We start from the raw sequence: 144,179 nt of genomic DNA on the forward strand, positions 1-144,179 counted from the left end.
TGCTTCAAAGCCCTCTCACGAATTGCTACGAATCTCTTTCAGGGATTGCTTTGAATCCCTCTCAGAGAATGCTACGAATCCCTCTTAAGGCGAAACTGGAAGCATTACCTCAATTTTTGGTTTTTGATTTTTTATTAAAAAACAAAGCAATATTTTCAAAAATATATCTAAAATTTTACAAAAATGGTTTCTACAAGAATAGAAAACATTTTCCACCTCAAAAGAATTCAGAAGATACCTTGATCCATACTCCACATGTGTACGAAAACCGATTTTGAAAATATTGCTTCGTTATTTAATAAAAAAAATCAACAACTAAAATAATGAGGAAATGCTTCCAGTTTTGCCTTAAGGACTGCTACGAATTACTCTCAGGGATTTCTACGAATCCCTCTCAGGGATTACTACGACTCCCTCTCAGGGATTGCTACGAATCCCTCTCAGAGATTGCTTCGAATCCCTCTCAGGGTTTGCTACGAATCCCTCTCAGGTATTGCTACGAATCCCTCTCAGGGATTACATTGCTTCGAATCCCTCTGAGGGATTGCTTCGAATCCCTCTCAGGGATTGCTTCGAATCTCTCTCAGGGATTGCTTCGGATCCCTCTCAGGGATTGCTTCGAATCCCTCTCAGGGATTGCTACGAATCCCTCTCAAGGATTGCATCGAATCCCTCTCAGGGATTGCATCGAATTCCTCTCAGGGATTGCTTCAAATCCCGCTCTGGGATTGCTTCGAATTCCTCTCAGGGATTGCTTCGAATCCCTCTCAGGGATTGCTGTGCATCCCTCTCAGTAATTGCTTCGAATCCCTTTCAGGAATTGCTTCGAATCTCTCTCAGGGATTGCTTCGAATCCCTCTCAGGAATTGCTTCGAATCCCTCTCAGGGATTGCTTCGAATCCCTCTCAGGGATTGCTTCGAATCCCTCTCAGGGATTGCTTCGAATCCCTCTCAGGGATTGCTTCGAATCCCTCTCAGGGATTGCTTCGAATCCCTCTCAGGGATTGCTTCGAATCCCTCTCAGGGATTGCTTCGAATCCCTCTCAGGGATTGCTTCGAATCCTTCTCAGGGATTGCTTCGAATCCCTCTCAGGGATTGCTTCGAATCCCTCTCAGGGATTGCTTCGAATCCCTCTCAGGGATTGCTTCGAATCCCTCTCAGGGATTGCTTCAAATCCCTCTCAGGGATTGTTCCGAATCACTCTCAGGGATTGCTTCAAATCTCTCTCAGGGATTGCTTCGAACCCCTCTCAGGGATTGCTTCGAATCCTTCTCAGGGATTGCTTCGAATCAATCTTAAGGATTGCTTCGAATCCCTCTCAGGGATTGCTTCGAATCCCTCTCAGGGATTGCTTCGAATCCCTCTCAGGGATTGCTTCGAATCCCTCTAGGGATTCCTTCGAATCACTCTCAGGAATTCCTTCGAATCCCTCTCAGAGATTACTTCGAATCCCTCTCAGGAATTGGTTCGAATCCCTCTCAAGGGACTGCTTCGAATCCATCTCAGAGATTCCTTCGAATCCCTCTCAGGGATTGCTTCGAATCCCTCTCAGGAATTGCTTTGAATCCCTCTCAGGGATTGCTTCAGATCCCTCTCAGGGATTTCTTCGCATCCCTCTCAGGAGTTGCTTCAAATTCCTCTCAGGGATGATGCTTGTAATGATGAATCATCGAAAGGAATTCTGTCGAAAATATGGAAGAAACTCCGTCAAATTTCTTGAAAGTGTACTGTTAAAAACCCTGGAGAGATTCTGCAGAAATCTGTGGAAGGATTCCAGCCAAATCATTGGAAGGGTTCTGACTAAATTCCTGGAGAGGGGCTGATGACATTCCTGAAGGGGTCTGACGAATTTTCTTTTAAAATTGTGAAGAAATTTGTGGAGAAATTCTGAAAGGATACGCCGATGAAGCTCCTGAAGGGGTTCTGGTGAAACCTCAGAAGAGGTGCTTCAGAAATTTCCTATGGAATCCATGAAAGGATGCTGATGAAATGACTGCAGCAGCGATCTGGATTAAATCTTCTGAAGGGCTTCAGACGAAATTTCGAAAGGGATTTTGTCGAAATTTCTAGCTAGGCTTCTGACAAAATCCTAAGAATTGGCTGTGACAAAATCCCTTGGAAATTTCCTGAAGGGATTCAGATGGCATCCCTAAAGGGTTGAGAATAACATCTCTCAGTGGAATCAGTGAAAACCCCCAATAAATGATTCCATAATTTATTATGGAATTCTGGCGCAATCCACTAGAAGTATAACGTCAAAATCTCTCAAGTTATTCTCAAGAACTTCCTGAAGGGTTTATGACAAAATTCCTTAAGACTTTAGACAAACAAAACATAAAATAATAAGGACGAAATTTTCGAGGAAACCCTGACGAAATCCATGAAGTGCTTCGTACAAAATTCCGAAAGGCATTACGTTGAAAATCCTTAAGGGTACACAGAAGATCTGACAAGATCTCAGAATGCAAACCAACATTTCTTAATTTACGATGGAATTCCATAAATACTCTAGAAAAAATCCTAGGATTTGATTTGATTCCACAATGGAGCTGAGACGAAATTCCTGAATTACGACGAAACTACTGCATTTCGATGAAGGAAAAAGTATACTATAGAAATGTCTGAAGGGCTTTTGACGAAATTATCCCTTTGAAAATTGTGACGAAATTCGCAGCAGAGATTCATACGGATTCCCAACAAAGGCTGTGACAAATATTCCTAGGAGTTTAGTTTAAAAGCCCCTGCTGAGGTTTATGGAATAGTGATGAAATCCTAGGATTTCTGAAGGGCTTAAGGCGACATCTCTGAATGGAACCAGGAAAAGCCTCTGAAACCATTCTTGAAATATCTTTAAAAGAAATTAGTAAAATCTATGATGGGATTTTGACGAAATTCTCTGCAAAATATGTCTGGCAAAATCTTCGGTGCCATTATGAAGATTTGTTTCTGAAGGGATTCAGACGAAGTTTTTCGAACGGGTTAAAAAAAACCCAATGGATTCCAGACGAAATTTCTGTTGAAATTCTTACGAAACTCAAAGAGTATTTTCGACGAAAATCCTGAATGAATTATCACAAAATTTTGAGAAAAATTCTTATAAAGTCTCTAAAGGCTAACAAGAAATCACAGAAGGGATTTAAACTTAATCTCCAGAACGAATTACTGGAGGAATTTAGTCGAAATTTCTTCCAAGTATTCTGACAGAGTTTCTGAAAGGCTTATGAACAAATGAATGAACAAAAAGGGCCAAGAAACAAATCCTTAAAGCTGTGGTACGTAATCTCTCAGCTGGATAGGAGATAGCATCAGCTGCGGCGATCGAATTCTGAAGATCTGAAGATGGCCAAAATGTGATTAGGCCGAAACGTCACGCAAAAAAATCGAGAAATATCAAAAATAAAGGGATACCTATACTAGTTAACGGTGATTAATTCCAACAAGTAAAGTTAATTCATGATAGAATCTTTAAAAAAGGGTCTGAGGTGATCCATGTATAAAGAAGAAGTTTCCGAAGGATTTTTCAAACGAATCCCTAGAAGAAGTTCTGAAGTAATCTGTGGCGTAGTTTTAGAAGGAAGATCAAAGAAGCCATCTGGAAAATAATCGTAACAGAACATCTAAAAGACGCCCTTTAGAAATTTCTTAAAGGATCCCTGGAAGAGTTAAAAAAAACACTGGAACAGTTTCTGAACCTAATCTTGATAGATTTTTCGAAGAAGTCCATAGAAGAAGGAGAAAAAAAGGAAGGAATTCTTGGGCAATGTGTAGGAATCTCATAAAGAATTTCCGAAGAAATCTCCAGGAACAACCCAGCCCATCTAAAGGAATCTCTGGAAGAATTTCTGATGGAATTTTGAAATTTTGAAATCCTTTAGGAATCACTGAAAGCATTTCTGAAGGAATCCGTGGATGATATTCTGAAAGAATTCTCAAATGGATTTCTGAAAGATTCTGTGGAAAAAATTCTGAGGAACTTACTGCCGGAGGAAATCCTGGAGGAATGTCTAAAGGAGTTTCTGTCAGGTTTCTTGAAGATCTCTTTTAACTATTTCTAAAGGAACTCATGAAGTATGGGTGATGCTTGGTTATTTAGCCTTTCCAATGCATCACGTAGGGAACAGCCATGTAAACAAAGTGTATTGGCTGTACTGATCAGTTTCATGTATTTTATCAATCATTTGCGGAAGCATTTTATATCAAGAACTACAATCAACCACCAACATACCTCATAGTTTTCGATTCCACCCGTCACACAAAAAGAACACCTCACCTGGTTCACCACGCTACAGACCCCCTTTTTTTTCTTTTCGCTCCAGTCAAGCGAAAAGCGAGCAAAATATAGCACCGATACTATCACGGGATCACCGGGTCAGGTGTAAATCTCCGCATCGTTTATGAGAGATAGCGCAGCTTGCTTCCTATATCTACTCTACGGCAAGGATGAGGGGCGATGTAAGGGTTCGTTGGTTGTCGCCTCCAGCAAATTGCACAACCCTCGCTCTCGTTCTACTCTCCCGCAGCACGCAGCATCTTACCGGTACGGTAGTATAGATTCTTCAACGGTAGAAGCAATAAAGGATTCAAGAGTTCGAGAAAAAGATTCCCACTTTCTGTTGTGCGAGATACACGAGCAGAACCGGTGTTTGTGATGAATTTATACCTTGTAGTCAACCTTTTCATTTCCTTTGTGGAATGTGTGGCGTTGTGCAGGGCGTAGACTAGTTCAGAGTTAGTCTATGAGGTATTGTGAAATTGCGATTGAGTTTTTGTCGGAGCGGTCATCATAGGTCTCCAGGTCAGTACAGCAGAAAGTCCACCAGGAATTCTTCCAAGCAGTCCTCTAGAAAGACCTTCAAAAAGTTTTCGAGGAATAACTATAAGAAATCTTACGGAAAGTACTCCAGGAAGCTCTCCAAAAAGTTCTCCAGGAACTCCTCAAGGAAGTTTTCCAGGAAGTCCTGGAAAAAGGACTGAATGTAGGTCGTCCAGGAAGTCAATGGAAGCAATTAAGAAAGTCCTCCAGGAAATCCTCAAGAAAACCCTTAAGGCGGTCCTCGAAGAAGTCCTCCAGGAAGTTCTCAAGGAATCCCTGGAGAGAGCCCCGCAGGAAGTTCTCCAGAAAGCCCTCCATGAAATCTGTCAGATAGTCCTCCAGGAAGCCCCTCACGAAGCTCTCCAGAAAGTTTCCAAAAAAGTTCTCATGGAAAAAGACTTCTGGAAGTTTTCCTGAAATATCTCCAAGAAGTCCTCAGTAAAATCTTCCAGAAAGTCATTGAGGAAATCCTTCAGGGAGTTCTCCAGGAAGTCCTTTAAGAAGTTCCCCAAAAATACCTCCAAAAAGTCCTCCAGGAAGTCCTCCAAGAAGTCCTCAAGGAAGTCATCCGGGAAGTCCTTCTGGAAGTTCCCCAGGAAGCCCATCAGTAGCAAGTCCTCCAGAAAGCCCTCCATGAAATTCTGTAGAAGGCTCCACAGAGCTCCTAAGAAAGTTCTACAGGAAGTCCTCTAGGAAGTCCTTCAGGAAGTCCTCCAGGAAGTCCTTCGAGAATTCCTCCGAGAATTCCTCCAGGAAGTCCTCCAGGAATTTCTCCAGGAAGTCCTCCATTGAGTCCTCTAGGAAGTACTCCAGGAAGTCTTCCAGGAAGACCTTCAGAAAGTCCTCTACGAAGTCCTTCAGAAAGTCTTCTAGGAAGTCATCCAGGAAGTCCTCCAGGAAGTCCTCCAGGATGTTCTCTAAAAAGTCCTCCAGGAAGTCTTCCAGGAAGTCTTCCAGGAAGTCATCCAGGAAGTCCTCCAGGAAGTCCTCCAGGAAGTCCTCCAGGAAGTCCTCCAGGAAGTCCTCCAGGAAGTCCTCCAGGAAGTCCTCCAGGAAGTCCTCCAGGAAGTCCTCCAGGAAGTCCTCCAGGAAGTCCTCCAGGAAGTCCTCCAGGAAGTCCTCCAGGAAGTCCTCCAGGAAGTCCTCCAGGAAGTCCTCCAGGAAGTCCTCCAGGAAGTCCTCCAGAAAGTCCTCCAGGAAGTCCTCCAGGAAGTCCTCCAGGAAGTCCTCCAGGAAGTCCTCCAGGAAGTCCTCCAGGAAGTCCTCCAGGAAGTCCTCCAGGAAGTCCTCCAGGAAGTCCTCCAGGAAGTCCTCCAGGAAGTCCTCCAGAAGTCCTCCAGGAAGTCCTCCAGGAAGTTCTCCAGGAAGTCCTCCAGGAAGTCTTACCGCAAGTCCATCTGTCATCATTTTATAATGTAAACTCCTACAGACAATCATACTGCACCACAACAAGAGCCTAAGTATGAACCAGTCTATTTCTCACCAGCCCTACCAGGACACTCTTTCAAGAATTCTTCTCATCGGAAACAGTGAGCCAAAAGTCAAGTCACGTTACGTGAAGCTTTTGTTGCTACTGTTCACTTTGTTGTTGCTTTTGTTGCTGTTGGCAGTCAGTCGGAACCATTGTTCGGCGGAAAAAGCTGTCCCATTTTCGGCACCTTCCTCACGGAAATACACTTCGGAAGAAACAACGATATTTCCACTTTTCTGAAACTGTGTCCATCGCCCCAGTCATCGTCGTCGTCGTCGGCGTCGTCACCGTGCTATAAAAAGTTCAACCAAACGAGGTGTGTAGGCGATTCTTTGATAAATATTTAATTTCTGGAAAGACGGCTCCAAACAATTCACCACTTTGGTCCCCGGCAGACTTTTGTGTGCTCTTCCAGGATCGGATGACGACATGGACACACACACAAACAGTTCTCGAAGCGAGTTTTAAATTGGGTGAAAAGATGGTTTCCGCTTCCTCAGGGGGCCAGTTTGAGTCGCCGGCGGAGCGAGTCCCGGGGGAACGAGACGAGGAAAAAACCGGAAGATCATGGCTGGAAGTTGGCGAAAGTTGTGATGTTGGTTCGCCGGATAGCTGGCTGCTGGCTGGGGCGCCGATGTGTAATGAAGTGCTACCGTTCAGAATGGTGTAGCGAGCGCATTGGACCTTTTTGCTCGATTGAGCTATCAATTTGCCGGGTGCCAAAAAATTGGACAGAAAAAGGTGGAAAGAAGATGGAACTTTCGGTTGCTTACTTTTTATCGGGCTGGAGTTATTCGAGCTGCAAGGTTCATTTCAGGACGAAAGGTTGAGCGAAAGTTTTTCATCTCTATTGAATTTGATGATTATTAGCGGAGTTAGAGACCGTTCCCCGCTAAACCGGGTCGTCGGTTTTTGTTACTGATTTTGAAGATATCAAGGTGGAAGAAAAAAATCTACGCTGAAGTATATATATTATAAGCCCCTGGTAGTATTCGGGGATGAAGTGAATTTTTTTGTTTTGTTTTTACTAATTTTCAACCAAAACCAATATTTGAAGGTGCATCTCTGTATGGAAGGTAAGGTTTTGTGTTCAAGAAAATGGTGACGCGAACATATAGATTATTGGAGCTGATAGTGCTTTACCATTAGAAACATTCTTAAGTTCTTCTTCTAGCAGAATTAATGTGATTCGAAACTTATAATATTTGTGAGCCACTTATTCGTTCGTTCATATCCATCGCTAGAACCAGAAATGGGTTGAAAAAGCAGTTTCCCTTGCTTCTAACTTTAGAAACACCGTGTATTCTATTAAATAACGCCTGCGAGTGCAATGCAATCATACGAACTATGCCCTTACGCCTGGCATTCACGCACCAAATGTGTGAACCCTCTGCCAACTATATCCTACCAACGTCTGACATTCGCATGCATTTGTGCAGACGCAAATGTATATTTGGTGGATACCAACGATTGCAATCATCACTTCCCTATTCTTCCCCACATTGACCTGCAACCTGACGTGGCAGGCGCCATGGTCGCCTAAAAATAGAAGATCACCAACGCTCACACACTGAAGATGCCTGCTAGTCCCCATTAGATATCTCATTGGTTCCTTGTGTGAGTGTAGCTGGTCTGGCGATACTGGAGTAGCATCTACGAGCGGTCAATCAAGCTCAAGCTCAAGCTCAAGCTACACGATATGTACATAAATTAAACAGTCAGTGTAGAGGGTCGAGAAAAAAATAGATTTTTGAAGTGTACAGGGAGACAATTTTTTAAGTTTTAAGCAGCACAAAAAAAAATAAACTTAAGCACCTGGAGAGACGTTTTAGAGAGAGGCGATTTCAGAGGCGTTATAGGGGGTTCGAGAAGCTTTCAGGGAGTTTCAGGGAAGTTACTGGAGGTAACCGGGGGCTTCAGAGCTGTAACAGAGGCTTTACAGGGATTTTGAAGGAATTCCAGAGGATTTTTGAAGGCATATCGGTAGGAGGAGGAGGAGCAGGAGTTAAGAACGTTACACGGGGTTTCAGGGACGTTTCTTGGGGCTGCGTGGCATTTGAAGAAGGCTCTAATGGGCTGTTCATAATCCACGTGGCCATTTTTTATGAACTGTATCTGAAACATACAATAACCAACCAACCCCCACCTCCCTCCATTGATTTTCGTAACCTTTTGACAAAACCCCCTTCCACCCCAGGAGACCACGAGGTTTATGGATGGCCCATGAGGGTTTCTGAGTGCCCCTGAAGCTTTTTTAAACACCCCAAAATGCTCCAGAAGCCCCCTGCAACGTCTCCGAAACTCTCCGAAAGTACTTTTGAAGCTCCCTTAATTTCGCCGAAAACCCCCTAAAACTTCTTGAAATCAAATGTACGCCTCTGAAAATCCTCTGAAACCCATAAATGACTCCAGTAACTACCTCGGATCCCATTGAACTCATTGTAACGCGCCTGCAACCCTCCGAAACTCAGAAACAGAAATTCCCCTGAAACGTCTTGTGCCTCAAAAATGCCCCACAAATACCCCGAATCGTCCTGTAATACTTTGGAACCTTCTTTCATGCACATGGCTGAAACTGCATAAAGCAAAGAATGCATAAAAAGAGGGAAATAATGCAAAAATAAGTTTGAGTTTTAATGAGAGAATCTAGTTCGCGAGAACAGGGCTTGCTCCTGGGCGTTTGAAGTGGGGCTAAAGGGGTTTCCAGAAACTTTCCAGCGAACCCAAAATTCCAAGGAGCGTCACGGGTGTTTGGAAAGGTTGTTTCAGGGGATTCGAACAGCCCTTTAAGGGCTGTCAAGATTTGTTGCCAGTTAATGGGATTACGGGAATTCAGGGACATTTCAATAGTATGAGGAGCACAGCTAATCGTGTTCGGTAATATTTACCGAAATCTCAACTGCCGATCGTTTGGTAATGGATTTTACTGAAATTCTGTAAAAAATTACATAAATTCGGTTAAATGTTATCGTTTATCTGTCAAACTTTGCCGAAGTTCGGTAAATGTTGCCAGCTTACCGATTTTTTTGGTAAACAAAACTTAACGGGTGAGATTTCGGTGAAATATTAACGAAGTTGGTGATTTGATCTTAGTGTAAGGGTTTCAAGGACGTTTCAAGGGGATTCAAGGGCAATTCATAGGATCTCAGAAGCCTTTAAAGGGCATTGGAAGGGGTTTGAAGGCGTTCCAAGGTATTTCAGAGTCATTTGAGAGAGTTTTAGGGTGATTCAGGATCATTTCAAGAGCGTTCCTATAGGCCTTAGTTACCTCCCCAAATAATTTGACCAAGTTGGCGCGTCTGTTTGATAGCATTTCAGGGGCGTTTCAAGGGGTTTTCAGATGTGTTTCAGAGGGTTTATGGACCCTATTTAAGGCGTCCAAAGGGGTTTCAGAGGCATTTCAAATTGATTATGACGATTTCAAGGGCGTTTCAATGGGATTACGAAGGTTTCTGAGGCGTTTCCCAGGCATTTTAGGTCAGGGTTGTATCAGGAGGTTTCAAGAACACCTTCAAATCAAAGAGTATGTCACCAAAGTAACACACTTGTCACCGAAGAGTCACGGCGGCGCAGGTTTTCGTTGCGCAGAAGTCACTGTGACTAACTTCTAGCAAGTAAGTATTTATTTGTTAAAAGTAAGTCACAGTGACTTCTGCGCAACAGAAACCTGCGCCGTCGTGACTCTTCGGTGACAAGTGTGTTGCTTGGGCAGGGGCGTTTCAAAAAAAATGTTGTGAAACTTCCTGAAATGTCTTCAAGATTTCCCTGAAACCCTCTTGGACCGCATGTAACGCACTTGAAACGCTCTGAAATCTCCTCTGTAGCGCCTCTGAATCCACCCGAAAATGCACTGAAACATCCTGAAATGGCTCTAAAGTCCCCTTTAACCCTTCAGGACGCGCGCCGTTGTAAAAAGTTCAACACTACCAAAACACCTTGCTCGTCGTGTACAGCGGGATTGTGATACAGTTTCAGCTGCTTGATGGCGAGCGTCTTGAAAGGTTACACCCCCTTGGACCCCATGTAACGCACCTGAGACCCTCCGAAATCCCCAAAAACGTCTCTGAAACCTGCCTAAAATGCTCTGAGACTTCCTGAGATGCCTCCGAAACTCCCTTAAATCCGGGAGCAGTCGCGTCGTGTACTGAGTACACGCACCATGAAAAACACGCTTGTGATACACAGTGAAAGCGTGGTGTCGTGGAGGGTGGTCTAAGACCCGACTGCTTGAGGGTTAAGACCCACTCAGAACCCATGTGACGCATGTGTGACCTTCAGAAACCTCCGAAAACGTACCCAAAGCCCTTCGAAAATCCTCTGAAACTCTCTGCAATGGTTTTTAAAACGCTCCCGAGACCCTTTAAAATTCCCCAAAACGCCCATGAACCATTAAACCTCCTGAAATCATCTGTAACGCCTCTGAAACCCATAAATGACTCCAACCCCCCGTACCCCATTAACGTTATTGTAACCCACCTGCAAACCTCTTAAACCCACTTCAATGCCCCGCATCAGAAAACCTTTTCAAACAATCTGAAGCGTCATGAAATACCTCTGAAACCTTCTGCAACATACCTGCAACTCACCGAAACACCCAAAACGCTCCTAAAACTTCTTGTGACGCCTCTGAAGATTACTTTAAACCATCTGAAACTCGCTGAAGTGGATCCAAAACCGCCTAAACTTCCCCGGAAACTCCTTGATTTTACTGTAACACACCCGAAACCTTCTGAAACATCCGAAAACGCCCCTGAAACCTGCTGGTAGTGCCGCGGATACACTCTTAAACCCTCTGGAAGCTTGGGAAACTTGAGGATGTCAGGGGTTTTTAAGGTAAAGCTATGACGACGAAGCCACTCAACGAATTTCCAAGAGCACAAATATGAAGAACCGAATGTTGGCATGCGCTGAAAAGTTGAACGATTGGTCACCACCAGCTGCTAGCCAATCGATCAACTTTTCAGCGCGAACTGACATTCGGTTTTTCAGATTTGTACTCCTGAAAGTTTGAGAGCTGGCTTCGTCATATCTTTATCTTAACCCTTTATAAGGCCGAGAGAACCAGGCACGGAATCCACTCGTTCTACATTGGAATATAAAGTACATGTGGTGTAATGAACAAAAACGTTTTTATTTTCAAAAAAATCGATGGTTTGAACTTTTTGTCAACAAAGTTTGAAATTTTGTTATTTTGTGATGCGTTAATCAATCATGCTGATTTTTTGACAGGTTATTGCCCTAATATCAAAGAGAACAGACATTCAGGCTTGAACAAATTTCATTCGGAATGTTGTGTAAGGATTTAAATCTTTACTTGAGTAAGGTTGCCAACCAATACACGATGACAACACTAACGCCACCAAACACCATATTGCCACAGTCAGTGGTGAATTGAAACATTTCAAGTGGTGAATTAAATTAGTATGAAAAATTAACCGATTGCAGCGCCACGCTATTGCCACGCTATTGCCACTTGTGTTGCCGATTTCAAATGACCGTTAAATTCCTTACACAGTTTCGGAACTGGACTTGGATGTCTGTTCTCTGTGCTAATATTCATGAGTGACTTGTGTGGATTTGAACTCGATTGGTCAATTATGTTGGACGATATGGCAATTTTAGTACATGTCCATTTATTATAGTACATTTTTTCAAAAGGCTGAGCTCCTAAAAGTAATGAAACAATCAAGTTGAAATATTGTCCACAAGTAAATGGAACATAGGCCTTCCATTCCCCATCATTCGATTTTCAATTCGCTCACCATAACAGAATTTCGAGCTTATAAACTTTCATGCACTCAAAAATGACAGTTTTTTGAGAGACATTTTGTTCTAAAAAAGTTCATTCAAATTTGTTATGACTCAAAAAAATCATGAGATTTTACAAAGGCCTAATGTGTCCATCAGTTAAAACAGAAGTTGTAAAAATTTTCCAAACGAACAGAAAAAAATATGTGTATAAGGTGGCAATATAGTAGCCACTGCCTTATAAAGGGTTAAGGGAGTTTCAGAGATTATTAAGAGGACTTTAGGGGGTTTCAGAGGACCATAAAACTTCTTGAAATGCCTCTGAAACTCCGTGGATACATCTGTAATCCTTTCACCTGCCCACAACACGTCCCTATAGCTCTCATGACACTATAGAACGGACCTGGTGGGATGGTTGGAATACATGCTTATCACACTGAGGACCTGGAATTCAATTCCACTACCGACCTACTCACAAAATGTGGGTTCTTCCTCCGAAAATAATCCGTGAAACTCTTCTAAACCCCTTTGGAGTACACCATCCCTTTTTTAAACACCCTTGAAACTTCCCACAAACTTTCTTTAACCCCATCTCAAGCATCCAGTAGTCAGTACCACCTTAATTAATGCACCAAGTCCTTCTTATTATGCTTATTTTTATGTCATGCCATTTTCAGTTTATGCGTCCCCATTCCATGGCATAAGAGTGGAATATAATGTTTAGTCTAGACTCCTACTACACTATTGGTTCGGGGGTGCAGCATTGGCGTATCTAGGATTTTTTCGTAGGGGGTGCCAGTTTTAGTTGCTTTTCAGTCACTAATTCAGATTCATCAGATTAGCAAAATTATGGAACCCTTCTAGATAAATGTGAAATGTTTAAAATGCTGATTGTACTAATGTTGGATTGTTGCGAACTGAAAATTTAGTTAATCTTGAGAACTACAAAATCTTCACGAAATTAAGGTTAATACAGAAGATTTGAACGTTCACCACTACAATATATGTGTTTTATTGCAGGCAAACAGTCATTTGTACATAAAAATAACTTACCAGAACAACTGTAGGAATAATTAAAACTAAAAATCACGATATTTTTTTGAATATTAGGTTTTAATACAACACCAGTAGTGACAGTCTTTTTGTTTCTTTAGATAAATACTACTACGTGAAAATTATTTTTTTTACAAAGCAATTGTTAGTGAGTAGGATTCTTAAAAACTAAAAAAATCAGTACGTAAAATTAACGAATATTGTATTTTCAGAGAAAAATGTTTTGGCAATTCCTCTGTGAATTTGCGTTGCGTTGCGTTGCGTGGTAACGGAGTAATTCGTAGATTGCATACTGAAAGTTGTCATGTTATATCCTATTCTAATTGCTTATAGAATGCTATTTGGGAAGGAACAGCTACACTCAAACCTCCATTTAGGTAGGATCCATTTAGGTAAAATCTATTTAGGTCCCTCCATTTAGGTAACGTTACCTAAATAGAATTTGTTTGTGTTCAGGAAAGCTGGAGTACTTAAGATTGATGACGTCATACCCGACATTAACCTATCATTCACCTGTTTTTATTTTGGCCTCCAAACCCAACATAGACCCAACAGTTGTTCGATGTTGGTCCAACAGTGGCCCAACATACGATAAAAATTTACCCGACATTGACCCGACATTCAACAATTTTTCAGTCTGGCGGAATTTTTCAGCGTTTTTTGTATTCAATGCCCAGCTAGTCATTTGCATGACAATTCTCACCTGAGACCCTCCAAAACCCCCGAAAACGCCTCTGAAGCCCCTCCCCTCCAGAAACTCCCTTGAAAGTTCTCTGAAACTCCGCATGACCATCTTTAAATCTCCTATTCGAGTCACTCTCCCTAGTTGAACTTCTTTGCAACCTTGTACTTCATTTAGGTAATGAGCTGAATCCATCTAGGTAATGAATCCATTTAGGTAAAAATTCTAATTAGGCAGTCCCGACTCATTACCTAAATGGAGGTTTCGGTGTATCCAATCAGAGGTTGAAGTAAAAAGACATGAGGACTTCCATTGCCGGCCACGCCCATCTTCTCCGTTACGAGGATAGGAAAGGATGTGATGATATGACACCTACTTTACAAGAGGTCAGCGACTCACCGACACTCGCATAGGTGTCAAGGAGTTGGATATTTGGAATGGGGTGGTTTGGGAATCACTATAAGCGAGTGATGCGACAAGATTCAGATTGTGTAAGTGTATTTGTGTAAATCATGTAGATGTGTTGGAGTGAGTGAAATTGTTTTAGTTTATTTAAAAACCAACGTTGGCAGCGACATATCTAAAAAAATGTTGTCACTCCATGACCCTTATTGCTTCCGGGATGGGGCACAGGCATTTACACTGTGTCCTGGCTAACAAGCCCAGGCTTAAGCGCCATTGCTAGCTCTCCGAAACGATAAGAAACACGTTATGAGGTTGGGAAAGGATAGTAGGGAGTGGATAACTATTCATCGAGATGCCAGCGACTCATCGACGCTCTCGAAAATAGAAAGGAAATGGGATTTTGGTACAGCAACGGTCAGGGATTAAATATGGTTAAGTTATGCGTTATATCTGAAGCTTAATATGTTTAAAACGGTCGCTTTAATTGATTGATAAATTAACCGTTATGTGTCCGACAAACTTTTTTCTTTTTTCTACACCGTGCTTTTTAAAAGGGCGCTGGGTACCCGGTACTGGTAAGGTATTGTACCGTTTGGGCAGGTTTACCCACTTTGGGCACTTGCCGCTATAACCAAGTCAATTTCAAACCGCTTGATTTGAATTTTTGTATAGACTTGTGCACTTTTTGTATAGACTTAACCATCCGTAACTCGCGCGGTTGACTACCTGCGTCAGCACCACGCTAATGCTGAGTACAAAAAGCGAGATTTTTTCAACGTGTTGTACAAAATACAACAGCGCGATCGCTCGTGGGTTAAGTACGTACATGAACTTTCAGATGAACATCGTCGAAAAAATCGCACAAATGATGTACAGTTGAAAGGTCACTTAGAAAATGAGAAAAATATAATGGAGTAAGTGAGAAAACCGTGCCAGTAGCAAGCAGCAAACACGTTGGAGATAACACGTTAGAGCATAAGCAAAAATTTGATCAAAAATAAAGGTCCTGCTAACTCTCGTTTGGATAAACATATAATAGGCCAGGGGAAGTGGTTCACCTAGGATGAACCAAACGTCAAATCCACTTTTTCTTTTCATAGAGGCTCTATGAAAAGAAAAAGTGGTTTTGACATTTGGTTCATCCAAGGGCGCTCCCCTATGATAGCATTTGATCAATAGAAAAAAAAACCTTAGAAGTGGAGCGGACCTGGTGTGATGGTTAGAACACTTGACTATCACGCAGAGGACCTGGGATCGAATCCCACTCCTGACAAACTCACAAAAAATGTGAATTCTTCCTTCGGAAGGGAAGTAAAGCGTGGGTCCCGAGATGAACTAGCCTAGGCTAAAAATCTTGTTAATACAGATAAAAAAAACCTTATAACTTACAAAGAGCGGGATATGTTCAATAAATTAAATTTTTAGAATGGTACAGATAGGAGCACAAAACTAAACAAATAATTAGAACCCTCTCACCGGATTTATGCTGCATATGCTTGACACCGCCAATAAATCTGCTCCGCTCACATCATTCGCGTACTTGTGCCAAAAAAATAACAGAACCACGAATAATGGACATGTCCCATATCGAAAAATGGTTTGTTATTCAGATCTTCCTTCACAATCTTCACGATATTTCTATTGAAATTATTCTGATCACTCCAAGAACTTTACTTTCACTCAAAAAGTAGTTGAAACGAAGGCACGTCATTTTTTTCTTCATGTTCTCGAACAATCGCATGAAAAGTTTTCCGCACAGTCCTCTTCTCAGCACACAATAGCCTTGATTTAAAGACTTGACTTGACTCGATAGCTGCTACCAAAGTTTCAAACCGACATCCAAATCCTTACAGCTTGCACTGCTGACGGCTGCGGTTTTTTTTTTCGACCACGAATTTCAGCATGACCACGGCGGCAGAGCAGATTTTTTTCTTAATACCGATCACTATCGGAAGGGCGACGCAATGAAACGGAGATATATCGAACTGAAGATAACCGCGCGCGTAGACGCGTAGGCTACCGAAACCCAAGCACAAGAAACACATCTGCAGAACTCCTTTTGCCCTTTCCACTCATATGCGAATTCTTGGGCAAAGTGACAAGAAATCTTCGGCTTCCGGAAAATCTACAAAATCTCGAATCCAGCGCACACCGTTTTTCTTTTCTAGTCACAAATGCTCAATTTCAAGCAACAAAATCTTCACTTTCCGCGCAACAATTTGACGCGAGAAATTTTTTTGCGACCACCTTCTTTCATAGCACACTACTCTTTGTTTGAATACTTCCATATTTCGAAGAAAATCAAGGTTTCCAGAAACTTCTCGAAGTCCAAAATAGTTTCAAGAATTCCTCTTCAAGTAAATGTTGAAAATGCTACACGTTGCTAATTTCCTACAAAAATGTTAAAAACAATTTTCCCAAGAACTACTTTATCGATTCTAATTTCTCCACAGTCTCGTCACACACAAATTCGTCATTACCTTTGTCTAGAATAAGTTAAGAAAGTTTTCACTAATTTGTTACCGGAGTCCTGGGGAATACTTTTGCCTATTTCGCTCGAAAACTCTGAAGACAAAAAGCTCCTCAGATATTTAAGTAATCAAAATCCTCTAGATGTTGCGAGTAAACCAACGCATTTTTACCACTTCGAGTCTTATTCTGTTGACACCAACACAATAGGTTTAAAAAGCTCATTCAAATTCAAAGGAACCTAAAGCCTGTATCCGCAATAATCGGGACATAGAAGTACGGCAGTAACTCTGTACTGAATCAATAAAACATGGCCAAAAATTAACTGAGAACTCTTTGATGTATGTTTATTATTTGTGCAAAATTTCATAACAATCGATGTATTACTTTTAACTGTGGATGAGAAGCACACAGACGTGGTTTTTAAGATTTTGTGCAATCATCACCCATTTTCATTCGCATACTAGATGGTTCTTTTCCGCTCCCATTCAAAGTTCTGTGTGGATAATTATGAAATTTCGTGAGCAGTTATGATACTTATAGAGGCACTTTCTTGCAAAATTTCATCAACTTTTATCATTTGAATTGAAAGTTACTGGTGTTAATAGGGGATAATGTTAGTGAAAATGTTTCATGTTTTTCATGTGCGATATTTGTCCATTCATAGCTTTTCAATGTCTCTGCCAATTTTCATGAAATTTTCACAGAAGGTAGTTGGTTATGTCTATAATATGCCCGCAAAATTTGATGATTATTGGTATAGTACTTTCAACAATACAATCGATACAATAAGGGGTACTCACTGATTGTAGCCTGAGGGTCTAAAATCACGGTCAGCCCCAAAATATGTTTCGACTATAAAACTGATGATAGTGCATCGATTTTTTTGAAATTTTGCCTATGCAAGTAAAGAAGATTGAGAGGTTTGTGTTCAAAATTTCAGCCATTTCCTTTATCAAATTCAAAAGTTACAGCGCTGTCAAGCTAAACCAGGGGCTGTACAAAATTCAATTGCTCGCGTTCTACTGTTTCATTGCTACAACAAAAGGTACTTCACCGATTCACATGAAATTTTGCTGGTGAAATGAACACATCTTAAGATATTATCAGGCAAAATTTGAGCAATTTTAATGTATCTATTTTAGAGTTACAGCCATTTTTCTGTGTCCCGATTATTGCGGATACAGGCTTTAAGTGTCGAAATTTGACTTACCTTACTAGATAAACGTTTCTTATCACACTTTCCTTATGCATCCATAATCCAGCAGTAGAAAACTGGCATAACCTGTACTGTTGGCATGACTGCCAGTTTTGTTTTCGATTTCATTCAAGTTGGGTTTCAGGGGCGGCGTGTTAGGGGTGTTCCAGAGGTATTCCAAGGGTATCTAAGAGCGATCTTGGGGTCTTCAAGAGGTATCTGGGGCGTTTCAGGGAGTTTCATGAGGTTTCAGTGAGCTCAGGGTCGTACTATGGTTGTTCCAGTGTATGTCAGGGACATTCCAGATTGTTCCAATGGGTTCTAGAGGGTTTCATGGGTATTTCTGGAGGTTACAGAGACGTTCCATGGGGTTTCACGTGGTTTCAGAGGCGTTCCAGAAGTGTAACACGAGGTTTCATGGGGGTTCCTGGGAGTTTCTGGGGCGTTGCATTGGGTTCAAATGTTCCAGCGGATTTCAGGAGCGTTCCACTGGCGTTTCAATGGCATTCAAGGGGTTTCAGCAGTGTTCCAGAGAGTGTCAGGAGTAATCACAGGAATTTCGAGTGATCCTAGGAGCATTCCGAAGTATTCCAGGAACTTCAGGGGCGTTCTTTAAGGTTTCGGGGACGTTCCAAAATGTACCAGGGTGTTTCAGGGAGTTTCAGGAGCATTCCAGGTATTCTATCTATGACTCTACCACTGTTGTAATATGTAATTACCCACTACCCAAAGAAATTCTGATTTCGATTGGGCATCGTGGCCGTGCGGCTAGAGGCGTCAGTCATCTAGGCGTTTCGTAAGCTTCGGAGTGTGAATTCGATTCCCAGTCGGGGAAAGCTTTTCGTCAAACGGAAAATTCTCCACTGGGCCACTGGGTGTTATGTGTGTTGTCCGTTGTTTAATATTTTTTTTATTTATGTGTATTCAGAGTCCATATTCCTCACATACCATAAAAAATCTCCATAATATACAGGGAGTGGCCAAAATGTTTGGGATAGGCAACTTTTTTCATCTTACAAAAAAAGTTCAACAAGCTGTAACTTTTCATACATATTATTAAAATGCATTTAAAGTTTGTATGGGGATTTTTTTTTGTTCGGGCGAACTGTCATTTTATCGAATAAACTGTCATTCTATCCACAGAAATTGAATTTGTTTTGTTCATTTAACCATCAAAACAAAGGAATTGGATCGAAAAAATCACATTAAACTCAGAAAAATGAGCTCTTTCGATTAGGCTATAGAAAATAGCAATATTTTATTCACTAAACAACCCAATTAATAACGGTGAAAGTGCTCAAAGAACACTAAGTTGAAGCGAGGCAGGCCAAGTCCCAGTGGAAACGTAGAGCCATAAAGAAGAAGAAGAAGAAGAAGGAGAAGATGATATTATGATATTGTAGAGAAAATTACAAATTTTGTTTTATCAGATATGAAATTTAGCGACCTGTGTACTCTTCAGTGGTTTGAAAATTCTGATTGTCTTCAGCTTCAGGCGTCGTTTTGTAAAGGTTAGGGACCAAAATAGGATTAAAAAAAACTTTTTAGAAAAAAATCCTGTTAGAGATCATGGAACGTTGAAACATAGATTGGTTAATGTCAAATGGACGATAATGAGGTTTTAAGTTGAAAAACACGTTCGCATTATTTCTTGCCGCATACTGTATGAAGGTACGTGATTTTGTTAATATTTTATTGTCTTCAAATGTACTATACCAGGTATTTCAATGTAATGTTTCTGCCCTAAAAATTATAAATTCGAATGAATAACACGAACACTTCGGTAATAATCCCCAGTAAAAAAGTACTTGCTCAGATTTTTATTATAGTTTTCAAAAAATACAGTTTTGGTCAAATATATATTGATAATATTCTATATTCACCTGGAAGGCTGGGAAAACTGATTCCAAAATTATGCAAATCGGATGAAAAAATGGTGGAGTTACAGCACATTGAAATTACCGTTCCCACTGCTTGGGAGGCATGGCAGTGAGAATTTCAAATGAGGCGTATTGCGTGATATATAATAAATTTCATTTAAGTGTGAAAAATTAGCATAAGTTAATTTTCACGAATAAAAAATAATTTAAAAAATAAATTACAGTTTGATGTACTTGAACAAGTCTCTACGACGCAGCTTAGAGAGCTAAATTATTTATAATAAGCTAAATAAGCTAAATCATGCTGAAATATGTTCGAGAAAGTATCTATTTTCTACTATATAAGTAAACCGTGACAAGTCCATATGTTACGCATTAAATGCTAAATAATTATAAGCTTCACACAAACTGATTCGCTCGAAGTTAAAAGAAAATGCGTCCTAATAAAATCAACCAAGCGACGTTTAAGCAAATGCTTGACACCAGGAGACTCTGCCCAAAGGAGTAACAAAAAAAAACATCCTGCATCTACAGTGAATTGAGCCTGAATACCTCCAGCGAGGTTAAGAATAGCTGTACGTTCCCAGCAATTTGGGTCCCAACAAACAATAATTTTCTAAAAAACAACTTTTTCGTATCGAATTCCGCATCGTAGAGAAACAAACGAGCACTTTTTGGGAAGAAAATTTAATTTTCTTTCAGATGCGCATAGATCCGGTAGGTACTTACGAACAATTTATGTGATTAATTTGAGGAGCCCTTGCTATGCCTCCGGCGGGAGATCTTCCGGATTTTTTGTTAGCTGGCCAATAATGATGATAATGGAAGCCATTACCAATGGAAAATAGCAACTACCAAGGCAAAATATAAGTTAATTTTGAAGACGAAAAATTTAATTTTTGATGTAAACAAACGATTTTCTTCTCATCTCAGCCTCTACAATTGTCCGAATTCGCCTGTTGGTCCACAACAATTTGATGATTTACCAATTAGTTTGTGGATTCAATTCGTCACTAGGTGGCGCTAGTCGTCAAGTAAAGTTTCAAACTTCTTCCAGAACATATATAGGGTTCCAGAACATATATAAAAGTGACGTCTTCGGCAAAGTTCTTCAGGAAGTCAAGAACAATCTGATGATTCAACAATTAGTTGGTGATTTCACCGCTAGGTGGTGCTAGTTGTCAAGTAAGGCTTCAAACTCCGCTATCTCGGAATCCAGAGCAGATAGAAACGTGTCATCTTCGGCAAAGTTCTTCATGAAGACAAGAACAATCTGGTGATTCAACAATTAGTTGGTGATTTCGCCGCTAGGTGGTGCTAGTTGTCAAGTAAAGCTTATAAGACTCTAATTTTTCGGCCCCGGGACCGCTCTGTTCCTGAAGGGAACAGGCACAAGCTCCCGTCTGCTGGTCTGAGCCGCGGCAGGCGATTGGAGTAGGCAAATACGACCTCTTTTGGTCCCGGGTCTCAGGGCGTTTGGCGCGGGGAAGTCTTCGGAATGCGAGGTCCTAAAACTGGAAACATACGGTGCACAAATACATTTATTCAACGACTTACATGTGGGGGTGGCTAACCCGTCCGGACTGGTATAGGGTAGCGTTGGTTGCAGCGAGGAGCGGCGTCAACCGCGGTGACGAGCTGTGTGGAGTGACGGTGACCGCAGGGAACCGCGGCGTTGGTTGCAGCGAAGGGCGACGTTGACCACCAAGAGGGACGACGTCACCCACAGCGAGAATCGACGACAACGGGCTGTGACCGCAGGGAAAAGCGGCGGCGGCAGCGGCGAATATCGGCTGGGCCGACTCGAAGTGCAGCGTCGGGGTTGACCGCCGAGGAAAGCGCCGAGGAAGGTGACCTGGCGGTGGCGAAGTTTGTAGTGGCCCACCACAAGAAGCAGTGCAGAGCAGCGGGGGCCGTGGTAACCAGCCGAAGCGGCCACAGAGAAAAACGGCGGTGGTGGCCGCGATGAAGATGAACTTTGGCCGACGCAACGTGCGGCGAGCTGCAGCGTTGGCCACGACGAAGGTCGACGGTTGCCGCAGAGAAAAGCGCCGGCGGTCGTATCGAGGCGTTGCAAAGAGCGTTGGTGTCCGCGGCTATCCTGGTCACTAATCCGCTTCTGGGAAAACGAGGTCTCTTCAGGTGTTGTAACCATATATTGTTGGCTTGCAAACGTGGCCGCCGGTGCTCCCGGGGCTGGCCAGAAAGATCCCTGGTGGTAATTCCCACCAAACAAACGAAGACTCGTTGAAGCAGCTTTTTCCTCGTGGTAACCCAGAGCGATCAACGTTCCGATCAATGGCGGCTGAACAGAAAATAACTTTTGCAAAAAGAATGCTTTGGTTTGATGGACGGTTGTCTCGCTTTGCGTGTTGCCAACTAACTGCCCGCTACTCGTCGCCCACTCGTATTCTCGGTCGCCCACTAGCGATCGGTCACCCATGGAAACCTGCGTTTTGCTTTTTCCTCGTGCTGCAGGTGACTCTCATGGCTTTTCGCCCGCGAAGATCGCTCACCCGCGAGCAAGGATGGCAGAAAATCACTTCAAGCGATAAATGATACAGGATACGAATAATCCAACATAGCCTTGTTCTTGCAGTAGCATGATGCCGACGCCTCACACCATTCTCGTATCACAGAACAATTAAAGCATCTGATGCACGCTTTATCGCGTGATGACCCGTTATCGGATCATGTTACAAGTCATGATAAATTTTATTCATCACATTGTTTGCCACTTATGCACCCGTAAACCGCATTTATGATTCGAAATAATACATTCATAAGCATATCTGGAAGTTAGATCACCACGAATGCTCAAAAAGTGAATGAAATCACTAATTTATCATTTCAATTTCATGATAACGATCACATCGCACCCGCACATGCCGAGCGAATCATTCTTCTCGGACCGAAGTTTTTTATGATGCTTGACGACAAAATGTTATCGTTGTTGCTATGATCGCGCGATGCCGTTCGACCGCGACACATTCGAAATCTGATCATGATCACTAGATTTCCATCCTTGCCCGCGAGCGGTGCGTTTTTGTTATGTAAGCCACCCACAACAAGATTTGAATTAACCGTTGAGTTGACTTAGCTTACAAAATCTTCCCTACACACTCGCACCCATAATAACACAAAATGTTACCTGTCGGTAACAAGCTTTAACCTCAGCTATCTCAAGATCCAGAGCAGATAGAAACGTGTCATCTTCGGCAAAGTTCTTCATAAAGTCAAGAGCAATCTGGTGATTCAACAATAAGTTGGTGATTTTTCCGCTAGGTGGCCAAGTCGTCAAGTAAAGTTTCAAACGCCTTTATCTTGGGTTCCAGAGCAGATATAAAAGTGTCATTCAACGCCCGTGCACATAAAAGGACAAGGAAGGAGTTTTTTCCTAATTTTGACAATGGGCGGAGTGGCGCCTAGTGTATGGAATATTACCAATCGGAGGGGTTTAACCCCCAAAATCCTCCCTTGTGCACGGGCTTGACTTTTCACATCCATACTCACCTGTTACCCTATGGTTCACGCAAGGACATAAACAGAAGCTTAAACTTCATACTTACCATGTTTTCCTAAGACAACGCAACCAAGTGTTCGCAACCTTAACCAAAGAAATTTCGAATATGTTAAGACAGAATAATTCAAGTCACAGTGGAGAATACGATTCATAGCATTTGTATCTTTATTTATTACAACTTTCTATGTACAATATATCATCATCTTCATGATCATCATTCATCTTACTGCCTATGTATTGATCTATAACGTTTCTATTAAACTGGCCATCTTGCCTCCTCTTATACCCCGATTTGACCCGACCCACATATACAACATTGCGCGTACTTTCACCGCGCGGTGTCCAATCCAACCTTCTCAAAGCAACTTACAGTTTAACACTTTGATTCGAATGTAGGTAATGCGCGGACTAGCAACAACAACCAACACGCATTCAATTCCCACACTAAATCCCTTTCCGCGGGACACTTATTGTTTCGTTCGGACTGCGGGCTCTGCTCTGAGCAATAACATTGTTTTTTTTTTGTTACTTTATTTACACATGGCGGGGAAGTGCCTGCTTGCTTATACGACGTACGAACTGCGCGCGCTAAAACATAATTAAAATTCTATCAATAATGCCACGGTTGCGCGCGCATTCTGCGCGAAGACGCTACTCTGCGCTCGCTGGTTTGTTTGGGGAGATCAATTCCGGCATGTTGCAAAATTCTGCGAATGAGAAGAAGGAAGGCGGAAATGGAAGAGAAGAATTAGACTGGATGTTAAACATAAGATGTGGTTTACGTCAATGAAAAAAGGGCTTGACTGGCAGAGTTGGTTCAAGAATGATTGATAATTTAATAAAAGTGATGAACAAATTTATGTTATTCTGTATTGCCTAATAGTTAAACCCTTTTCTCATTGAAAGTTTACTCATTAATACTCGATTGCCGACCTCAGTAAAATAAATCCAATAAATCAAACATCGTATAACACTTTGGTTGATCTTGGGAATCCAAGTTATTGCCGAAAACCAGAGAAGGCATAGATGCACAGATAAACAGCACATGCTAGTTTTGATGGTAATGTCAGAACATGGTTCTCCGGCGAAACTGATTGGAGCAACGTTGAAGTATGCCTATCACGTTGTGTTGTGTGCCTATCACGAATTGTACGTCTTTTTTGCCCTGCTGATTGCCAGCTAATTACTGTTGACTGTTATCGCGGAAAATAGTTCTATGTGTTCCTCGTGAAACGTTGTCAATCCAAGAATCCGCTTGTGATAAAGTTAATTTGTTAAAAAGCTCTGAAGAGTCGTTAAATCTACCGAATAACCGAAATTATTCAGGCCGATAATTGCGCCAAAAGCCATTACACTTTGTGAGTGGCAGTCATGGAGTGCAACAAGTGTACACTCGCAATCGATCGCAAAAATGATCGGTACACAATTTGTGAAGGAAACTGCGCCAAACGTTTCCACGCTTCATGTGTGGGATTAGCGGAGCCGACTATGTGTGCATTGTTCACGAAAAATATTTTGTGGATGTGTGATACTTGTTTGGATCATTATTGCGCGACCCGTGATGCAGATAATTCCATATCAGCAGAGATCGATGACGACGCAACTAGGCCAAACAATCAAATTGAATCGGATATTGCGGACTTGAAAGCTAAAGTGGAAGAGATCTTCGACACCCTTGCTACATTAGGACCACATCATCAAATGCAGCTCAGCGAGAAACTGCACTCAACTGCTGTATCATCATCTCCGAACGCAAGCACTCATCTACTGGATGGAACAAAAACCAGTCGCACTGCTAGGGAAACAAGCGAGATCGCTAACCATAGTTGCAAACGAAATGATACGTTTTCTCTGTTTCTTACTCATATCGATTGTCGCGTAACGGATGAGGATGTAATTCAACTTGTATGTGAATGTCTTGATATCAGTGATAGGAGAACTGTGAAAATAAGGAAATTGCTACCCAAGGGATGTTCAATGGATGATTTAGATTATATTTCATTCAAAGTTGCACTCGATTCAAAACACAAGTGTTTGGCAATGGATCAATCAACTTGGCCTGTAGGACTTAAGTATCGTGAATTTGAGAACCGTTTCACTGTTTGGGCACCAGAATAATAATGTAAAAAATGTACCTAATCGAATATGCTGATGACCTCACTTCTTTGTTTTTGTGTTGTAAATTTACGATTGTTGATTGTTAAATTAAGTTTGTCCGCGCGTTGTAACGATGTTTGTTTCCGAGTTTAGTATTATTGATTCAAGTAATGATGTATTAGTCCAGTCCAATTAGTTATAAGTATTTCAATGAGACCAGGTAGGTCAGTTGGAATTAAATAAATAAATAAATAAATAAATAAAAAAATCGTTTACTGAGATCGACTCTAAAAATATCTTGATAAATCTAGCAAACGTCAACTTACCTCATAACTAATCCATAAAAATGCCGTTAGCATGAAATCAGTCTTTCTGGCAATTAAAATTCCGCATCGGTTTGCTGAATTGGTTTATAAAAGCATCAGATCCTTGCTCTCAATCTCTCACATTCATTCCCTCTCTCTCCGTCTCTCTTTCTCGCATCCCACTTGTTTTGATTCACAGCCACCACGCATCATGCTCCGCCGTCGCTTTTGTTCGCATCCGAAGCAATCGACGTCCGATCGCACACTTCAGCTTTGGTTGCGAGGAAGCATCGCTCTGCTGGTTCAACATCTTAGTAATCTTAGTCTTAGGTACACACTGACCGGCCCGGTACTGCAGCTTCCGGGCTTCCCATTACGTTATGGTGACGTGCAGCGGTGTCGTCATGGGATTCATCGTCCCATCGTGACCTCCGTATTGCTGCTGCAGTTGCTGTTGCTGTTGTAGGTGATGCTGCGGCTGGTGTTGTGGTGGTGGCTGCTGTTGATGCTGTTCGTAGAAGTACGGGGGGTTTGCCGTGGAGTAGATCGGCGGTGGAGGCACCGGCGGGTTGTGACCCATGGTGTGGCCTCCGCCGGCGTTCAGCAGAGACATCTGATCGTGTTGGCTGGCATAGAACTGCTGCACATCGTTGTCCAGGTAGTTGTCCAGCAGGCTGGGACTTCGCCGACGTTGGTGTTGCTCGTGCTCTTGGAGCAGCTGCGAGGCGGACCACGACTCAAACGGGCTCAGCGTTCGGTTGTCGGTGATGGTCGGGCCGGGTTTGAAACCTCGGGTTAGGGTAGCGTTGTACTGCATGGTGTCGGCTTGGGCGAGAATGTAGGACTGCGTTTCGGCCATCTGCTGTTGCTGCTTGAGCTCGTCGATGAGTTTCTGTTCGATGGGCAGGGTTCGAGAGTTGTAGATGGTTGGGATATTGGTGGATACGTTGGTTTGTTGAACGTAGTGCGGAGAGGCAGACGTTGAGCTAGTGGCGTTCGATGAGGAGGAAGTGACGTTTCCTGGGGTTACAAAGACACTGTGTCCGAGTGAAGTTTTGGTTTCGGTTGGAAAGGGTTTGATCGGTCGTTTCTGGTCGTCCTCTTGGGTAATGTTACGCTTTTTGAGAAAGTAGTAGTAGCAGCAGATAAGAATGATGATGATCAAGAATATCGTTCCGGCGATGATCGCCAGAAGGACTTCGACTTCTAAGCTGATCGTATCGGCTATGCGCTGGTGAATGTTTACGCGTCGGTTGTGGCCCTCGCGGATCTCATCGTATGAGGACCAAACGTCTCCATAACTTTCGGTTCCAATGGACGTCGATGGAGACAGTGAAGTTGCCCGCTTTGGTTTTGGTACGAAGACACGAACGTAGTTTGAAACTGAGCCTCCCATGACTCCCAGAGCATGAGCCCTAACGGAGAAATACAGGACTTGCCCTATCAAATGCGGTTCGTGCGAGAGGTTCATCGTGAAGGAACTCTCTTCTCCAATCGGATTGATCAACGGCGTATCGTGATGCCAGAGGAAAGCTGCCGTATCGTAGAAGTCAACAATGTCTCGGATTGACGTAGCGTACTTGATTTCGTACCGAGCGATTCCTCGCCCTCCCATATCCGGTGTGGTCCAGTTCAAGCGAACTCTCATCCCTTCGACATCCACTGTAAGGTCGCTGATCTTCCCCATCGTCCTATGTCCAATCGAGTCTAACAAATCCTGCGACAAGAACACGGTCATCGGCTGCAGCGTTCTTTGGAACGATACCATGGATGCCATCAAGGTCGTCCTAATGGCGCTTCCACAACACCTAGGAGGAGCACCCTTCAGCACACTCTCCGATCGACTGTACGCCATATTCTCGTTATCCGTAATAGTGACCTCGAACTGATAAGCTCCCGCGCCCCCAAAGTCATCGGCGTTGAAATACCTGGAATAAATTCCATCGTTCCTCGTTACATCCGGATCTCCCGATCCCGAATCCAACAGTCTAATCTTCTGACGACACTCGTTTCCACTACCCGTGGGACAGATTCCGTCCGGGCGCGTCACTGTAACCTCCACCAACGCAGCGATGATCGGCAGGTCACCCTTCTTGACCTCTGCGTAAATCACCGGAGGGCTTCCAGTGCGCTGCCTGATCCACGCCCTAGCCTGGATAGTGGGAGCGTACTTGGACCGTGGCGTGGCAATGACCTGCACGTAATGGGACTGCGGATTCCCATTGAACCGGTCAATCTTGTAGGTCCAGCTGCCGGTTTCGTTCAGCGTAGCGGACACCATCAGTTGCTTAACCAACGATCTAGCGTCACTTCTAGACGAGTAAACGATGCCGCTCGGGCTGGTCAGCTTCATGCTCGCGATCAGCGGGTTCTCCGTGTTGTGCACGTACACGAAAAAGTACGCCGGAGGGCCCATGAACGAGTCCAGGGTGAAGCTTCCGGTGACGGTGCGGCTGGTCCGCTTCGACAGCACGTGATGAGAGAGGCCGAGGGCGGCTTCGTTGTCGTACGAATCGACAAGCTCCTTGCGGTAGATTTCGATCGGGAGGTCGTTCCGATTGCCTTCGTAGTACTGCTTGCCGATGTTAAAGAGCGTGTTGGACAGCTCGAAGTAGGTGCTGATGTAGCTCTTTTCCAGGTTGTATTTGCTTTCGAAGACGGAGTGGGCGGTGCCACCGGTGGACAGGGCGAGGGCGTCTAGCGGTTGGCGGCGGATGACGTTGGGGTAGTTGATGGTGGCGATGCGGATGTGGGAGGTTCGGGCAGAGTTGGACAGAGCGGTGTGATCGATGGAGTACTCCATGCCGGGGGCGATGATCAGGATGATGGAGTTGGCAGGGCCGTTCATGCGGGTGCGTTCGTTGAGCATGTGGATGGCATCGGTGACGGCGCAGGTTAGGCAAGCGGGTTGCCGAGAGTCGCTAGGGGAGTACGGGATGAAGGAGGCTACGAGGTCTTTGTTCTCTTGGATGTAGAGCGAGGAGATTTGGAGCATTTTTTCGGTGGCAGTGTCGTTGGCAAGGACCATGCCGACTTCGGTGTTGGCCGGGAGGTCGTAAACGACCCATTTTCGGATGGCGGAGCGCAGGAAGCTCCAGGATTCGCGGAGCTGCATGTCGAGAGTTTCGTCGATGATGATGACGTAGCGGGTGGACTTTCGGGTTTTGTAGCTGAACTTGGGGGCAGTGTTGACGATGACCGATGGGTTCACGTTGATCTTGTTTTCCATGATGAAGTCCGAGTGTTTCAAAATGACATCCAGGGTGCTGCGGCGATCGCAGAGCTGATTGTGTTTGGTTGGGGCGTAGCGATTGTGGGTTCCTTCGTCGCAGAACATGGTTACGCTGGGGGACTCTGCAGCGAACATGATACTGGATCGGGCGTTGCGATCGATGATGTCCGTGATGTTGTAGGACGAAGGGTTGCCGCAAAGACCCCGATCGTGGACGGGCGCGTCGGAGCAACCGGTCAGCTTGAGCTCATGATCGTCGTTGATGTAGCACCGTGGATAGACCGGGTCTTTGGTGAAACCGATTTCATCGAAAACGCCGTATCGGTACTTGGCCCACTCCCGGACGAACTCCCGCCCAATGGTATCCCTACCCAAAATGTCCGACTCGATGAAGATTTGTTCTCCGGGCTCGCCGCATCCCGCGTACTGCTTGGTCCAGATGGGTGATTCGGTTTTCGAATGGGTCTTGATCGTTACGTCGCTACGTTCTCCGCTGGCAGATGTTCTCGTTTGGTTGTACGGAATGCATGAGTTGGGCCAATGAGGCGGCAGAATTACCGTAATTTCGCCGAAGTATACCCGGCCGTCCAGCGCCGAGAAAAGGTATTGCGAAGCCGATGTTAGCATGATCTGGGAAAAGACGAGAAATAATTTCAAATTAATCACTGTTTCAAGTGTTGCCATCAAGTGGGCAAATAGAGAAAATTTCGGGCCATAATTAGGCAGGTAGAGAGAGAGAGATTGAGAGAAACACGATCATCTATGTGGTCACTGTGCTTTGGGAATGCCCCAAGGCTGATTGATGAGCCGTGGCGAGCAAGAATCGCTCCGCTCGTGGGTTGAGTAATGTTAATTGACCGAAAATTGCATGCATTACAACCTGCGAAGCGCGGCGCTTGACTCGCGTGAGACCCCTCCAGCCAAACGACCCGAGTTGTTGTGCTGTGATCATATCCATTCGGGAGGGACCAGCACGTACCTACGTACGCACCGAAGGTAAACTTCCACGAAATTGAACTTTATGATCCAATTGCAGTTAATGCTCCATGCTCTGGCTGGCTGGTAGTGCTTCTGCGGAGTTTTGTTTTTACCGACGTCGACGACGACGGTGAGAACGAACTTTATGAGATTCCCAAACTAAATAATTCCTGATGGCCTCGGTTAGCCTGCCAACAACCGACGACCACGACACGGTCGGGTCGTCATCATTTGAATTCGGGATGAAAACCTGGCGGGTCGTTTTCAGTTTCTTCTTGCACCCCATGACCGAAAGTTGGAGAGCGTGTTAACCTGCAGGCAAAAAAGGAGATTACACTTTTACGAGTTCGTCGTCCGTCGTCGTGTTCTTCCATAGAGCGCTGCGCTTAGTGCGGCGGCGGATGCGAAGGGACCGAGCGGGATCGCACTTAAAGTATTATCCGTGATAGCATCAAATTGCTCATTATGCCCGCCGGAATAGTGACCCTGAAAAAAGGAACCCAAGAGGTGGTTCACCCAAAGTTGGAGGTGAACCTTCTTATAATTTTGTGAATATTGAAGTCCTCATCTACAGAATGATCATGATTACAGATAAGTCGAAAAGTGCGATAAGTCAATATTGAACGTTTCAAAACTTAAAAACAACAAAGTAGCATGGAACGAGCTCACCAATTTATGTGCTGCAGCGAATTTGAAACTTTTTATCATGGAAACGGCTCAGCTCTAACGAAATTTCATCAAAAAATTCAATACTTTTCCCAACATTCGAAGATTTCAACTAGTTTCCCATAAGCATTAGCATGATACACGGTTTATATGAGAAAATACAAAAAATGAAAAAACTCAAGTTCCTGTATACTTTTTGAGTTCCACTTTGGTCCCCTATCAGCTGTGCAAAATTTCAGATCGATTGGAAAAACTATATTTTAGCGCCCGCCGTTCTTAGTTTTTCATACGATTTACTATGGGGAAATTTTACTCCTGCAAAGAAAAATCGCTAGGAGTCACCCCTAGATCCCTAAAAATAAGTCGACGAATGATTTCTGTAGAATACTTTACTAGGAATCAGACCTCCGAAGACAGCAAATCGATGCGACGTTCGTGGAAAAAGTTATTAGGCCTCACCCGATCGATAAAATAACGAGATTTTATTATTTATTGTTATTCCTTACATGTTAACCCTCTAATACCCAAATTTTTGATTTTAATCTAAATATCATTTTTCGTCATCTAAAATCGATTTAAACATGTTTTGGAAGATGATTCTTTTTAATTCTCGATTTTGTGAATTTCAGTTTTTGATTTTTCTAATTTTTATTTTTGAACATTCCCACACTTTTATATTTTTCCTGGAAGCCTATCTGGGATACGGATTTTTTGAGACGAAAACATTTTGAGATTTTATGATTATTGTTGAAATATATTTATTTTAATTTTTTTTTCATGGAAAATTTCATTTTCCGTGTAATTTTAAGGAAAATCATTTAAGAGTGTATTCGATTCCCTTAAACCATTCCACTATGATAGAATGATTTGGGAAAAATTTAAAATATGTTATTTATAGCGATTCAATACAAAATAATCAATGACTTCTGAAAGGTGATTAAACCATCAATTTTTCAATGATTTTTTAAAAATGTAAATACGCTTTAAAAGACACCAAAAACCATATTGAGATATACAGAACAGTCCTAAGCATCAAACAAAAATATAAAAACTTTGATTATACACGAAACAAAACTTACAAAAATACTCAAACTATACCCCGTCTAAAGGCGGGGTTGGGTATTAGAGGGTTAAACAGCGTTTGCATGCTATTCGGTTTTCAGTCAATAACTTTCTCCACATGCCTCAGATCGCTTTGCGGTCTTCAGTGGGTTGGTTCCTCGTAAAATTTCCAACAGAAATCATTGATCGATTTATTTTTAGGGGTTAAGGGGCAACCTGTGGCGATTTTTCTTTGAAAAAGTGATTTTCCCCATAGTAAATCGTATGAAAACTTAAAATGGCTGGCGCTAAAATATAGTTTCTCCGATCGAGCTGAAATTTTGCACAGTTGATATAGGACCAAAATGGAACTCAAAAAGTGTACAGGAGTAAAATGTCTTTTTGTGTCCCACGCTAATAATAAACTCCACCAGAGCATAAGCGCACTCGATCTCGGGTATGTCACCCTGATGCGATGGAAGCGTAGTCTACCCCCGAAAAGCGCCATAAAGTGTCCCGAATTAATGCGTGGTGGTGGTGCGTCCAGAACTCGCGGCGACTGTCCAAGTCCAAATTAACATTAGCTTTTCATTCCAGCACAAGGTGGTGGTGCGAATGGACTTTCCGCTGAGTGCCCAGAAGCGAAGAAATAGATATGCCTACCGAAATGCGAAGGGGACGACTGCTTCTGCCGGTCGGTCGGTCGGTCGGTCGGTATGAGCCCCAGCATACCGGACCGACACAGACCAAGTTGGTCTCCTCAGCAGCAGAAGCAGGAAGAGCCCCGTCCATAAATTGTTATCCGATTTGGATCTAGTTAGGTATCTATGGAAATACAACAGCGGCGATATCAATCAAGGTTTATGGTGTTCGCTATTGGTCGTTTCATATTTATTCATGCCGTCGAGGAAAATATTTATGAACCTCGGTGGGAAATAAAATCACAGGAAAATACGATGGAAAAGTGGGTTCAGCAAGTTGGGAAGGAATTGTTTGTCATTCAGTTCAGTTGGACGAACAAGAGGATAAACAAAGTATTTCAGAAGCTCTTTTGAGAACCCTTCTTAATCAAGATGATTTTCTCTCAAGCTATGACAATTCTCGAATCCACGGCTAATCTACCATTCCTTTTTCACTGTAATATACTATCAGTATCACCTTACACCTGCCTATCGGCAATCCATGAACCAAAGTGAACGCTTGTCGCTGCACAAAAACTTGCACCAACGCAGTGAAATACAATGCATTGTTGAATTTTCCGTAATATCATTTACTCTTACACCACCATCACCACAAATGTCTTAACCTATGATAAGATAAAACAACTAGCAAGCCCAACAGGGGTCAATTCGGTGGCCAATAATCTTGGCAACGTGGAAAATCAAGACAGCAAGCTTTGAAACAAAAAAGACAAGTTGCAGGTGTCACAGCTCATCATAAATCTTGACATCATCAATAGAAGTTCCTAATAAAACTCTGCGTTCCTACATAAGAAATGCTTTGACATTCGTGTACACAACAGCGTATTCGATAAACAAATTGAGATTTGAATTGCAAAAAGAAATCCACGTGCTCCGGTGGAAATCGAACCCACGACTCAAAATTCGTTTGACGGGTGCTTCTTTCCTTCAAGCTACGGAGCCATTTGACCATCTCCAGCCCCTTCAGACGTAGAACTGAACTCGATTCTGCTACCGCACATGGTTTGCTTCTTTCCACAATCGTAGCCCCAGGTAGACAAAATTTTCCACGTGTTCTCATCTATTGTAACATTGCTACCTAGGCTCGCCCTAGCGTTCACGGTTCCACCTGCCAGCATGTGCCTAATTCGTTTTAGACGCCTTTGCTACTTCACGTTTCAGGAAGTTGTACAGTTCTGTCACCGTACCAATTGTTCTAGCAATAATATCCATGTCAAACAAACAATTTGGCCGAATTTCATGAAAGTAAGGCCGCGGCTGTTGAGCCCGGTTCGTTGCAAAGCTAAACACATTCTAGGGCGATGATGAACAGCAATCATGAGAGTTCAACGACTTGTCGTAGTCCTCAGCGAGATTCAAACGAACTAGACAGGTCGCTCAAAACCTTTACACCAAACATCATCGTTTTGATCAGTCTAGTGAGATTCCCATATGAGCCCATATAGCCGAGGCGGTAAACGCACGGGTATTCAGCATGACCATGCTGAGGGTGACGTGTTCGATTCCCGGTCGGTCCAGGATCTTTTCGTAAAGGAAATTTCCTTGACTTCCTTGGGCATAGAGTATCTTCGTGCCTGCCACACGATATACACATGCAAAATGGTCATTGGCAGAGGAAGCTCTCAGTTAATAACTGTGGAAGTGCTCATAGAACACTAAGCTGAGAAGCAGGCTTTGTCCCAGTGAGGACGTTACGCCAAGAAGAAGAAGAAGAAGTGAGCTTCCCAGAGAAGCCGTTCTCAGCCACGATTTTTCACGGAATAAAGAGCGGGGTACCGATGATGGGTTGGAGTTGTCCATGACACACACTTATTACTTGGAAGGGGTTCCAAAGTTACATTTCGATGACCAATTAGTCTTGCAGAGGCTATGAGAACCGTCATAAAACCAAATAACTTTTATTTTGGTTTTATGATGATATTAGGAACCTCCTTAAGTTTATTTGACTACAAAATTTTACTTGGGTTACGCTAGTCCCAAGAGTAATTACTGAAGAAATTCTTAGTGAAATTTTAGGTGATTTTTTTTTTTGAAACCCTGAAGATATTCCTGAAGATAAACAGGAATAACAGGGCAAAGAACTACAACAATTCCCGAAGGAATCTCAAAAGCAATTTCGATGGAAACTCCCGAGAAGTTCACCTGCGAGTCTCTGAAGCCCCCCGGAAACATCATGAAACGCTCTGAAACGCATTGAACCGCCTTGAAACGACTTTAAACGCCTTGAAATGTCACTCAAACTCCCATGAATCCCTTTAACCTCCTGAAACTCTCTGAAGCGTATTGAAATGCTTTGAAACACCTCTGAAACCCCCATGTAACCTCCATGAAATGGGCAAGCCACTGAAGTTCCCTAAAACTTCTCTGACGAGCCTCTGAAGCCCTCTTAAACCCCTGGAAACCTCTTGAAACGCTTCAAAAAGCCTCTTAAACCACCATGAAATCTCCGTGAAATTCACCTGTTAGCCTCTGAAGCCCTCTTAACACCTTGAAACGCTTTGAAACGGCTTTTAAACCACCATGAAATCTCCGTGAAATTTACCTGTAAGCCTCTGAAGTCCCCTCCGTGAAATCACCTGTAAGCCTCTAAATCTTCCTTAAGCCCCGCTGAAACCTCATGGAACACCATGAAACGCCCTTAATCGCATAGAAACGCTGCGGAAAGCTTTGAAGCGCCTGTAGACTCACAGTGAAATTCAATGAGCCTCTGAAGCCACAAAAGTGTTCAATTTGAAACGCCCTGAAACGTCCTGAAATGCATTGAAACGCCTTGAAACGCCTCTTAAGCTCCCATGAAATCTGCGTGAAATTCACCTGTGAGCCTCTGAAGTCCCCTAAAAACCCTCTGAAACGCTTTGAAACGCTCATGAAATCGCCGTGAAACTCGCCTGCGAGCCTCTGAAGCTTCCTAAACCCCATTGAAACCTCATAGAACGTCATGAAACGCCCTGAAACACATTGAAACGTCATGAAATTCATCTGTGAGCCTCTGAAGTACCCTGAAACCCCTCTGAAAGGCTTTGAAACGCCTTGAAGCGCCTGGAAGCACATCTAAACCCCCATGAAACCTCCGTGAAATTCACCGACGAGCCTCTGAAGCTTCTTTGAACCCCACTGCAACCTCACGGAACGCCATGAAACGCCCTGAAACGCATTGAAACGCTATGCAAAGCTTTGAAACACCTGAAAACCCCACATGACACCCCAGTGAAATTCTCTGAAGCCCCCTGAAGCACCTGTCAAACGTTCTGAAACGCCTTGAAACTCATTGAAGCGCTTAAAAACGTCTCTGACACCCCTCTGAAATCATTGAGAAGCTCACCAGTGACCATAGAAAGCCCCCTAAAACACAGCTGAAATCTCCTGATATACTTTGAAACGCTTTGAAACGTCTTAAAACACCTCTGAAACTCCCGTGAAGTTATCCTGAGAGCCTATGATAGGGGTCTTCATAGGCTCTCAGGATAACTGTGCCCTGTGAAACTTCCTGAAACGCACTGAAAAACCTGAAAACCTCCCTTCCGCTTAAAACTCCTTTGAAATCCCTCTGACCCTCCCCCTTTTACATCTGAAAGCCTTGACCCCCCTCCTCTTTGCATCTGCTAGCCACTTGCCCATCTCAAACTGCTTCACAACCTTCAAATTCCATCTAGGTAATGAGCTGAAACCATTTAGGTAACAAATCCGTACAGGTGAAAACTTTATCTAGACAGCCCCAAATGGAGGCTCGGTTGTACATTTGATTAGAGGAAATCCTGGATAAATGAAAAAATTCAATAAAACCCTGTAACGATTCCGGAATAACTTCCCGACGCAAAAGCAAAGAGATATTTCTATGGGAATGCCAAGAGAAAATCCTGGAGGACTTCGTAGAGGAACTCCCGGGAATCCCATAGGGGAGGTTCTATAGAGAAAACAATTGGGAACAATAGAATTCCCTATAGGAATTCCAGGATAAATTGTTCGAGTAATCTCTGGAGAAATATCCAAAAGCATCCATAAAGTTATGTTTTTTAAAGAATTTTCTAGAGAGATTCCCGGTAAAATTGCTGGGTGAATGCTCAGTATGATTACTGAGGGAGTCCCAGCAGGAACTACTGAAGGAATCCTAAGAGGAATAAGTGGAACAATTCTTAGGAAAATTGCAAGATAAAATCCTGGATTAATTTTAGGAAGAAATATTGGAGAAATTCCTACAGGAATACCGAAAACTTCTGGAGGTAGCCTGGTAGCCTCCAGAAGAATTCTTGGAGGAACATCAGCAGAAATTCCTGGAAGAATTCCGACATGAAGTCCTGAAGAAATACCACACAATAACCACAGAGAACAGACATCCAGGCTAGAACAAATTTCATTCAGAAAGTTGTGTAAGGATTTGAATCTTCACTTGAGTAAGGTTGCAAACCAATACACGATGACAACACTAACGTCGCCAAACACCATATTGCCACAGTCAGTGGTGAATTGAAATATTTCAAGTGGTGAATTAAATTAGTATGGGAAATTAACCGATTGCAGCGCCACGCTATTGCCACTTGTGTTGCCGATTTCAAATGGTCGTTAAATTTCTTACACAGTTTCGGAACTGGACTTGGATGTCTGTTCTCTGTGCAATAACTGAAACCAGCCCAGTGGCAGGCATTGATGACAACATCTGTTTTGTAATAACGACCCCAAAATGTGCTGATCAAACGAAATTGGGCCCGCAATATATTTTTTTTCTATCACCAATCTTGTTAGTAATTACAGGCCGTCGAAGTTTGGCCGCCTTTGTTTTCGCCATTCGCAACACAAGCTTTTTTTATCTGTATTAACAAGATTTTTAGCCCTAGGCTAGTTCATCTCGGGACCCACGCTTTACTTCCCTTCCGAAAGAAGAACTCACATTCTGTGAGTTTGTTGGGAGTGGGATTCGATCCCAGGTCCTCGGTGTGATAGTCAAGTGTCTAACCATCACACCAGGTCCGCTCCTCACCGCAACACAAGCGATCAAACTACCGTACGAAATAAAAATGTCAAACGAATGCACTTTACCACGATAGAGTCTTAGGGCGATGGTTTGGTTTTTGTTATTCCTATCCTTTCTCATTATGAGAGCTGTTTAGGCCGTATGTCTTTCGTATTTGATTTAATTAGCAAGAATAAACTGATATTAACATTCACAAACGGAATCAGTCGAAACCTAGGTGAAAAGCTATAAGTAGACAAATGTCATCGTGTCAGACGACATTGATTTGATCGGTTTTATGTTTATTGATCTTCTTTCTACCACTCGTGTTGTCTGTAACAGGTAAAGGTAGCGCACGAGCGCAGCAAAGAAAGCTGACAGGCAACCGCGGTAACAAAACGAAGGTAGCGAAAGCGGAGGAAACCACAAAACAGAGATGACGAAGAGCAAATCGAAAAGCGAGGACAGCCAACGAAAAGTGCACACTTGTCTCGGATGGACTCGACATCTTTGGTGCACTTGCTCTTTGATTCGATAGAAATGCACCAAAGATACCATCTAGATCTGACGTGGTGACACAGTTTTGGTTATTGTCAGCAGTGTTGTGAAATTTCAGGATGATTAATGCCCAATGACACTCACCGTGAGGTGACCATCAAATGACAAACGCTGACCATCAAAACAGTGACGAATTTTGCCAAAGCAACCCTCACTAACCATTTTTCTAATCCAGCGACAGTAAAACACACGACGAAACAAGGAGCTTTGACTGCGTGATGTTTTGTTTTTGTTATACGCCTTATTTTATGTTCGTTGATATGGCGTACTGTATTTGTGTTTGCAGCACTGTGATCGTATGCCAAACAAATTGATCCTCATTCGGGCCAAAAACTTTGTAACGGTCATTCAGCAGTACCATAAATGTCTGCTATTGAGATTTGAAAAGTAATGACCCTCTAATGTTAGATTTGAAGGATTGTACCACGAGACAGCTGAAACGGCCCAGAAAATATCAACAATACAGTTAGAACTGCTGCATCAAGTTGGCTGTAACAAAATTACCTCCATCACGTTTAACACAATTCTCGATTGGATTGTAAAATGACAGTTTGGCTGCAATGCAATATGCAGCTTTCTAGCAATGTTTCATGCAAGGAATTCTTCAATGTAGAATCGAATGAAATGAATTAGAATTTTCAATGTTGTCAAGTTGTAAGGTGTGGATTTTGAGTTTTTTTTTGTGTGTGGAGTTCCGGTGTCTACTAAACCTTGCTATGGATAAAGGGTTCGAATCCAACTCTGGACCAAAAATTATTTTGCGAGAAATATATCTCTTCCCTATATCCACTGGTGCATGATCTGTGCTGTATATGTTCGTTTTCTAGCGTCGAGTTTCGGACAGAATAGTCTTCAGTTGAGGCTTTTTTAAGTTCTTGAGGATATTTGGTATAATAAATTGTGGACTTCGTGGCCGAGCGGTTAGCGGCGGCAGTCGTCTAGGCGTATCGTAAGCCTCGGAGTGTAGGTTCGATTCCCGCTCCAGTCGGTGGAAACTTTCCATCAAACGAAAAATTCATCACTGGGCCACTGGGTGTTCTGTGTCTTGTCCGTTGTCAAGTGTAAGTAATGTGTTCAGTCTGTGCAGCCTCTGGCTGAAGACGGTGCGAATTGATTATGAATTGTCTTAATCTGGAATATCCCAAGAGTATCGTGGAATTGCACGTAAGATTCCAAAAGGTTCCATTGCATTGTAGTCAATTGAATGAAATTGGTTACAGTTCATAGCGAAGATAACAATGGATGGATGTAATGGCTGTAGGTGTAAAAGTTCGCCATCGTGCTTGAACGACCATGAATGACTTCGAATTTTGTCTACTAGTCTACAAGGACCACTAGCCTAGGATGATTGTATAAGGTGCACAAGTGCAGACCTGAAGTTTTGAGCTCAGCTGAGGTTATTTGGCTAACCTGCATATTAAATTTGATGAGTCGCATCTGAGCATTTGTCATTCCTTTGTACCAATATTGACACTGCCGAGGGCTAGGAATACTTTGGACTTTTTCGTCGCAAAAGAATGAACACTGGCGTGAGCCCACCAGAGTTCAGAAGATCCGAGGCCGGGAGTGAGGTTTGCAACGCTTGATCTCGACTAGTATTGGAAGATTCCTTGTCAGGAGCGTGATGTAGGACATTGAAAGTTAACAGTGAATGAAAAGTGAAGAGAAGGTTTTGCATAACCAGCAGCAAAGCATTGTGTGGAGCAGAAATGGAGGGGATTCGATACGTGGGTGTGATCATCCGATGTGATGGACCTTGGTGAGATCTTTCCAGTTAATTATTCGTCTCTAAATGTTGTTGTAGATAATGACAAAAGCTGCAATGGCAATAGATATACACGACTTATGCTATGCTATGCCGAGCGCCAACGCTGCAGCATTTTTTTTTACTTGATCAACAATAAATACCCAAGCAACATTTTGAGAACCATTTAGTCTTGTAGAGGTTTAAAAACCGTCATAAAACTCAACACCTTCTATATTGGTTTTATGATGGTTCTAAGAACCTCTCATAGTCTACTTGACGAAAAAATGTAACTTGGGTATCGAACTAATCTTACAAATCTGAAAGGTTGAGTTCCAAAGCATCATTTTGACCTAGTTGTTACACTTTTGAGATGTTGCTATACTCAATGTAGTGACATGTAGATATATTATTATAGGTCGGACTCGATTATACGGAGTCTAGTTCAGGCGCTCTCTTAAATAATATGTCGCAAACGGAACGCTGTATGAAGCTGAAATTTTGACTGGTCACTAATCAAAGTTGGATTGACAAAACGTCAAAATTTTAGCTTCAAAGAGCATTCCGTTCCCCAGATATGTGTTTGAGAATCTTCAGAACCCGACTCTGGGTAATCGAGTCCGACCTGTATCTATAATTTACCATAATGACTTCTAACTTTTGAAGAATTCACTTCGAAAGCCGATCTGAAAAAAAGATCTGAATTTTATATGATAGGGAATGATGACGATGATTTGATATCAAATCACCTCAATTTTTCTTGCGGAACCAGCTGCAGGCAGCCATCTCATCAATAAAGATAATAACAACATCGCATCGCACTGCTGCTGAGCCGATACTTATCCGCAGGCTCCATTCCAGCACCGATTTTCACAAATCATCACTATCATAACCGCGGGCGGGTCGTCGAATACCGCGTAAATCACTCCGCACCAGATACGATCGCCATTCTTCCCTTTCTTTCACAGCTCTAGCTTTCGACGTCCGTGATTTGAACTAATTTCCCGCCTCGTCATCAGCTCTATTATTCCTCCACCTTCCAGGGTCCGGTCGACCTTTCAAATACGGCAAATCTCCCACATACCAGAGGGACCCCTGGAACAAGCTTTGGCACCTTGTTGGAATGAGAGACCCCCGACCAGCGGAACCTACTTTTTATCACCACCAGCCAACCAACCTGAACTCGACGACAAACTCGACGACGCTCCACTATGATTCTCACACTGACTGCGCCGGTGTATAATCCGAGAAAACCGAATTGGATTCCCTCCTGTCCTGGTTCACCTTTCCAAACCAGACATCCATCGTTTTAATCTAATTCGAAATAGGCCTCTCTTAGTTAGACGTCGTCGTCGGGCCGGTTGGTTAGAAATCAACCATCATCGCGTCCCGGTCTCTACGGCCGGCCGAAGGCCGGAGGAAGAAGAACCGAAATACCGACCCGGATTCGAAGTCACGTTTCTGATGATGTGAACTATAGCCCATCGCACCGCCCGGCCCCCTGTTGGCAAGCCACCGGGCCGCATGTCGTTCGTCAAGCTGAGAGGTTGCTGTTGCTGTTGAAATGAAAAGGCAGTTCACGTTTCGGAATCGACAATCACTTGACGAGAGCGGCGGCGATGATTGTGGGCTGGGGCCCTCCAAAACCGATTGTGTGCCAAATGGGTCCTCCTCTGGATGTGTGATTTGCAGAAGTGGACTGTTAATTTGCAAAATAGGTAATAAGTCGTCTTTCCGGGAAGTGTCCTCCTCCCGAGCCCTAATGGAAATCAGAACTTGTCAACATCAATGCGCTGTAACTTTGACCCCGGACTTTTAGGTTGGTTTAAGGCGGCACAGAAAAGGAAAGATGGAAAGTTTTCCAATCCATGTCGAACGTCTTATCCGCTGTGACCACTCAACCGAGAGGTTATTCTTCAAGCATTGGAAACCTGCCAGGACGACGGGAAAAGACATTTTCCTAGTTTGGCAAATTGGAAAAGTAGACCACCCGAAGAGCCGAGGCTAACAGCTCCACACACCGACTGTTGTGTATACACTATACAGGGAAAACTTCTGTCCAAGTTATTCCGTTCCGACATGTTTCAAAACTCCTCTTAAAGCTTCCTGAGACGGGAGAATTATGACATTCGTATCCCCTTCCTCCGCACTCACAATAAATGGTAGCAAAACAGTTCCTCGAAGCGAAGATTTTATCGACAGCAATGCCACACTAAGACGCAAACAAGCAATTCCAGCTCAGTCAGTGGCAGTTTCTGGGAACCACACTGCTGCTGTTGCTGCACTTGAATTGGACGCAAACAAACTGATTTGATAGTATTATCTCCAGCATCCCCACCAACGCAAGGACCGGAAAAGCGTAACTCATTCCGTGCGAGTTGTTCCCAGGATTCCGATGACGCCATAAATAGCCTTGGTGGAACCGGAGTTATTATTGAATTGAGGCTTATTCTAACTATAGGTGGATTCCGGGAACCGATCCGGAAACCATGCTTTCGAGTAAGTTCACACGTCCATTGTTTCGCTGTAGCCCTATGTATTGGAATCATCAACATTTTTTACCAACTAAATGATTCATTCGAAGTTTGATGGAGTTGACTTTACACGTACGAAGCTTAAGGAGAAACTTCAAAGAATACCAATATGGCTGCCACAATGGCCGACTTAGACCCCTACTCACGTTTTCAAGAGCACAAATCTTAAAAAAACGTAAACAAATGCACTCAATTTGGAAGCTGCCTCTTTTTGCAAGTGAGCAAAAAATGGTTTCTGCAAAAATGGAAAACATTTTCCACCTCAAAATAATTCAGAAGATACTTTGATCCATACTGTACATGTGCACGAAAACCGATTTTGAAAATATTGCTTCGTTATTAAATAAAAAATCAAAAACCGAAAAAATGAGAAAATACTTCCAGTTTCGCCTTAAGCACTGAACACCAATCTTATTAGCGTCTTTTAAATGGTATAATGCTGGTGCCTCTGGATTAGGGTTACCCAAAAATCATCGATGTTCGAAAAGTCGAGGTGCTCAACCCTAAAATGAAAGATACAAATATTTGAAGCATTTTTGTAGAACATTTCGATTTTCTAAAAAAAATTTAAGAGAACCCAGCCGAAGTGATTTTTAAAAAATGACCATTTTTCATTAAAATTCCTAAAAGTCACAATTTTGTAATATTTTTCCACCTTTATTTTTTTGCCTTTCTCGTACACTAAGTGTACTGGAAAGGCTATATGTTCACTCCAAAAACGACTTTTTGATAGAAGGCTCGGAGGGTCAAGTCACATATACCAATCAACTCAGCTCGACGAATTGAGGTGATGTCTGTGTGTGTGTATGTGTGTGTGTGTGTGTATGTGTGTGTGTGTGTATGTGTGTGTACAAATAAACTCACATCACTTTTTGGCAGTAAACCTCAACCGATTTTAATGATCGTCGGTTCATTCGACGCGGAATCTGGTCCGATTGTTTCCTATTGAAAATGGTTCGGATCGGTCCAGCCGTTCCGGAGTTATGGCCATTTACGTGTTCCGGACCAGTACCTTTGGAAGGGGCCATACATAAAAATGTAACAAACACATACATGCGACACATCAAACTGCGGCATTTTGGATAACCTGATGAACAGTCAGCAAGAAAACAGTCTCAGACCATATCTGAACCGGTAGTGTTCCGGAACCGGATCCGGGCGTCCCGCCGGAAGTGGCCAAATATAGAAGTGAACCAAATCCATGCATGCGACACATCAAATTGCGGCATTTTGGATAACCTGATGAACAGTCAGCAAGAAAACAGTCTCAGACCATATATGAACCGGTAGTGTTCTGGAACCGGTTCCGGGAGTCCCGCAGGAAGTGGCCAAATATAAAAGTGAACCAAATCCATGCATGCGATATATCAAAGCGCGACTTTTTTGATAACCCAATGAAAGGTTGGCATAAAAAAGACTCAGACCATATCTGAACCGGCAGTGTTTCGGAACCGGTTCCGGATGTCCCGCTGGAAGTGGTCATATATAAAAGTGATCCAAACCCATGCATGCGGCACATCAAACTACGGCATTTTCGATAACCTGATGAGCAGTTAGCAAGAAAACAGTCTCAGACCTTATATGAACCGGTAGTGTTTCAGAACCGGTTCCGGGTGTTCCACCGGAAGTGGCCGTATATAAAAGTTGACAAAACTCTTGCATGCGGCAAATCAAATCACGGCTTTTTCGACAACTTCAAAGCCTCAAATCACATCAATTTCCGGCTTTTGAGGTCACGTGATGAGCAGTTGACAAAAACATAGTCTAAGACCATATTTGAGACAACCGGAATCAGTTCCAGGTGTCCCGCCGGAAGTAGTCAAACGTGAAATTTAACCAAACCCATGCAAGCTGCACATCAAATAGCGGAATTATAAAGGTTAACAAAATAAATGTCAAAGCGATAAATCAAATTGTGGCTTTTTTGATAGCATGTAAACGTTGGGTAAGATTATAAATGAAGAAATGATCAAAGTCTTCATATATGCGAGAGAACGAAATCGTGACTAAAGCGATCTCTTCAAATCACACCATTTCAGATTCCTGCGGTGTAAATGTATAGTAGGATGGATCAACGTTTTATATAAAAATATAATTTAATCGCGTCAACCTTATACAGTTATTCAATCTCCAATCTCCTTATGCTTCTAAAATTACTGCTCACAATTTGGGTGCGGCTGGTTGAGCCCTCACTCTTCTCATTGCGATTGAAATTTGAATGGAAAATTTACATTTTCTGCATTTTCCTCGTAGGAAGGTCAAATTTTACATGAATCGTGTTACCAATGATAATAAAATATAGCCTAAAGTGTGTTGAATAAACTGTTACGATAGACGGGGATACTTTCGAGGTTATAGAAGAATTCGTCTACCTCGGTTCCTTGCTAACGGCTGACAATAACGTGAGCCGTGAAATACGAAGGCGCATCATCAGTGGAAGTCGTGCCTATTATGGGCTCCAGAAGAAACTGCGGTCAAAAAAGATTCACCCCCGCACCAAATGTACCATGTACAGTATGCGGCAGGAAAAAATGCGAAAGTGTTTTTCAACTTCAAACCTCATTTTCGTCCATTTGACATTAACCAATCTATGTTTCAACGTTCCATGATCTATAATAGGCTAGTTTTCTGAAAAGTTAATTAAAAAATTTCCCATTTTGGTCACTAACCTTTACAGGGCGGCGCCTGAAGATGAAGACAACCAGAATTTTCAAACCGCAGAAAATCGCACAGGTCATTCAATTTCGCATCTGATAAAACAAAATTTTTGATTTTCTCTACAATATCATCAAATATATGTACTTATTTTATCTGGTATGTGAAACTACATGGCTCTGGATCAGTGTGGCCTGGTTGTTCATCAAATTTGTGCTAATTTTGATACTGTTATAGTCATTTTGTTTAATGACCATTGGGCGCGCAGTTTATTGATATCCGCTTATTAGGCCTACATTATCACATGTTAAACATCAAATACGTTCATTTTTATTTTTCAGTGCTAGAATATAGACATTGACAGATACACTGTCATGAAAAAATAGTCATATATATCCCATAATAAGCGTGTGAAAGTGCCTTGAACTTTTCGCATTTTTTTCCTGCCGCACCCTGTACAAGACGTTAATAAGACCGGTGGTTCTCTACGGGCACGAGACGTGGACGATGCTCGAGGAGGACATGCAAGCACTCGGAGTTTTCGAGCGACGGGTGCTAAGGACGATCTTCGGCGGCGTGCAGGAGAACGGTGTGTGGCGGAGAAGGATGAACCACGAGCTCGCTGCACTTTATGGCGAACCCAGCATCCAGAAGGTAGCCAAAGCCGGAAGGATACGGTGGGCAGGGCATGTTGCAAGAATGCCGGACAACAACCCTGCAAAGTTGGTGTTTGCTAACCATCCGGTTGGTACAAGAAGGCGTGGAGCGCAGAGAGCACGATGGGCGGACCAGGTGGAGCGTGATCTGGCGAGTGTTGGGCGTGACCGACGTTGGAGAGCTGCAGCTGCAAATCGAGTATTATGGCGGCAAATTGTTGATTCAGTATTATCATGAATTTGATGTTAACTAAATAAATGAAATGAAAATGTGTTGAATAAACATTGGCGAAGATCACAAAACGATCTGTGATTGTGAATAAAGTTAACCTTCTTCAAGCATTAGCTGACGCTCACCCCGCTGCCATAGTGGATGGAATGGGGTCACAATGACCCCAATACACGACTAGGGTTAAGGTGGTCAAGCAGTCAACTGAGAGGTCTGATCTTTTTCTGCTCTGTTTTGTTGTTGAACATAACATCGGAATATGTATCATCAATAAGTTTCGAAAATCGATGATGGCTTTGTTAAAATTGTTGCTAGTGTAAAGTGTTTTCAGGATTCAGGAACATTTTGGCTAACGTCGATGAAAAGTTTATGAGTACATATTCGACGAGAAAGGCACTATCACCACTAGGTGGATTAATCTGGGTTTTTTAAATATGTATTTGTATTTTTCTGTCGTTGTTGTAGTTATTCACAGGAAAGCTCTTCATGAATCTACTGCCAATCATCCCATGATAAAAAGTACGTGTTTGAACAAACTTGACCATCAAATGAGGAGCCCAGAATCAAAGGGGTGTAAGTGACCATTTTGTTGATTTTGAGCAGAGCATATCATAAAATTCTTCAGATTTCCAGCTTTCAGGACTTTTTTAAGATTGCTTCTACGATGATTGGAAAAATTACAATAAATCAGAGAAAATTGGGTTGATTTTGAAGCTCCATACATTTTGTATGGGATGAAAAATTGGTTAAAAACTTTAAACTTCATTTACTCGAAAGTGGGTTTTTGTCACTTACACCCCTTTGCTTCTAACCCCCTCAAATAAGAAAAGTTTTTATTTAAAGTCTATCCCTTTTTCATATACTTACTTTAGAATGTCATAAAGGCGAATATACAAAGTTTTGCAAACGTTTGAAATATTGTGCTTTCACTAAAAGCGTAATATCTCAGTTTCTAGACCAGATATTTCATATCTCCATTTAGATAAATGACGCACATTAATAGTACTATCAGATAACATTTTCATGGTTGAATATATATTTTTCTTGCAAATTTTGATGAAAAATCGGCCAATATTAGTGCTTTTATCAGCACAAAACAAGTTCACAACATATTTTAAAAGTCAAGACCCTTCAGGAACCTTTGTGAAAAATACAAAAAAGTTGAAAAAAATAAATAAAATAAAGTTGGAAAAATATTACGAAAGCGTAATTTTTTAGAGAATTTTCATGATAAACAGTAATTTTTAAAAAATCGCCCTGGCGAAATTTCTACATGATTTTTTTAGAAAATTTAAATGTTCTACAAGAAAACTTTCATTTTAAGGTGGAGCACCTTGACTTTTCGAACATCGTTTTTTTTTTGGGACAGCCTACTCTGGATACAAGTTCGGTTTGTTGAGTCAGTTTAATGACACACAAACTTTGCAATCAGAGAGGAAATGTTTTTCTAAAGTTTTCCTTTGTGAAAATTATATGTTAAACCTGTCCAAATTTTGAAAATTATTCATCCAACCCCGTATAAGACCAAAACAGCTGAATATATGCGATATTTTTTAAACTTTGCTGTAATCGATTTGATTGAACTTTGTGTGGAGCAGTTTGTGCGTGCACTTTGAAATTGAAATTGAATGAGATAAAAAAAATCTTCTCATCAATATTGTAAATTTCCTTCTGATATACAAGAAAGTTGCCTTTGCAATCTTTTTTCAGTTTATTAGTCCTCATGTATATCAAAATGGTAAGCTTTTTATGATCATTGATTTTTTTTTGCGCTCTATACTTCACTTTACTATTACTTTAGAGCTTTTAGTAGAACTTGTTACTTCAGACTCTAGTTTAATTTAAAAAACATTTCACTAATACTTCACTTTTGCAAAAGAAAATAAAAAATGAATAACTCTTTTAAAGAAAAACTAGAAAGGACGAGCAAATTCCTTTTAATTCTACTACTGAGTCGAGCACTTGACACTGAAGAAGTCTGTAAGTCACAGACGAAATAGGCCTATCTGTCCGAAGATAAGCACAGTAGTAGAATTAAAAGGAATTTGCTCGTCCTTTCTAGTTTTTCTTTAAAAGAGTTATTCATTTTTTATTTTCTTTTGCAAAAGTGAAAGATTAGTGAAATGTTTTTTAAATTAAACTAGAGTCTGAAGCTCTATACTTGCCAGCAAATATTTGTGGTCCTTAAGAAATTATTTCAAAGAAAAGATATATTTCAGGAATTTCTTCGGAAATTTAGTCAGGATTTTCTTGAGATATTCTTTCAGGGATTATTTCTACAAAAATCCTTCAGAGATTTCTTCAGAATTTTTCCCGGAAGTTTATTTCAAAAAATATTTCAAAATTTCAAGTTTCTCCAAGGATGCCTTCATGAATTCCTGCACGGATTCTCAAAAAAAATGACCAAAGATTGATTATGCAAATCCTCCAGAGATTACTATATACAGTTTTCTAGCGATTCCTCTAGATAAGAATATTTTAGAAAAGTTACTTCAGCTTTTTAAGGATTACTTCAGAAATTTATCAAGCAAGTAATTGTAAAATCTTTCATGGATCCCTCAAGAACTTCTGAGATTCTTTCACAAAATTTTTCAGAGATATCCCTTTAGGTATTTCTCCAGGGATTCTTTCGAGAAATCTTTCAGGGATTAATTCGAAAGTTATTCCCAGAGATTCTTTCAGAAACTTCTCTTTGTATTCCCTCAAAAGTTTTTCAAGAGATTTTCTTTGAATATTTTCCTTTGAATTATTATTATTATTAATATTTATTAAAGACACTTTACCACTTATGTGGCATTCGTGTCTGGATTTTCCTTTGAATGCTTCGGAAACTTCTCTATGAAATTCATCCAGAGCTTTCTTCAGCATTTTCTCTTCAGATTCTTTGGAAAAAAAAATCTACAATTATTTCTTTAGGCAACAATCCAAACAATTTCCAAGTTATTACTTGGAAAATTTCTTAAGAAAATGTTTCAGTAATCCCTCCAGGTAATTTTTGGAAAATCTCCAACGGCTTTCATGACGATTTCCTGAATCAATATCTTTGAGAAATCAGCCAGAAATTTTATGAGAAACTTCAATAACAATTCTGTCAAGAATTCTTTAATCGATTTCTCTACCAGATCCTCCAAAGATTTCTTTAGAAATTCATTCAAAGATTCCCGCAGAAATCTTCCATAGCCTTAACCACTAGGCTAACAGGAGACCCTTGGAGAGTAAATCTGGTGCAGCGATTTATCTCTCGCGCAGTTTCGTATGCTCTGACTAGACGTACGCCATCTCTCGGCAAAAACGGGAGACAAGCACTCGAGATTGTGTTAAGCACATACTTTTTTCGCACCTAACTTTACATATCGGCAATCTCTGGATATTTCTCGTGGGATTTCTTGCAACATACCTCGAATATTGCCTTCTGAGATTTCTCCTGGAATTTTCAAGAGAATATTAAAGTGCTGATGTCCGATTTCTGGACACACTATTTTCTCTCCTAAGTTATTGTTTAATAATTCATAAGCGTGAAAGGGGATGGGAGCAATACTTTTTCACGTTTCAGAGAGCGAGCAATGTCGCTTAAGCCTAGGCTTTCGAGCCGGAACATTAGGCGGAAATTCCTATGTCCCATCCAAGGAAGAAGAGCATCAATGGAGTGACATTAACTTTCTCAACAACGCCACTCCCAACGTTTTTGCTTCTCATCTGTCTCCATTCTATGATTTTGCTCAAATATTTTCAATGACGTTGCATAGTAGGCCTTATCGCTTCAATGCTTATAGTGCAGCTCTGGTACCTTGCAAGTATTGATAATGACATGAAAAATTATAAAAATAGTCGATTTTATCATTTTGCAGGATTTTTTCGAGAGATGGCACTGTATGTGTAGACTAAACCATACCAGAATAGCCTTAAATGGGACAATACAATGCAATGTGATAATAGCTGCATTTGATTGACTTTAACGGAATAAACTATCGAAGTATAAATAATTTCATATTTTGACAAAATATTTCAAAAATACGTTTCAAATCAAGACGTTTGACATGAAAACCTCAAACATGTCGAAATATAACATGTGACGTTTGCGCGTTCAACGGCAGTGTCCTGGACCTCAGAAAAAACGAATACCGACTTAAATATGTTGTTCTAATTTCATCAAAAAAGTATCGAACATGCAATTCAAAATAGAGTGTATGACAAAAAGTCATTACTTGAATACCAATGTTATTATAAAGTTTGTTCCAGATTTCAATCATGATGGAATGGATTAAAATTCATAAAAATGTTTGATGTTTTACAGATCCGATTAACTTATTTTTTCCTTAATGGTATTTTGTTTAAAGTGTGTATTTCCAAATGCACTTAGCTTGAACTTGAGCTTGTTTGCCCACCCGTAGATGCAACTCCAGTATCGTCAGACCGGCTACACTCATATAAAGATCCAATGAGATATCTACGTGGGACTATGCAAATATCTTCAGTTTGGGAGTGTTGGTAATCTCCCTTTTTTCAGGCAACAATGGCGACAATGGCGCCTGCCACGTCAGGTTACTGATCAAGGTGGGAAAGGGGGGGGAAGTGATGATTGCAATCGTTTGTATTCACAGCAGACCGAATATACCTCTGTATCTGCACAAATTCATGTGGATGTCGGAGTGTTGGTGGGATATGGTTGGCAGAGGGTTCACACATTGGTGCGTGGATGCCATGCGTAAGGTAAAAGATTAACCCTTTGAAGCCGGAATTTTTCCAAGCGTTATTATTGAGTTTTTTATACGTTTATCTGTAGTTTTGGTGGTCAATAGCATCAAAACGGTAGAATATTATGAAGAATATTTTTTCTGGATATCCTAGGTCATCCAAACTATTATTGAGTTCAGATCCTTAAGTCTTTGGGTGTAACGGTAACTTCTTTCATTATAAAAAGCTACGATTTGTAATCTATCATGTCCAGTAAGTCTTCTGAAAGTTCAACAGACATTATCAGATGAGTTGGGATACCCTAGGTCATCCAAACTGTTTTTGAGTTTAGATCCTAAAATCTACAAGTGTAATGGTAACTTCTTTCATCATACAAAGCTACGGTTTGTAATCTATCATGACCAGTAAGTCTTCTGAATGGTTAATACACAATATCAGATCAGTCGGGATATCCTAGGTCATCCAGACTGTTCTTGAGTTTACATCCTGAAGTCTACGGGTGTAACGATAACTTCTTTCATTGTACAAAGCTACGATTTGTAATCTATTATGTCCAGTAAGTATTCTGAAAGGTTAATGGACATTATCAGATGAGTTGGAATACCCTAGGTCATCCAAACTGTTTTTGAGTTTAGATCCTAAAATCTACAAGTGTAATGGTAACTTCTTTCATCATACAAAGCTACGGTTTGTAATCTATCATGTTTAATAAGTCTTCTGAAAGGTTAATAGACAATATCAGATCAGTTGGGATATCCTAGGTCATCCAAACTGTTCTTGAGTTAACATCCTGAAGACTACGAGTGTAACGATAACTTCTTTCATTATACAAAGGTACGATTTGTAATCTATCATGTCCAGTAAGTCTTCTGAAAGGTTAATAGACAATATCATATCAGTCGGGATATCCTAGGTCATCCAAACTGTTCTTGAGTTTGCATCCTGAAAACTACGAGTGTAACGATAACTTCTTTCACTATACAAAGCAACGATTTGTAATCTATCATGACCAGTATGTCTTGTGTAAGGTTAATAGACAATATCAGATCATTCGGGATATCCCAGGTCATCCAAACTGTTCTTGAGTTTAGATTCTAAATTCTAAAAATGCAACGGTATTTTTTCAGATGACAAAGCTACGATTTGTAATCTATCATGTCCAGTAAGTCTTCTGAAAGTTACATTGGTTGTTTTCATCAACTAAGCTTCATAACAGTACACACTCAATCCTGAATTGCCTGTTCGGTACTTTTTTGACGAAAATAGAACAGCAGAACTTTTTCGGTAGCTACGGTAATCGATTTTACTGAGGCTCAGTACACCAACTGTCAAAAACGGGTGCAAAAGGTAAAAAATCCGTTATAGCTGTATTCAGCTGTTCTATTTTCGTCAAAATTTTACCGAACACGGTATTCAAAATTAAGTGTGTAAGGAAGCCCATAATATCCCAAAAATGTATAACAACGCCTATTGTTCCTCTAACTGCTTCGGCAAGTACGGTGGACTATGTAATACTACTTAACGTAGTGGCAAAAACCATTATCACAAAAGTAGACCTAAAGCTATGGTCTTCGGAGAAGAGTTGTTGATCAGCAATATCTCAACACTATCTTGAAATGACTCATGATATTATTATTATTGATTTTTTAATGACACTTTACACCAGGGTGCATTCGTGTCCTACTCAAGATATGCCAGGGGGATTACAGATTACAGATTAAAGTTCATTGTGAGAATAACTACTGTTACTATGAAGAGCTAAACTTCAGGATAGTTTGGACAACCCTCAATGTCCCAAAGGTTCATAATAGTAGATAGTGAACTTCAGATTGGTCCAGTCACCACGATTGATTATGAAACGTTACTCAGTATGTCAGATATAGCTGATATTACGAGATTTCTGAACTCAAAAATAGTTTGGATGACCTGGAACATTTCCATAGTGTCTCTAAATGACATTTGAGGTTTCAAGAGCTTCATGGATCTCAGCAGATTATGCTATGCAATTATTTATGGCGAAACACATAAAGTTATTCTTGCAGATTTGAAGGACTTCATTATAGAACAGTTTGGACGACCCTGAATGTCCTAAAGGTTTATAATAACAAAGTAGACTTCAGATTGCTCCAGTAACTACGGTTGATTATACAGCGGTACTCAGTATAACAGATATGGATACTGTTAGGAGTGTAGACCTGAAGTCATGAACTCCAAAGTAGTTTGGCTGACCTGGAATATACCTGTAGTGTCTCTAAATTACATTTGATATTTCAAGAGCTTCGCGGATCCCAGCAGATTATGAAATACTATTATTTATGGCGAAAACACATAAAGTTTTTCTTGTAGACTTGAAGGACTGTATTATAGAACAATTTGGACGACCCTGAATGTCCTAAAGGTTTATAATAAGCTAGTAGACTTTAGATTGCTCCAGTTACTGCGGTTGGTTATGCAGCGGTACTCAGTATAACAGATATGGATACTGTTACGAGTGTAGACCTGAAGTCCTGAACTCCAAGGTAGTTTGGTTGACCTGGAATATCCTTGTAGTGTCTCTAAATGACATTTGAGATTTCAAGAGCTTAGCAGATCCCCGCAGATTATACAATACTATTATTTATGGTGAAACACATATAGTTATTCTTGTAGATTTGAAGGACTTCATTATAGAACAGTTTGGACGACCCTGAATGTCCCAAAGGTTTATTATAAGTTAGTAAACTTCAGATTGCTCCAGTAACTGCTTTTGATTATGCAACGTTACTCAGTATAAAATATATGGCTACTGTTACGAGTGTAGACCTGAAGTTCTGAACTCCAAGGTAGTTTGGCTGACCTGGAATATCCCTATAGTATCTATAAATGACATTGTAGATGTCAGGAGCTTCACGGATCCCAGTAGGTTATGCAATGCTATTATTTGTGGCGAAAATACATATAATTACTCATGTAGATTTGGGGGTGGAAGCTCAGGTAAAATATTATCTCCTGGGCGCCCATTAAAAACACCACCCCCGGCGAAGACTGGCGCTCGAGCCTAGCTATTTAGCACTGTAGTTGGAGGAAATGCCAATGCAGAACCCGTAGCTTCCGGGAAGGTAAGCCCAGCTCCCTGGGTTAGTGGGTTGGTGTCAGGCCCTGCGAGCCAGCCGTAAAAAAGACTAGCACCGGAAAATCAACAAGAGAAGAATGCGAACCGATACCAATGGCGACGACCACAGCGACGAAAAGGGACTTGCGATTGGAAGCTTGGTACGTGGAACTGCAGATCTCTCAACTTCATCGGGAGCACCCGCATACTCGCCGATATACTGAAGGACCGCGGGTTCGGAATCGTAGCGCTGCAGGAGGTGTGTTGGACAGGATCTATGGTGCGAACGTTTAGAGGTAATCATACCATCTACCAGAGTTGCGGCAACACACGTGAGCTGGGAACAGCTTTTATAATGATGGGCGACATGCAGAGGCGCGTGATCGGTTGGTGGCCGATCGACGAAAGAATGTGCAGGTTGAGAATCAAGGGCCGATTCTTCAACATTAGCATAATAAACGTGCACAGCCCTCACTCCGGAAGCACTGATGATGACAAAGACGCATTTTACGCGCAGCTCGAACGCGAGTACGACCGCTGCCCAAACCACGACGTCAAGATCATCATAGGGGATCTAAACGCTCAGGTAGGCCAGGAGGAGGAATTCAGACCGACGATTGGAAAGTTCAGCGCCCACCAGCTGACGAACGAAAATGGCCTACGCCTCATCGATTTCGCCGCCTCCAAGAACATGGCCATTCGTAGCACCTTCTTCCAGCACAGCCTCCCGTATCGTTACACCTGGAGATCACCACAACAAACGGAATCGCAAATCGACCACGTTCTGATTGATGGACGGCACTTCTCCGACATTATCGACGTCAGGACCTATCGTGGCGCTAATAACGACTCCGATCACTACCTGGTGATGGTTAAACTGCGCCCAAAACTGTCCGTTATAAACAACGTACATTACCGGCGACCGCCCCGGTACGATCTAGAGCGACTGAAGCAACCGGATGTCGCCACCGCATACGCGCAGAATCTCGAGGCAGCGTTGCCGGACGAGGGTGTGCTCGATGTGGCCCCTCTAGAGGACTGCTGGAGTACAGTGAAAGCAGCCATTAACAACGCAGCCGAGAGCACAATCGGGTACGTAGAACGGAGTCGACGAAACGATTGGTTCGACGAGGAGTGCAGAGCGGTTCTGGAGGAGAAGGATGCAGCGCGGGCGGTAATGCTGCAGCATGGAACCCGACAGAATGTGGAGCGATACAGACAGAAGCGGAAGCAGCAGACCCGTCTCTTCCGGGAGAAAAAGCGCCGCCTGGAAGAAGCGGAGTGCGAGGAAATGGAACTGCTGTGCCGTTCACAGGAAACACGCAAGTTCTACCAGAAGCTCAACGCATCCCGCAAAGGCTACGGGCCGCAAGCCGAAATATGCAGAGATAAGGAAGGGAGCCTCCTGACGGACAAACGTGAGGTGATCGAAAGGTGGAAGCAGCACTTCGACGAGCACCTGAATGGCGAAGAGAATGTAGGCACGGAGGACCAAGGCAGCGGAGGAAATGACTATGTTGGTGCAGCAGAGGACGGGAACGAACCAACTCCCACGCTGAGGGAAGTTAAGGATGCCATCCACCAGCTCAAAAACAACAAAGTGGCTGGTAAGGACGGTATCGCAGCAGAACTCATCAAGATGGGCCCGGAAAAGTTGGCCACCTGTCTGCACCAGTTAGTAGTCAAGATCTGGGAAACCGAACAGCTACCGGAGGAGTGGAAGGAAGGGATAATCTGTCCCATCCACAAGAAAGGCGACAAGTTAATGTGTGAGAACTTTCGAGCGATCACCGTTTTGAATGCCGCCTACAAAGTGCTATCCCAGATCATCTTCCGTCGTCTTTCACCTAAAGTAAATGAGTTCGTGGGAAGTTACCAAGCCGGTTTCATCGACGGCCGGTCGACAACGGACCAGATCTTCACCGTACGGCAAATCCTCCAGAAATGCCGTGAATACCAGGTCCCAACGCACCACCTGTTCATCGACTTCAAAGCGGCATACGACAGTATCGACCGCACAGAGCTATGTAAAATTATGGACGAGAACAGCTTTCCCGGGAAGCTGACTAGACTGATAAGAGCAACGATGGACGGTGTGCAGAACAGCGTAAGGATTTCGGGTGAGCTATCCAGTTCATTTGAATCTCGACGGGGACTACGACAAGGTGATGGACTTTCCTGCCTACTATTCAACATCGCCCTGGAAGGTGTTATGCGACGAGCCGGGCTCAACAGCCGGGGTACGATCTTCACGAAATCCAGCCAATTTGTCTGTTTTGCGGATGACATGGATATTATTGCCAGAACATTTGGAACGGTGGCAGAACTGTACACCCGCCTGAAACGTGAAGCAGCAAAGGTCGGACTGGTGGTGAATGCGGCTAAGACAAAGTACATGCTGGTAGGTGGGACTGAGCGAGACAGGATAAGCCTTGGCAGCAATGTTACGATAGACGGGGATACTTTCGAGGTGGTAGAAGAATTCGTCTACCTCGGTTCCTTGCTAACGGCTGACAATAACGTGAGCCGTGAAATACGAAGGCGCATCATCAGTGGAAGTCGTGCCTACTATGGGCTCCAGAAGAAACTGCGGTCAAAAAAGATTCACCCCCGCACCAAATGTACCATGTACAAGACGTTAATAAGACCGGTGGTTCTCTACGGACACGAGACATGGACGATGCTCGAGGAGGACCTGCAAGCACTCGGAGTTTTCGAGCGACGGGTGCTAAGGACGATCTTCGGCGGTGTGCAGGAGAACGGTGTGTGGCGGAGAAGAATGAACCACGAGCTCGCTGCACTTTACGGCGAACCCAGCATCCAGAAGGTGGCCAAAGCCGGAAGGATACGGTGGGCAGGGCATGTTGCAAGAATGCCGGACAACAACCCTGCAAAGCTGGTGTTTGCAACTGATCCGGTTGGCACAAGAAGGCGTGGAGCGCAGAGAGCACGATGGGCGGACCAAGTGGAGCGTGATCTGGCGAGTGTTGGGCGTGACCGAGGATGGAGAGCTGCAGCTGCAAATCGAGTATTATGGCGGCAAATTGTTGATTCAGTATTATCATGAATTTGATGTGAACTAAATAAATGAATGAACTCATGTAGATTTGAAGGACTTCCCTATAGGAGAGTTTGGAACACCTAGAACATCCCAGAATATAAAACACCTTTTGATATTCTTGACGAAGACTATATGAATGCATAAAAACGTATCCCACATCGAAGTTCAGCTTTAGAATAACTGGTATGTTAATTATTTCGTTTTTCCAAATTTCATGGTGTTCGGGATGTTCTAGGTTATCAATGAAGTCCCAAATACAAATATTCTTATTTTTCCCTAGTAGAGGACTCAATTTGCAACAACTTTGCCGAAGACAGTATTCTGTTTTATCGAATGGGTGAATTTATACAGCCGTTTCTATGTTGGGGTCATATATGACCCCTCCGGCTCCAAAGGGTTAAAGTGAACTAAATAGCGTTCACTTGATTGCATAACTCGTAGGCGTTATCTGATAGATTAACACTGTGCTGTGACAGTTGGAGGGAAGGGAAACGGATTTTTCAACCCGTTTCTGTTTTAGCGATGGTTATAAACTTGTGAATATGCATGAGTTGTAAATGTAGATAGGAGGCAGAAAGTATATGAAAAGATACAAAGTAGGAGGAAAGAAACGGGCCAGGGATTGAATCCATGACCTTCTGCATACGAATCAGAAACAATAGAAACTAGACCACCAAGTTCGCCTTTCTCAATGCTCTGAATTTTATATTAATTTTCCAGTAAAAATAATGGATCCCACGGTCATTAAAGTTTGAAAATGTATTGCAACACATAGTGTCGCAAGCGCAACCCCAACAAAACACAACATTAAAATTCAACTTCAGTCTAATTCATATGCACCCCTTCTTTAGTAGTACCCGCATAACCAACCAATCTTTCCACCTGTGTCCACAATCGTGGAAAAGCACAATACACTCCAACTGAAGCATTATCCTTCAATCTGTCATTTTCTGCAAGTGAGAACATGTTTATGCTGAAACGGCGCAACTGGAACTGGGACATTCCAGCAGACCAACATAAACTTTTTCCCACAACACATACGTTGCCTCGGCATCTCTGTGCAATGACTGCCTTCGAGCGGAACGACGACGTTTTGGAAGAAAAGTGCATGGTTTTTCACGTGCAATCACACCACATGTGACCAAATTTAGGGGGAGATGACAGCATAGGAAGGAAGCTAATCCCAGCTTGCATCATTATGTTTGGAAACTTGTTCTGTAAATCGCTTTTAGTGGGAGGCACGAAGGAATTCGATAGAAGTTAACTTCACAACTATCGGTAAGAGGCTTGGTGATAAGGCTTAGCAGAAAGGCTTAGTAAACTGTTTCCGGCGTCTGCAGAGTGAAATCTAAAGGAATAGACAAATAATATAGCTGAAATATGTATGTTAAAAGTTGGTTATCAAACTTGATGCGATTAGCCTGAGTTCTGCTCATAGTAAAACTTTCAAAATCGTTATCTACAAAGACCAAGTAATTGTATCGGAATTCCATAATTCCCAACAAAGTTTCGTAAACCTTTCCCCCTTTGAACCGCTTCTAATTGCCACTCAAAAGCTGACAAAGTGAAGCTCTTCGACCAACTCCACTTTACAATATTTTCCCGAGAATCTTTCGAAAAGTTTCCCGATCGACGAAGCCCCCGCCGATAAAAGCAATCCAATTGATTCCCACTCTTCCCCTCACCGACTGGCAAGGCAATATCAAAATTATCGACTTCTCCGGAGAAGACACAAGATGAGGGGTGTCCCATACCTGCACCGATAGTAAATCAAGGCTGAACAAGTTCCTGCTCCATCTATCTATCCCCCAGAACAGAAGAAGCAGCCAGCAACATCAGTGGCGCATCTTCCAAGGAAGAAACCTTACCCCTCGGTAAAGTAATTTATCACAACCTGCCCCGGTGTGTGTCCTTGCTGTCTACCCGAGGAAGCACTAGGTATAGCCCTCTCCCCATCTTGTTAGAGGAACTTTCCTCTACTGTTCAGCTCCTCTTGTCAATGCAGAACCCCCCTCACCCTCTCGTCTTCTTAAGAAAGCAAAGGTTGTAAACTTTTCCGGATCGTCGTCGTCGTCATCGTCGTCGTCGTCGTCAATGTAGGTAGTGGCACCCTACACTATACAGGCAGGAGTGTACACCGGGAAAAGGAAGCGATGCTCGATGGTTGCTTCGGCTGCTGCTGCTGTTGCTGATTCTTTGATTACGCCCCGGTAAGGATGCTTCCACGTGGAAAAACTTGTGCGGATTCCAATTGATATTGGTTTTTCCGCCCAGGCTGTGCTGCTTCTGCTGGAATCTTTTGCTTTTGGTCTTCAGATCAGATGGGATTGATGTGGAATTTGTATCGTCCTGTTATCTGTGCTGTCGTCCTTTGATTTGAAAAGTTTTTCTAAAGGTAGTGTAAAGGTTCAGTAGTGTTGTGTTTTAAAAACCTAATCACATACATTAAACATACACATTGCCACTGTGATTTTAAAACTACTGCTAACACATACTTAGTACCATCTGGGACAAAATTTACTTTCCAGCTCAAAATACTGTACTTGTTCGCCATTTAAGCAAAACAGTGCAGCTAGATTCGGAAAATACTATGCCGGGAGTTTGCTGTTCGGCGCAATAAGTAAAGGTGCGCAGCTAGATTCAGTCGATTCCTTACCAAAAGTAGATTTTTTGGCACAAAAACCAAACAATGAGCGTGTGCAGATTTGGCAGATTAATTACCGGAAGTTTATTGTTCTGCGCAAAAAGTAGTGAACAATGAGGATATACGCGGCTAGTTTGAAAAGGCGTATTTCGGCTCGAAAAGTAAATATTGAGCTAAGAAAATGCGTCACTCAGATAGCAGCAAACGATCTATTGTCATGCTCTTGACGCAAATATCGTGGAAGCGATCATCTGGCGATATGAAACTAGGTGAGGTCTTTCCAATTAACTAAATGTGAACTATTTTGTAAAATAACTATCCATTTTTTGAACATTCACTTTTTTTACCTTTATGGCATCCATTCGAAGCTGTTCCAGGTCTTGACGCTTTCTAAGGATGTGAACCATTTCGCTTATTCGTTCAACTTTTAGCTAAAATTTGACACTTCGATAGTTATTTTGCGTCCGGTTAAAAATAACCGTACTCCCGACCAGGGTTAGCTTTGACAGTTCGATAGTTATTTTTTGTTCGCAATGATTTGGCTGCGTACTGTATTTTGTTCCAAATAACTACTCGTCTGTCACATTTCAAATGGGCCACCCTCGTAGTTATTGTTTAACCATGCGATGAAAAATAACCACTAAAGTGTCAAATTTTAACTAAAAGTTAAACGAATAAGCGAAATGGTTCACACCCTAAGTTGTAAGTTCCAAGGACGAATTAAATTCAAAAATTTACAAGTACTTGGTCTGCTGTGTTAAAATAAGCTGTCCATGTCATTGTAGATAATAGCAAAATCTGCATTGGCAATGGATATACATTTTTGCAACTCCATTCACGAGTTGTACAAGTGTTCAAGCTATGTATATAGAGTATGCTATGCTACCGGGAAAAACTGAACAGCTACGAGTCAAAACATAACTTTTTATAGCTAAAACCTCGCTCAAACGTCAAATTAATGAACTCGCCCACAGTTCTATATTTGACCGCACTTGTAACTTCTATAGTAGACCGGCCCACATTTGTATGGCGAGAAAGAAAAGTTGAAAAAATTCACGGGACACCCTCTAGAATCGTGCCTTTGGATGAGAAGAACAATCTGTGAAAGATTCAGCTCAATCGGTTTAAAACTGAGGTGGCGCAAATGAGTTGAAAGTTTGTATGGGATTTTCAGTCCAAATATATGGGAAATTGGATGACCTACAGTCTCTCACTCAGTACGCCGGTTCAGCGAGTTCGATTTAGCTCAGAATTGAAAGAATGGTAGTCGATACCCTAAGGAACAACTTTGTAGAAGACTATATCATGATAAAACGTAATTTAGTTGCAGTTTCAGCTAACGAAAGCAGGATGAGGACATCTTCCCCTGTTTACTCTCGGTTGTTACATGCAGCACGTGTTTGTCGGTCGAAGCTTGCGCGCTACATCATAGGCAGCTACGTAATTCTTCATTGTTTCGATACCCGCCCACGTGCGTGAGCAATTGCAATGAAGGACAACATAGCCGCCTATGATGTAGAGCGCAAGTTTCGAACAGCAAACACGTGCTGCATGTAACAACCGAAAGTAAACAGGGGAAGATGTCCTCATCCTGCTTTCGTTAGCTGAATTCTCAACTAAATTATGTTTTATCATTACATAGTCTTCTACAAAGTAGTTCCTTAGGGTGTCAACTATATTTCTTTCAATTATGAGCTAAATCAAACTCTTTCAGCCAACGTGCTGCATGAGAGACTGGAGGTCATCCAATTTCCCATATATTTGGACTGAAGATCCCATATAAACCTTCAACTCATTTGCGCCAGCTCAATTTTAATCCGATTGAGCTGAAATTTTCACAGATTGCTCTTCTCACCCAAAAGCACGATTCTAGAGGGTGCCCCGTGGAATTTTTCGACATTTTTGTATTTGGGCCGGTCTATTCTATAGCCGTAACTGGGTCAATTACACCAAATGACACATAGGTACTTCATGACAATCCAAATCGTAGGAACTATTTCGATTTGATTCACCAATGACTGTCAAGTAATAGAGAATGCTACCCGATGAAATCGAGTTCGTCTAATCACGCAACTTGCCAATTAACCATCTATCGATCCCATTCCGGATAAATATTTATTGAATGAGAGTTTGCTCCGCGTCCGACGATTTGGACGGTATTCGTTCTCCATCAAACAAACATTGTTCGTGTGTGCTATCGCCGGAACTAAAGTATATCTCCCTGTGTGTTCAACATTGCCACAATTGCTATCCGCTGAAGTTCCTCCGGGACGAAGGCCGATGACCAATTACAGAAGTATTTACACGAACTACAAACGAGCGGCCGACCTACCACCAGCAACCGGGAACGGGGTCAAATTTGGGTTACGAACGAATGCGATTCTATCGGACCAAACTATACGGTGGTGGTGAGGACGTCGTCGGTGGACGAACGACGATGGGGCTGGCAGAGGAATGAACTTAGTCTGCACTTTTTTTTCCTCTCGCTCTTGGATTAGCACCATACAGCACATCGCTCACAAACAAATTTTCTCGCTTGGCTAGGCCCCAAGTCCGATTCTGGTTCAGCGGCATTTCGACGAGGCTATGCCGTCAAATTATTGCCAACTAAGGACGATGAGCTACAGAAGGAGGACACAGAATGTCTGCTGGAAGGTTTTTGTGGGGTCAGCGGTTTTTTTACGGTCTTTGGCTTAGCTTGTTTTCAGCTGTGAGCGACAGTAGCTTTTTGTCGTTTATTGAAATCGGAGATTTCAGGAGGTCAGAATTTCATATCTGGTCCAAGAATTTCTGAAGTTGATGCACAATTTCTGCAACAACTCAAATTTTTGACAGTTTTCTTTATAAGAAAATTGATCGTAGATGTTTGCTTCTTCTCCCGATCAACTTGAATAGCTGAGTAGTTTCAATCAGGCATGGGAAAGTATCCAAGAGCTCCCTATAGTGTAAGTTAGCAGATCTACATAGGTATTCAGGCTGAAACGTATTGAAACCCTCCTGAAACGCCCATGGAACGCCTTGAAACCGCTCCGAAAATCTTGTGGATCCTTCTTGAACGCCTCTGAATCTCTTGAAACTTACGGGAATGTTTGGAAACGTCTTGGAGCTTTTCTGAAACTCCCTGAAATGCTTTGAAATAAATTGAAACTGTTAAATCCTCTTCAACTAATCTGAAACGCTCAAAGCTCGCCTGGAAGTCTTCAACTCCACGGAACCCCTCTTGAACCCCCTAAAAGACCCTGAAACGTCTTTAAACGCATTCAAATTCCTTGAAACAGCTCTGGAATCCCCTTGAAACCTAATCCAAATAACATTTTGATGGCCAATTAGTCTTGTAGAAGTTTTCAGAATCATCATAAAACCAAATATCTTTTGTTTTGGTTTTATGGTGGTTCCAAGTACTTTTTTAACCTATTTGAGTAAAAAATGTTGCATGGGAAAGCTCGCCTTAAAACGTACCTAAAAATCCTCCTGAAATCTCTCTAAAGCCCACCCGAAAGCATAAAGGCCCCCAAAAACCACCGGAAACCATTCTGAAACCCTCTGAAAAGCTGTGAAATGCCATGAAACGCCTTGAAACCCCCTTGAAACATACCAAAAGGCATTTGAAGTCCCATCCAGCCAACATTAAAACCCCTGAAACGCATTGAGAGCTCCACGAAACCCTCCTGAGCCTCACCTTAGAGCCTATGAAGCCTCCTAAAATACTTTTGAACCTTTTTGAAACGAATTGAAACGCATATCTTGAAACACCTCTTAAACCCCCTTTACCCTACTTAAGAGAATGTTAAGCCCCTTGGAACCCCTCCGAAACCCCCTGAAGCACCTTGTAACGATAAGAAACAACTCCGGAAAATCTACCTGAAGCATCTGAGAGCCTGTGAAGCCCCTCTGAAAGCTCTTGGATTGTCCTGAAATGCTCTGAATCGCCTTTAACCACCTCTGACGTCCCTTTAAACCGTCCTGAAACCCCAATGCAACCCCTTGAAGCTCCCTGAAACTTCCTTTGAGGTTCTAACTGAAACGCTTTAAAACCCCCTGATGCCTTCTGAAATCCCCTGAGAACATCTGGGAAACCTCTTGAAATCACTCTGGATCGCCTTGAAACACATCTGTCATTCATCTAACACTTCTCTTAGAAACTCTCTGAAACTTCGCATAAGTCCTTAAAACCTTCTAGCTAGTTTGATCTGCCTCGGCTCATCGATCTGAATGGCAGCTCCAGTGTAATCCATGGGTAATTTTCATTTAGGTCAATTTTGTTGCAGTCTTTTTTCGAGAAATCCAATTGTTGTTTTTGAAACAGATTTAAAAAACTATTTATGACACCCTTCCAGATGTGTTTTAGGTATTTTAGAAATGATTTCAACAATTCCTTCAGAAATACCATCCGAGAATTTAATCAAAGTACTACTACTTTAATGCTATTCTACAAAAATATCTGCAGTTCTTTCATCAGATAGCTCTCTATGAGCTTGGGTAGGAATTCTTCTAGTGATTATTAAAAAAATATACTATACTCAGAAATATATGTTTAATTTCCTGTGGCCAATAAGATATTCCTCTATACACTACGTTTGAATTTCTACGAGTAGTTCTTTCGAAAAATTCGTCGATAGTTTCCTCTAAAGTCTTTATCTCATAACAAATCTTCCAACGTCTGAAAGTCTTTCTCAAAATTCAGTGAGAAATTGCATCAGATATTCTGGAACTTCTGTCGAATGTTTTCTGGACTTCTGTCTCTTTCTTCAAAGGTCAGCTAGATATCATCCCAAGAGAATCAAAACTCATCCAAGAAGCGATAACTGTTGATCGATTAAACTGCATCGGGATAACTGAATTTTCATTGATATTAAAATTGGAAATAACAAATTTTTGAAAACTAACTTTTAAGAAAACTTTCATGGAATTCTTCCGATATTCCTTTAAAAATACAGTTTAAAGTTATCTCAAAGTTGATAAGGAAGTCTTTCGAGAAGTTTTCCGAGTACGTGCAAACAATCCTCAAAGACTTTATATCTTACAATTTGAGAACGAAGTATAAAGAGTGTTTCAAAAAACTTCGCCAGACACTCCTCCAAAGCGTCCTTAAGAATATCTTCTCGAGGATCTGCCATCAGATGAACAGTTTTAGATTTACTCCTATCAAGAATTGCATCGAATGTCTGAACTTTTAAAAACAGCTACTTAGTAAAAAATCAATTTTCTTGGTTATATCTGGTTTTCTTTTTTAAGAATTCTGCCAAGATCCTAGGGGTTTCTTTTAAAAATAGTCAAGGATTTGTGATTCTTTTGCATTTTTCAAGTTCGTTTCTAAGTTTTTTTTTTCAAACAAAGCACACTTTTATGAAATGTCGCCGATATTTTCCTTCTTATCAAACAGGATATTTAATTCAGCTGGGGAAGGCATCGTTTCTTCTCGTTTCAAAGAGCGAGCAATGGCGCTTAAGCCTAGGCTTTCGAGCCAGGCCATAAAGAGCAAATACCCATCCCAGGAAGAGGAGACCCAACGGACGGAGTGACATTAACTTTCTTCGCAACGTCACTCCCAACGGTTTTACTTCACAGTTACAATACATACGATACCAAGCAGCTGACAAAATGTCACTGTTCCATAGTTCTGTACAACTGTATTTAATGACGCTGCACAGAAGACCTAAACGCTTCAATACTTGTAAAGGGCTATCTATTGATTACGTTGTGGTTCATGGAGAGAAGGGAGGTTTATAAAATCTAACACGCCATATAAAAATGTATGGGTTCTCATACAAGAAATCTTACAAGGCGGGTGGGGGTGTTGAAAAATCATGAAAATCCCCTTAAGTAATAAATGCCCTTACGTAATGGCTTGCAAGTATTGATAATGACAAGAAAAATGGTAGAAGTAGTCGATTCTACCAATTTCCGTAATTCTTTCAATGAATAGCTGTCTAGACTAAACAAGCATTATGGAGGGTGCGAGGACGGTTCAAGAATGAAGAAAGCATTAGTTTTAGTGTAAGCTATAGAAGGACGCTTCCTCAGAACCTTTCAAAATAGTCAACCTCAAAGTCGATTTTCATCACTGAAATTTTCAACAATGTTTTGTTATATTATGCAGGAGAAATATCATTGATAAAAGGAACTCAGGCATACTCTCGCTTTTTGACTCGCGAAAAAGCAAAGCTTGCATTCAATCATCTGTGATGCGCTCAGTAGCTTTGAGCTTTTTGCAGTTACTATGGGCTGTATATTCAGGAACAATGATGCTCAACATTGCATTATGATTGGTAATCATTTGAATTGCTATTGAAACCACTTAAATGCGCAACGGAAGGCACTGTCGCTATTTGTTCACAAATGAAAGCTCGTGAGTGTTTTTGCTTCGATTCGAACTCCCGAATCAGCCGGATACGAATGAACCCACACATGACTTCCTCTGGGCACCATGATGTTTTGATGTGGTGGTTTCTCCTCCGTTTATTATTATCATATATATAAAATCCCAGCGTTGTCTGTCTGTCTGTCCGTAACGCTTTGAAATGTTTCGTTGAAATGTTTCACCATAGTTGTATCAAATTTCTAAAAGGTACGAGAACATTCTGAATGTTTTTTGACTTTCTAGGAATAATAAGAAGAACCTTCTGGAATGTTCAGGAACATCAATATTCTAAAAATTCTAAGAACTTTCCGGAAGTTCCAGAAAATAAATAACGTTCTGGAATGCTCTAAAATATGGAACTTCTTAAATTTTCGAGAACCCCCTTGAAATTTCTGGACGCTTCAGAAAGAAAAAGAAGACGAACCTTCTGCAGCATTATGAAACACCTTTTTTTTTGGCGTAACGTCCCAACTGGGGACAAACCCTGCTTTTCAGCTTAGTGTCTATGAGCTCAGTTATTAACTGAGAACTTCGGCTTCTAATAACCACTTCTAAGTTGTTAAACGTTTTAGAAAAGAACCTTCTAGAATGTTCTAGAGCATGAAACTTTATTATATTGGGGAAAAGTTATGGACGTTAGGGAACGAGCAAGGAACCAAAAAAGAACCTTCTAGAATGATCTGGAACATAAAAATCCATAAAGTTTCCAGAAACCTCCTGAAAGATACTGAACGTTACAAAAGTAAAACAATCATCTGAGATATTCTGGATATCACACTTCCTCAAATATGGAAAACTTTCTGTGCGTTACTGAACGTTTCAATCAGAGAAAGGAGAAGAGTTATTTGGAATGTTCTGTACACTTTTCATTCTTAATTTCAAGAACTTTCTGGAAGTTAATGAAAGTCCAAGAAAGAAGTAAAGGGCCTTCTAAAATGTTCTGGAACACCCAAATTCATTCAATTTCGAGACCTTTCTAGAGATTACTGAATGTTTCAGAATGAAGAATAATAATCTACGAAAATGTTCTAGATAATCAAAATTCTTAGAACTTTCGAGAAGTTACTAGACAAAAACAAGACAAAGACCTTCTGCAAACTTTTTTAAATTTACGAAAAGTGTCTGAGAGTTTGTGAACGTTCCAGAAAGAATGAAAAATACCTTTTAAGAAGGTTCTAGAACAACCAAATTCATAAAATGTTTGAGAAATTTCTGGAAGCTACTGAGCATTCCAAACGAAAACAGAAATAATCTCTAGAATATTCTGGAACATTAAACTTCCCAGGAACTTTCCAGAAGTTACTGAATGTTTCAGAAAAAATAAGAAAACTAACCTTCTGGAATTTTCTGGAACAAATTTTTAAATGCCGATTATGTTCGGGGAACTTGTCAACGTTCAAGAAAAAAAAATGTCAAATGGACCTTCTGAAAGGTTCTGGAAAATCAGAATTCATTAAATTTTGAGAACTTTCAGGAGATTACTAAACGTTCAAGAGAGAAGCATTCTGGAGAGAGATTCTGGAATGTTCTCGAAAACAGTTTCATTGAAGAAGAGTAACTGGAAATTTAAAAACATTTTTTCTAGCTAACGTGGCTAGCCACGTCGGGTCAGCTAGTTATTAATATTTATTAAAGACACTTTACCACTTATGTGGCATTCGTGTCTGACGATCGTTTAGGAACATTCATTAGGCGTTCATTGAGAGAATTCAGTACCGTGAATTGAATCAGAGCATACATGCTGATTCAATCGGTTGATTGAGGGTGCGAACGTTCTGTTACACATGCTGATGAATTTTCGCTCTCTCTTTGTTCCTATTCTACTCCCCTTCGGTGGCATGATTCGCGAATCGTTTGGATCGCATTCATTATCTGCACGTCGTGTGTTCACTCACCATTTACTAGTTGACGCTCATTCTTCATCATTCGGATAGCATCGCTAGCGTTCGGGTGAGTAAGTGAGTTTTCTCACGCTCAATTCGATAAATGATAAACATTATGTCTCCGGCCCAAACTGAGAATTGAAAACCGATCATGGCGGTAGTGGGAACTGAATTTGACAAATTATGTTTCCCACTACCGCCACGGGTCGAACCCATTCCCTCGGCATATTTATGATCGACATGGAAGTTTCGTTTAATTTTGGATACGGTAGCCGTCTGGATTCAATCCAAATGTCTGCCAACATGCTTGAACGCTCCATATACAGCAAGATACTGTGGTATTTACCGGCCTACAGTAAATGCCCATCCCAGTCAGAGGGCTCAACGGAGGCTCAGTACAGGAGCGGCGACCGAAGCGCAGTAAAACAAAACCATTCTGCACAATAGCAATTAGAACTACATATCGACATAACGATTGCGATGTTTCTATGTGTGAGCATGTGTGAGAGTATGCTCCAATGAACGAACATGCCGACGTTCCGTATGGGGTATTGTATTCCGGCTGGTATCTGATTTAAGTCAATGCTTCATGATCGTTTTTTTTTCTCTATCTGCTGCCTGCTGTTTTGTTCTAACAGTTCTGAATGTTTGGCTCGTTGCCATTTCTGCAATTGCCAGATGATTCCTGCCCTGGGCCATACAGTCGTCGCCGTCATCGTGGGTGCAAATCTATGAAATTGGGGCAATCGGGGTGGAATGCGTCCACCAATTCCAACTAAACCAAAGCCAAAGTGACAGTACCGCTGAAGACTTTTTCTTGCATTACCTTGTGCAGTGGAGTTCACCGTGTTCCATGGGCGAGCGAATGCTTCATCAATTCCGCTAAATAGATGCTACGCGTGGTCAGTTAAGTTCCAACTTTTTTTTGCCAAATTTTCTTCAGTCTTCTTGGACATAATCAAGGTACTGTTTCCATCTAAGATATGCAAATTTTATTAGAACCTCATAGACAGAACATGGGAGCTTCGCCGAGCCGCCAAGACAATTTTCGAAAAATCTAGAAGTTTTGGAAATATTTGTCTGGAAAAGTCTGGATCGCGTTGAAAACCTTACAAATTCTGGGAAAAACATTACAAATTCCGAAAAAAATAGTCTCAATCTTTCGAAATTTTATAAAATGAGACCCTATAAATCTGGAAAATCCAGATAAATATGGAAGGTTCACAACGCTGGGACCTCGGGTAGTTTCTCCCGAAGCAGCGCAGTCCACCCCAAATCCCCTCCGACGCCCAGAGATTCGATTCTAGCTAGCTGATGGGTGCTTCTTCGCAATAAAGTCGGTTTCAGTTCATTGAGAATGCCCAAAGCGACCGACCAACGACAACGGGCCGACGGGGAGCGACGAAACTTGACTACATTTCGGATTTGATGCCATATTGATCAACCCAAGCTGTGTGTAACACCACCGCCGCGCTGCGCCGCGCCGCTGACTGCCGATTGCTGCACTAGAGCACTCTGTTGGGGGTCCATTTGAGAGGTTTTTTTTCTGTACCACATGGATGGAACAATGGCCTCCGATTGGAGAGGCGGCGATGGAGGGGGAGCTGATGCTCCACAAACCGACATCGGATTTGATCGATTATGTAATTCGGATTCGAATGCCGGGATTGAATATTGGCGGCGGTGCTGATGCTTGCGATGCAGCTTTGCTGGAGAGGCATTGTTTTCGTGCACAACGAGCTTTTTTCGGGGAGTGCTTGCAAACTAGAAATCACGCGTTGCCACCGCGATGCAGAATGGTTGGCGGTTGGACTCTCATGGTAATGGATGGAATTCTTTTCGGTTGTTTGGTTGAAGTGGGAGTGGAATGCTTCTAGTGCTCGTCAGCGTGTTTTTTGGTTTGGTACTCTACACTGCGGTAGAGTGTACTTGCTGGAAGTTGGTGTTTTCATCGAATTTCATGAACTGTTTTTCGATATTTTGAGCAAATTTGAGCTAATAATTAGTGAAAAGTTAGATTTTTTGCCGTAAAGTCGTAAAAAAGCCAACTTTTCATTAAGGACGAAAAACAATAAAGCCGCTGGAGTAGATCAACTACCTACAAGATACTCTCTCAAATTTTATGCCGCCGTCTATCACCGCTTGCAAGACAGTTCGTGAAGCAATATCAGGGTGGATTCATGAGTGAACGCGCTACAACGAACCAGATGTTGGCCATCCGCCAGGTGTTGCAGAAATGCCGCGAATACAACGTGCCCACACTTCACTTGTTCATCGATTTCAAATCGGCGTATGATATAATCGATCAAAATCAGCTATGGCAGATTATGCACGAAAACGGATTCCCTGATAAACTGATACGATTGATCAAGGCGACGATTGATCGAGTGATGTGCGTATTTCGAGTATCAGGGACACTCTCGAGTCCCTTCGAATCTCGCAGAGGGTTACGGCAAGATGATGTACATTGATTGAACCACGAGCTGCATCAGCTGCTGAGAGAACCAACCATCGTCCACACCGCGAAAATCGGGAGGCTACGGTGGACGGATCACGTCATCGGATAGCAACCCGACTAAAATGTTTCTCGAGATTCATCCGACCGGTACAAGAAGACGTGGTGCGAGTGAAGGACGATATGCGGACCCTACGCAGAGTGCGGAATTGGAGACAATCATCGATGGACCGAGTGGAATGGAGACGGCTACTATGTATAGCAGAGGCCACACAGGACTTAGCCTGATCGGTTAGTAAGTACAGTTGCAACAGATTATGCAACAGAATGATATGCGGAGATTTTCTGAAACTGTGCGGAAAAAACAGCGCCTTCTCCCGTCATGTGCAACGATTGTGATGGTAACTTTCAGTCAGACAAAACAATGGTGGCTCCCAGGTGGAGAAAGCACTTCGAGGTATTGTCGACCGGTGGGTATGGAAGAGCAACAGAATCCATAGGAAAGCCTCTAGAAAAATTACTTAAAAGAGATCTGGGAAGAATAGCTTAGTTGGATTTCAGGAATAATCCCGCCAGGAATTTCTAGAGGAATCCCAACAAGAACTTCTTAAGATATTCATAGCAAGTATTTTCGGAGGAATCCTAGAGGAATCATAGGAGTTTCTGAAGGAATTTGAGGATGGAGGACAGAAGAAATCTCAACAAAAAGCTATGGGTGAAACAGAGATTATTTTTAATTATTATTATTTATCTTTATTATCGAGATTTTCAGCCTTCGTCTGGTTCATCTCGTCAAACAGAGATGCTTTTGTGAATCTCAGAATTAATTCCTGTTTCCAGTTTCCATAGGAAATTCTGGAGTAATCTACAGTGAAATTATTGGAAATTGGAGCAATTCTATTAAGAATCTTCGAAAAAATCCCAGGGAAAATCTCATTCTGGATGAATACGTAGAGGTATCCTTGCATGAATAACTAGAAGAAATTCAGTATAAATTGTTGGATGTACTTATGAAAGAAAGAATCCCCCCTCAGCAGCTCCTAGATGAATCTTAGCCGGACTTTCTTGGTAAGTCTGAGGAAGATTTCATGGATCGATTGCAGCAGGTATTCTTATGAATTTAATCAACTTCTTACGAATGGAAAGGTGCTGTGAACTTCTGTTCCTTGTTTGGGTGCGAAAACCGTTTGTTCTTGGACCTCAGCTTCACATCTCCACAGGAAGACACCTGCTCTGAATCCAATTTCTCCCTAACCTCGACCAGAGATGTGAAATGTCATGATAATGTCATTTTGTATTTTGCTGGCCCAAGTTATTAGAAATGTTTAAGAAGAACGTTATTATATTTCAATAACTAACCTGTATAACATAATATTAATATGTACTAAATTCCAAAAAATCGAATTGAAAAAAAAAATCATCGAGTCGAATTAAAAAAAAATCATGACATTTCTGCCAAGTTCTTACAAATGGAAAGGTGCTGTAAACACCTGTTTCTTGTTTCGGTGCGAAAACCGTTTGTTCTAGGACCCCAGTTTCACATATCATTTCCCTTAACATGTGCCAACGTAGTCCTCGGAATTCCAAATATCTTAGGTTCATGGAAACCTTACGATCCACTATATCCTTTGCCTTGATCAGCTGCTTCTCGGTTAAATTTCCTTGGTTGGTGGTTCCGTTTATAGTTTCGCGGTATAGTTCAACAATATCCACAGGAAGACACATACTCCGAATCCAGTTTCTCCCTAACCTCGACCAGAGATGTGAAATGTCATGATAATGTCATTTTGTGTTTCGCTGGCCCAAGTTATTATAAATGTTTAATAAGAAAGTTATTAATTTTCAATAACTAACCTGTATAACATATTATTAATATGTACTAAATTGCAAAAAATCGAATTGAAAATGTTGCATCTAAAAAAAATTTCATGACATTTCTGCCATGGAATCCCGTGACTTTTCCCATCTCTGACCCCGACCACCTATTCCTCCTCATTGGTAGGGAGACTAGTTGATCACATAACTCTTCCCGGCCGTGTTGGAATAAACGATTCGGGTAACTCGCGGCACAAAACGACTACCCGGTGCCAATGTATCATGTCTTCTTATGCATCCTAATAAATGCAACATCGATATGGTATGTATATGAACGGCAAAAGCCCCAGTGTCAGTAGAATCCACTCCGCCGAACGACCTCTCTTCTGGTGGGTAAAAGATGCACACAAAAACTGAGGCAACTTGTGCCATCCTTTGAGAACCCCACTTGGTGAGCATCCGAGTCCGAGAGGGACGCACGAACGGAGGGAATTTCGGAGCGTGCAATATAGATTTGTTTCCTTCCGTTTCACCTGCTATGCAAGGTGCAACACTTGGGAGGATGACTACGAGGCTGTCTGTGACGACGACGATTCAGCGCCAGGGTACACATATCACGTTCCCACCAGCTCAGCCACTGCTGGTTGGCTGCCATTCTTCGCTGCATGCTCAACTCTAGGGAGTGAACTTCAACCAGGCAGACTGCCATGCCAGTGCAGTGCCAGTCAGTGGTACAAACACCACCGTGAGATATAACCGCAATTTTTCTTCCACCTCACTGCATAATCGCGAGAAGTAGCTTTTGATATGGGAGTTGCAGTGGTTGGTTCCAGGGGGTGTGAAAAGGGGGGGGGGATCTTTTCTTGTCGATCCAGGAGCTTTTCGTAATGGAAATTTCATTGAGTTCCTTGTGCATAAAGTGACTTCGGGGCTGCCACCCGACATACATTTGCAAAATGATCATTGGCAGAGGAAGCTCTCTGTTGATAGCTGTAGAAGTGTACATAGAACACTAAGCTGAAAAGCTGAAATTCTTCGATTGTTTCGGTAACCCGATCGTCGTCAACGTTTCAACCATGCTTTTGCAGCATCATCAGGGTCAAAATTATGCATTTCTTCGTCTCTTTGAACTGGATTTGATCGGTTGAACGTTCTTAAAATTTTTACAAACGAGAAAACAATTTCTCGTGAATGTTAAAATATATCCTCAATGTTCTAGATAATAACCCAGCCTCGCATTTTCTTTTAAGCCAATCCTGAGTACGCCCCTGACCATCGTGACTGCACCACCGTTCAGTGCACCGCACAGATCCCAAAGCTTTCGTTTTTCACGAGGTGGCCTCGAAGTGCACCACTGTAGGTGCAACCCCCAAACTTCCCCGACAAAGTCAAATGGCCCACGAGGGGCGCTGCGGGAAGAAGACTATATCTGCATAATATAATAAAAATATCATTTCCTCAACTACTTTTATTATCGTCTTTTCTCATTGCACTTGGTCGTCGTCGTCGTCGTCAAGGAGTGGATTTAGAACGGAAAAGACACCGATTACGATGACGCTGCGCTGCTACCGTTCAAAGTCGAACGCTTTCTTTGGGAAAGGATCAAGTTGCTATACGGGCGCGCGGATTGACAGTCGAGGAATAGTGGGAAAAATTGATAATTTATGGGGTCATACCAATCGGATCTCATTCCTAGGATGGGTGGGAGATTACTCAATTTGGTACATAGCTTGCTTTCGATTGGATCGTTGTGTTCAGCATTGAGAGGATTTCGCAACGATTGTGACCGTCGTAGAATGGATTGTACGCCGGCTATTCCTTACCAGTAGAGCTCACAGGAAGCGTGTTAGCTTCCGCTCGTTATGCTCTCAATGGTGAGGATTCGGATTTGCTTAAAAGAGATTGAAACAGAACGAAGTGCTTGTTTTAAAAATAAGAAACTTAAGAAGCTATGAATGTTCTCAGAAAAAAAAACAATATCAAAAACCTTAATTTTGTGCGCGATTAATGTTGGTCTAACTGCACAGTTTGAAGTGTGTTTTCTTCGAACAAACCGAGTAGTTTTATCCTTACTAAAGGCTTTTTTCCAAACTTGAAAGCGACGCTTTTGTCATCGCTATTTGGGTTCTTATGGAATTTTGGAGAAATGGCTGTGATGATCGCCACCACAAGCTTCTTTAGCTCGGGAATCTACAAGTATCCCGAGCAACTGATCCTCCGAAGATTACAGCAACGTTTACCGTTCATCATCAGTTACAGCAAGCTAATGTGTTCGGGATTATTCAGCTGTCAAGGGAAATGCAAGACAACCAGAACGCACGCCTTTCTCGACGATAGTTCATTTAAACCTCTGGAGAAAGTGAAGATAGCAGAAGAACTTGGAGTTAACAGTGCCATACATCCACCACTCTGCTTGCAGTACACCAGTGTTGTATAAGTGATATAACTACCAATTTTCGGTGTAACGACCTCAACAAGACTCGATATGAAGGAAGTACATACCTTAAAGAGTTTCTTCCCTCCTGTTCAGATGTTGAACTTCAACGAACTTTCTGAACATCTTCCGCATATACAATGACTACCTGTCCACAGCTACGCAGACGCCGGTCCTGCGATTCTGGTCGATTTGGACAAAATGATTCGTAATAAATGACCCAAGTAACACACTTGTCATAGAAGAGTCACGGCGGCGCAGGTTTTTGTTGCGCAGAAGTCACTGTGACTTACTTCTAGCAAGTAAGTATTAATTTGTTAGAAGTATGTCACAGTGACTTCTGCGCAACAAAAACCTGCGCTGCCGTGACTCTTCTGTGACAAGTGTGTTACTTAGGGAGTTCCCCCCTGAGGAAACCTCTATGCCCGTATCGAAACGTCGGTTGAATAAAATAACTTGCTTATAAAATACCAAGACTGCGTAGCCGACACTATTGCACGAACAGCCCACCCATGGTAGAAAAGCTATACCGCTGTCTTCAGCGTCGACTAGCATCAATGCTCGATCTGTATGATAACGTGATGGCCCAGATTAGTAAACACCAAGCCAAGGGGTACGTTCCAAAAGGCGAGTTGAGAGGAACTAAGAGTCTGCCACTGCGGGACCAGATCACAAAGTCCAAGACCAAACTGTCCCGGTCGGTAAGTCGCGTTTTTTGAGAAATAACGTCTAAAACTTTGGATGTGTCATAATATCCTATTTCCTATGTGCCTTCTTTCCTTGGACTTCGTGGCCTAACTGCATGTTCGGACGTTATGCCCCGGAAAAATGCCCCCTCGGATATCATGGCCTCAGACGTTATGATACTGCGCCTGCCATTGCACGTTGCTTCGACCCGAGGAAGCCGAACGTGCTATGATTAGTGTAAGATGCGACTCCCAAGGATCAATCCATCCAAGTCAGTTGATGTGTTGGTCATGAACGTACTGACATTCGGCTCGACCTAAGCATCTTCTGCTGACCAATTCGTAATAAAACCGGAATGCCCAAGTAACAGTGAATGCTGAACAGTGAGAGTATTAACTTAACAGAGGCTGGTTAATGGTGCCAGTGGCTGATCACGATGACTGCTGAATATTGGTCTGCAGTATGGCTTGTTCAACCTTTTTAATCAGCAATACATAGATGGTTGAATATCAAGTTGAATGGAATATTCTTTATCTGTTTAACCAGTTTTAAAGCAAACACCAACATGCAGCATTAATCATCTGTTGTTCAGCCTTTAATCAAATAATTTTTGACAGCTGACCCAAGCATGTTTTCGTGAAGTCCACATCGCTTGTTCAGCCTGAATACAGGCTTAGTTCAACTTATGTTCTTGAATATTAAGACACAACAAATAATGCTCTTGTTTTCGAGGAGGTGCTAAGGTAAGTGACTATAAACCAGGAGGTCCGAGTTCAATTCCCAGTTTTTCCGCAGATTAATTCATATATTCCGAATCATCTCTTCTGGAAATATAAGCAGCTTATGGTACATAAAGGGTAACGAAAGTGTTTTTATTTTTAGTTTTACACAATTGATAAATTTAATTAATAACTGAGTAAGCGCGTATAAAGCCATAAAACAGCCTACACACTTAGAAAAAATGACGGATTACGGTAAAATTTTACCGTAATCTCAACAGCTGAACGTACGGTAAAAAGTTCGGTGATTTTTCAAACCACCGAACGTACTGCGAATCTCAGGAAAATGCATCTGTCAAAATTACCGGAACGTTCGGTACTTTTTACAAATTTACCGTAAAAATCGCAGAACGTTCGGTATGTTTGTTTACAAATGAATTTTCAATATCACTGAACGTACGGTAAATATTACAAATTTACGGCGATTTTATGCGAGCACAAAAAAACAATATTTTCATAAAAAACGTGGATGATGGGATTGAATACATGACCTTCTGATCAGGAATCACACTTGCTGCCACTGTACAAGAGAGTCTTGCTTGAAGATGATGCGCAAATTGTAATAGAACTGATGCTCGAAGCTGCCGGCGTGGCTGTCAAACGCATTTTACAGTAGTACGGTAAAATTGTCCCATCACCGATCTGTTCGGTAAAATATTCACAGGTCTCCTGTAAATTTGTCTGATTTCACCGGTTCTTCGGTGATTTCTTAGATTTCACTGATTTTCTCCTGCAATTTCATCGATTTCGCCGTAATACTGTAGTTTGCTTGTTTACAGACCAGTTTCGGTGATTTATTTCACCGAATACTGTAATTTATTCTAAGTGTGTACCGAAGAACCTCAAATCAGCTAAAGATTGAATAAAATCACCAATACTAGATGTTTAGGAGCTGAATTGTACCTCTTGTGCTCAGCTTTTGTTCAAATGAAGGCAGATTTAAAATAGTTGCAGAAACTTTTATACAGCATCAAATTGTTACCTGGGCGCCTAAGAGTTTGGCGACGAGTTACTGCAGGCAGAGACGGAAAATGATGAAGATAGCAGCTGAGTAGACACAATCCAAAACAAACCTAACTGCCTGTCGAACTCGAGTTTGGTTCTACCACCGGTCGGGGTGCAGCACATGGAATTAGCGAAGACAGTTTGGATCGATAGGTCAAGAACGTATGAACGTGTTTTCGGCATGATCTGGAATCCGGATACGAATCCTTCGTCTTCAATAGCGTGTTCAGGGAAGGTAGTCTAGAAAAGCTGTAGCACATCTGGCGCTCTGGAATGGGTAGGGACGAACGCATTTTGGACGTACTTCTATGTACTTCGCTGCAGTTGAGAATAAGCGGATTTCTCTCCTGGTAAGGAGCGGATTCCAGATTTCGGCAATTTGTCGCATTTTGCTGACAAGGCAGAGTGGGACAAATTAATGACCAGATATCACTTTCGGCTGTGCTTGGTTTCCAGCTCCAACACACTTCTACGAGCGCCCAGACTCGTGGCCCCAGCAAACAATAAGAGAGTACGAGTCACCTAAAACGCTTTGTCTGATTCATCTTGTTCACGACATAGCCCATGAACAATTATTGCATTTTGGATGCTTATTGTAATGAGAAAACCTGGTTCGAGCTGTACGCTAACGCATACAGACTTGCGTACAATCTTCCTTGCAAAATCAAGAAGTAACTAACAAGCTACACGGAGTGGCCATGTCTAGATGACCTACTTGACCTACAGCGAGCGGAAACAACTATTTTTCAGCTGGTCGATCAAATGGTAATCCTGGTTTTACTCTGGTTGTAAAAGACGGGCGCTACCCCCACACAACCTGAACTTTCCTGTTCAGATATCTGTTGACCAGATAATCCTTCCATTGCTTTCTAAGCAAGCATACGGATTAGACCGGCCCACATTTGTAAAAGACGAAAAAAAGTTTTCAAAATTCACGGGGCACCCTCTAGAATCGTGCCTTTAGATGAGAAGAACAATCTGTGAAAGATTCAGCTCAATCGGTTAAAAACTGAGCTGGCGCAAATGAGTTAAAGGTTTGTACGGGATGTTCAGTCGAAATATATGGGAAATTGGATGACCTCCAGTCTTTCATTCAGCACGCCGGTTTGGCGAGTTCGATTTGGCTCAGAATTGAAAGAATGGTAGTTGAGACCCTCAGGAACATCTTTGTAGAACACCATATCATGAAAAAACTTAATTTGGTTACGGTTTCAGCTAACGAAAGCAGGGTGAGGACATCTTCCCCCGTTTACTCTCGATTGTTACATGCAGCATGTGTTTGTCTGTCGAACATCACAGATAGTTCTTCTCATCCAAAGGCACGATTCCAGAGGGTGCCCCATGACATGATTCGACATTTCTAGACGAACATTTGAAAAGGGCCTATCTGCTTTGCGTAAACAAACATGTTTTTGTCTCTGCACGGCCCATCTGCATCCACCCGCGCACATCAACACCTTTATCAGAAAGAGTGTCCTTCAAGCTATCTGTTAAGGGTGATGATGTGCGTGGGTGGATGCAGATGGGCCCTGCAGAGACAGAAACATGTTTGTTTACAAAAAGCAGATAGGCGTTAATACGGATACACAGTGGTGTTTCAATCCACCTTCCACGTTACATATGAGGGAATCTTGGGGAACGCATGGTCCAGTAAGGTTAAAGCGCGCTGGCATTACTGTCTATTGAGGGCAAGCCGGACGAAGAGGCACGCTTCAGGCTGGCGCGGAAACTATCGTAAGCTTGAGACCGCTGACGTATCTTTCAATCGACTCTGAGCAGCACGAACCTTTCGCACTGAATTGCTTTCTAATGCCGAGTACTTGCAGCGTCAACCAGCCGGCCAATAAGCCGACCGCAAAGAGGACGATAGCAAGGTATAACTAGGACCTAAGCGAGATTAATGCAGGGTTTCAGAGGGCTTCAAAGGAAGTTTAAGAGAAGGGGAATTTCAGAAGCGTTTCAAGGTATTTCATGACGTTACAAACAGCTTCGGGGAATTTTAAGGGAGCTTCATAGGCTCTTAGATGAGCTACATGGGAGTTTTACAGGAGTTCAGCGGTGTTTCAACGCGTTTATGGATTTTTAAGGTTGCATAGTGTTTCAAGGCGTTCAAAATGTTTCAAAGCCTTTCATGGGAATGTCAGAGGCGTTTCATGGCGTTCCAGTGGGTTTCATGGGAATTTCAGAGGTGTTTCAATGTATATTAAACATTCCATGAAACGCCCTGAAATACAGGTTTAAGAGGGACTATTAGGGAACTTCACAGGATCTCTTGTGAGTATTACGGCGATTTTGAAGGTGTTCCAAAGCGGGCGTTCTGAGGCTGTGAAATCATTAATACCATACTAACACACAAGTTATGCTTGCAGATCCTATGACTGGAATGTTACAGGGGTCTCTAAATGGTACCGACAACCCCTCATCTCTTATTCCTGAATACGTCCTAAACTTCCCTTAAATCTATTCGATGCTTCTTTCTAATAATCCAACCTTCTGGATCTTTTGCATACGAACCTGGTTCCCTAGCCAACACGAAGTCGCATATGATGTAGAATAGGATGCTAAAGTGGAGGCCATATGCGTACATGCTTCCATTTAACCTTTCAGGACGGGCGCCATCAAGCAACTGAAACTGCGCCGCGCTCGCGCTGCGTACGACGAGCGAGGTTTTTTGGTAGTGTTGAACTTTTTACAAAAGCGCGCGTCCTGAAGGATTAACCGCGTGTAAAGTGTACGCATATCGCCTCCACTTTTGCATCTTATTCAACATCATATGCGATCGTGTGTTGGCTGGGTCAACCTTAATTCCAAGTTCTCTTTTAAAAAAAAAAAACTCTTATCTGAAGCGATACCAACACGTTTCAACCGCAAACCAAAAGTAACCGGTCTCGGTTTGTAAACGTAAACTGTTGTGAACCAGGTACAAGCATCATCGGGTGCATTGGGTGCACCCAGCAAAAAAAAAAGAAACACTGCGGTTCGTTGATGGTTCCGATGCTAAACTTTGTATGCACCGCAGACATGCTTCCGTCCGTGCCTGACTTCTCTCAACCCGTTCCATTGCTCCAAAGCCCTGCGCCAGCGTGGTCGTCTTCACTCGTTGGTACCCACCGACTCGCTGGAAGTGTTGCAGCGGTGGCGTCGACGGCGGCAACCGGTAATTGGTGGGAAATTTTTGCACTACACTAAACGAAGAAAAGGGCGAATAACACTCCGCTGCTAGGGCACGTTTGTCTGCTGCGCTTGTGTCCAATATGGGGGGGAGAACCCCCCCGTCCCTCGTCAGTGCCAAGCCGATGCCTTTCATGAAATGTAAAGTGCAAATAGTTGAACAAATTCTTTAATTGTATGCTGCCGGGGGGGTGTGAGACCCGTCGGGCTCTGACAACAAGGCATGCCGAACTCGAAGGCAAGGGTGGGCGGACGTCGGGGAGGAAGCTCGGATAATTGAGTGAAAACAGAAGTTTAAACAGCTCCATATCTCGAACCCGCATGGGTTGAGACGCCTTGGCGTCGAACCAACCTGGGAAAAGCGGAAAAGCCAACCGGTAATAATAGTAAACTCTGTGTTCTGTGAATTGTTACACATATCGCGCGGCGCTCGCTGGTTTGTGAGGGAGGGGATCGAGGGGAAATGATGATGGGAAGCGAACTTTCCTAGCGGATCCACCAAAGCGAATTACATCTTGTACCTAAACTGTAGAGACACTCGAGTGTTCGAGTGTGAATCGTACACCTTTTAAGCGCTTTCTACGTTGGCTGGCCCGCGGCGACGCGGGCTGGTTCCAAAGTTTCGGCTGTAACGACCCACAATTTTTGACATTATCTCCATTCGATTACTTTTAAGTCCTATTAAGCAGGAATGGATGCGGCTGGCCAGAGCAGACAGGGAGGGAGGCGGTACAAAAGGAGATCACTTAAAAACTTGCCAAGGATTTTAGACGCACGTGTTCTCAGCCAGGCTCATAGGTGAGCGGCGTTGTTACGGAACCACAGCGTGTGTAGGTTAGGTACACGATTCGCACCTGCTGGCGATATGTGCGATAAGGTGGCGGAAGTTATGCTCCAGCAAGGATACTAAATTTCTCTAATGCCTTTTCCCCTCGGATGGTGGTGGGTGGAAGAACCTTGTATGAAGCATGAAGCATGCGAGGGATATGTGGCTGCTTCGGGGCTTAAAGTTGGAAAATTATGAACTTCCCGTTTCGCGTTTGACTTCCGACAGCAACAGGGAGATGAAGATGTTCTTTGTGGTTTTATGTGGCGGGTACTTGGATGTCGATAATCTGCGAGAGTCAGTTGGGGGAATTGGTTTAGTGAAGGTCTGCTCTTTGCGAGTTTGATCTAAGTCCACATTCACGAGCTTGGCTGTAAATTTATAATCTCATTGTTTCATATGAACGACTGGCCTGGCGTCTTCTTCTTAATGGCGTAACGAAGCCTGCTAGTCAGCTTAATGTTCTATGAGCACTTCCACAGTTTTTAACTTAGAGCTCCCGCTGCCAATGCCCATTTTGAAAGTGTATATCATGTGGCACGTTGAGACGTTATTACATGAAGAAGAAGAAAAAGAAGAAGATGAAGAAGAAGAAGGATGGGGAGAAGAAAAATAATAATAAGAAGAAAACGAAGGAGGAGAAGAATAAGAAGAAGAAGCTCTTCAATTCATAACTGTAGATGTGCTTAAAATCATTAAGTTCATGAGAGACAGGCTTCTGAAACAAAAAATGACAATAGTGGAGCGGACCTGGTGTTATGGTTAGAACACTTGACTATCACGCCGAGGACCTGGGATCGAATCCCACTCCCGACAAACTCGCAAAATGTGAGTTCTTCCTTCGGAAGGGAAGTAATGTGTTGGTCCCGAGATGAACTAGCCTAGGGCTAAAAATCTCGTTAATACAAATAAAAAAAAAAAACAAAAAAAAATAACAAAACTAAACCTACTTTTCTGTCTCATAAATCCTATTTCTTAATTGAAACGACATCCCATATAACACCGGCTTTGCATACCAACAACGGAGCCAAATCAAATGACTTTGTATTTGGCCATTTCCGGTGTCACTGATCCACCGGTATCAATTATCAATAAGTCTGCCAGACCAACGCCACAAAACCGACAAAAAAAATCCGACAAAACAATCTGCTTTGCATATTTTTAGTTGCACACACGCACACACTACACACACAAAAATCCCATTTTCCCACATGCAATTTCCAAGTGACACACAGCACTACATGTCCGGACTGCCTGAATACCAGCAGCCTGCAACCAGCAGCCAGCAGCACCATACCTGGCTGGCTGGAGGGAAATGTGCGCACATATGCTTCTGGTCTGTGTGACTGGTTGGCTGGCTGGGTACCAAACAACAAACAGATAAATCTATACGGGGCAGCAGCAAGCAGCACTTTCCAAGTGCCAAACATATTTTTCCCACTATCTGATGCTCTGCCATGCTCAATTAGCATTAAAAAGCTCAGGAAAATCAAAAACCGCCCTTTTCCCGGCCCCCCCTGGAAAACCCCTGTTCGGTTTGTTCGTTGCAGCTCCAGTACCACCCCTATCTACACAGACGTAAACATTCGCACTAGAGTGGGCCGAATCGGGAAGTCATGATATGTGTTACAAGCTTCGCATTTGTATTACACTTGTGAAAAGATTGCTAATTTTAATGTTCTATACAAACATTTGTAGTGCTCCGACGTAGCATAGAGCGTCATGAGATGCAGGCTCACTTTAGTTGCCTACATTTAGGCCTTTTCGGACAACGATAAGATGCTACAAATAAACACCGTTCCCTATCACGGACATCAAACTGTAGAGATCAAGTAGCAAAACCCAAATTGGAGTGCCTCAGAATTGGCAATAGTACCGGTATATCGAAACAGTTGTTTCACCGTCTACAGCCAGAGGCTGTGCGGACTGAACATAACGTACGCTAGGCAACGGTCGAAGTCATATGGATTCTATGAAAATCCAGATTTGTAAGAGGATGGATTCTGAGAAAATGCACAGACGGGTTCTGAGAATTCAGAGACGTATACTGATAGAATGCACAGACGGATTCTGATAGAATTCAGAAATGGATTCTGAGAGAATCCGTAGACGGATTCTGAAAGAAGACACAGACGGATTCTGAGAGAATCCAGAGACGGATTCTGAGACAATGTAGAGACGGATTCTTAGAGAATCGACAGACGGATTCTGTGAAAATTCAGAGACGGTCTCTGAGAAAAATCCAGAGACGGATTCTAAAAGAATTCAGAGACGGATTCTTAGAGAATCCAGAGACGGATTCTTAGAGAATCCACAGACGAATTCTGAGAGAATTCAGAGATGGATTCTGAGAGAATTCAGAGACGAATTCTGAGAAAATCCAGAGACGGATTCTGAGAGAATACACAGACGGATTCTGACAGAATGCAGAGACGTATTCTGAGAGAATTGAGATACGGATTCTGAGAGAATCCACAGACATATTCTGAGAGAATCCAGAGACGGATTGTAATAGAATCCAAAAACAGATTCTGAGAGAATCCAGAGACGGATTCTTAGAGAATATAGAGATGGATTCTGAAATAATGCACAGACGAATTCTGAGAGACATCAGACACGTATTCTGAGAGAATTCAGAGACAGATTCTGAGAGAATTCAGAGACGGATTCTGAGAGTATTCGGATACGGATACTGAGAAAATCCAGAGACGGATTCTGAGAAAATACACAGATGGATTGAGAGAATGTACAGACGGATTCTGACAGAATGCACAGACGGGTTCTGAGAGATTCCAGAGACAGATTATGTGAGATTCCAGAGGCGAATTCTCAGAGAATCCACGGACGGATTTTGAGAGAATCCAGAAACGGATTCTGAGATAATCCTAAAATGGATTCTGCGAGAATCCTAAAACGGATTCTGAGAGAATCCACAGACGGATTCTAAGAGAATGCAGAGACGGATTCTGAGAAAATCCAGGGACGGATTCTGAGAGAATCCAGAAACGAATTCTTAGATAATCTAGAGACGGATTCTGAGAGAATGCACATATGGATTCTGAGAGAATGCACAGATGGATTCTGAGAGAATCCAGAGACGGATTCTAGAGAATAAACAGATGGATGCTGCGAAAATACACAGACGGATTCTGACAGAATGCACAGACGGATTCTGAGAGATTCCAGAGACAGATTCTGTGAGATTCCAGTGCCGGATTCTCAGAGAATCCACAGACGAATTCTGTGAGAATCCAGAGACGGATTCTGAGAGAATCCAGAGACGGATTCTGAGATAATCCTAAAATGGATTCTGAGATAATCCTAAAACGGATTCTGAGAGAATCCAGAGACGGATTCTGAGAGAATCCAGAGACGGATTCTGAGTGAATGCAGAGACGGATTTTAAGGGAATTCAGGGACAGATTCTGAGAAAACCCAGAGATAGCGTCTGAGTGATTGCCCAGACGGATTCTGAGGGATTTCACAGATGGATTCTAAAAAAAAATCCACAGACGGAATCTGTGCAAATCCAGAGATGGGTTCTGAGAGAACCCAGAGATGGATTCCTAGGTAACCCTCGGACTCTTTCAGATAGAATTCGAGAACTTATTCAGATGGAATTGAGGGAATCATTCAGATGGATTCCAGTGATGGTTCATAACAGAATTCAGAGAAAGATTAAGCGAGAATACACAGACGTTTTTTCGAAGAATTCGGAAACAGATTATGAGAGATTTAGGAGACGAATGCTAAGAGAATTCAGGGACGGATTCTGTGAGAATCCCGAGATGGCGTATGAAGAATTTTTCGTTCGAAGAAAATTTTTCTCCGATTGGAGTGGGAATCGAACCCACTACTAAAAGTACACCAACCAAAAATGTTCAAAAGAACGATCGATTCGTTATTTGAAAAAGGTAAGTGAATGGTTTCAGCTGTTTATTTTAATAGAAATCTTATCTTTTTTTTTCTTTCAGCATCCAAGTTTCAGAAGAAGCGGTAAAACTCAAGCTCGCCCAGTTTGAGTATCATTGCCGGCAGCAGATTCCGGATCAAAAAGGACCAGTAAAGGACGGTAAATATTTGGATGGATTCTTTATTTGCAAACCGGCTATGACTGATGCTTGTGTTTGTTTTTCAAGACCGCAAATCTTCCCGTTCTGACGGTACACATAACACGGAGAGCGGGCACTAGGAAATTTCGTTTTCATCAGAAATCTAAGGTAATTTGACCATTTTCCAGAGATTATACACTCATTTCGATACTCCTATTTCAGACAATTGTCCCTCCCAGTGCATACAATCAACTCAGATGGGACGTGTGACAAAGATACCGTTCCGAATAAGCGAAAAAACTTCGTAAAAAGAAAATCAACCAAAATGAAATCTTCAGAAGTTCAAAGAAGAGTGGATCAATTCGGTGAAATATCTGTGCTTTGATATGAGAAAATACAGAAAGGATCCATATTTCGCTTTTAGTAAAGTTTGTTTGGACAAATTGAGCATGGGATGCAGAGGTAAGCCCAAGAGTGAGTCCAATTTCAACTCACATCTTCATACAAAACTTTACCGCGAAGCAGTAAACAAAATCAGGTCGCCAGTTGCTCTAAATACAGTGGGATTCCGTTTTTGGCATGCTCCATTTTTGGCATGTTCCGTTTTTGGCACCCCCCGAATTTGGCAACAAAGGATTCCGTTTTTGGCAACATTTTTAAACCTAATAAAAATATAGCAAATATCAATAAATAATTATTCTTATAGACAACTTGTATTATATCAATAAGAAATAATAACAATTTTATGCTATTCCGGCATTCGAACAAAGGAACCAGCCCATATATGTTTGCCACACATATCCTAAATACGTTATGTATGGGTCCATATATAATTTTATATTATGTCCAACTGTTTATTATGTGCAGAGTGCATAAAACCGAGTAGATCTTCCTTCTTTGGCATAACGTCCCAACTAGGATAAAGTCTGCTTCTCAGCTTAGTGTTCTATGATCACTTCCACCGATATTAATGTGTATATCGTGCGCCAGGGAAGAAGATATTCTATGCCTAAGAAAGTTAAGCTAAAATGTTTCCGGACCGACCGGGAATTGAGCCCGTCACTCTCAGCATGACCATTGGCCATGGTGAATATCCACGACTTATTAGTTGTGGCTTCGATGTTCAAAGTATCCCGGGCAGACGGGAATATCTAATGCCGTTTTTCTTTATTATCCAGTTCCAACCTGGGTTGGAACTGGATCAGATCACAGTTTCAACCCCAACCCGACTTCGGTTTCGCTTGTACTAAAGTTTGTTTGACGTTGTTTGTTTACACATTTTCCGCCAATCCAGTTCCAACCCAGGTTAAAAAAGAAAAACGGCATAAATCATATCTCAAATCGAACGCTTTTTGCTGTCATAGCTCGATGTGATTTTGATGAGTTATTCAAAAATATAATGAATATCGCACGAACAGCTCAAAGTGATATGATTTCAGTTTTTGTTCTTGTCGAAATAGCTGAAAATTTCTACATAAGAACAAGTTTAGCTCTTCTGCACGAAATGGAACACATACACCCATAGATATGGCTCAATTTTAGTGAAATGCCATGTGCCTCTTTCTGAGCTGTGGAAACGAAGAATTCCCATGTTATTCACAACAGCGAGCCACAATTGAGTGGTAAGCATCGCCGCCTGTGAATTCTAAGGTCGTAGGATCGATGCTGCATGCTGACATTTTTTATTTATTTTTTCTAGAAAAAAGTGACAAATCTGTTTTGCTATTATTTTGACCTTGTAATATCTTAACGAGCTATTATTGAGTAGTTCACCATGTTAGATTTTGCTATTCTTTCTGTTCTTTTACCTCTTATATCAATCAAACCAATATCAGTTTTTGCTCTTCAGTAATTCAATCAATCATAGCTGAATATGCTATTCATCAGATTTTTTCACCTACTCGGGATGTTTTTAAAAATCACTTTCTCACACATTTGTAGTTAGTCATTTGTCAATTTGGACTATAACGTGAGCTGTTGGATGATATTTTTTCTTACACTTATAGCTTCGATACTGCTTTCTATTCTACTTTTGACGACGGTAGAACGATGAGCACGCGGTATTTTTGTTCATATTGTTGTCAATATTGGTTGTGATGTAGTCTAGGGGCGTTATCGAATTATCCTTTCGTTAGAGCAGTTGCTTAGAATAGAGACGAAAGAATGAATAATTTTGGCTTGTCTAAAAGTTGTTGGTGGCAGGGCTGGGAATTGAATCTCTGACCATTTACTTACAACGCGAAAGTGTTGTCCTTGAGAGCACAAGGGTCCGGTGGAGGTACTTTTGCTTTAGAGAATTTGGTGGAAAATTGCTTTGAGAGAATCATTTCATAATATTAAGGGGTACAACCTCACTATTTGTCTAATAGTGATAAATTTTGGCTGATTGTTTGGCTCTGTTAATACATCAAGAAATATATAAAAAAATCTCATTTATTCCTCAATGAGTTCATCAAGGAAGTGTTCAAATAAATTCATCCGGGACTAAAAATACAAGTTTCACCAGTATGTCCAAATGGTTCATAGACATATCTAAAAAACAGAAGTAGCTATAAACAACAGTTACTTTAGTTGAAGTTATTAGTCCTAGGCTAGTTCATCTCGGGACCCACGCTTTACATCCCTTCCTAAGGAAGAACTCACATTTTTGTGAGTTTGTCGGGAGTTGGATTTGATCCCAGGTCCTTAGCGTGATAGTCACGTGTTCTAACCATCACACTAGGTCCGCTCCACTTTTAGTTGAAGTTAGGTTAACCTTCCGTAACTCCCGCGGTTGGCCACCACCGTTAGCACCACGCTAATGCTGAGAACAAAAAGCGAGATTATGTCAACGTGTTGTACAAAATACAGCAGCGCGATCACTCGAGAGTTAAAAGCAGTTTATTCGATGAATATACGACCAAAATGTTTGTGGAGTACTGGTCTCTGTCGACTTAGTGTTCGCTGTTCTGTTATGAGTCGTTTAGTCTGTACTCTTTTCGAGAGTTCCATAGATTTTTATATGAATTTACTAATGAATTTCGCTGCGAATGGGAATAACTCCACAAGATTCATTTTTCAGAAACACCTGCAGAAATTTTGCCAGAACTTTTTCAGAGTTTTCACAAAATATCACTAGATGGGATTTTTTCAGAAATTCCTGTTAAATTTCGTGAATATTATCCACATATTATGCGAATATGTTACAAAACAGATCAGAAATATCGTTTAGAATTTCGAGAAAGTTGTTGTTCCTTAAGGAAATTTTATCATTGGGTTCAAAATGCCAAACTGACGTAATGTTGCAAATATTGCTGAATGGGATGATGCATATGCGGACATACACCAATTATATGTCTGCCATTTTTTTCTTTTTTGTTGTCCCATTCTGTATACTATGCGGTCGTGTGTAGACAGGGTGAATTTTTTCATGATTTTCATGTTTGTATCTTTCACGAATGATCTATTTTTGCGACAACGTAAATGCTGCCTCTTTGCCTTACAACTTATTTCTAACACCTTCTTTCCCGGAAAACAAGGCCATATTTTTGAGGTCTCACTCAACTGTAAGCAACATGAAACGTGAATATTTTCTACAGTGTATTATTGACTGTTCTGTTTGACAATCTACATTTCCAAAAAACATTACCTGTAAAGTCTCTGAGAAGCAGTTAATATCTTAAATCAACGTAATCATAGATTCAATGTTTTTAAGGCGTTTTAACGTCACTAATGCGGTTATTAATGCACAAAGGACATTTATGAAAAGAGTTCACATAAAATATGTTTCAAAAAAGTAATTCCTAGCTACACACACGCATAAGGAGATTTGATTTAAGAGATCAATTCATTTGTAGCAGTGTGATGAGGCTACAAACTGATCTACGAAAATATGATCAAACTATTATTGTTCCGGGGTTAGATCGTCGTATGGTTCCATAACGGTAATTAGGCATATTATGTTATCATTTACAAACAGAGAAATGTAAAAAAATGTTGACGAAAAAAGGTTCCGTTTTTAGCACGGTTCCGGTTTTGGCAACTGAAAATGAAAATTTTGTTGCCAAAATCGGAACCCCACTGTATTGAGGAATACTCTCTTGCGCATAACATTTTCAAGACCGAGCTTACAAATTCTTCATGGGCTGTGGAGCACAATATCCTTTTGGCTGCAGTGGACGAACTAGCCGACGTTTTGAAAACTATCGACATGGAATCGAAAGTATCATCTGGCAAGAACAACTTTTTCTTCAGTTAGGGGGGTTATTACTGCTCGTTAACATGAAAAGGAAAACATCGGAATTTTCGATAATGATCGATGAATTCATCGACTTGGGAAACGCCAAACTTTGGCTATCGTTGTAACCCCTTAGGCGAGGGAGAATTACAGATGGAGTCTGAGAGAATACATATATGGATTCTGAGAGTATTCACAGACGGAATCTGAGAAAATCCAGAGACGGGTTCTGAGAGAACTTAAAGATGAATTCTGAGGTAATCTACAGACTCTTTCAGATAGAAATCAAGGGATAATTCAAATAGAATTGAAAGAATCTTTCAGATGGATTCCAGTGATGGTTTATGACAGCATCCAGAGTAAGATTAAGCGGGACTCCTTAGACGTCTTCTGGAAGAATCCAGAAACAGATTATGCGAGAATTAAGAATGCAGGAACGGATTCAGAGAGAATCTCGAGATGTCCTATGAAGATTTTTTTCGTTCGTTCGACGAAAAGTTTTCTTCGGCTGGAGTGGAAATCGAACCCACCTAGTACACCAACCAAAAATGTCCAAAAGGACGAACAGTTCGTTCTTTGGAAAAGGTAAGTGAATGGTTTTGGCTGTTTATTTTATAGAAGTCTAATCTTTTTTTTTCTTACAACACCCAAGTTATTGGAGAATAGGCAAAACTGAAGCTCAACCAGTTTGAGTAATCATTGCCGAAAACAGATTCCAGATGAACAAGCACCAGTAGAGGACGGTAAATATTGGGATGGATTTTTTATTTGCAGACTGGTTTTGGTTGATAGTTGTGTTTCTTTTACAAGACGGCAGACCTTCCCGTTTCGACGGTACAAAGAACACAGGGAGAAAAGGTAATTAGACTTTTTCGGAGATAATACACTCATTTCAATATTCTTATTTCAGACGATTGCCCTTGTGATCAACTCTGATGTGGCTTGTGACAGATACCGTTCCAAAAAGGCGAAAAGAAACTTCAAAGGAAAATCAACCAAAATTGATTTTTTAGAAGTTCAAAGAAGATTGAATCAATTCGGAGGAATATCGGTGCTTTTATTTGAGAAAATACAGTAAGGATCCATATTTTGCTTTCTGTAAAGTTTGTCTGGATAAACTGAGCGTGGGACGCAGAGGTAAGTCCAATTTGAACACACATCTTCAAACAAAACTTCACCGCGAAGCAGTAAACAAAATCAGGTCGCCAGTTGCTCTAACAATTGAGTACTACTCTCTAGCGAATACAATTTCCTCATGGGCTGTGGAGCACAATATCCCGTTTGCTGCAGTGGACAAACTGGCCGACGTTTTGAAAGCTATCGACACGGAATCGATAGTATCACCAATGATTCATCTGAGAAGAACAAAAACTTTTTCTGTAGATAGCGGGGTTATTAGAGCTCGTGAACATGAAAAACATCGAAATTTTCGATGATGATCGATGAATTAACCGATTTGGGAAACATCAAAACTTTGGCTATCGTGGTACCCCCTAAGACGAGGAAGAATTACAAGTGAAGGACAGTTTTTATCGATCGAGGCAGTTGTAAAGTGGGGATCACAAATCCGTTCACGATGCAGTCATACAAGATTTTGTCAAATATGCATTCGATAACAAACGTCGCACGACAGGTTTATGTGCTAACTCTGCTTGTAACCAAATTTCCAACTATATTGAACAGCTGATGAAAGGTATATTACTCTTACTTCTCCCACAGTCCTAAACGGACAGATGAATTCAATATAATGCAAGATTGCATAGCATAGCATGAATACATGCCCAAATCTTGGATGGAGTTGCAAAGAGTTGAACATATCCATTGACATTGCTGATGTCGCTACGATCCACAATGCCATGAACCCACTCAGCTCCACGCACCTGACCAAGTCCTTGCAAGCGTTTTTTTTTTTTCTTATTTTAGACCTTTCATCAACTTAGAAAGAGCCCAGTACTGAAGCAGCTTCCAATAGATGGCAGGATGTCAAAAATAGTGATCTTTCAGTATAGGTGTAGTCATTTAACAATATAGGGTACAGAAAGTCTAATTAGAAAGATCTCACCTAATTTCAGCTAGTCGTATGGTAGTGTTGCCGCGCTCACTGTGCGTTAGATATGATTAAGAAATGGGTGAAGCAACTGGTCATTCCCTCGCAATAAATACACATGCAGATATTTGTAGATAATAGGTATTGGCAAGAAATTGCTACATCCATCCAACGATTTCTAGCTCTGTCAAATGGAACAGTGTCCAATTGGTATGGAACTAGAGTAGATTGCCGATTTGTAGTGCTATTACAGATAAAATATAATTCATGAAGAGGCCGATAGTTTGTCGGTCTGTTGGAGCCAGTTTGCGTGAGAGTAGTATACAGAAATGTAAGAAATCTAAATTGTATAATATTGAAAGTGAATTTAATATGAAATATATTTCAGGTTAAAAGTTGTTCAGTCACACAACTCCTGGATTCTGTCACTCGATCTCTCCTAATACTCCAACAGGTAGTTTGATGAATTCAATAGGATACACAAGAACTATTTGAAACCAAACTGTACTTCAACCAGGTGACTTTCTCTCGAAGCTGTTATAAGACGAAACCTTGAGAGATTTGATGTGCCCAGAATGTTTTTCAACTTTCACGTCAACTACGATCGTAACCAGACGGCTAAACGAACTTTCAATCATCTGAAAGACCCAATGACTAAACCGGTTGTGCTGTTTTTGAATTATGCCCTCCCCGTGGTTAACAGACTGAATCATATTGTTCAATGTGAAGCAGCAGAGTGTATGCAAACTTATACGAAAACAAGGATCTTATACCTTACCCTTCTGAGTAATGCCTGCGAAAAACAGTTCCTACAAAATATTGGTAAATACTATTAAAATCGAGCTTCCGTGATTTCGAGAAACACCTGAAAGCTTCGAAGGACATCTACATTTGACTTGAAGCAACAGCAGAAAAGGTAAAACCACAGACAAACAGACGTAACACCTTGAACGATTTTCATGGAAATCCATCGCCCAATTCACATACCATCACCTGGTGGAAAAGTTGCACGAATCACTGTATTGTGCAATATCATCAACAGAAGGCGCTAGTGTGAAACGTCAAACGCATAGAAAAACGATGCGCGCACCTCTGGTTGTGATAGCCACAACTATGAAAATTTAAAATGATCGTTAAAAGCGTGGTCGATGAAAATTTCGCAAGGGTTACGTCTGTTTGTCTGTGGTAAAACGGTTAGATGAGAGCAGAAAAGCGACGTTCAGGGATATTGGCTATAGCTTCTACGTGAAACCGATCAATGAAATCAAGAAAAGATTCAATTTCAGCGACAACGTCTTAAAGGTAGCTTTAATGATCAACGTCGAATTCGATTGGGACGAACTCATCATTATATGAAGTGTTAAAGCATTTCCCATTCTTTTAAAAGTCTGATAAGGAACAGGACTTGGAAAAAGAGTTCCGCGAACTTAATACGAATTTGATTAGCGGAGACATTAAAGTGGGTGAACAATTAACTTTCCTTTGGTGTTCAAGTGGAATTTCAAAGGATTGTTTCTGGGATTTCTTCCAGAGGCTTTCGGTTATGTTTCCAGATTTTTAACTCACTTTTTCTCAGAGATCATTCCAAATTTTATCCAAAGTTCCTTCAGGATTTTCCTTTAGTGGTTTTCCGGAACAGCTTTTCCTGAGTTTCTTTCGAGATTTTTGCGAGATCCTGATAGAAGTTCTACCAAGGATTATGTAGTACTGAAGAGGTTTCCAATGTAATTCCTCCTGTGATTTCCATTGGAGGTTTTCATAATTCCTCCTTGAGATTCATGATATTTCAAAAAAGGCACTTCGGAGAAAGTCTCAGGAGAAAGTCCACATAATCGATGAGTTACATCCCAGGACCAACGCAGGATGCGATCTTCTGAAAGACCGGGAGAAACTCCGAGAGAAATGTCAAGTGAAACTTCAATAGAAATTCCGCGAGAACCTTTCGGAAATACCCTGGCTGAAACTTCTGTAGAAATTCCGGAGGAAAGACTAAATGAAAACTCCCGTATGTTTCGAATTTTTGTTTTTTTGAGAAATTTCAGGAGAAATTTCTCGATAGGAACTCTTGCGGAAAGCTCGTGAAAACACCTCAGGATTTCCAGTAGAAATCCCAGCAGGAACTCCTGTGGAAACTCTGGCAGAAAACCTGGAAAGATCTCCTGGGGAAATCCCAAGAGCAACACCGGAAGAAATCGCGGAAAGTTTTCTAGAGAAATCCTGAGAGAAACTCCAGAAGAAAGGCCGCGACAGCATCTGAGTTGTTCTGAGAGAAATTCTTGTGGCGATTTCGGCATAAGTCCTGGAAAAATACGAGATGCAGCAGCATGCAGTTTCATTTGAATTGCCTACATTTAGGCCTTTTCGGGCAACGATTAGATGCTGAAGGTATACACTGTTTCCTATCACGGACATCAAATCTAAAGCACAAGTAGCAAAACCCGACATCTGAGAGCCCGTTAAGGAATGAAAATCCTAAAAGTATGAGCTATACACGCATTCTATTGTGCTGTTTGTGCTCATTCTACGTCAATGAATGGAGTGACGTTATCCAGTTAGACTCCCATACCGAGGTGAGGTGCCACATCTCTACTTGAATGAGGTAACTCCATTAGACTAACACGACGGGTTACTCCTTTCGGGTCAAAATTTCTCACTTCAATATTTGAGTCACGTGAGATAACTAAGTCACGTTACTTCACTCGTTGAATGAGCACAATTATAAAGACGCATTAGCATTTATCTTACAACATCAGAATAGAACGTATTCAGCGCAAAATCATTAGATGATTCAGAAAAGTGCATCATATAACTGCTCTGATTTTCAACCGCTTCAGCCACAGTAATTCCTTTTTGACAAAATAATGCGATAAATGCAGGATTTCAGGAAGACGGTATGTTAAAGCACATGATTGTAAGTATCAAGTCTACACAGCAGAATTCATCAAAAAAAATCTCTAGCTGGAACATGACGTTGATAATGGTAATCGTCTAGTGAATTGCTGCATTGTCGATTGCTATGGTTGTACTGGACACAACTACTTGTCAGTAGATAGGCTCGGTGAGAAGAACAAAGAACAAGAACAAATTATGTAAGCAATGATTGATTTGCGACTGATACAATTTCACTTCTGCTATTCAAATTTATCGACTGATAAATAATCTGCACTTTATACATATACAATTTGAGTAACAGTTATAGAACGAGATTGCAGTCGAAGAAGGAAATCGTCAGTTCACTGTATAGCATATACAAAATGAAGCAGAATAGCTGTTAATCCTGCGCACATGAAATCAAAAACAAGCTTAACGCCAAAATTGAAAATAGCGCGTGCTCACAAAACGAGCAAAACTCTAACATGGTTCTGGTAGAATTGAACCGACCGACCGAATAATTCGAAGTTTTTGTTTTTAGTTATTTGATCCTTTTAATGTAAACTACTCACATGTACTAATTTTTCTCTTTTTTCAGATTTGAACTACAACATCTATCGCTGCAGCTGCAGGGCCACCACAAAAGACGAGCTTGTAGGATATTGTGCGCATCCGGTTGGAACTGTGACTGTGACGCGGTGTTTCGGCGAAAGCTCAACGTAATAAGCTTTGAGTTGATTGGTTTGACCTTTTTAACAACTAATCACACGTTTTTAATATTTTTAGGAACACGAAATGATTACGTACACGGAAAAGGAATTCCCAGAGGAAAGGGCCTAGCGAAGATCAAGACCACAGAGGATAACGGACAACCGACTATACATCTCTGCAATACATTACCGATTCAGTCAGATTAAAACTGCCATTGATTTTGATTTCAAACTACAATTAGTGAAGGAAACCATATCATCCGTCTAGTGGGACAACGATACCATTAAGGAAGGAGCAAAGGGCTATATACCATTTCAGAAAGATTTAGTCCTCGTAGACGATCATGGTATTGGTGGATGCAGATTAGTGATTCCCTGCTAGGAACGCCTCAAAATCAGCCATGCTTTCAATGGAGTATGGAGGGTAGATCACTCCCAATGTTTAATAATATACAATACTACACTCCATTCGACGAAAGGAAAAATCCCATCCGAGTTGCTCAGTAGAAAAACAATTCGTTCGAAAACCATCAATTGACGATCTCCAAACGACGCTACCAGGGATTGGCGATGTTGAAGCTCAAGATAGAGACTTGAAGATGATATTCAACGGCAAGATTCGATAAGAAGACCATCGGTGCCATGCAAGAGCATACAATATTCAAGAAGGAGATCCAGTACTACTTCAGAACCATCTGCATAGCCAACAAACTGAAAACAACCTTCGACTTGGTGGAATATACGGTGGTTAATAGAAGGGAGCCTGTGTTGAGATGATAACGCCATCTTAACACATCCAAGCGTAATATCGCCTACGTGAAGAAGCTGGTCAATGCGGAAAAAGAATCAAATACAGCGGGAATTCCGGAACCCCAACTTACGTCTACATTTCAATGGCTATCCAAAGCGATGCACAAACATGTACGAAATAAGAACTGCGTTGTACATATTTCAACTGATCAATTACCCTAGTAAAAGGGAGTTGGGGTTATATCTGGGGCGATCGATCTCTTAAAGTTGGATTGAACATCGAAGAACGGAACCGTCAAACTATCGAAGGACTCAAGAATTTGGGTGTAAGTCAAGCCCTTAGTCTTGCTTTTGCATCTGGAATTCTGAAAAAATGTTCTGGGTTGCATTCGGTAGATTCGTCATTTTCAGGTATGTAAAGATTTCCCATTGATACATACATTAGGAAAAGAAATACTGAGCTGTGCTAATAAGCCGCTTTTTAGAGGAACTTATCGTGAAAAAAAGTTCTACACGTTCTGCCACCACTTTCATTGCATTTATTATTAGAATTTACAATCGGTGCCTGCAATGCCACAGTTCAAGAGTATTTGAACTTTGCTAGAGCCCCGAGTGTTGAGTTGTCTTGGTCATACGAGGACAACTTCCTACGGCTTTCCTGCATACAATAACGTGTGACTAAAAACGACCAAAAACGACTTCCATGGAGGTCCAGATAAAGCTTCCAGATTTGAGAGAAGAAAAAGGTCTTGAGTGACGAAATCAATGCACACACTCTTTTGCAACAAGTTGGTTTCCAAGCTACGGAGAGCCTACTTAGAAGATCTCCGGCTTTGCCATGACTTCTACGAACCATTAACTGCGTGGGTACGCACTTATTCGTTAGAAGATAAACTGTTTGTTTTCGGTGACACTTAAAGATGTTTCAAGAGAGAAGTATCGATTTTAAGATTGTTGTAGTGATTTAATTAATTAATTCATGTAGACATAAGTCAGATAGCTTAATCAAATAAATTATTAAATTCCAAACGAAACAAAACCCGCATTCCAACACATCCTCTTTTGAATCACTCTAATTCACACACATGTTCTCTCAAACCCCCCCTTTCATGCCTTCCCGCATTGCAATTGTTTCAAAGGGGCGTTTGTTTGGTACATACCTCCACGTTGTGCAGGATGGTTTGGCAGTTTTCCACCGGTACGTTATCCCTTATCTCGATGACGACATTTTTGTACGCGGATTTTTCCACATAAACGGCGCTGGTGGCGGTGGCCGCCGAAATGTGCCCAACTCGGGCCACCAACAGCACAGCCGCGGTCACTACCGCAGCCACCACATTGACGAACGGTGATGATGTTATTGGCTGCATGGTGCTATTTTTCGTGTGTATTTTTTTCCGCCTGTCAATCCGGGCACTCAAAACACAGCCTCCAAAAGTCGTGTTTATGTTCGATGTTTTCAATTTGGATGGCGGGCACTAATCCGCCCGATATTTATCACTGGCGCACTGACACCGTAGTGGGGCGGCTTGTCGAACTGTCGCGTGGACTACACTTCGGTTGCGGATGGCATGTTCGAACCTCACTCCAGAGGGATTTGCATAATTTCCTGTACGTGTGTTACCGGATCAGTACCGGCCCGAGTGGACCAACTCTACACCAGTCGACCGTTTACCGATGGGAAGTTTACTCTTCACTAGCAACTGGCACATGTCTTCCAACGACTTTGGTTTCGTTCATAGAATTCCTTCACATAAACCGAGCTAGAACACTCCACCTTGCTTCGTCGCCGTAAAGTATCTACCCAACAACTGTTGTAGTCTAACACTTGTGCTGCTCATCCAGCCGTCCCTTCCGCCAGAACTATGGGCACTTGTTATGCTGAGTCTGCTGACCCGCAACCAACCGAAAAACCAAACCAAACAAAACAAAAAGCCCCAAAGAGCGTTCAACACCGAACAACAACCAACAGCCGACGACCGGACCGGTAAGGTACACTCCGCGCGCTTCGCACTGGACCGAAAACTGGGGCTCTCAAGTTACACGAGAGTTTTTTTTTCTCCAACACACCCCTCGTCCCCTCTTCAACTCAACCACGGCGGCCCAAGAACTCCAGGTGTAGGCTCCAGCAGCAATTGCGCTGAGCTAGTCTGCCACGGTACCACCGAACTTAACCGCACACCGACCTCAACACATGCACCGACTACGACCGAACCAAACGAAACTCTTCTTCACTCGCCGTTCGTACCTCTCTCTGCTGAACTTTGAGGACCAAATAATGCTTGCTTGCTTTCCCGATCGCCTCCGAGGGCTTCAACCAACCAACCAACCGTCGTAAGGATGTTACCACGCGTGAAAGCGTCCAAACGCAACGAACGTCAACTACGGACTAACCCCCTCAGCAGTACGTAAGCAGAGGCAGCATAACCGGACCAGCAGCGAGCGATGCGCCGGCGACACGAATATAGCCCACCGAAAGAGAGAAGAGGCGAAAGAGAATGAGCCAATGTCGAAGAGCCTCTTCATTCACGAAGTTCGGGGCTCGTCGATCGGTCATGTTGTGAATGGTGGTTCATCTTCAGCGGGTTATGCAAGCGAGGCGACCCCACCGGATCGGGGTGGAAAGGTAAAAACATGAAAATTATGCTCTTCTATGCTTCGGGTGATTTCGGTGCACGGTTGAGAGTTCATGCTCTCGCCCTTAAGCTCTCTCACTCGCTCCCGGTTGCGGTTGCTTGAGAGTTTTATTACGGGTGGGAAACATGCTGTTCAATGACCGGTGAAGAAATGAATCGTTTTGTTTTGATTCTGGTTCGCTGTTTATGCTTTTGAATTTGCTGTGGAAACTGGTTAGAGGTACGAGATTTAAAGAGTTGGCGTTCATTTCGAGGGTGGTTAGATGTCGCGTCAGATCGGGATGTATCGGGAAGGCGGGAGCGATACGTAGCATATTATGTTCACGTGACATTATTGGTTCCAATAAGACCGGGCATGTGACATGAACTTTTGACCGATGAACTTGTCTCAGAAGATAATCAATTTCAATCGTTAGGGGTTTTCGACAGCATATTAATGATAAGTTCACTCTTGAGTTCACTTGTCTTTTCTTCCAATGTCATTATTCAATAGTCCATTCAGTAATGCGATACGCAACCTTTTCTTGTTGATACGTAACAAAACAATACACAGCATTTCTAGAATGTCTATATTGAAGGGCTAAGCGAATTGGAATCAGTTTTTTAAGGTCTGGATTGCATTTCATCCCAAATCGATTGGAATAATAAATAGCAAAAAGAAGAACAATTATGAATGGCAGAGGAATGCTTCAGCGTGTCACTGGAAGGTCCCAGTTTTCTACGTCTACCTGAATTCATTACAACTTATCTACTTCCCATGGACAAACGCACAGCTGATCCAGCAAAGTACAGACCAATAACGTGTCTTTCGAATACTGTCGAGCCAAAATACTGTCGTCGATAATAGCGCAAAGGACTTTAAAGTGCAAGCTACGATGCCAATAACAACCCGGTGACCGAAGAATAAAAAGGATGTCGCAAAAATCCTCAAGACCGCAAAGATCAAATCATAGATTCAGTTACTGTGAGTCAAGCTACGGATATGCAGATGGACCTGATCATAGGGTACATCGACCACTACAAAGGTGTACGACATAAAGTACTGCAGTTGTAGACGTGAGACTCGTGAAGACTGCAGAAGCGGCGGAACCGGTAAAAGTAAAGGTTACGAAGTCTACTCAGACTGGAGCCTTCGCTTTCGCAGGAAGTCCAAAACGTGTGGCGGATGCGACTGCTCGTGATAAGCATTCGCAGTAGCGGGTGAGGCAGCCGTCAGGTGAGGAACTGTCTGGCGGTGCCCGCAGGGCTAGGAAGATAATAACCTGGAAGGTCAGCAGTAATGCCGGCAAGTAGGACTCCAGTCAGGCGTCTCGGAAAGCTGGAAAGGGTGGGCCTGTAAAGACTGGCCCGTCCCGGATGCAATGGAACAGAAGATTGCTACCAGTGTTGGACCGCCAAACCAAGAAGACGTAAAAGGGTAGGTAGCTAGAGTAAGAAAGTCGACGCGCTCGTCATCAAGACCGAAAAGTCTAAGTACTCGGCCGTCTTGAAGCTACGCCAAGCTCGTGGATCTGGGAGCCGACATGCGTAGTATCAGACGTACTCGTACGGGCGAGATGATCCTGGAGCTGAAGCGCGCTAAGGAGCGCAAGGGCAAAACTGTGTAGGAGATGCGGCGCCGAAGGCCATAAGGCACAAGACTGCACGAGTCCACCCATTTGTATGATTTGTTCCGGTAAATCCGTGAAGAACAGGCATCCAACGGTTGGTCCAAGGTGCCCGGCCTTCAAGAAAGCCGCAGTGAACGAATCACTGTGCAGGTAACGTAGCTGAGCCTGAACCACTGTGAAGCAGCTCAGCAAATGCTTTGTCAGGCGGTTTTTGAGTAGGGGACGGATATCGCCATCAAAGCGGACCCATACCGAGCACCCGCCAGCAACGGTAATTAGGTCGCGGATGGGTCCAGGAATGTGGCGGCGATTTGGACGACGGGTAAATACCCCATCTAGGAGTTGGTGTCCACTATCTATAAGGGCTTCGTGGTCGCCAAAGTAAACGGGGTCTTCTTCTGTAGCTGGTATGCGCCTCCGCAGTGGCCAATCGAACAGTTCACGTAGATGCTGGACCGCATGACGACCGTGCTGACAGGGCGAAAGCCGGTGGTAATAAAGGGTGACTTTAATGCATGGGCCGTGGAATAAGGAAGCCGTTTTACGAACCAGCGGGGTCAGATCCTGCTGGAGGGATTGATTGATTTATCTTTATTTGAGAGACTTTCAGACCTTGGCTGGTTCGTCTCTCTGCTGGAGGGAGACACTGACTATACTAGATGACGACTTGGTTAATGTCGGTACCAAGAGTACCTTTAGTCGGAACGGTGCGGAGTCGATCATTGTCGTTACTTTTTGTAGTCCTGGCCTAACATGTAGTTCGAACTGGAGAGTAGACGATAGCTACACTCACAGCGATCACCTGGCGGTTCACTCCAGTATCGACTATAACAACAGCAGGCCAAGGCCAGGCCCTCGCAAGTAGAAGACATCATACTTCGACGAAGTGGTATTTAGGGCCTATGCCCTAGGCAGGTCCACCCTAGAAATAGGAGACCCCCGGTTTAGGGGCTGTCCATAAACCACGTGGTTTTTTTTTTAGATTTCGTGTTGGCTGGAATATTGTTGCAGAAAAGTGAAGATGTGTGGAAATCTGTAGGAAACTTTAGCCGAAAGACGTTGAAGGCCGAAGCTACGAGCCACAGTTACGAGCTGGAGCTATTGGCTGTGGTTACGAGCGTGGAGAGGTTCAGACAGTACACTAAAACCTCAATTTATGCACATGGCTGGGGGTGCATAAATAAAAAAATGTAGGGGGATTAGGGGCATAATGGACACCCGGGGCGAAATGGACACTAGTATGGGACAAACATCAAATTCTCGCTCCAGTCGACTTTTTTGATTCCATTTAGGTCCCATATGAACTGTGCAAAATTTCAGCGCAATCGGTGAAACTATAATTTAGCGCAAGCGGTTCAAAGTTTTCATAGGATTTACTATGGGAAAAGTTACACTTTCAGATAAAAAATCCCAGAGGTCGCCCCTTGTCTCCTTAATTCAAATCGATCAATGCTTCTTGTAGAAAAATCATTTATGAAACTTTCTTTCGAAGACCGCAAAACGATTGGATGCTTGTGGAAAAAGTTATTGATTTATTACCGATCAGTGATCCACCGAACGGCTTTTTGTTTTGTTTTATTAGCAGCACTGTAGCTGCTGCCTTGGCTGCTGCTGTTTCTGGGGGTGGTGATGCCTCCCGCCACCCCATGCAACAACGGCAGCAGCAGTGCTGCTGATAAAACAAAGCAAAAAGCCGTTCATTGAATCACTAATCGGTAATAAATCAATAACTTTTTCCACAAACATCCAATCGTTTTGCGGTCTTCGAAGGAAAGTTTCATAAATGATTTTTCTACAAGAAGCATTGATCGATTTGAATTAAGGAGACAAAGGGTAACCTCTAGGATTTTTTGTTTGAAAGTGTAACTTTTCCCATAGTAAATCCTATGAAAACTTTGAACCGCTTGCGCTAAATTATAGTTTCACCGATTGCGCTGAAATTTTGTACAGTTCATATGGGACCTAAATGGGATCTAAAAAGTCGACTGGAGCGAGGATTTATTTTTTCCATACAAGTGTGTCCCATACTAATGGACACCCCTGTTTTTGCCGAAACCGTTGACTTTTGTGTAAAACTTTCAATACATAAGTGTAAAGGAACAAGTCATTGTTCTATTTTTCAAAAGTACCATTTATATTCCTTCAAAATAACCAAAATATCATTGAAATTGAAACATGTTCTTCATATGGTGGATTTCTTATAATTTCGAAGCAGCACCAAATAAGGCATTACGAGTGATTGAGTGTGTCCACCATACAAACAAGTGTATTGTAAGCTTATCCACATGTATACGTAGATTTAGCAATGGATGAAGTATTCTATTTTTGATCAGAACACACTGAAAATAGCAATTTCAATGTTGTAGTCTATTCGGGGCGAAATGAACACTGGCAATTTTAAGTGGATGTACGCACGTTGCATACTGTTAGGCGTTTTAGAGAGTTTGAAAAAAATTAATCCGATTATTTTAGCCTAAAATTTATTTAACTAACTTTGAAGTTATGTAAACTCGTCTAAGATGAAGTATTATATATGTGTTATTGATCTCCGTTTACAAATTACTTAACTGGTTGATATTCTCAAAGATACAGCATAAAATATGCAGGGCTGTCCATTATGCCCCGATGGGTGTCCATTTCGCCCCGTACCTTTCCTGCCAGCCCCAAAAAACACACGGTTTTAAATTCATTATTTCTTCACAATAATGACATTCTGCCAGCTTTAAATGATTGAAATACGTAGGAAACAAGTTAAAGTTGTAAGCCAACTGATAATATGTTAAGTTTTTGTCTGTTATGCAGGCCTAACATACTCATTTGCTTAGGGTGTCCATTATGCCCCTAATACCCCTACATAAATTAAAAAAGGCATAAAATGGGGGAAATTTGCGCATAAATTTGGGCTTTAATGAGGGAATGTACTTAGTTCGTGAGAACAGGCCTTGCTCCTGGGCATTTGAGGTGAGGCTAAGGAGGTTTTTATGATATTCCCAGAGAGTCCGGAGAAGGGGTTCCAAGAGGCTTCAGAGGCGTTTCAGGTTTTTTTTTTTTCAGGGGATTCGGGGTGCCTTATAAGAGCGTTCTGTTAGGTTTTGATGGCGTTTTTATGGGATAACGGGAAATTCAGGGGCATTTCAATAAAATTTAGGGGGTTCCATAGACGTTCCAGATGCTTTAAGGGCAATTAAGGGGATCTCAGCAGCCTTTCAAAGGCGTTACAAGGGGTTAAAGCGGCGTTTCACGGCATTTCAGAGTTATTTCAGAGAATTTCAGGGGTTTCAGGAGCATTTTAAGACCTTCCAAGAGAATTCAGGGGCGTATGATAGCATTTCAAGGGCGTTTCGAGGTATTTCAGTCAGGATTCTTTATATCATCTTTATATCAAATAGCATTTCAGGGGCGTTTCGAAGGACTTTGGGATGGGGTCCCTGGAAATCCTCTGCAAATTCCTGACACGCCTTAAAGATCTCCCGAAAACCCTCTCGAACCCCATGTAACCCACTCCGAAAACCCCGAAAACGCCTCCGTAAGGCCTGTGAATCCCACCAAATATGCTCTGAACTCCCTGAAATACCTCCATAATCTCTATAAAATCATCTCGGACCCAATGTAACGCATCTGAGTCCCCAAAAGCGCATGCCTAACGCCTCCGGATCCCTCTAAGACCCACTTGGACTCCATGCAATGCACGTTAGACTCTCGGAAACCCCCGAAAACGTACCTGTAACGCCACCAAAACCCGTCGAAAATCCTCTGAAACTCTCTGCAATGCTTTCGAAAACCCCCTCAGACCCCCGAAACCTCACCCCCCTGAGATTTCCTGGTACCCCGCGGAAACCCTTTGGGACCCCCGGAAACTCCCCGACTTCCATTTCCTCATCCTTATAAACACAATAGTTACCGTCATTATTAAATATTCTTATGCACAATATTGGTTCTGAGTAGCTTTCCCTCTTTTTATGCAGGGCATGAAAAAATGCATAAATTAAAAGTGCATAAAAATAACATGCATAAATTGAGGTTTTAGTGTATTGATCCGAACCCATGACAGTTGCAGAATGAATCATTCGAATGATTGACTGAGAGTGGTCAAAACAGCCCTGCACGGTTCACAGACCTTATCAAATGTACAATAATGGCACCGGCAACGTTTTGCCTTTCTCGTACACTAAGTGTACTGGAAAGGCTATATGTTCACTCAAAAAACGATTTTTCGAAAAAAAGGCTCGGAGGATCAAGTCTTATATACCAATCAACTCAATTCGACGAATTGAGATGATGTCTGTATGTGTGTATGTATGTATGTCTGTGCGCAAAATTAGTTCACTCACTTTTAATGCACTTCCCATTGGCCGATATTTTCGGATTATAGCTCGTCTCGAACCGGAATTTTACCGCATTGTTTGCTATTAAAAATGGTTCAGATCGGTCGAGTCGTTCCGGAGTGACGCCCATTTCAGTGATCCGGACCAGCACCGGTAGAACCTGCCGTATATAAAACTGAATCAAGCCCCAGCATGCGACACATCAAACGGCGGCGATTTTTTTTTTAAGTTTGGGCATGATTGACGAATTTTGTGCGAAAATAATCACTGAAGACCGGAAATTCCACGATGTTGGCCCAAAATTCAAGATTTCAGCCTTTCAAGTTGGTGGCTCCAAATTCAAGATGGCGGTTGTTTAATAGAGTTTTAGGCCTTAAAACCATGCAATATGGGGTATATTTGGTAAGGGGAAGATATTCGGAGTCCAAAAATGGTTACCATAATATCTAAGATGGCGGTCTAAAATCCATGAGGCGGCTCAAAATTCAAGATGGCGTCTGTTTAATGGTGTTTTAGGCTCTAAATCCATGCAGTATGGGTATATTTTGCATTGGGAAGGTGTCCGGAGTCTTAAAGTGGCAATCAGAATATCCAAAATGCCGGTCTAATATCCCAGATGGCCGCTCCAAATTCAAGATGATGGCTATTTGATTGTGCTTTAGGCTCTAAAACCATGCAATATGAGTACATTTGGTGTAGGGAATGATGTCCGGAGTCCGAAAATAACGATCAGAATATTCAAGATGGTGGTCTAAAATCCAATATGTCGGCTCAAAATTCATAATGGCGGTTGTTAATTGGTATTTTAGGCTCTAACACCATGCAATATCATCCGTATATTTGGTATGGGAAAAATGCTTGGGAAGTTGTCTGGAGTAAACAATGACAACAAAAATATCCAAGATGGCGATCTGAAATCCAAGTTGGCAGCTCCAAATTCAAGATGGCAGCTTTTCAATGGTGTTTTAGGCTCCATTCTATATGAGTATATTTTATATAGGGAAGATGTGTAGACTTAAAAAAAATGACGACTAGAATATCCAAGATGGCGATCTAAAATCCAAGGTGGCGGCTTCAAATTCAAGATAGCTTCCGTCTAATGGAGTTTTAGGCCCTAAAACCATGCAATATGGGTATATATGGTATAGGGAGGATTTCCGGAGTCCAAAAATATCAACCAGAATAACCAAGATCGCAATACAATATCCAATATGGCGGCTGTTTAATGGAGTTTTAGGCTCCAAACCCATTCAATATGGGTATATCTGGTAAGGGTATGCGGTATACCGAATTATTTCGCCAAATACACCTCGAAACGAAATTCCGCGGAATTTCACGGAATTTACATAGGCGAAATTTATGATTTTGAATTTCGTTTCGTTTCGCCAAATTCTAAAAATTTCGTCTTCAAAAAAATAGAATTTGACGAAATCAAACGGAATTTCGCGGAATGTCTAATAAATTTCGTAAACAAATATATAATGTAAATGTCCACATCATCTATCGAAGATCTTGCTAATCTCAAGTTACTCAAAAGTGTTTAAAAAATCATCTCAAACAGCGAGAGACAAACCACAAAAGACTATACATAATAATAACAGAGAAAAGATCTCGAATATACTTCTCATCTTTGGCCTACCATCAAGATCTTGTTCAATAGGTATGCAACATATGCGGAACCATACTTAAGATTTTGGTTAAATTTTCTGATTAAACCAAATGCAAAAACAATTCGTGTTTAGGGGGGGGGGGGACAAAGAAGCTCTCCCAAAATATGTCACTTGGAAATACAATGAAAATCCCAGGAGAAATCGTATTCGACAAATTGGGTAGAAAGTTTGGTACATGGAAAAGTTTCTGGGAAAATATTTTCCAGGAAATTTCCAGTGGAACTCTTGAAAGTGTTTTATAATCAAATCTGTATGACGAAGCGTTATAGACGGTTGAACTCTTATTTCTTTTGCTGATAAAAAAAATCCGTCCTTTTGTTTTTCATAGAGCTCTACTTACATGCGAAAGTTTTGCAGACACTTTCATGTTTTTCTTAATTGTGAAATTTCTAAAATATGTTCAGGTGAAGACATCGAAGTAGGTGTTCGTAGTGGAATTTTTAAAGTATTTGAAGTGGAAAGTATGTGATCGTAGAGATCGTTTGAATTTCAAACCGATATTTTTGACGAATTTCTTCAAATACCTTCAGGAGTGAGTTGAAAATGTCAAAAGGATAGATGAGCACAACGAAGTCTAACATCGCTGTGTGCGCAGCCAAATTTTATACTAAATTTCGGTAAAAAAGACGTTTGTTAGCAGGATTTTATTAGATTATTCACCAACATAGGGCCTTGTACCATTTGGGTAGGTGTACCTATTTTGGGCACTAGCCACTATAACTAAGTCAATTTCAAACCGATTGATAGAAATTTTGTATAGAGTTAGGCACGTACAGTATTTAACTCTGTACAAAAATTAAAATCAATTGGTTTGAAATTGACTTAGTTATAGCAGCAAGTGCCCAAAATAGGTGCACCTGCCCAAATGATTCAAGACTCTACTCTGGACTGGTGTTAAAAGGTGAGGCTTTTTTTTTTCAAATACATAAGTTCTGAAAAATCTTTTTTTTTTTTTCAACTGTTGTAACAATTTGTTTAGCTCTAGGTTAGTTGATTTCGGGACCCACAGTCTCGAATCGAAAGACCCGAAGGTAGAACTCACATTTTGCAAGTTTTTTTTGTAGTGGTATTTGATCCCAGGTCCTCGACGAAAAGCTTTAACCATCACAACAGGTCCACTATATACTGGAAAAACTTGTAATTAGAAGGCACGAAATGTTGCTAATTGGCAAATTGAGAGATGAAATTTGTGAAAAAAAACGCGTTCTGGTGGGATTCGAACCCACGACTCCGTATTCGCTAGACCGGCGCTTTAACCAACTAAGCCACAGAACAGGTAATGGTTCTGCGGAATAGAAAGCCAAACTGACTCCGAAGCCGCACCGTGAACACTCCTATTTCACAAACTCATCTCTCTTTTCGGCTTAGATGCCAATCCACAACACACTCCTGTTTGTGCCCACTACCTACAAGTGCGAGCGAGTTATTTATATGAAGCCGAGACTTACTCTCGCACTCCGCATACCTAGCCACCAGGCAGTTTGTTTTGCTGGTGTCTAATTAGTATGCGTCGAGAGCTCGGCACGGTCGGATGCCCGGACGACCGAACTGCGCCAAGTGACGCAAGCAAGGGTACAATGATACATATTGCCCATTTTACTGGCATTTTACCAGGTTAGCTGGTATGTCTGAAACATACTGGAAAAACTTGTAATTAGAAGGCCTGTTCTGTGGCTTAGTTGGTTAAAGCGCCGGTCTAGCGAATACGGAGTCGTGGGTTCGAATCCCACCAGAACGCGATTTTTTTCACAAATTTCATCTCTCAATTTGCCAATTAGCAACATTTCGTGCCTTCTAATTACAAGTTTTTCCAGTATGTTTCAGACATACCAGCTAACCTGGTAAAATGCCAGTAAAATGGGCAATATGTATCATTGAGGTCCACTATAGTCCAGATCTATCTGTTAGAATTTTTAACCCAATAACCTAGAGATGACTGTGTTATATTTTTCCAATTTCAAGTTTGCGGATGCCTTCATATTTAATGTGCGCATACATTTCTTAAGTATTCTTTTCTATATAAGTTTTACTGGGTATTTCCATATAAATTCAATCATCTATCTATTTTAGGTATAGATTTTAGGCTTTCTCCAGAAGGTACGCCATTTAACAAAGCTTGATTGGTAATTATCTGGCTGGTGTATCCATGTCATTGCTTCAGGTTTCCTATAAACAATCGGCATTAGAGCATGTTATAGCATGGTCGCAATGATGTAACGCATTGTTGGTCTGTTCTTATAAAGTCATTGTAGCAATCTTAGGTTATTGGTGTAATTATTCAAATTTTCAATATAGGTCACGAAAAATAAAAATAAAACATAATAACGAAACTGTAACAAAAGAAGCTAAGGGATGAGGGTATTTATTGAAAAGAAATTCGCCACCGCAAACACGCAGTATCAATTCACACAAAATTTATGTAACTGCAAAATTCCGCGGAACTTTTTCGAAAATTTCGTTTCGTTTCGAAAAATACCGAGTGCATTCGGATTTCGTATCGATCTCACGAAACATTTTTGCATTTCGTTTCGTTTCGTACCGCATCGTATCAGAAATTTTATATATCGTTTCGTTTCGTTTCGCCTTGAAAAAATTCCATACCGCATACCCTTAATATCTGGAATGGGGAAGCAGTCTGGGGTCCAAAACTAGCGACCAGAATTCCAAAGATGGCGGACTTAAATCCAACATGGCGGCTCAAAATTCAAGATTACTTTTTTTTTAGTTTAAGTTTTAGTAAAAGCCAGAAAAACAATGTGATTTCTGGTGCCATGAAATGGGTTTTTGTTAAAGTATGAAAGTGTGGTAATCATCAACATGTTACTTAAGTTTTGTTGAAATGGGGTTTCGATGGCACGAGAAAGGCATCATCACCGCTAGGTGGATTAATTAGGTTTTTTTAGTCAGTTTGAAAGAGTGAACGAATATTAGTTCCGTTTTTTGCTGCGTCTCTTTTAAAGGTCCCAGGTAGGAATGTCTAGGGACCCTTGCTCTTTTCGTTGGGTCAGGATTCACATTGATAGATAAGTAATATGGCCTTTTGACTTCAGATCATGTCATGCAGATTGTCAATCTATTGTTCGCTTTACCCAGGTACCACACAATCGACTACTTATGTCAGATGCCAAGTACATTTTGATAACCATTTAATCTTGAAGAAGTTTTGAAAACCGTCATAAAGCCTTAAATCTTTTATGTTGGTTTAATGATGGTTCAAATAACCTCTTCTAGTCTATTTGACTAAAAAAACGTTACTAGGGATGGTCCCTCACTATTTACTCAGAGTTGTGAACATATGGTAGAAAAAAAGGCAAAAGGTAGACAGAAAGATTAAAAGTAGGAGTTAAGGAACGGGTCAGGAATTGAACGCAGTGTAAAAATCTGATAGTATGATAGGAAATCCACTATAAAACATGTTACATGCAGGACTGTTCATTTTAAAATCTGTAGCGTTTTGCAAGACAGTCTCTAAAATTCAAAACAGCGTATTCAATGTGGGACATTGAGATTTATCCAATATTTCCAAAAAGTTAACCTTATCATCTATCTCGTGCAATTTGATGGCGACCAAAAAGCTTCGAGCACGTTGAATAACTGAAAGCTGCAAAATAAACTCAAAACCGAGGAAGCACAAAAGCCCAGACACCACATCCAAGGGGCCCCTATAGCCGAGGCGGTAAACGCACGGGTATTCAGCATGACCATGCTGAGGGTGACGGGTTCGATTCCCGGTCGGTCCAGGATCTTTTCGTAATGGAAATTTCCTTGACTTCCTTGGGCATAGAGTATCTTCGTGCCTGCCATACGATATACACATGCAAAATGGTCATTGGCAGAGGAAGCTCTCAGTTAATAACTGTGGAAGTGCTCATAGAACACTAAGCTGAGAAGCAGGCTTTGTCCCAGTGAGGACGTTACGCCAAGAAGAGGAGAGGAGGACCACATCCAAACAAACACAAGATTAATAGAAAGCTAACTTTTACAGTGGTTTTCGACTGGTAGATTCTGTTACTCGGAGTTTTCGGCTATTCAGTCTTATGATTTCAAACGGTAGTTTGTTAACTGCCCGACGTTTCGGCTGTTCTTGGCAGCCTTCTTCTAGGGGAAACTGAAAAGGGGTCTTTTATTCAATTTTATGCTCGACATCTGATCAAAATTGTACATACTTAGATCTATCGTTTACGTTTGTGAACATATATCGTGTGTTGGCTTGTCGTACATTTTTAGCGTGAATCTGTGGGAGATAGAGTGGTGTGTTGGGAACGTCTGTTGGGTGTAGAATTATGTTAGCTTACAGTTGTGGGTGGTTTTAGTTTGCTACTAATTTTCTACGTTTTCACCACTGATCACGGACACTGTTTAACTGCCCGTTCAAAATGGTGAGCTTTCGCTATGGCGCTTTTTTAGACCATTACAGGTCAACTTGTTGTGTTACATTAGTGTTTGTGTTGTCATTTCTAGCCGAGTTGGTTTTTAGACGTGTTTTGTATGTGTGAAGTATCCCTGCATAGATGATACTGAGGCCTTCTACATCGGTTCTCCGGTTCACTGTATTGGCCGTATTGCTTATATGGCACATTTCCAGTATGGGGAGATTGCTAGTTTTGTGTGTTTTGTCAATGATTTCAACCCTATTTGTGTCAAACATGTGTTTGTGTTTGATTATGTGTTCTATTAGAGCTGTGTGTCCACCTACTGTATCCATCTGCTGCTGTGTATCGTTGATGCCGTTTGCTATCATGGTGTTGTATTTGTTGATATCCGTTTGATGCCCGTACATTCGTTGGCGTAGGTAGTTCCTAGTCATACCGATGTATACCATTGGACAGTCGTTGCATGGTATTCGATATACGACGTTTGACTGAAGCGGCGGTTCCACTGGATCTTTGTTGTTGCCGATAATCTTCGCCGTGGTGTTTATTGCTTTGGATGCAATTTTAACGTTCGGAATTTGATTTTTCAGGATTCTGCTGATTTGGGATGAGAGGACAGGAACATACGGTAGCGAGCGGTACAGGACGTTTTCGGTGGGCGCCCCATGATCATTGTTGTTGTTTGTGTTTACGGCTTGGCTGTTTTCTGGCGGATTTTCGGCCGTGGCGATTTCGTTTTGATGCGGTTGGGAGTTTGTCAGCTTATTGGTCAGCCTGTTGATGAGCTTTGCCGGATAATCGTTCATTCGGAGTATTTTGAAGATTATCTGCTTCTGTTGTTGAAGTGTTTGGTTGTTGGTGAGGCGGTTGACTCTCAATATTAGGTTTTCCGCGACGTTGATTTTCATGCTCATGGGATGGAACGATCAATAGTTGAGCAAACGGCCAGATGCAATTGGCTTTGCATACCATTGAGTGGACAGTGTTTGGTCAGGGTTTCGAGTAACGACCATATCCATGAATGGGAGCTTGCCATCAATTTCTTCCTCTTTAGTAAACTGGATATGTGGGTTGCAGGCATTAAACATATCTAGAACCATGTCGATCTGGTCTGCAGGAAGCGCTAAGATCAGATCATCAACAAATTTTTTGAGGACAGGCATTTCAAACGGAATCTGCCTTCTCATGTTGTCGAGGAGAGTATTCATCACTATATCCGCCAGGATGGGCGACAGAGGGCTGCCCATCGCTGTACCGAACAGCTGGACGTAGAACTTGTCTCTGTAGCGAAAGTAGCTGTTTTTGAGACAGAATTCGATCATTTCTATGAATATACACAGACTGATATTCGTCGAATCTCTGACCTTGTCCCAACCCATGATCAGGTCGTGTGTCACCAACTGTTGGGGTATGTTGGTAAACAGGGAGATGACGTCGAAGGAGACGAGTACGTACCCGGTTGGTAGCGTTATGTTGCGTATGTATTCCGCGAACTCGAAACTGTCTTTGATATTGTACTCACTGTGGGTGGATCTTTGGAGGACATCGGCCAAGAACTTCGACAGCTGGTAGGTGGGTGCTGTCACATTTGGCACCACCGGTCGAAGGGGAAGGTCAGGTTTATGAGCCTTCGGTTGGCCGTATATTCTCGGACAGACGGCTGTCGTAGACTGTAGACGATATTTTGTTCGTGTGTCGATCAGCTGGAGATTGTAGAGCCGTACGACCAGAGCATTCGTGCTTTCCCCCCCCCCCCCCCCCCATGCAATACCAATCAGATTCCGGTGTACCACATCCTAGCAGATGTAGAATCGATAATCGCCACAACAACGGACAAAACAGCGCAAGAAAGAAGTAGGTGTCAGGTAGCAACATGCATCCAGAACTACCTCGCGCGTAACCACAGTCACAACGACCCATTAACAACGTTCTGCAAACACGCATCCATTGCCACGAAGAGGTTCCTAGCCGAACACAAGGACATCTGTGTACTGGAATCGGACAAGGGAAGGCGGATGGTTATAATGTATCAACAGGACTACGAACGCAAAATGTTATCCTTGCTGGAGGATGATACATACAAGGTGGTAGCCAGGGACCCGACTACAGGAATACAGAAAAGCACGAATGCTCTGGTCGTACGGCTCTACAATCTCCAGCTGATCGACACACGAACAAAATATCGTCTACAGTCTACGACAGCCGTCTGTCCGAGAATATACGGCCAACCGAAGGCTCATAAACCTGACCTTCCCCTTCGACCGGTGGTGCCAAATGTGACAGCACCCACCTACCAGCTGTCGAAGTTCTTGGCCGATGTCCTCCAAAGATCCACCCACAGTGAGTACAATATCAAAGACAGTTTCGAGTTCGCGGAATACATACGCAACATAACGCTACCAACCGGGTACGTACTCGTCTCCTTCGACGTCATCTCCCTGTTTACCAACATACCCCAACAGTTGGTGACACACGACCTGATCATGGGTTGGGACAAGGTCAGAGATTCGACGAATATCAGTCTGTGTATATTCATAGAAATGATCGAATTCTGTCTCAAAAACAGCTACTTTCGCTACAGAGACAAGTTCTACGTCCAGCTGTTCGGTACAGCGATGGGCAGCCCTCTGTCGCCCATCCTGGCGGATATAGTGATGAATACTCTCCTCGACAACATGAGAAGGCAGATTCCGTTTGAAATGCCTGTCCTCAAAAAATTTGTTGATGATCTGATCTTAGCGCTTCCTGCAGACCAGATCGACATGGTTCTAGATATGTTTAATGCCTGCAACCCACATATCCAGTTTACTAAAGAGGAAGAAATTGATGGCAAGCTCCCATTCATGGATATGGTCGTTACTCGAAACCCTGACCAAACACTGTCCACTCAATGGTATGCAAAGCCAATTGCATCTGGCCGTTTGCTCAACTATTGATCGTTCCATCCCATGAGCATGAAAATCAACGTCGCGGAAAACCTAATATTGAGAGTCAACCGCCTCACCAACAACCAAACACTTCAACAACAGAAGCAGATAATCTTCAAAATACTCCGAATGAACGATTATCCGGCAAAGCTCATCAACAGGCTGACCAATAAGCTGACAAACTCCCAACCGCATCAAAACGAAATCGCCACGGCCGAAAATCCGCCAGAAAACAGCCAAGCCGTAAACACAAACAACAACAATGATCATGGGGCGCCCACCGAAAACGTCCTGTACCGCTCGCTACCGTATGTTCCTGTCCTCTCATCCCAAATCAGCAGAATCCTGAAAAATCAAATTCCGAACGTTAAAATTGCATCCAAAGCAATAAACACCACGGCGAAGATTATCGGCAACAACAAAGATCCAGTGGAACCGCCGCTTCAGTCAAACGTCGTATATCGAATACCATGCAACGACTGTCCAATGGTATACATCGGTATGACTAGGAACTACCTACGCCAACGAATGTACGGGCATCAAACGGATATCAACAAATACAACACCATGATAGCAAACGGCATCAACGATACACAGCAGCAGATGGATACAGTAGGTGGACACACAGCTCTAATAGAACACATAATCAAACACAAACACATGTTTGACACAAATAGGGTTGAAATCATTGACAAAACACACAAAACTAGCAATCTCCCCATACTGGAAATGTGCCATATAAGCAATACGGCCAATACAGTGAACCGGAGAACCGATGTAGAAGGCCTCAGTATCATCTATGCAGGGATACTTCACACATACAAAACACGTCTAAAAACCAACTCGGCTAGAAATGACAACACAAACACTAATGTAACACAACAAGTTGACCTGTAATGGTCTAAAAAAGCGCCATAGCGAAAGCTCACCATTTTGAACGGGCAGTTAAACAGTGTCCGTGATCAGTGGTGAAAACGTAGAAAATTAGTAGCAAACTAAAACCACCCACAACTGTAAGCTAACATAATTCTACACCCAACAGACGTTCCCAACACACCACTCTATCTCCCACAGATTCACGCTAAAAATGTACGACAAGCCAACACACGATATATGTTCACAAACGTAAACGATAGATCTAAGTATGTACAATTTTGATCAGATGTCGAGCATAAAATTGAATAAAAGACCCCTTTTCAGTTTCCCCTAGAAGAAGGCTGCCAAGAACAGCCGAAACGTCGGGCAGTTAACAAACTACCGTTTGAAATCATAAGACTGAATAGCCGAAAACTCCGAGTAATAGAAAGCTAACAGAAGCGAACCCAGACCGGAGGCAAACTTTACTATCAATTATCAAACTTTTATCCGTTCAGCACACTGCTTCCCTCTCCTCCTCGGGAGGAGGGTCCCCACAGTTTTATTCTGTTTGCTTCTCCATCAATTCGCCGATGGCTAGCTTCGCTTCCCCGTGCAGTGGTTGGTAGGTCCGGTAGCCGATGCCATTGTCGATAACTCGATTTCCCAATGAAATAGGGTATCGCGCTACTTTTGGTTTTCTTCGTCTGTTATTTTCGTCTGTTTTCCACTGTAACTCGGTCAATTTTGAACCGATTGACTTGAAATTTTGTACACGGGTAGATACTATACCTATCTCACCGCATTCCAAGAATTGTGTCAATTGGTTCAAGATTGACTGAGTTATAGTGGAAAACAGACGAATATAGAAGCCACCGCCCAAGTAGCGCGATTCCCTATGATGGGAATCGAGAAGACTGCATCTTTCGCGTCTGGAGTGCTGGAGCTAGTCTAGGTAGGTACCTATCCAGCTGGGCATCACCCAGCAGTATCGTTGAGTCAACAGTGGGTATTTCCAGGCAGTAGCCAATCGGTTATGGCGGAGGAGGCTGAAGTCAACGACGCGCATCGAATGGGATGGTCAACAGCACTCAACCAACAGTAGTTGCTGCTGCTGTTGCTGTTGGGGTAGTAATCAGTAACAACATCTGCGATATGCGCGCCAGATAAAAAGGAGTCATGTCTTGTTGGCGGGAATGAAAAATGATCCGTGATTTTTATTGTGCGATGTGCTAAAGGCATTGCTATTACCACTGGTGCTGATGGTCGCCGGGCGGTTAATGAATTTTGACTTTTAAGTGGAGTGGCGAGAAGATTGCATCTCGCTACTGGTTGGCTGTGGCAGAGAATCCAGCTTAATATGAAAACGGATAAAATTGTGAAGGCGAATGAAATGCCACACAAAATAGCTTAAATAAAGTAGATAAGATTAACGAAATTTGAGCATTATAGTTTTTAAAATAATATTCCTCATATACACCGTTAGACCTAGTAGATATTGTCAGCCCCATTTTGCGACGAACTTTTTGCTCCCATTATATAACGGTCGCACTAAGGCCAATACATTCACGGTCATTATCAAACTTCTGCCGAAAAAAAAAGACATAGAGCTTCCTCTGTCGATGGTCCTTTAATCATGTGGCAGGTACGATGATATTCTATGCTTAAAGAACTCAAGAAATTTTATACCACGAAACATTTCTGGACCGAGCGGGAATCAAACACGTCTCCTTTAGAATGGTAATTACAGCTAATTGCTGTAGCTATCTGGACCAAGATGCACCTTGATCCGTGTACTTAACATTTTGCCGTCTTTTCGATGTTTATCAAACATTGAGCTTGAAAAATGTGATCGATGATACCGCCGTTTCACACGCTTTGTTTTCAATTGCAACCATTCAGGATAATTTGCGTCCATATTTCAACTCTTCCTACAATTCCATTTCCATGGCTCGTTGCATAACGTTGCAAGCAGCAGCATAAAAGCGCGCGCCTCGTTCTCAATCCAATCGTCGAAACACATAAAGTTAATCGAAGTGCATTAATTAAAATTAATAAACAATTAACCAGCAGTTGGCGACCATGTTGCCAGATGGTGTGCCCCACGATTGCCCATTGCCGTCGTTTGAGTTGTTGTAATTTGTTTCCCGCGCGAACATCTCGACCACCATTCTCCCATTTCCGAAGGGCATCCAGCCTGATAGCTATGGGAGAAGATCCGGGTGAAATGCACCGAATATGCTATGAAAACGAATCGAAGTTTCTGATTGCATGCTTACACCTTGTAGGTTTGTGGCTGTCGTTCTCCATCCACGGGCACGCCCAACGCTCGCTAGATCACACTCCACCTGGTCCGCACATCGTGCTCTAAGCGTTTGGTGCGGCGGTGAATCTTTTTAGACCGCAGCTTCTTCTGAAGCCCGTAGAATGTAGGGAAACGCGCCACTTGGGCGGTGGCTTCTATATTCGTCTATTTTCCACTATAACTCAGTTAAATTTGAACCAATTGACACAACTTTTGGAATGTGGTGAGATAGGTATAGTATCTACCCGTGTACAACATTTCAAGTCAATTGGTTCAAAATTGACTGAGTTCTAGTGGAAAACAGACGAATATAGAAGCCACCGCCCAAGTAGCGCGATACCTATGACTTCCAAATTTCACGACTCACATTGTTGGCAGCCGTTAGTTTGGATCCCAGGTAGAGGAATTCCCCCACCACCTCGAAGGTATTTCCGTCTATTATGTCTACCTAGATAGATCCAGTCGCGTTCAGTTTCGCATGCCGACATATATTTTGTTATGAGCGCATTCATCAACAGTCCCCGGCCTTTGCTGCTTTGCGTTTCAGGCGGGTGTACAGTTCTGCCACCGTTCCAAATGTTCTAGCGATAATATCCATGGCGATCGCAAAGCACACAAATTGACCGGAGCGATGTTGAAGAGTAGATATATAAATCCGTCATCTTGTCGCAGTGCCCGGCAAGATCCAAATTAACAGGAGAATTCACCCAAAACTCGCTCCTTTGTTCGAACTGTTCAAAGATTTCCCATATGGTGAAGATTTAATTCCATAACTTCTCACGAACACATTTAAACTAAACCATTAACCCCCCCCCCCTTGCCGCATTTTCTGTGCACGATCCTGCGTTGAGCATCTGGTAGAACTTCCGTGTTCCTTAGAAACGGCGCTATATAATATTCCTACATACGAGAAACCCACTGTAAAATTGAAGATAAAGAATCTTTGTATATTTAGCTGTATCCAGTATTTGATCGTCCATGATACAGACCTGGCACGAATATAGATTGTATTCCAAGTAACTGGATGCGTAAACTATTCGCGATAAACTGGAAGGAGTCCAAAGTTAGAAAGAACCAGTAAGACGCTCTCTGACTATCGAACAGTTCCATTTCCTCGCACTCTGCTTCTTGCAGGCGTCGTTTCCACTCACGTAAAAGGCCGATCCACTGGTTCTGGACGTAAAAACTCTTTTAGGCAAAGTACGTATAATTGGCAAATTAAGAGATAAATTTGTGAAAAAATACCACTTGTTTTGGTGAGGTTCGAACCCACGACTCCGTATCGCTAGTCCGGCGCTTTAACCACTTAAGCCACAGAATAAGTTTCAATTCTGCGGAATAAAACGAATTCTATTCAAACCAATCGTTCCATTGACTCTGTTAAACGTAGCTCTCTGCTGCGTTGTTGACTGTGCTCTAGTAGTCCTCCAGAGGGCCAATATCGAGCACACCCTCGTCCAGCAACGCTGTCCGGAGAAATAAAAGCAGTTGAATTCATGCCACAGAAACCATTCGCGCGTAAAGTTTTGTAGCAAAATCTATATACATTTTCGCGGTGGCAAATGGACCAGTTGAATAAGTGTGGAATATGCCGGTTAACAGATTTTTTGCCTCTAAATCTGAATCTGTGCTCATATTTGCTCTAGTACGTCACAACTTTGAGCTTTACCTAAATTTGTAGGGCAAAATATGCGACTTTTTGGGCTTTTTTGATTGCAAGCCATTAAGCATGAATATATTTTTTAAGCAATCAAAAGGTAAATTGGTCTTTGTTGGGGCAAAGATCTTAGTTCCTACATATATACACACTAATTGTATCACACTCTTTACACACTCATACCCTAGATATAAGATTCTCTCTTCTCTCACTATCATTCGGCTAGTGAGCATAATGTTCGGCAATCACACTATACCCCCTTGTAGAGTAATAGAATACCTCTGTTCAGATCAAACAATCAGTTCAAATATATCGCTCGTACAGAACACATCATCCGCGCATTATTGCTACCAATAACGGGAGAGTGCCCATACCCATACCCTAGTGTCGTTTCATACACACCGCGTGTTCGCCTACCACGTGTTCGAGATTTCAACGGTCTTTTCGGATCTTTGGGGAATCCGTGTTCCTACATATTTCTGGTCCTTCGAGCCGGATGCGCCGCGATTTATTTCGGACAATCGCGCGCAGTCCTAGTGTGTTTCGCGTTTCGCTGTTCCCAAAGTGACCTTTTCTTGCCGTTGGATATCGATCTTTTCGCCGCGAGTGTGCCACGTTGTTAGCGCTGTTAGCAGAACAGAACCGCACACTGAACCGCCGAACGAGGGTTCCGAAGAGAGTGTCGCTATTAATTTGTGTCAATTAAGTGCTTGCTGCTGTGTGTTATTAGTGCTACCGGATTAGTTCGGGAATTTCTTCGACCATCAACCGGCGCGGCGCGTGCCGCAAAAGCGAGGCTGCTTGGGTCGCCATTTTGCTGTGGGGACAAAAGCTGCTCCATCCTATTCACCGCCGGGTCTAACCAGACTTGAATTCATCCGAAGGTATTTCTAATTGGACCGCAAACGTGAGTACAACATTGCATGCAAGTTGGAGGCTTAGATCAAATAAAGTTGATATCGTACGTTGTTTTATTGGGCATTGACTGATTGATTCGTTGCGTTCTATCCGCAAGTCGATGTTTTCATCCCAGTCTAGTTGGTGGATTGTTGCATAGTGTGCTCTGGTTTGACGATTTGGCCGGTCAAGTAACTGCATTTTTTCACTATCGAGCATTGCTGGTCGCTGTGGACAATGGCACCGGGATTGCGCGAGCTTCATCGTATGGAGCGTTTCTATACGAACACGTTGGCCAATGCGAAGCAATTTATGACTGAGTATGACAGTGAGCAGCACAGCGGACAACTAGAGGGATGGAAACAACGAATTGATGGACTTTTCCAGAAGTTCGAAGCAAATCGTCTAGCTATCGAACTGTTAGAAGAAGATCATGATGACGAAGAGATGGGTGAGGATGAAAAAGGGGTTGATGATGACGCAAAGAGCGTCGCCGACGAGAAGCACCGTGTTATCCATCAGCGGTTCGAGCTCGATTACGTTTTAGTTTCCAGTTTCATTGCTAACGAGATTCGGAAACTCGCGCTTGCTACCCCTTCTAACCCGCCTCCTCAAATTGCTGGACAATCGCGCGTCAAGCTACCCGAAGTTAAACTTCCTACGTTTGATGGCACTATTTCGGAGTGGATCACTTTTCGCGATTCATTCAAATCCCTCATCGATTCCAACCAACAGCTCACCCCGTTTGACAAGTTCTCATATCTCGTAGCCTCTCTAACTAAAGATGCAAAAAAGGTCGTTGAATCGATCGAACTTTCGGCTGCCAACTACCCGGTCGCTTGGCAGCTGTTGGAGAAGAGGTTTGAGAATAAGAAACTGATTCTCAAAACTTATCTCGATGCCCTTTTCTCTATTGACCCCATGAAAAGGGAAAGCTATGAGTCTCTGATGCGGTTGGTCGACGATTTTGAGCGGAATTTGAGCATGATCGACAAGATGGGAGTTCCAACGGGCGGTTGGAGTGTCCTCCTGGCTCACATGCTCTGCAGTCGTCTCGATCCGTCTACGCTGAAGCAATGGGAGTCACACTACCGGTCAACGGACGTTCCAGAGTACAAGGACATCATTGCTTTTCTTCAAGGTCATTTGTCAGTTTTGCAGTCGCTACCACCGTCCAAGTCACATTCATCGGAGTCCAACAAACCAGAGCAGCAGCGTCCATCGAAGTCGAAGATCAACACCGTTCACACCGTGACCAGTCCAGCGACCAGCTCTTGTCCATTTTGCTCGAAATCTTCGCACTCCCCATTCAAATGCGAATTTTTCCAGGGTTTGTCCGTTTCTCAACGATTTGACCTCGTGAAGAAGAAAAACCTCTGCATCAATTGCTTCTCTTCGTCGCACATGCTTCGCAGTTGTTCGTCTAGCAGTTGCAGAGTCTGCAACCAGAAGCACCATACTATGCTCCACCAATCGCCCAATGATCGCTCCACAACTCCAAGCAAGTCAACTACTCCTCCCGTGTCTCGCTCAAGTCTGGTTCCACCGGAAAATCAAACCGCCTCGCCGAACCAGTCTTCCTCGCAATCGCATCCAACGTCGTCGTCCTCGTTAGAAAACCAAAAGCCATCGTCCTCCGGTACCAGTCTCGTGTCCACCACCGTCGTTGACGCCCCAAGAAGCGCTCCTGCCACCGTGCTGCTGCAAACAGCAATCGTCAAGGTGTTTTCAACGAATGGCCATATCCAGTGGGCCAGAGCCTTGTTGGATCCAGCGTCGCAGTTGAATCTCGTCACCGAGAGTCTCGTTCAAAGGTTGAAGCTACATCGCTATCAGTGTCACCAGGAAATTGGTGGCGTAGGCAACTCTGCAATCGTGTCATCTCATGCCGTTCTCGTCCAGATTGGATCTCACTGCGCGAACTTTTCCGTTGAGCAACGTTGTCACATCCTAAAGAAGATTACCAGAGACCTTCCCAGTAGGTCGCTTGATGCTTCAGCCTGGACATTACCATCGAACATAATCCTAGCAGATCCTAAGTTCCATGAGCCGGGTCCCATTGATCTACTACTTGGTATGGAATTGTATTACGATTTGCTACTCGAAGGATTCAGCAAGTTGGGTCCTGAGAAGCCGATTCTTCAGAACACTGTTTTTGGTTGGGTTGCCTCGGGAAAGATAGGTTCCAGTCTACCTGATCGAACTCCAAAGGTTGCCCATGTATGCAGCAAACAACCACTCGATGAGTTAATCTCACGTTTTTGGGAAATCGAGTCCTGCTGGTCTCCCAGTACGCAGTCTATAGAGGAAGCTGCTTGTGAAGACCATTTCGCTGCTCACACTTTTCGAGATGAATCGGGTCGGTTTGTGGTGACGCTTCCAAAGCATCCGTCCATTCTAGCCCAACTCGGCAGCTCCAAGGAGATTGCCACCAAAAGATTTCTCGCTCTTGAACGTCGCCTCGACGACAATCCCAAACTAAAGGAATCCTACACTGCCTTCATCGAAGAATACCACCAGCTGGACCACATGAGGGAACTAGACTGCTCTGGAACTTCTTCGCCTGCAGCACTGTCGTACTACTTACCTCACCACGGAGTCGAAAAAGCTGACAGCACAACCACAAAACTGCGGGTCGTTTTCGACGCCTCATGTCGGACCGACAGCGGGGTCTCCTTGAATCAGGCGCTGATGGTGGGTGCTGTGGTTCAGGACGACCTCTTCGCCATACATCTTCGGTTTCGCATGCACAGGATCGCCATTATTGCAGACATCGAAAAGATGTATCGTCAGATACGCATCCATCCGTCGGACTATCCACTACAGCGCATACTGTGGCGTAGTTCTTCATCTGAACCGTTGCGCACTTTTGAGCTAGTGACGGTGACTTACGGTACAGCATCTGCTCCCTTTTTGGCCACCAGATGCCTAAAAGAGCTGTCCATACAAGGTGCTGACAATTATCCACTCGCATCGCTAGTTTTGGGCAAGGATTTTTACGTGGACGACATGCTTACCGGAGTCGACAACGAAGAAGATGGAGCAGAACTTAGCAGTCAACTCCAGGAACTACTACAGTCAGCTGGTTTTAGTCTACGAAAGTGGGCGTCCAACTCCCCAGCTGTCCTCTCGAACATTCCGGCCGAAAATCGTGACGAACGGTCGGTGTTTGCTTTAGATTCGCTCTCATCTCCGATTAAGACCCTCGGAATTCAGTGGAATCCCTCAACCGACACGTACAGCTACGCTGTTCCAGAATGGTCCAAAGAAGCTGTCATTACTCGTCGCGTCGTTGCATCCGACACTGCCAAACTATTCCTGCCTCTCGGACTGCTAGGTCCCGTCGTTGTACTTGCCAAGATATTCATTCAATCTCTGTGGCAGACTACCGTGTCCTGGGACGAGCCGCTGACTCTAGAGCAACAGCAATATTGGTCCGAGTTTCGTGACAGCTTAGAGGACATCACATTGATTTCCATTCCTCGATGGGCAGCATTTGCTCATAATCCTGTTGTGGTAGAGTTGCATGGGTTCTGCGATGCTTCAGAGAAGGCATACGGGGCCTGCCTCTACATTCGAACGGTGTCAAGTGATGGCACCATTTCCGCCAGACTACTCGCCGCCAAATCGAAGGTGGCGCCTACAGGAAAATCGAAAAAGCAGACCACGCTCACCCTACCCAGATTGGAACTTTCATCAGCGTTACTCCTAGCTCACCTGTATCACAAGGTCACCGAAAGCGTCGAATTGAAAACGAAGTCGTTCTTTTGGACGGATTCCATGATTGCTCTCTGTCAGATTCGCTCGCCACCAGCTCGTTGGAAAACCTTTGTAGCGAATCGCGTTTCAGAGATCCAACGCCTGACGGTCGGCGGAACTTGGGCTCATGTACCCGGTGCTGAAAACCCCGCGGACATTATCTCGCGTGGTATGAGCCCCGCGCAACTGAAAGATACGCCAGCCTGGTGGAAAGGATGCCAGTGGCTAAGTCAACCGTCTCGTTTCTGGCCTCCCATCAACCGTCCTATCCCCGAGGATCTACCTTCTACCGAGCTCGAGGAACGCTCGGTCTCATTGCCAGTGTGTCGTGGCACAGTTCTCCCACAAATCTCATAAATCTCGTTTCAACATTTCTCGGACTTTATCATAAAACAATATAACTTTCCGTCATAAATTAAACACTTTCTCAGCGTGATACAAAAAAACCGAAACCTCCATCCAAATTCTTTGCCTACCAAAACATGCAGTCAGTAACGAAACCTTTTCCTTGTTTCCATAACCTTCTTAAAGTGCTTCCATATGCGCGCAATAAATTACACGCATATGCAAGACTCGAGTAGTTTACCAAACAACTCTAGCGCGTCGTTCTGCCATTCTTGTTTAACCTACCTACTTCCTATTTTCTGCTGTACTCAAAACTAAGTTCTTAAGTGTCAAGTAAAATAAAATTCATTCCTATTCGTAACTCCACACCGAGTAGTCGCGTTGTGAAGATATATCTCTGTATCCGAAGTCCGACATGCCTCATGGCTGACCGTGACGAGAGATAAGTGATTAAAGTGCGCCTTCGTATAAAATCCATGCGACAGAAGTGCAAAAGTCGTCCAAAAATAATAACCGTCAAAGTGCAGCTTAAGCTATGGGAAACGAATCGTCAACCCCGAAACCGGTGACTCACGAGCAGATCGTGAGTATCATCAACGCCAGCAACGTAAAAGAAAAAGTGCATAGTGAAAAAACCGCCAAATCGGTAGAATTAATCGCATACATTCTACTAACGGTGATATGTGTAGCCACCTTGTTCCTAGTGTATCGACTCATCGTCAAGTACGAGCGAATCAAAAATCAAAGGGTCGTTGATCGGGCAATAAGCCTAAATAACGTCACCACATCTACGGCACCAGCGCATTAATCGAAGAACAAGAACAGACAGTGGACAAAAGTACGCGAACATTTAGACGCTAAACATAGAGGGAGTCAAATTAGTGAAGAGTGAAGAAGAACGATTTAAGTGAACTGACAACATAAGACGAAATGAGTGAAAAGATGAAGATCTGGCTAAGCGTAGCAATTTTGCTAACATCATTAATAGTGGGATACCTTCTGTGGGTATTCCTAAAGGAAGAATTTAGTGACATTCACATCTTACGATGTTGAACATTTACACAACCAGAACCCGAACATAGTGCAATGCGTGTGTGTCAAACCGCTCGAGAAGCATCGGAAAGGTAGCATTGACCAAGAGCAGACTTATGCCGATGTCAGCTGAAACCGCCGCTCTTCCAGAACCAGCACATGCAGCGAAACAACAGGTGGCGATGGACACTGGCAGTAAACGATAAGTAGAACAAATCTTTATAAATCTCCTAATGTTATGCCGAAAAGGGTCATTATTGAAAAAGTAGGAATTCTACTAAAAATAGAACAGCATTTTAGAAAATCTATAAATCAAAATATTTCCAGTAATACTCTTGACACACATTTTAATAAGGCTATCAATTTATTCGCTGAAATAGATGAGCTTCTTTTAGAAAACCAAGACGAAATTCCAGATAAAGAATTTTTTACTTTTACTAGACAATCAAGAAGTGGAAATTCTTTGCAATAAGCTTACCAATATTTACGTGAGAGAGAATGTTCCTCACGCGACCGCTAAAAAGTTAGCCACCAAAGCAGGTTTGGAAACTTTGATTAACAGTACATCTAACGAGACAGAAAAAATAATACTGCAAGCAGGAACATTTTCGACAATCGAAGAGGCAATCCAGAAAGTAAATGAGCTACCGGATAGTGTCGAGTCCAGTAACAGCATGAATCGTGTATTCCACGTAAATTCAAAAAGAATCATGCAAAAACGACAAACTCAGAACCGAGGGAACTATAATGTTGCTCCTCGTGGTTCCCATCAAAGTAATCAGCGTTACGGATCATACCCGATACGTTTTAATAACAATCAAAGTAGACCGTTCCCAAATAACAACAACTACCGTTACCGAACAGACAACCGTGGTCATGCACGCGGTTATCCGCGACAATTTAACAGAATATATTTTGCTGACAATCAATCGAGCTCACCAATGCAAAACGTTTTTCCCAATCCGCCCCCGGGCGTGCAAAGCCAAGGTCAGCATTTCGCAAACGCTAATACAGTACAACCACCGAATATGACTCAACCAAATCAACCTTTTTTTGGAACAGTAGGGCAGTATACACAATCAATGTAGCTGCCTCCAATTTCATTAATGTGCCAATTAGCGTATCTAATAAAAACTGTTCGTTCCTGGTAGATTCAGGAGCAGACATTTCATTATTGAAAACACGATGTATCTCACGTCCAATATCAATTAATCAAAATAATACTTGCGTTTTACGCGGAATAACACCCGGTGAAGCTACTTGCAGAGGAACAATCAATTGTTTTTCTTATATACAAAATACAGCTGTGAATAGCCTGTTTCATCTGATAGAAGACGATTTCCCGATACCAACTGACGGTATACTGGGAAGAGATTTCCTTACTACATACCGATGTGAAATAAATTACGATACGTGGATTTTAGCAGCATACGTAAATAACATCCGACTTGAAATCCCAATTTGCAATAATCTAAATGGGTCTGCGTGGATACCAGCTAGATCTGAAGTATTTAGATTGATAAACAATTTTAATGTTCATGGAGATGTCATAATTAATTCCGCTGAGCTTGCACCAGGCGTGTTTTGTGCCAACGCCATTGTGAATAGTTCCGCACCTTATGCTAAAATTATAAACACTAATGAATATCCTGTGCAACTTGCAAATTTTAATTTAAAAACTTCCAATCTTAACGACTTTTACATAGCTAAAATTGACTGTAATAATACAGATAGAATCGAAAAATTGAATGCAGAACTAAATTTTAACGATATACCTGCATCCGCCAAACAATCTTTACAACAATTATGTCACGAATACAATGATATATTTAGTTTAAAGGATGATTTATTAACGTGTAACAATTTTTATCAACAAAAAATTAGCCTAAAAGATAAATCACCGGTATACATTAAAAACTACCGGAATGCACAGTGTCACAAGGAAGAAATCTGTCGTCAAGTAGATAATTTAATTGCAAACGATATAATTGAACCTTCGGTGTCTAGTTACAACTCACCATTATTACTTGTTCCCAAGAAGTCAACTACTTCCGAAAAGAAATGGAGATTAGTAGTTGATTTTCGTCAATTGAACAAAAAATTGCTTGCGGATAAATTTCCTCTTCCAAGGATTGACGATATTCTCGATCAACTTGGCAGAGCCAAATATTTTTCGACGCTTGATCTCATGTCAGGTTTTCACCAGATTGAGATCGAGAAAAATTCCAGAGAGTTCACCGCGTTCTCGTTGCAGGAACGTGGACATTTTCAGTATAAAAGATTGCCGTTTGGACTAAATATAAGCCCAAACAGTTTCCAACGAATGATGTCAATAGCACTCAGTGGCTTGAGTCCCGAGTGTGCATTCTTGTACATTGACGATGTTATTGTCGTAGGTTGTTCAATTGAACACCATCTGAAAAACTTGAGGAATGTTTTCGAATGTTTCAGGCAAAGAAACCTGAAACTGAACCCTTCAAAATGTAATTTTTTCAAAGCAGAAGTTACATTTCTAGGTCATAAAATCACCGATAAAGGTATCTTGCCTGATAATTCAAAATTTGATGTAATAAAAAATTACCCACAACCTCAAAACGCAGACCAAGTTCGAAGTTTTGTAGCCATGTGTAATTATTACAGGAGATTTATTCCTGGTTTTGCAAATATTTGTTGTCCTTTGAACAAATTATTAAGAAAAAATACAGTTTTTGTGTGGTCAGAACAATGCAAGTCCGCCTTTGAAACATTAAAGACTATGCTACTTTCACCACAAATATTACAGTATCCAGATTATCAAAAACCATTTATATTGACTACAGACGCATCAGATTTCGCTTGCGGGGCAGTTTTGTCCCAAATGCATGGAAGCAATGATCTACCTGTTTCTTTCGCCAGTCGCGCGTTTACAAAAGGCGAAGCAAATAAGCACATCATTGAGAAAGAATTAGCCGCTATTCACTGGGCTATCATGCATTATCAACCCTACTTATTAGGTCGTAAATTTTTGGTGCGTACTGATCACCGACCGTTAGTTTACCTCTTTGGAATGAAGAACCCTTCTTCAAAGTTGACGCGAATGAGGATTGATCTCGAAGAATTCGACTTTGAAGTAGAGTTCGTCCCAGGTAAAAGTAACGTTGTGGCTGACGCATTGTCTAGAATTAATATTACATCAGATAAATTAAAGTCAATTAACATTTTACAAGTACAGACCAGGTCAATGCTACGCAAACCTTGTTTAGTCAACAATAACATACAAAGCAGAGTACCGGAGCCTGATCAACTCCACGTGTATGAAGCAGTTAGCAATGAACAAATACATAAACAAAAAAAATTGCAATTTTCATTACATCAAAATAAAAATAAATCAACTATGGCAATTCTTCTCGAAAAAAATTTCAAAACGAGTCTAACTCTAGCGTTAGGTCTCACAATTAACAATGTTAACTTGCCAGAAATATTTAAGCTGATTGAAAAGGGTACCCTACAATTAATGAAACAAAATAAAATCGAAAATGAGTGTATTGCTATTTCGACTAGCGATACCATATTTAATTATATAAGTATCAATGATTTCAAAACAATAGGAAATCAAGTTTTGAAAAATATTAAAATTATCATTTATCATCCTCCTAGAAAAATAAACAACCCAAACGAAATTCAAGCTATTTTACAACATTACCATAGTACACCAATCGGAGGTCATGTTGGTATTAACCGATTGTACAAAAAATTGAAAAATTTATATATTTGGTCAAATATGAAATATTTAGTTACTAAATATGTCAAATCCTGCGAAATTTGTAAAAGGAACAAACATTTTTCGTCGGTCCAAAGTAAAATGATAAAAACTTCAACTCCATGCAAATCATTCGACATAGTTGCAATAGATACGATTGGACCATTCACAATGAGTAGCAAAGGAAACAGATACGCAGTTACTATACAATGCGATCTGAGTAAATACGTCATAGCTATACCTGTTCCGGATAAATCAGCTGACACGATTGCCAGAGCAGTAGTGGAAGGATGTATTTTGATATACGGACCAATGAAAGCAATTCGAACAGATCAAGGTACAGAGTACAAAGGTATCTTTGAATCAGTTTGTAAACTGCTCAATATCGATCGCATTCTAGCAACAGCATATCACCCACAAACTTTGGGAGCGTTGGAAAGGAATCACAGATGTTTAAACGAATATCTGAGAATCTTTGTCAACGATCTTAAAGATAATTGGGATGAATGGTTATCTTTTTACTGCTTTAGTTATAATACTACTCCCAACTCGGAACACAATTACAGCCCTTTTGAAATAGTATTTGGAAAGCCCGTAAATACATTTGATCAGATAAATCTAGACCAAATCACTCCTATTTATAACCACGACTCATACGTAAATGAAATAAGATATAAACTACAGCTTATACACAATGAAATCCTAAGAAAAATCGAGAATGTCAAACTATCAAGAACAGAAGAAGCAAATAAAGATGTAACACCAACAAAATTGAGCATTGGAGATAAAGTGTATTTAAAATTGGAAAATAGAAGAAAATTAGATATTGTACAAGATGGTCCCTATATAATAATAGATCTAGATGAATCAAATGCTACTATAAAACATCAAACAACTGCTAATATTTTGAAAGTCCATCGAACAAGATTAATTAAGCAAAAATCCTGAAAAATCAAGAATAACAGAATGCTAAAACGACCGCATAAAGCCTATAATTTGTCTCAAAATTTAGAATGGTTACACCATTCTTCCTAAGGAGGGAGGTGTCGTGGCACAGTTCTCCCACAAATCTCATAAATCTCGTTTCAACATTTCTCGGACTTTATCATAAAACAATATAACTTTCCGTCATAAATTAAACACTTTCTCAGCGTGATACAAAAAAACCGAAACCTCCATCCAAATTCTTTGCCTACCAAAACATGCAGTCAGTAACGAAACCTTTTCCTTGTTTCCATAACCTTCTTAAAGTGCTTCCATATGCGCGCAATAAATTACACGCATATGCAAGACTCGAGTAGTTTACCAAACAACTCTAGCGCGTCGTTCTGCCATTCTTGTTTAACCTACCTACTTCCTATTTTCTGCTGTACTCAAAACTTAGTTCTTAAGTGTCAAGTAAAATAAAATTCATTCCTATTCGTAACTCCACACCGAGTAGTCGCGTTGTGAAGATATATCTCTGTATCCGAAGTCCGACATGCCTCAAGTGCAAGCCACACAATCCAGCGAAATCTTCGACTGTCGCTCATCGTTCTCCAGTCTAGCTCGGGTAGTTGCCTTTCTACTCCGCTTCCGGCACAATGCTTCGCCTCGAAATCGACATGCTCGAAAGGTCGGGCCTCTCAGCACCTTGGAGCTGAATAATGCTACCAAGACGCTCGTAAAGCTTGCTCAACAAGAAGCCTTTGGAGCAGACATTCTCGCAATTACCTCGAAAGGACAAGTTAGCTCCCATTCTGCCTTGAAAAACCTCGCACCCATTCTAGTTGATGGGATTCTTCGTGTTGGTGGTCGTTTACGTCACGCAGCTATTTCCGAGGACAGGAAACATCCTATGATCCTTCCAGCTCGCCATACACTTACAGAACGCATTCTGGTTCACTACCACCTGAAAAACCTTCACGCCGGTCCACAACTTTTGGTAGCCTGCGTGCGGGAGAAATATTGGCCTCTTCGAATCCGAAACTTGGCTCGGAAGGTTGTACATTCCTGCGTGAATTGCTTCCGCTGCAAACCCACCAATCTCGAGCAGCTAATGGGGGATTTGCCCCCTGAGAGAGTGACACCAACTCTACCGTTTTTGAACACTGGTGTAGATCTGTGTGGGCCCTTCCAGTTTCGGAAGCTGCCTAGAGCCCCTCCTGTGAAATGCTACGTGGCTATTTTCGTTTGCCTTGTCACAAAGGCTGCCCACGTAGAACTTGTGTACGACCTCAGTACAGCCGCATTCCTGGCGGCGTTGCAACGTTTCGTCGCTCGCAGAGGGCGACCAAGGCTTATCCAGTGCGACAACGCCACAAATTTCAAAGGAGCAGCAAAGGAACTCGCACAACTACGCAATCAGTTCAACAATCAGCAACATCAGGCAGAAGTAATCAGCACGTGCGCAGATGATGGCACCGAATTCCGGTTCATTCCGCCTCGCAGTCCCAATTTTGGGGGATTGTGGGAGGCGGCGGTGAAATCGTTTAAGAAGCATCTTCGGGCCACTATTGGAAATTCGGTGCTTTCTCAGGACGAGTTTGTGACCCTACTAGCTCGCATCGAGGCTTGCCTGAATTCTAGGCCATTGACTGCGCTCTCGGCCGACCCTAATGACCTGGAAGTCTTGACTCCGGGACATTTTCTCGTTCATCGGCCACTCACCGCGTTTCCTGAGCCCAACCTGTCCGAAGTACCGAGGAATCGCCTCGACCGATGGCAGGTGAATCAGGAACTACTCCGACGCGTTTGGAAGCGTTGGACCATCGACTACCTGTCAGGCCTTCATCCACGTACTAAGTGGACTCAACAGCGCAACAACATTGAGATCGGCACTTTGGTGTTGGTCAAGGAAGACAACCTCCCACCCTTGAAATGGAGGTACGGCCGTATCATCCGAGTCTGCCGCGGCACGGACAACAACATCCGTGTAGTCGTCGTGCGGACTGCCGATGGCGAGTATACCCGATCAATCTCGAAGATATGCGTTCTACCTGTACGCCAGCCTGCATTGAACGATGCCGGCTCAATCAACCCAAACTCAGAGGACTGAGTTTCGTCCATCGCATTGCTTCGGCATTGCGCAACGTGGAGGCCTTCGGGCCTCCGACCATGTAAGTTAGTTGTTTCTTGAATTTTCAAAAAGTCTAAAGAATGTTTTGTCCTCCGACATGTCCGGGATCCCCGATGGCTACTTCAACCCTGAGTACGCCCAACCCTGATGATGACCGATGTAAGACCGACCGACGCGGCGCCCGCGTCCGCGACGCCAAGACGAGGAGATCAAACCATACGAAGATGAAGCGACCTCCAGTTGCAGCAGAAGACATCGGTGGAGTTCATGGTTTTTCGGTTGAAAGTCGACCCTTTCAACGGGGGCCGGCATATGTTGGGGCAAAGATCTTAGTTCCTACATATATACACACTAATTGTATCACACTCTTTACACACTCATACCCTAGATATAAGATTCTCTCTTCTCTCACTATCATTCGGCTAGTGAGCATAATGTTCGGGAATCACACTATACCCCCTTGTAGAGTAATAGAATACCTCTGTTCAGATCAAACAATCAGTTCAAATATATCGCTCGTACAGAACACATCATCCGCGCATTATTGCTACCAATAACGGGAGAGTGCCCATACCCATACCCTAGTGTCGTTTCATACACACCGCGTGTTCGCCTACCACGTGTTCGAGATTTCAACGGTCTTTTCGGATCTTTGGGGAATCCGTGTTCCTACAGTCTTCTAACATCTAAATTAACAACTCATGCAAAATATTTCGTTTTACCAAATCAAATTTGATAGATTTTAGCATTTTATGTTGGTAAATATATTTGTATGCAACTTTTGGAGGGTGGCTTGTATGGGAAATATCGCACCTAATATAATACGCTGAAAACTATCATATTCGGTTTTGTAAAACGAATGTTTTGTATGAGTCGTTAATTTAGATGTAAATTTACCAATTTATTCTTTGATTACTTTAAAAAACCCAAGCATAACGGCTTGCAATAAAAAAGCCAAAAATCACATATTTTGCCCTTTAAATTGAGGTCGGACTCGATTATCCTAATCAAAGTTGGCTTTACAAAATGTCAAAATTTCAGCATTATAGAGCATTCCGTTCTTCAGTTATATGTTTGAGAAGCATCAGAACCCGACTCCGGATAATCAAGTCCGACCAGTGTTGCTCAAAATTGTGACGTGCTGGAGCAAATCTGAGCCCGGATTCGAATTCAGCGGCCCAAAATCTGTCAGAGACACATAAGTTTGCTCTTGAGACAGACAAATAGTTAATTTTTATTTCGCTGTGTAGCCTACACAGAGTTGCACTCTGTCACTGTCAATGGTAAGCAAATCGCTGATTTTGATAGGCCGACTGCGATCCAAGTCAGCGTGCGCTCTGTTAAGTCACCGTCACTTCCTTTGTTCCATCAGAACTGGACTGACTGTGATGGTGTGTGCATATCACTGATAGCCCATCTTAAAAATTCGTTAAACAATCCAAATGAAGATTTGCCAAGATGATATTTCAATAAGTGGTACAAAATAACAAGTTTTGCATGTTGATCATAAAAACAGTTTGAGTTTTGTCGAAAACCACTAAAATATCACATCGGTTGCAATGATTGTAATCTAGAGTGCGGGTCAATAACAAGTCGTTGCCTGTCATTGTCGTTTTGATATGGAACAGTCTGAAGTGATAATGACGATGATGGAATATCAGTAGTCACCTGACAAGACTGATATTGCGTATTGCGTATCACCTCAGATACCGACCCGACTGGAGAACATAGTACGGGGGAATAGCCTAATAGACACCTTGTTTGGAGGAGAAAGCTCCAAGGACAGTGGGTAGTTCTCGCTGAGACCGGCCCACTATTTACACCTTGTCTTCAAAAATGTTTAAGGTGGCGATTTTCTGAAAGTCCTCGCAAAAAAAGTAAGGGAAATGCATTTGATTACTCAAATTGATGGACCCCCCGTTAGTTAGAGCCACATTAGTTTTTGCAGGCCCCTCGATTTTGGTCAAATGGTGGCTCATTTAAACCGTTATAACTCTAAAGTTTCTTCGAAAACCACCTCAAAACGAATTGTTGTTGAAAAGAGGAAAGATAGAGCTACTTTTTACGATAATAAAAAGTTGGGTCGGCCATATTTATTTTAGCCGCCATCTTGGATTTTTATACCAAAACAATTTTTTCATCATGAGGGCAACCACCGATTTTCAAAATCTTTGCATCAATTGAAAGCTGAGACATTTATACATAACATATCAAAAAATTAGAGTCTTTTTCTTCTTTCAAAAGATATCTACAGTTTTGTAAACCATGGCACTTTTGCACGCTGGGTCCGGTGCCGGCCGTTTACATAAATGCAGCGTTATTTCGCAGTGTTAACGAACACGAATTTGAAATCTGAACCCACTAATGGAAAGCTGAAGTTTTAAGCTTTTCAAAACACTAAAAAAGTTAAAAAAAAGCAATGCCCGCATCATTGAGAAACAGGCAAAAACGGAAACGAATCTCCGATTTGCCCTGATTTTGCGGCAGGTAAGTTTGTGTATACATGCAGGCGTAAACTCGGATGCAGTTGCATGTCGTTGCCGGTGCGCATGGAAATGTATGGAGAAAACGTGGCTTAATTTACAAAACTGCAGATAACTTTTGATGGGAAAAAAATACATCTCTAATTTTTTGATATGTTATGTATAAATGTCTCAGCTATTAATTGATGCAAAAATTTCGAAAATCGGTGGTTGCCCTCATGGTGAAAAAAATGTTTTGGTATAAAAATCCGAGTTGGCGGCCAAAATCAATATGGCCGACCCAACTTTTCATTATTGTAAATACTAGCTCTATCGTTTCTCTTTTCAACAACAATTCGTTTTGAGGTGGCTTTTGAAGAAACTCTCAAGTTATAACGGTTTAAATGAGCCTCCATTTGACCAAAATCGAGGGGTCTGCAAAAACTATCGTGGCTCTAGCTAACGGGGGGGTCCATCAATTTGAGTAATCAAAAGCATTTTCCTTACTTTTTTAGCGAGGGCTTTCAGAAAATCACCACTTTAAACATTTTTGAAGACAAGGTGTTAATAGTGAGCCGGTCTCAGCGAGAATTACTCCAGTGCTAGTCGATCGGATCGTCAGAAGTTTGAAAAGTTTAACGTACAGGATTCGCGGTATAAGCTAAGCGAAATTGATAGTACGTTCGATTCACCAGGGCTACGGTTAGAAACTGAACCGAGTCCAAAGCCAAACTGGTTTAAGACTTTCCTACTTCGGTGGACGTATTGAGTATTCACCAAGCTATGATGAACCGGAAGAAGCTACCAGGAGAAAGCTTGCCGATCTATTTCTACAATAGAAATACACCAGAACTCCAATGGCGCTGTAGTCACTTTTCCCATTCAATTATGTTATTGTCAGTTTCTTTGAAACCTGCACGCCGCGCTGCGAATCCCAACTCATAAAAAATACACCGCAGCAAGGTTGCTAGATTGTTTACCACTAATAATTGGAAATTAAACGGTGGGCTTCGATTTTTTAGCTAATACTGGCACCACTTCCTTATGTGTTGATCCACCATAACAAACAAACGTCAATTGGTTGTTGGTTCGTTTACAGCAAGAAGAACGAAGTAAATAATTCTCTGGTTAAAGTTGCTTACGTGATATTTTACGAGTTTGTTTCATTTTGTCCGTGCAGTGCAGAAGGTGCGAAAAACGGTAAAGATGGATATTAATTGATACACTTAATATATCATGGAAATTCCACGATTTCAGATATGAATCAGCGGAAAGTGAGCGATGTGGAGGAGGAGCTTGAAGAGGCGCTGGAGGAAGACTACCTGATTGAGGATCCACAACACAATGCCGATTTGAACGAGGACCCATTCGCTGAAGATGAATCGCAGAAGTGGCCATCAACTAATGACAACAGCACGACGCCGTTCAGTGACCAGGGAGATTCATCCGTTGATTCGACGCCAGATAGTGGGGGCGTAGTTGAATTGCCGGAGAAGAAAAAGTATCACTTTTCAGCAAACTACTTCGTCAAAATGTATACGAGACAAAATAATGGCATATGTATCAACGAAAAATCTAACGTAGGGTAAATGATGATGGTTGGACCAACTGAAAAACTGATCATGGTTGGACCAATTTAATAAAATGCAGATTTGATCAACATTTTCTTTAATATTTGTTGCGAAGTCTCATTATTGTTAAAATATAACTCATTCTTTGTTGAAACCAACTTGACTTTGTGTAACATAACTCCAAATCATTTAATTATTTGAGGATTTTGCGAAGACTGACTAGGAGCACAACTTGGACAGCAAGACGCCTAATTTTGTAAGATCTACAGTAAAGATAATTTGTTTGAAATCAAAGTGTGTTTTAGATATACTTGTGCGAAAATGTTTAAACTTTATGTTGTCTTATTTGTAATTATTAGTTTGTCATTTAAAATTCAATTAATTTGTAAAATTAGACAAAATAAATATGATGATGGTTGGTCCAACGGATGATTGTGGTTGGACCTAGCGGTTACCATGCTGGTTGCTAGGTCTAGTACAGTTTATTTACAATTTTATTCGCGCACACTGTCAGTGATCGAGAGTTTCGCGTTCACAAAATAATGTGCCGAAGAACTGCTGCTCGCCGCCGGATGCCTCGCTAACCTGAAATCGATTGCCCAAGAGGTTTTTGCCATTGCGTCCCGTAGGTCTGAATAGCTGAGGGTTCTCCAGTGCATAAAGGTTATCTTGAACGCTGGTCGCTTTACCCCTAGTACGTCTATGTAGCAGATCCAGATTACGTGCGCCAGAAGAGTATCACCGGTAAGCTGGTTAATGCCAATACCACCTACTGAAGCCCATGCACTCATTCCGAACATTTGCAGCTGAAGCTAGGAAGCCAACATTATTCATTATTGTCCTCAATAATTATGAATCCCTTCACTACATCGGTATATGATAGTGAATGCTTACCCATCTAGAGCTGCGTCCTATACTGCGGCTGTGTGGCCGGCAAGAATAAATATACTATGTCAAGTGGAATATCAAGCCTGTTTTTTCTACCTTAGTATGTAGTATACGTTGGCGATTATTGATAAACTGATTTCTTTATAAATGCATTGGAATGTTTATAATTCATTTATCTGCCCATTTAAAACCTATGCGAATCCTTAATCCTGCATGCGCCCTGTAACCCCCGAGAATGGGAAACTCCGAATGAATCTTGAAACCACAAAAAACCAGTAACTACCATCCTTGATGGCTACATCGTATCTTTCTTCCACCGTCCAGCGTAGAGCTCAATCTTCGTCGGTCTTGGGCGATGTCTTTCCAGTTCCCTAGAACGTTCCTAGGGGTTCCGGGGGGTTCCCAGGCCTTATTCAACCGCATGCAGCCAGAGTGTTCACGGTCGTCCACGAATTCACCGACCTCTACCCTGGTTTCATGCTAAATATTGTTTTTGAAATTCTATCTTCCGACTTTCGTATATTCTGACGTCATGGTCCAACCATTATCATTCTGTTGGACCAACCAAAATCAGCGTTGGTCCAACCAAGATCAATATTATATGCTCAATAAACACGAATTATTTAATAATTTCTTGAGTAATTTAGGTATTCGCTGGCCTTTCCATAAACTAGAAGAGTAAAGCTTTCTGCCAACTATAAATTTAGCATATTAGTATGATTCGATCATAAGAAATTCTTGACATACATATTGACTACGCATTGAAATACCTCAAGTTGGTCCAACCATCATCATTTACCCTACCTGAAAAAGTTTTCGGAAACAACCTGTCAGAAGTGCAGCGATGCATTTGGAACTTTGTCAAACCCCATCTGTGCCGAGAAGTTGATGTACAGCAATGTGATTTAATAAAGGTGTGGAGGAAGTCAGCTTTTGGATGTACAGGAAGCTGATGGGATCAAAGTGGCTTGGTCATTGAAAGAGGAACCGGACATTCGTGACATACATAAGTTTGTCTACCTGAGAGATTCAAAAAGAAAGACTCTGATCAAAATGGACCAGCTGGGAGAAGGAAAGCTGATGCTGAACTGGAGAGAAAAAGTCATGAACGTGTTTGCCTTCGCCTATTCACAGTCTATCAGCTCCGTGGCCATATGGGAGGAAGTAAACAAATGCCTGTTGAAACCCAGTGATACAGACAGAGCAGGAGCACCCAGCAATGTAATCTTGGATGAGCTGGTTCAGGATTTAAAGCACAAGAATTCTCATTTGAGAAGCCACGATTCCGGTTGGATCCAGTGGGCCAATTGAATTCACTCGTCTCCGGCGCACCTACAAGAAAGTTTGATGACGCAGCTTCCGCCTCCAGAGTTGAAAGCCATGTTTTGGTCTCTACCTGTCTCCGAGGGAAGCCGAGCAGAGTGTCTACGTGAAGGTCTAGTTGTGGCACAAAATATCGTACAAAATCTGGCCCCCGATATTCAAGCCTTGTGCGACAAAGCCGAACAACTCACAAACCTTGCTTTTGACGTGAAAGTGGCGGCTCAAGGCTTGAAGGAGAGATTGGACATGTGCAGTGATATGCAGTGATATGTGCAAAGGGATGCAAACTTCCATACAACCACAGGAATCATCATTGAGTTGCCGATTGAGGGATGAGGTGGGAGATATGATGGATGTTGATCACGCTTGATTCGAATAAAATTTGAACGAACAGAAATAAAAGTTTTGATCATTTTATTTTATTTAAGCAGTTACTCTTCAAATCCGAAGTCTTTGAAAGGCTGGTCGAGACCAATATTCGGATCAAAGTTACTTCCAGCTACATAGCCACACTTGTGAAATAGTGCCGTGCACGAATAGTTTCCGAATTTAACAAAAGTCTCTGTGATTATATACGCCAACGGGATTTTGCTGTTCTCGACGTAATGACGCTTCAAATATTTCTTACAGATTCCAAAAATGACTTCAATGGGGTTGAACATTGGACAGTAAGCAGGTAGAAAGATTGGTAGAATGTCCAACGACCGAAGATACATGATGATGTTTTTGTCACAGTGTATTCGGGCACCATCCATTATCCAGATTGAGTGGCGCCCCGGATACGTCTCTGCTTTTCCACTCCGTAATGCGAATTTCCGAATGCATTCGAAAAACTTCTGCCTAGTGAAAGTACCTTCTGTCCTGTACGACTCTAGCATTCCCGTTTGTCCCAGAAAACATAGATACGATTCTCGGGGGCGCCGATTGAATTCACCTCGATAGATGATTTTCTTTCCTTTCACTCCGTACCCGTGATTCCGTAACATGTCTCGGGAATCGAAAGAAACCTCATCAATGCAGACCATTTGATGTAGTTCCCAATTGAATGCGTCTAGCTCGTCGGCATACCTGGAACAAAACACCGAACTTCATGTAGTTTTGTATTACGAAATGCCACAGGAGTTGATTTATGAATGATTCTTACCTGAGAATGTCTGCTTTCCGTATTTGAATTGCACGTCTCTCAATCTTTTTCCACGTTAGTCCCGCTGTTTATAGAATACGAATTACAGAAGCGGCACTGATTGTTGTTTTAAAATGTCGTTGAAAACGGTCGCGCGCTTCATCGATGAATATCACTGGCTTCTTGTAAATAGTACAGGTCCAACAACCACTGCCGTTGTGCGGTTCCGAAACGTCGATAAACCTGCTTTCGCTGCTTTCGGGAAAAAAATCCCTCGCGTTCGTACCGCCGGATCCAACTGCAAATGATCGATTAGGATTTGCCAAAAGTTTTCGCCAGGCACGTACGATCCATTTCGAGGAAATAAAACGCGTAAAGGCAATGATAGACCGTATTCACACTTGCATGCTTATTTTTCGCTCGATGCAAAATATCCTGGTGCAACATTTTTTGTGTTTTGTTCCGATCCGAACAGCGATAAAAACTACGATTTCTCAACTTCTATTATTGTCTAGTCGGCCGCAACGCTCGCTGAAGCTCACACGGTTGTTTACACAATTTTGACAGTTAGCCTAGCGCGGTGTTTGTTCGAAGCGCGGCCGTTCCTTTCGGCTGGCATAGGCCGCGTGAACTTTTGTGCAAATCCCTCAATAATAACTTTAATTGCAATAATTAACTATTTTTATGTGTCCATCTTGTAGAGGACCTTTTGTTGTGGTAAACAAAATTTATTTGACACTTCTAGTACCGCTACTAACGCTATAAGGGCGTGACAAACTATATGTTAATCACACGAACAGTCGCGACATTGGACTTCTGTGGCTAATTATTCTAATATTTCTACAGCCAGTCGTTAGGGGAATATAACTCTACATGAGCTACTAAAACAACCAAAGTAGTCGGCAGAAGAAAATCTACTGAAACCGACAGACACCTCTCGTGGATCTACGACAAAGTCGGTAACAAAGTAAAAAAACTGGGACTGGTATTAAGTGATATCGATGCGGTGATGTAGGTCATGCGACTGCAAAGTGTAACGAGAAGAAGAATTCTTGAATCTACCAATCTACCAATGTGGAGTGTTTTAGATGTAGTGAGAAGGGCCATCTCGCAAAGAAATATCATAAATCTCCTGTGAAGAAGCCGACGCCCAGAGTGATGCAAGAGATTCGACAACAAAGCAATTACGTTAAGTCAGTCAAAATGGGGAATCACTGTAGTGATGTTCTGTACGTTTGTGGCTCTGTATTTACCACCTTGAAGAAGGGCTGCTGTAAAATTTTGAGCAACCCAGAAGAGTATTAAAAACCCTAATTAATCCCCCTAGCGGTGATGGCGCCTTCCTCGTGCCTTCGAAAACACATTTCAACAAAACTCAAGTGACATGTAGTTGAATATCGCACTTTCATACGTTAAACAATAATCCGTTACATGGCACCAGAAAGCGTATCGTTTATGTAGCTTTGATGTTTGCACCTATATGTCTTAAGGACATATATGAGCGAATCCAAAGATGGCCGTCACAATGGCTGCCTTGCAAATACCAAAAGTACGGATCTCGTCAACAAACAACAAAAAGAGCTGAAAAAGCAATGAGTAGCCTTGCTCACTCGTCATAAACATTGAGTAGCATTTTCGTTTTCGGGCGTTTTGTGGATGACGAGATCGGTGTTCTCAAAAATGCGAGTCAAAAATGCACCTGAACGCTCTCCCATTTCACCATAACAAAAAGCCGCTATCTTGAACTTTGAGCCGCAATTTTGGATTTAAGTCCGCCATCTTGATAATTCTGATCTTTATTTTTAGACTCCACATTTCTTCCCCATACCAGATATACCCATATTGCATGGTTTTAGAGCCCAGGACTCCATTGAACAGCCACCATCTGGTCACCATTTTTTGGAGTCCACAATTCGTCCCTATTTCAAATAAACCCATATGACACGGATTTAGAGCTTAAAACGCCATTAAACAGCCACCATCTTGAATTTGGAGCCGTCATCTTGGTGTTTGGGTAACCATTTTGCATATTGCGGTCGCCATTTTTGACTGAAGACATCTTCCCTATACCAAATATACCCATATTACTTGCAGTTAGGGTCTAAAACTGCTTTAAACAGCCACCGACTTGAATTTGGAGCCGCCATTTTGGATTTTAGATCGCCCTCTTGGAAATTGTGGTCGCCATTTTTGGACTCTGGATACCTTCCTCATACCAATTTTTCATAGTTTTAGGGATTAAAATCCATTAAACAGGCTCCATCTTGATTTGAAGCCGCCATTTTGAATTTTAGACCGCTTTCTTGGATAGTAAGGTTGCCAGTTTTGGACTCCGGACATTTTCCCCATACATAATATACTCTTCTTGCATGGTTTTAGGGCCTAAAACTCCGTTATGCAGCCGCCATCTTGAATTTAGAGCCGCCATTTTGTATTTTAGACCGCTATCTTGAATATTCAGGTTGCAATTTTTGGACTCCGGACACCTTCTCCATACAAATTATAACCATATTGCATGGTTTTAGATTCACAAACTCCACTTTACAACCACCATCTTGAATTTGGAACCGCCATCTTGGATGTTCAGGTCACCATTTTTGGACTCCGGACATCTTTCCCATACAAAATATACTCTTATTGCATGGTTTTAGAGCCAAAAACTCCACTAAACAACCGCCATCTTGAATTTGAAACCGCCATCTTGGATTTTAGACCGCCATACCAAATGTACCCATATTGCATGGTTTTAGGTTCTAAAACTCCTTTAAACAGCCTCCATCTTGAATTTGAAGCCGCCAGCTTGAATTTTAGAACCTAATCTTGAATGTTCATGTCGCCATTTTTGGACACCGAACATCTACCCCATACAAAATATACCCTTATCGCATGATTTAGGGCCTAAAACTCCGTTATACAGCCGCCATATTGAATTTGGAGCCGCCATCTTGAATTTTAGACCACCATCTTAGATACTCAGATTCCATTTATGGTCTCCAGACATCTTCCCCATACAAAATACACCTATGTTACATGGTTTTAGTGCCTAAAACTGCATTAACCAGCCGCCATCTTGAATTGGAGGCACCATCTTGGATTTTAGACCGCCATCTTGGATATACTGGTCGCCATTATTGGACTCCAAACATCTTCCCCATACAAAATATACCCATATTGCATGGTTTAGGGCCTAAAACTCCATTATACAGCCGCCATCTTGAATTTGGAGCCGCCATTTTTGATTTTAGACCGCCATCTTGAATTTTGGACCGACATCGTAGAATTTTCGGTCTCCTGTGTTAATATCCGCACAAAATTTGTCAACCATGCTGAAGGTTACAAAAATCGCCGCAGTTTGATATGTCGCATGATGGGGCTTGGTCGGGGACTTGGTTCAGTTTTATATGTAGCCAGTTCTACCGGTGCTGGTCCGGATCACTCAAATGGCCATAACTCCGGAACGCCTTGACCGATCCGGACCATTTTTAATAGCAAACAATGCGGTAAAATTCCGGTTCGATTCGAGCTATAATCCGAAAAATCGGCCAATGGGAAGTGCCTTAAAAGTGAGTGACCTTTTTGTACACAGACATACATACACACATACACACATACACACATACGCACATACAGACATCATCTCAATTCGTCGAACTGAGTTGATTGGTATATGTTACTTGACCCTCCGAGCCTTCTATTGAAAATTCGTTTTTTGAGTGATCATATAGCCTTTCAGTACACTTTGGTGTACGAGAAAGGCAAAAATATAAAAGTAGACGGACTGCTGATACCACTAGCTGTTCGGTTTTGCAGAAATCGGACGAGATATTCTGGATCGAGATGATGTATCAAAAAAAAAAAAGGAAGCGTGCGAATTGAGAAAATTCCTGCACTGTTGATCAGCTTCTTTCGACAGTACTTCCGCAGAAGCCACTGAACTGGAGGAGTAATAGTAGCTTGCAAACTAACATGTGAAAAATTCGGGTATACGAACCAATATTAGCAGAGGAGATCAATGTTGATGGTGGATCCGAAGAACGTGAGATGGTATTGAAGGTGATAGACCGATACCGCATACCGATACCGACATTGCTTCGCCAAAAACTATGAGGAGAGCACTGTTGAACATTATAATGTGCAAATGGAGTTAGTAGAAGAAAATCCAGTGTACATCAAACAATATCCGAAGGAGTATGCTCGCAATAAAGTTGTGGAAGATACCGTTGAAGGTCTGTTGGCGACAGGCATTATTTAGCCTTCCAAGTCTCCATACAACAGTCCGACCGTTCTAGTGTACTATTGTGTACTGTGCCATTAATGCGAAGATGATTAAAGATAAGTGGCCGATGCCAATTACCGAGGATTGCTTAAGTAGATTGGAGGTCGCTTGGTTATGGAAATTGATATACATATTCCGCGGATATCATCAAGTTCCATTGACGGTGACCAGCTGTAAATACACTGCTTTTTCCACACCAGTTAGGCCACTACGAGTATAAGAAGATGTCCGAAGGCAGCGCAGTATTGCAGCGGATAATAAATGTTGTAATAGCGCCATTGTACCGAAAAGGTGTTGTTGCATACCTACCCAGATGTTGTGTCATTTGTAAGAAAAACTTTAAAGAAAGTGATGGAGAAGTTCGAGTTGTTCCTGAATGTCTTATCGGTTAAACGGTTAAACAGATAATAATCTTGAGAAGACACAATTCTTGAAGAAGTGCTGGGCTACGAAATCAGTGAATGTGAAGTTTGGCCTGGAGTTGAGGAAACTTATGCTATCAAAGAATTCCCGGTTCCAACAAGTGTGCGAAATGTGAAGTAATTCCTCGACTTGGTAAACTATTTCAGACGCTTTATGAAGGAATTCAGAATTTTAGCTGAACTGTTCACACGGCTGACTAAGAAGGACGTTTAGTTACTGTGGGGAACCAATCAGAAATTGGCACTTGATAAACTAAAAGTGATGGTTAGCCGGATAGTATTCGTTATGCACGACCCAGAGAGAGAGAGATTGAGTTACATACAGATGCCTGTCCACACTCCACATGGCTTATCGGGCATACTTCTGCAGAGAATGTACGATGGTCTTCACCCGATTAATTACTTTAGTCGGAAAGCGTCATTAACTAAGTGCAAGAGATACAACTACGAGTTGCAAGCCTTAGCTGTAGTGGAATCCATAGAACGTCTTTGGAAATATGTGTTAGTTATCATGTGAAGATCGTGACTGATTGTGAGGTAGTGAAGAAGACTACGAATAAAAATAATATGCTGCCTGTGGTTGGGAAGTGCATGAACTCATCAGATCGGAATACGGTTCTGTATTTCAGCATCGCAAGGGAAAGAAAATAAAGCTCGTTGACTGTCTGAGCCGAAAACCAGTCGAAAAAGTTATGCATGAAGAAGCGGAGACAGCCATGGCTAATGTTATGCAGATAAACATCGGTGTAATTATTGCAGCGAGTAGATGAACACTTGTATGGGTTGATGAAAGTGCCATCCATATATCAGAACGTGGTTAAGTTGCGATTCCATTTGATGTGGTGGTCTTCAGGTGTAACGATAAGGGACAAAGGTGCTACGTATGGCCATGTTTTTGGTTTTTGGTGTTCTGTGGTCAATGAGTCGTGGGCCGTTTTAATCTTTTTCATTCGTCAGATGGTGAACGCTGAGCTTTGCATTTCTTCCTCCTGATCTTGTTGACGTCGTGCCTTGGGTAGCGGTCGTACTCGCGTTGAAGTTGCGCGTAGAATACATCCTTGCCATCATCATTACTTCTGAAGTGTGGGCTGGGCACGTTGATCCTGCAGAATCAGCCCTTGATTCTAAACCTGCACATTCTTACCAACCGATCACGTGCTTCCGCATATCACACATCACGATGAAAGCTGTTTCCAGCTCGCGTGAGTTGTCGCAGCTCTGGTAGATGGCATGATTACCGTTCGTATTATGGATCCTGTCCAACACACCTCCTACGGCACTACGACGCCGCACCCGTGGTCCTTCAGTAGATCGGCGAGTATGCGGGTGCTCCCAATGAAGCAGTTCTACGTACCGGGTTTCCAATCGCAAATCCATTCGGTTACCATTGCCATTGATCCCGTATTATTCTATTCCTTCTAATTTTTCGTTACAATTTCCACCAAAGCACCCACCGGGGTTGATTACCTGATCTTCCCTAAGGATGCTCACAGTTTTCATGAGTTGCTGGGAAGAGGCTAATGACCTCAATGAAGTTTGTATTACGCGTTATCCAGCCTTTACCGTGTCCCGTCAATAACTTCTGGATCCAAAGTTATCGCTACGACAAGTTGGAATCAGATACAAATAATTTAGATTTTAAGTGAGATAATTGTTGGCCAATAACGCGTTTTGCATCGCTTTCCCGACCAGCCCCAGGTCTGTCCCATTCCCGAAGGCTCTCGCCACATTACAAAAAAAAAAATGAAAAGCTCATTCACCACCGTCCACCGCACCACGTCGCCAT

At 42.2% G+C, this 144,179-nt stretch overlaps 2 protein-coding genes across 2 annotated transcripts; both read right to left on the bottom strand.

Annotated features, from left to right (window-relative positions):
* Positions 1-23,385: 23,385 nt before the first annotated feature.
* On the bottom strand, positions 23,386-97,613 carry LOC115258403 (calcium-activated chloride channel regulator 1). Its single transcript, XM_029858496.2, has 3 exons — positions 96,301-97,613; positions 25,667-29,507; positions 23,386-23,950 (listed from the first exon to the last, which is right to left on the bottom strand). The coding sequence occupies exons 1-2, from the start codon at positions 96,508-96,510 to the stop codon at positions 26,019-26,021; spliced, it is 3,699 nt and encodes a 1,232-aa protein (XP_029714356.1). The 5' UTR covers positions 96,511-97,613; the 3' UTR covers positions 23,386-23,950; positions 25,667-26,018.
* An 11,753-nt stretch (positions 97,614-109,366) lies between these two features.
* On the bottom strand, positions 109,367-111,136 carry LOC134287380 (uncharacterized). The gene is made up of 2 exons (XM_062849136.1): positions 109,677-111,136; positions 109,367-109,615 (listed from the first exon to the last, which is right to left on the bottom strand). Exon 1 carries the CDS (start codon positions 110,666-110,668, stop codon positions 109,793-109,795), a length of 876 nt encoding a protein of 291 aa, XP_062705120.1. The 5' UTR covers positions 110,669-111,136; the 3' UTR covers positions 109,367-109,615; positions 109,677-109,792.
* Between the last annotated feature and the right edge of the window lie 33,043 nt (positions 111,137-144,179).

The sequence above is a fragment of the Aedes albopictus genome, chromosome 1 (assembly GCF_035046485.1).
Source record: "Aedes albopictus strain Foshan chromosome 1, AalbF5, whole genome shotgun sequence".
Lineage (NCBI taxonomy): Eukaryota > Metazoa > Arthropoda > Insecta > Diptera > Culicidae > Aedes > Aedes albopictus.

What these genes read in the sequence shown, in the direction of transcription:
- LOC115258403 (XM_029858496.2), bottom strand. Translation starts at nt 96,510, where the DNA reads ATGCAGCCAATAACATCATCACCGTTCGTCAATGTGGTGGCTGCGGTA. An exon ending in CCATCCTGCACAACGTGGAG is followed by an intron (nt 29,508 to 96,300) that starts GTATGTACCAAA and finishes GTCTTTTCCCAG; the next exon opens with ATCATGCTAACATCGGCTTC.
- LOC134287380 (XM_062849136.1), bottom strand. Translation starts at nt 110,668, where the DNA reads ATGAGCATGAAAATCAACGTCGCGGAAAACCTAATATTGAGAGTCAAC.